We start from the raw sequence: 142,577 nt of genomic DNA on the forward strand, positions 1-142,577 counted from the left end.
CAGATTGACACAGGAAGTGATGTTCTGTGGGTTAGTTGTGCTTCTTGCAATGGCTGCCCTCAAACCAGTGGACTCCAAGTAAAAGCTTCTCTCATGTCTTTTTGTTTTCAGTTCATCTTGGTTGATGTTTTTGAATGTTTCTGATATTGAGATTAGTAAGGTGCTTCCTTTTTTGCAGATTCAATTGAATTACTTTGATCCAGGGAGCTCAGTGACAGCCACACCAATCTCATGTTCTGACCAAAGATGCAGCTGGGGTATTCAATCCTCCGATTCAGGTTGTTCTGTTCAGAACAACCTTTGCGCTTACACGTTTCAGTATGGAGATGGAAGTGGCACTTCCGGGTTCTACGTCTCCGATGTCTTGCAGTTTGACATGATTGTTGGTAGCTCTCTCGTCCCTAACTCAACGGCTCAGGTTGTGTTCGGGTGAGTTATCGGCAAAACTAAAAATTTATGGGTACGGGTACGGCATATATATATATCAACAAATATATGCATATATGTATATTTATATACTGAAAAATGAAAAAAATATCATTGTAAATCTTGTCTAGTGAAAAGTTTATAAACTAAAACATTAGAAAGAAGGCTATAAATTCAAAATCTAGTTTAGACTTCTATTTCTTATTTTTTTATTTGGATGAAAAGAAAGGGAACAAGCTTGAGAAAGGAAAATATTAAAACAAACTGTTTAGAAACATTCCATAATTAAATGTTTCCGTCCCCGTGCCGTCCCCAAAGTGTTCCCGTCCCGGAAACGTCTCCGGGACGGATACGACAATCACTTTGATGTCCCTGTGCTTCATAGGTTATTATTTCACTCTGTTCAAATAAGTCATCAGTATGGTGTTGGCTCTTCCTATCTGGAACAGATGCAGCACCTCGCAGACGGGTGATTTGGTGAAGTCGGATCGAGCGGTTGACGGAATCTTCGGGTTTGGGCAACAAGGGATGTCTGTGGTTTCTCAGCTTGCTTCGCAGGGAGTAGCTCCGAGAGTGTTCTCACACTGTTTGAAAGGAGAAAACGGAGGCGGAGGGATATTGGTTCTTGGAGAGATTGTTGCGCCAAACCTTGTCTTTACTCCTCTTGTTCCCTCACAGTTAGTTCCCTTTATCCCTCTTAAAACTAGTTTGTTTCAGATGTTCTTTAGAGAATGATTGGTCAGCATTGAAAATTGCAGGCCTCATTACAACGTGAATCTGCTGAGCATCTCAGTGAATGGCCAAGCTTTGCCTATCAATCCATCCGTCTTCTCCACATCAAACGGCCAGGGAACAATCATTGACACTGGCACAACATTGGCATACCTTTCTGAAGAAGCCTATGTTCCTTTCGTTGAAGCTGTAAGTCATAAAAACCTCCCCATCTCTAGTATGCAATTTTGTTCTCGATATCTTAAGCGTTTTCTTAAATTTCAGATTACAAAGGCTGTTGCGCAGTCTGTGAGACCTGTTGTGTCGAAAGGGAACCAGTGCTACGTCATAGCCTCCAGGTACACCCTTCTGTTACCATCTCTAACCATGTCTTCTTATTGATATCAATATGGTGGAAAGTTCTGAACTTCTTTTTAATAATACTTTAATGATCAGTGTGGCAGACGTATTTCCTCCAGTTAGCTTGAACTTTGCTGGTGGAGCATCCATGTTCTTGAATCCTCAGGATTACCTCATACAACAGAACAACGTCGTAAGTACTCATACCAAATCCTTTCGTAGAGATCTGTTTTTTATGTTCTTACATTAGTCTCTGTACTCTGCTTTCTAGGGAGGTACTTCAGTATGGTGCATTGGTTTCCAGAGGATACAGAATCAGGGGATAACCATCCTTGGAGGTAACACGAAAGCTTAAGCCTTTATTATTTGAATTCACCATTCTTCAACACAAGAAACATCTGTTCTGTTTTCATTGTTTGCTCTGCAGATTTAGTTCTTAAAGACAAGATCTTTGTCTATGATTTGGTCGGTCAGAGAATCGGATGGGCAAACTACGACTGTAAAATCTCATCCCTTTAAAATCCAAAAGTAATCTACACTTGCAAACCTCTCATCTTCCATCTTTCTTTCAGGTTCAATGTCGGTCAATGTGTCTGCGACTAGCAGCAGCGGAAGAAGCGAATATGTGAACGCAGGACAGTTTAGTGACAATGCAGCTCCACAGAAACTGTCTTTAAACATGGTCGGAAACACTCTGATGCTCCTGTTAATGGTAATCAACATGTTCTTATAGCACACAGCGCTTTTACAGAGTTGCCTTGATGTAGTTTATGTACACTCTTTTATATGGTCGCGGCAGTGTTATTTGTGGTCGCTGGAGAGTAATTATCTCCCGACCGGGCAGAAGAAATGTTTAACTTCTTTGTTGTTTGTTTGTTTTTCGTCTTCTTTTTATTACATTGTTATAGTTTTGGATGTAAATACTACTTTTTCTTACTTATAGTGGTGTGTGTGTCGTTATTCTGATCAAAGTTTTCTCCCCCTCACCATTTTGATATTTTTAGTATAGTATTAAGTCACCAAAAAGCGAATAAATCATTTGATAAGTTTACTGATTATATGTAGTTGATCTCATTGCGATCACAGTGCCGGTCCTGAGATATTCGAGGTCCAATACGAAATTAGAAAATGAGACCCTTAAATAATAGAAAAAGGAATTTAATTCATAAAAAAACTCAAGTTTATAATAAAAATTACATAAAACAGTATTAAAAAGAGAAATTTGTGAGTTGTATCGTGATGACAAGAACAAAGGCAAAATAAAATAAAAACATTTGAGACTATTGTACCTTTGGTATGAGAAGCGAAGCTGATCCAACAATTAAAACAAAATAACAAAGAAGTTGAAAAGAAATCCATTTTTCTTTTATATTTTGCCCTTGAAACTCAGTAAAAGAGGCGTGAAAGACAATTAAATTGTGCAGAAAGTATGATTAAGCCTTGAAACTAATTATTGATATATCAGTTATTTTTCTTTTGTATTCACCATCGTCTTAAATAACATTAAGGATATATGATTTGATTGTGTTTGTATTTTACAAGAGGTAAAAATAGGCCCTAAAAGTTTTAGAAAATCATGGGCCCCATGCAAATGTTTGATAGGTATCCCCTCAGAACCGGCTCTGCGATCACTGAAAATAATATGTGATGAATCATTTCTCATGTATAGTACAGATAACAGAATTGCACATGAACACATATTTACACCATTTAAATAGTATCATCATAAGAAAAATAGTTAATTTCGAATGAAATTAAAATAAATTATTTTGTCATAAAGTCTAAAAAATAAATTATACTTTGATGTGAAGCCAACGAACTTTATGCTGTATTTGTAAGTTATCCCCCAATTATTATGTGCATTAGGGAATAAAATCTCATAATTCTCCCCTAATTATTGTACTTTGTAGACACTTCTGTCTGAGAAAGAGTCAACGAAAGCCCTAATCTGTTTTTGGACAGAGACACAACACTACCTCCTCCTGTGACCTGTCTTCTTCCTTCTGTCATCATAATTCGTGTTCCATTCCCACACTTATGGTCGATTCCTAAAACGTTGTATCTGCATTAATTTGATGCTCCAAAACCTCTGTCTACTTGGCTATCTTCTTCTTAAAGTCTCCAACTTTTAGGGTTTTAAAGGGATTTTCACAGATCTCGAAATCTCGCCTCGTCTTTAATCGCTTGACTATCTATCGAGATTCGCAACTACTAGCATAGTTTCTCGATTCGGGTCTCTCATCTCCGAAAAAAATCGTCTTTTTCTTCCTGGGTTTAGCTTAATTCAAGCGATGGCGGATGAGAAAGACGGTGGACGCATGAGTGACGCTAGCGATTATTCTTCAGAGGATGAAGGAACAGAGGATTACAGGAGAGGAGGCTACCATGCCGTGCGAGTGGGCGATACTTTCAAGAATGGATCTTATGTGATTCAGAGTAAGCTTGGTTGGGGTCACTTCTCCACTGTTTGGCTCGCTTGGGACACTCTCAAATCAGTAAGCCCACCTTCCACTTCTAGAGAGTTTGTTTGTCTCTGGTTATTACCCTTTTCTGATGATACTTGTGGATGTTGATTTGAATCTGTGATTCAGTTTATCAGAGATTCAGTTTAGGGTTTTAGAAAAGGAAGTTGCTTTGTTGGGATTAGTTAGAAATTTACAAGCTTTATGTTTGGATTCTCCTCCTTTGAGGTTGTTGTATGTGTTTCTAGTGAACATACTTATGAATCTTGATCTTCAATTTCATTGTTTTGCAGCGTTATGTAGCTTTGAAAATCCAGAAGAGCGCACAGCACTACACTGAGGCAGCCATGGACGAGATCAAAATCTTGAAACAGATTGCGGAAGGTGACCCCGAAGACAAGAAGTGCGTTGTGAAGCTTCTTGATCATTTCAAGCACGCGGGTCCTAACGGGCAGCATGTGTGCATGGTCTTTGAGTATTTGGGAGATAATCTCTTGTCTGTTATCAAGTACAGCGACTACCGTGGTGTCCCTCTCAACATGGTTAAAGAGCTTTGTTTCCACATCTTAGTCGGTTTGGATTATCTTCACCGCGAGCTTTCGATTATCCATACCGATATCAAACCGGAGAATATTCTCCTCTGTTCCACCATCAACCCTGAGGCAGATGCTAGGAGAACCGGTGCTCCTCTTGTTCTTCCAACCGCTAAGGACAAGGCTGTTGCTGAGAAAGAGAAACCGAAGAGTTACACGTACAGTGCGGATATGACTAAGAATCAGAAGAAGAAGATCCGTAAGAAAGCTAATAAGAAGGTAGTAGTTGAAGAGGACGGTTCAGAGGAAAACGAGTTAGCTTCTAACTCCGAGGCGAAACCAAACGGAAACTCTACTGTGGAGGGTTCAGAAGGGAGTTCTGAAAGAGCGAAAGAGGCAGAGAATGTCGGCGAAAAGAGTCGGGGCAATAGGAGAGGAAGTAGAGCCACTAAGCAGAAGTTGCTTGCGGATGTTGATAGGAAATGCAAGCTGGTTGATTTTGGGAATGCTTGTTGGACTTATAAGCAGTTTACGAGCGATATCCAGACGAGGCAGTATCGATGTCCTGAGGTTATTCTTGGCTCCAAATACTCAACCTCGGCGGATATGTGGTCGTTTGCTTGCATTTGCTTCGAGCTTGCTACTGGAGATGTTCTGTTTAATCCTCACAGCGGTGAAAACTATGAGAGGGATGAGGTATGCTTTCTCAAATCTTTTCATTCGTTAGGATTCAATACTAACGCACTTTGGTTACAGGATCACTTGGCATTGATGATGGAGCTTCTTGGGACGATGCCACGAAAGGTAAAGACTGAGAAACAAAGGGTTTAAATATGATTAAGAAGCTCTGTTAACGGGAGATTTGGATGCAGATTGCATTAGGAGGACGCTACTCGCGTGATTACTTCAACCGGCAGGGTGAACTAAGGCACATTAGGCGGTTGCGGTTCTGGCCACTGAGCAAGGTTTTAATGGAGAAGTATGAGTTCAGCGAGGAAGACGCGGTTGCTATGCAAGATTTCATCACTCCCATTCTTGAATTTGCACCTGAGAAGAGACCTACTGCTGCTCAGTGCTTAACGCACCCTTGGCTGAATCCTGTCCCTAGATCACTTAAACCGTTACCAAGTCCACAAAAACCCAAAGAAGAAGAAGATTCTACAGATGAGAATAAAGCCAAGGAGAAGGATGAGAGGGAAGCCATGGAGGTTGGCGTTGGGAATATAGCCATTGATGGATCAGAGGAAAAGGTGTCAGCAAGAGCAGGTCGTCAATCTGCTCGCGATCTTCGCACTTGAGAAAACAGAGTCCCTGAAAACAAAGTTTTGGATTTGTCTTTCGAATCACTTCTTTGGAGATCAAGGATTTAGAGTGTGTTTGTTTTTTTCTTTCTCCCTCGGCTTGTTGGAAACAAAAGATTTAAAATTTCATTGGCTTTCGAACCAATCCAGATGATTCATTTATTCAACAATACCAAATAGTTTCGTGCAGAGTGTAAGCAATGAGGACATAACTCACAGTTCATCGGGGTTCAATTGAGACAACACAATAAATATATATCTGACATTTTATGAAATCACCGGTCTCTAAGTAACTTACTACCAAGGTGGCCTAATGCCACATTGTGTTGTCTGATGAAAAGTCTCTTTCTTCACGGATGTTGTTCACCTGTAACATATATGTTTATCTTGAGCTTTCTTTATCAGTTTTAAGCCCTGGTTTTAAGTAAAAACGGAAAGGGGAAGCAGAAAAGATGTGAGTTTACCTCTTCTTTCACCATTGAAAGTTCAAAAGATTTTGCGTTTACGGAGATAGGAATACATGAGGAAGAAGCCTACTGCAGCTCCTAAGATGATTCCGCCCGTTGTTAGCCAGAATGCAAACTGCGAATACGACAGAGACTCTAATGAGTTAAGTGATTGTTTAATATATTGTTGCTTCATGAAGTTTTATGACTTACAGGTTGTTCTTCAAGATAGGACTTCAAGTTCATTCCAAATATACCTGCGTGCACCCCCAAACAAAAGGTATAATTAGCCATCTATAATGAACATGGGAAAAATAGGAATTGTTGGCTGTGACAAAACGTTGATAGAGCAACGCTTCTTTGAAAGGAGCAAGCCTCCCTATCACAAGTTTAAAGGTTTCTAGAGAAAATGGAAGCAAATCATAAACAGTTAGTGAATGTACCTGCGACGAGAGCACCAGCTGCAACGCAAAACGTTCCGACCTGAAGAAGTAGTTCGAATCTGCTGACCTCAAGTCTCCGAGAACTGAGGATAAGATACAAGAATAACAGTAAGTGCCTAGTAGATTAGGAGAAATAACTGTTTCGTTATCTTCAAAACCTTAGATTGACAGCAATTGAGTCTTCCATTTCCTTTGCAGAATCCAGAAGCCTTTCTGCTTGACCATGGCATGACTCGCATCTGCACATACCAATCCATAGAGTTTCACTACACAACATATCCATATGCTTCAAGACTAAAAGTTCGTGGCGTGGAATGAAAAGCAAGACCTTTGCAGATAGTTCTCCAAGAGCATTTCAATTTCCTCCTCTTCTTCTGCAAGGAACCAGGCAAAGAAAATCAATATCGATAAACTCACCTAACTTTGGTGGAAACGTTTGCGGTCTTACCTTCAGCAATCTGCTTATCTAAGGGCAATGAACACTCCATGTCGTCATTTCCTCTTCTAAGTGTGCAGTTTCTTCCCATGATGCATATGCGGCGTATCTCATGTGGATCCTCTAAGAGATCAAGGAGCATTTGTCTAAGAGCTCCAGCTCTCGAGCCCAATTCAACCTATTTTAAAAATACAATACAAGGGAACGAACATTGAGTTCCCTGAAGCGAACAGCTGAATCAAGAATATATACATACATAATGACTAAATGAAGTGTACCAGTCTTTGTTTGCTAATACGAAGCTCCTCCAATATATCAGCAGTTAGGCGGTTGGGCAAAACCTCAAGAAGAACTTGGACCTGAGTCAAATGGCAGAAAATAAAGATTTAGAGCAAAGGGAGTGGTCTTGAAAAAGGCATAAGTCAAATGTTTGGACAAAACTACAGTGTCTCATGCTCAGTGCAATGTGATATTTACAGAATTCAAACTTATACATAACAAGGAAAATGCATTGTCCGTCTACAAATGAACGTGTCATTTTCCATATCAAAACTCAGTCCAATTTGGAGACATAGAAGCATCCAAATTGTGGAGAATTCATAGTCCAGCAGCTGAAGTGAAGAAGATCTAACTGAAATATACTCACTAGTATGCATACTCACACGGGGTTCTATATCCATAAGCCTCTGCTCTAACCGCTGTATCCTTGAGATTAGCGCCGATTCCACAACCTTTTAAGGAAAGCCGCAGTCATTAAAAGTCAGCAACCAAGATGATAGAAATCATTATGAACTCATGTTATGTAATATGTAGGGAGGGATGAAAAAATATATTCAGTTAATCTAATGACAATGGGGGTGGGATCTTGATCATGATCATGATATTTTATTGTAGTTACAAAACCTAAGTTTCTTCTTCTCCACAAACTAACAGGAAAGTAAAGCATTATCCCATAAAGTTATTTGGATGAGCTAAAGCTAACCTCGAGTTCAAAAGGCATAGAGGGACCTCCATTCATACTTCTTGGGTTGATCCGAGGCATCAATGTATCAACAAAAGCCCTTCCTCCTCTCCTGATAAATAATTTTGGATGAACGCCAGCGATACTTAACAAAAAAGAGTAAATGATATGAAGAATAATTACCGGTTATAATCAAAGATAAGGACACGGTCTCGCATTGCTATTGCACGCAGAGAGCCCAGATTAAGCAGAATTGCATGTTCACGAACCTAAATAACATGTTAGAAAAAGGGTTTCACCATTTCTCACATAGAGACAAATATACAGGACGGTTCTCCAACTCCTTTGTGGAGGGTTCGTTACTGTAGAAAGCAAAATGTACATGAGAGACTATAGAGACGTGCTTGTTTAAAGGCTACTACATACCAGCAGAGATGGCATGGAGTTAGTCATAAACAGTGAAGGATCAACGCTTCGGATATCTCTTGGCCGAAGACCTGATAGAATAAAAAAAAAGTAGACTTTATCATAGCGGTAAATAAAGTTACAAACTGTTAGCAACATAATGTCATTTGATACCACAAATGTAAATGGTAGAAGAAAAAAAAAGGGTTATCACAAACCACTGGACTTGAGAAGCTGTCGTCTGCTAATCTTCCTTGTAGATATTGTTCCCGTCGCCTTCACTTCAACAACCTTTTATTATTATTACACAGACACAAGGTAAGAAACTTTGATGAGATACGAAGAAGTGACAGCTTCTAAACCTAAGCCCAAAGCTACTCAGAGGTTTCAGACACTAAGGCATGGTATATATCCATTATACCTATGTTTTTTTACTATATGTTCTTTTACACATTACCATTAGGAGCCTAAGTAAGAAGTCTTTGTTCTGTAATAAACTTCCTTCAAATTCAAAGAAACCATATCTCTGAGAATTCTAGACATGCAATCATCAGATAAAAAAAAAAAGAAGAATTCATAAAACCTCATAAACTGGCTCGCGAATCCCCAGAGAGGTAGAATCACTCGAGGAAGATACAGTAGAGGAAGAAGAATCGATCTTCTTTCCTCCACCACCGCTGACACTACCATCGTCGTCGTCGTCGTCGCCGCTAACGTTAAGAGAATCGTAATCGCCGACGAAATCCTCGGCGGTTGTTGGAGATTTTGCTAAACACTTGGATCTCGAGAGAACCTTGAGTGTTTCGAAGCAGATCATGGATCTATTCAGCGCGGATAAGTGGAGAGAAAAGGAAGAAGGAGGAGACGATAATGATCCAGGAGGAGGGAGAAGAAAATGAAGAGAGGAAGGATGATGATCGGAGGAGATATTTACACGAGAAGTGAGTGTCGATGGAGTTGGAGTTAACGCCATTGTTGGAGAGATTCTTCGTCTTTGCTCAGCTTGAAGGATACAAATTTAGATGAGAAGAAGCATAACAATATCCAACTTTTATTTTTTTTCTTTTTAATTATTTGTCACTTTCGAAATATTTCCGAACCATCTACAGTCTAATAATCTCTGCTTTTGTGGCTTTTTTTTCAAATTCGATAAATTATACTAAAAATTACAATCGGTATTTTTTTCAAAATTTATTCAAAAGGATAAGAATCTCTCATATTTACGGCACAAAGTATAATTTATTTTATTTCGCTATGATTTATAAACCAACCAGGTTTTTGTTTAACTAATCAATAAATAATTAATGGGTCGTTAGCCGTTAATTTTGTGGCGGAGGATTAGTTTGAGAAAAAAAGTTCACGCGTGAGGATGTGTGAATTATATTTTTTTATGCCACCTGTCCGGTGTTCGTTTCACTTGAACAGTTGATTTTTTTTGTTTTGTTTGAGAGGGGTGTAATCGGAAACGAGAAAATTGTCATTTAAATCACCAACTATGTTAAGTTTAAATGACGTCGTTTTAATATTTTTTTTTTAAATTGTATTTGAAAGGAATCGAATCCGTGACCAAAGCTACACTCGTTATAAACCCGAATCACTAGATCACTTACAATTTTGTTAACTTGAATAAATACTAATAGATATTATTATTAAACCTCCAAATCATCTTCTCCTAACCTAAATCCCTAAATCGATTATTGCAAGGAGAAAATGTTGAAGAGTGTAAATCGCTAGGCGGTAACTATGTCCTCTATAGATGACTAGCTACAAGTTAGATTTTTCGAGGCCTAGGTGTAAATGAATTATTGAACTATTTTATATTTTCCTTATATTTATATAAGATATTTTAATTTTTGAGTTTAATTATAAAATTATTTTGATAAATTATCAAAATTAGATATACAAAACAAATAAAATTAGACAAATGTGTGGATTAATAGTAACATTATTGCTTATTTTAACAGATTTAGAGTAATTTAGATTGATTTAAAATGATTTAAACTGATTTTGGAACAATTTAACTTTAAACCAATTTGAGTCTTATAAATCGGATTTTTAAATTAATTGTTTCGGCTAAAAATTAGTTACCGTCGAGATGGGTGCCTAAACACCGCCTAAACCAAGTTTTAAGACCATGATATTTTTGGGAGGCTTCAATTCCATCTCTTTGATATTTTTTGGAGGCTTGCAATATTTTCATCTTCTGGTTTCAGAGCTCCCTTGCTTCTATAGCTGCAACATTCATAGGCATTTACATGAGAAACACTCCAAGTTACACAATATTAAGCTTTAAAAAACATGGATTTGTACCTCTTGAGCCTCAAATCCGGGTTGGAAAGGTAAAAATACAATTACTTTTACCACTAGACCATTTTAATTTTTTTTGTAATTAAAAAAAATATATAATTAAAAAAATATATATTCTGTGTTTAATTTTATTTAAAAAAAAAATTAAAAAAAATATAATTTCTGGTTAATATTTATATATTCGAACGGACCGGAACCAGTTGGAACCGATCTAAATCCAGACCGTAAGTCGACCAAATACGCATTGGATACATTTTTAAATAGTCGATTTATCCATAACCGACCTGAGTGTCCGAATGGAGGAGTGGGACAAGTGCAGTTCTCCTGCACATCTAATTCTCCCGCACTGCATTCACATTCACCATTTTCTGTTTGTAAAAGCAGTTCAAGCGGGAGATCTGCATGCAGTTCAATATTTTTTGTCTTTTTGTGGAAAAAGCAGGAGATCTGTATGCAGATCTCATCCGCCAACATTTGGTAGTGTTGATCTGCTTTTTTTTTGTTTGTCAATAAATAACTTTGTTACAACACATAACTTTAAAAATATATTTATCTACTTTTATGAATACAATATTTTTATTTTATTTTATTTACAACTTTAACAATACAAAATTATCATTCTCTACTTATTATTTTTTGTCATATAATATTTAATTTTTATAAATAAGAAAATAAAAGAAGTATAAGTATCTTATAAAACATTTACAGACATTTCGGCTGGTCCTATAACATCTAAGATATTTGTTTAGATATCTAAGTGTCATTTTTATTGTTTTAATATGATATATAGTTTTGAACTGATTTTGCCATTGATAAGTTACAATAAATTATTTGATATGGTTAAGTTACAATAAATTATTTGATATGGTTCTCTCCTGCATGATCCGCTTGATCTGCACTTGTCCTGCTTGATCTGCACTTGTCCTGTTTGATCTGCATGATCCGCTTAATCTGTCCCGTTTGAAATGCTTTTACCATTCGAGTATCCAAAATCTCAGTCCTACGTAATATTATTTACTTCACGAATACGTGTCTGTCTTATTGCCTCCTGGTAAAAGGGGGAATCATTTTTTTTTGCAAAAATACAGTTTCCAATATCTACAAGCCGTGTATTTTGTGTTAATGTCAGTAACCATTCTTAGAAAACATTCAGTGCAAGTCTACGTTGTAAATTCGCGTCTCAATCTTTTTGATAAACCATCTGAACCAAATATTTGGAGGGTGTTCTATTGTTTATGGCTATAATTTGGTTTTTCTTTTGTTATCGTCATCAAATAACCATCTGATTTTGCAAAACATTTATTTACTGTATACAATCTTAATTTCCCTACTACGTGTTTTCCCACAATTTTACGGGTAGTTATATTATATAAAAATATATATTATTTTTATACTGTTATAATTTTTAAATAATAATTAGAAATTTAAAATTTAAAATTTTAATTTTTAATTTCAAATATTTGGATAATAAAAAATTTCAGTATACATTTTTAGAAGATATGTGAGATTTAAAATAGTTCAAAAACATAAACCTTAGTCATTAAAAATATTTCTTTTACAGAAAAAAATATTATAATTAATTGAGATAATTGGTTGTACAATTACTTTATATTTTAGTTTAACACATGAAAAACCAAAAAATGCTCTAGCTCTCAAAAAAAAAAAGAGAGTGAGTTTTTTTTTGTGTAACACCAATATCACCAATACAATGATCAGAGGCTTTTATCATGAAAGATCTTTTGTAAACGGTTTTGTGTGGGCTTTAAAAACATAAAAGTTATAATAATTTCTTATCTAAAAATATAATTCTTTTATATAATAATATATAGCCATTAAATTTATTTCTATAAAAAAATGCTAAAGTATTTAATTTAATTATATTTAACTAATTGATAAAAATAAAGAAATTGATAAAACATATATATTCTTTCTCTAATTCTACAATTAGTTACCATAAATCATTATTTATAATATGATTTGTGTTATTTGTTAATTTGTATTAATTAGTTCTAGAGTTACCTTTTATTATTAGATCTGATTAAAATAATAACTAATAAATGTTAACAACCAGTCAAATTATAACTATTTTTTTAAAAAAATAACCTATTAAAGACACATAATTAAAAGTCAATTAAGTGACTTTTCAATTAATATATAGTAGGATTTATCTCTTTAAAATTAAAGATAAATTTGGTTAAGGTAAACATAAAACCATGTATTATGAAAATAGTAGTTTAAGCAATTTTTCTCATAATTTGTTCCAAATCACACTTTCTCACTCATTTTTTTTTTTAATTTAGTGTTTTACATAAAACTCAAATGGGTTAAACAAACAAATTCTTCTTTAATTTATCTCTAATCATCACACTATTTTATCAAACACTAACTCATTCAACCAAATGTTTTTAATTAAAACTAATCATAGTTTACATATCTTTTGAAATTATTGTTTTAATTTATTTTAAATTAAATTAAAACATACCTATATTAATTAAATGTGCTTAACTAATAAGAAAAAATAATATTTCATTTTTTAAATAACTAAATATCGTTATTTTAGGCATATATACTTAATATTAATGTGAGATCCAATATTATATGAAATAAAATGTTTTTATTTGTACAAATTTTGTTAAAATATTATTATCGTACAATTTAAAATTTTATTATAGTGTAAAAAATACATCTCACTAATTTTTAAATATTTTTTTCTTACTTTCATTTTACATCCATCTTTGACTTTAACAATTGTAGAAATTGTCATTTTTGTTGAAATTCTTTACTAAATTTATCTTAACATTTTAAAAACACATAAAACAAATTAGTTCACATTTATAGTAACACAAAAAAGTACATGTACCTCGACAAACAAATAAAATTAAATACATAGGAATATAAAAATACCAAGAACACAACAAACATATTTTATTATTCTTCCCTCTTGTTCTTTTATTTATGTCTCCTTTTTTTCCTATTAAAAATAAACATGCTAATATTATTATAATCCAAGCTATATGAATTATATTAATAGAGTATTAACTCTAGAAAAATCCTGTGAAAAATACTTTGATTAATATAATTAAATGACTTACCATATAATAAATTAAATGAATTAGCAAATAATATAATTTTAAACGACTTACCATATAATCATGTTAATTCATCTGTTTAGATTAATAAATGAATTAAATAAAAATTTCTTGATTAATATACATTTAAATAACTTACCATATAATTTTTATGTTTTAAAATATAAAAATATTTTAATCATTTCTAAAAGTGATAGCGCATATATGATATCACATTGTCATTGGAAAATGATTGGAATTTTTTCAGAATTATATATTTGACTGTTTTGTATTCATTTGACACATTTTATACTATATATATAGTGAATGAATGAATTTAATTACTATTACTAAGTTTAGATTAATTAGTTTTCTAAAATGTATGATTTATTTTATTCACTACTAGTATAAAGATAATAAAAACCGTTTTTATAATTGTTTCTATAGTATCATATGTATTTATATGTATCTTATAAATTTATATAATGTAATCTAGATATTTAATTATTTCTATAAACAAATTATGTTAATACATCTATATTTAAGATGCTTAATTGTATGTTTGGAAACATAGAATATATTAGGTAATTCTATGAATAGTTTTCTTTTTAAAAATTTAATTAAATAAATAAAATATGAAAAACCATCAACCAATCAAATTATAACAATTAATTGGAGAGCTCTTCTATGAACGACACGTCAGCAGAAATCACTAAAGTGACTTCTCAATTAATATTTAGGAGGATGTGTAAAAAGAATAAATGATAGGAGTTAGGCCTGTTGGCGTTCAGGTCAGGTTTTTCGGATTTTCGGGTTTACGCTCTTAAGTTCCATACTAAAATTTTATTAGTACGGGTCGGGTTCGGATAATAACACTTCGGGTTCGGTTCAAAATTATATTGCGTCTTAAAACCCATAAATTAATCATATATCGTACGGATTCAGGTTATATCGGTTCAGATATAACCGAAGTAAAAAAAAAAATTGAACCAAAACATAAAGAAAAACATCTAAATTAAATAAAAATTAATCTATCACACATAAAATTGATAAAATAACAATAAAATGTTAAATCAAGCATGAAAACAAACATTATTTATAAACAATATGTATTGCCTTTATAGAGAGTAGACTTTTTATTTTAATGAGCAAATTTTAAAATACTTATTTATAACTAATTGTGTACTTAAATTATTTATTAAATTTTTAATATTTCTTATTATATATCATATTACCGCAAATATTAAATTTAATAATTGAAATGCTTATATATGTTTCAAAATATTTATATTAACTATTAATTTTGGATTTTTCGGGTTACCCGTCCGGGTTCGGTTAATAACACTTCGAGTTCGGATATTTTTTGTACCAAGATCCTTTTGGGTATTTTTACATTTCGAGTCGGATAACGGGTCATGCTTTTCAGTTCGGGTTCGGTTCGGATTTCGGATTCCGTATTTTATGCCTATGCCTAATAGGAGTCATAGACTCGTAAATCTAAAACTCTCCCAAGAGAAAAAAACAGTTAAATCCAAACTTATTAATGTGACTTCCAATATTGTTTAAATAAGTTTTTCTTGGTTTTTGTACAATTTTACTTCTTTACACTTTACACTGTTTTGTTTGGTTGTTATGGTGAGGTTCAGCTCACCTAGGACGGTTTGACTCGATTTTTTTTTTTGGTCAGCTTTTGACTTGATTTAGACAAATTCAATTAACTAGAGGCCGAGCCCCGCGCTCTTGTTATTTGTGTATGCTATTGTTGTTTAGTTTTACTTAGTGTTAGGGTTGTTAGTTATGTTGTTTTTACACTTGTGTTGGTGCGTGCAGTTATTTGGCAAAGCAGAGGGTCGGAGGTGGTGGAATTAGTAGGGAGGCAGCTGTTTGTTGTTGATTACGTGTAGGACGCTTTGTGAACGAAGACCAGTTGATACATATATATTTTTGTATTTAGTTGTCTGCATCCCAATTCCCACCGAAGAACATATGATGGTGTGCTTGTGTCACTTTTTGAGGTTTTTGTTTTGTTTTGGTGGCTATTGGATTTTAGTTGGTTTCTTTGTTGCATTTTTAACGTCGATGCCATGTAACTATCTGAACATGTTCTCATGCATGAAGCAAAAGACATGCTTATTTTCACGAAATGCAAAGACCCATCAACGTTCCCCTTTATTTAAAAACCAAGTAACCCTTCTCCTGGTGGGAGATAGTTTGCAGATGATTAAAGACAACCAAAGTTGAAAGTAGGAAAAAACATACGAAAATGGTTATTTCATTGACACATAAGCTAAGTGGGGATGACGGTTTGATGGACTTGAAACAATCACTCACGTGCCTCTTTTCTTCGTTTTCAAAGCTTGGCATTGCTTCATCAACTTCTTCGGCTCTCTTGGGCACATGAACCGTGTAGCTAACAGTTGTTGCTGGTAGTATAGATTGGGAATTCACGTCTGGAGTTTTGTTGCTGCTGGCAGTCTGAAACACAATTGTACGTGTGTGTTATATTAGATGATGTTATTATGTTAGATATATGCATGAAAGTACTATATTGTTTAGCAGAAATTGTTTAGCATCAACATGTTTCTTGAGAAAAAATAGATGACTATCCCTAAATATTTTTTGGACTGAACGTGGTGACCACCATCACAAACTGGGTTATATCATCTGAGTTCATAAGACCCCTAAAGGGGCCGCATCATCGTCAGTCACACAAAGCAAGTACACGACCACCGTATTGGTGTATGAGATTATATAAGTTTTCTTAAAGCAGGAGCAAATGGATAAAAACATGAGAACTATGTGAAAGCGGGCTTGGATCAATGAGAATAAAACATACCATAAGCCGAGTCGTTGTTGAGGCGTTTTTGAGGTCAGTGCCTAGCAGAAAACGTTTTTGGCCGGCCAACAACATCTGAAAGTTAACAAATGGAATTAAGAATCAGTAGCTAATAGATGTCAAAAAAAAAATCAGTAGCTAATATGAATGTACGGCGTTGGAGAAATTTGACTGTGATATATAAAACTATACCGGGGGTTCTAAGTTTGTGTTTGCAAGAGCCTGGAGATGATCAAACCTCTGTCCATCTTCCAACTTCAAACCTATCATCTACGATCGCTGTCGTCCGTAAAAATTGTCGGCAAGAAGAGTTAAATACGTAGACCAATAGTTTTAGTTTTTATGAAATATGGAAGGAAGAAATCATTCATGTTAGAGTGAAGATGACGGTACCTTTTCTTCTAGCAAAAGGAGGGTGATTCCCATAAATTCACCATTTTTATTGATGTTACGGGGATCCCAGTAGCTGAGGAGACGGCCAACAACAAACTTGGGAAGACCAACAAAGGCGGAGAGCGTTGAAGGTGGTGGGGAGGACGACAATAGCATCAGAGACAGACATGCTCAACAATTGAAAAAAACAGTGCTAGTAGATATGAGAGGTTGGACTCCTGGATCTAGCGTGACCTATATATAGCGAAGCCGTTCGTACCAGTTATGAGACGCTAGCATTTTTGATGGTGTGCGTAAAGAGGGGGAGATGAAGAGATAGAGGGAGACTAAGAGTTCCATGGATTTGATTGGAGAAGTTCAGACAGTAGCGTCTGTGTATTGGAGGGGAGGCGCAGGATTGGGAAACCTATAGGTCTCAGTCGAAGACGAAGAGCTGACGACTTGCAGGCTTTTAGGGCCAGTTTTATGGTTTATTAAGATAGACTTAGGCTTCAAATGTATAAGCTGATGTAATAGATGGGCTAGCGAGTTTAAAAAATAAGCCCACAAATCAATCAGCAAATAATAGAAAACGTAATTTGTAAATCATTTTATTTATTTGTGGGACATTATTAAACCGACCTTCATAAATATATATTAGTTTCGGCCATCAATGTACAAAGTATCATTTATTCTAATGGTATAAATGTTGGTGTTTATATGTCAATATCCTGGGTTCAAACCATGGGTTTGATATTTTTTCATTTTTTTTTAAAGTGTGGCCCACAAAAAGCTGACGTGGCACGCTGAGAAGCCTTGAAACTGGCTCATTATAATGTTGATTTGTGTTAAAAAGAAACAAGTATATGGTCAAAAGGAAACAAATCATTTGGAGAACAACTATAAGTAAATACGTGGCTGTAAAGAAATAAATAAATGGGAAACTAATAAGGCTGTCATTATTAAATAAATATATGGTCAATAAATAAACAAATTTATGATAAGCTAGTTAAGTCTATTAAAATTAAACAAATTTAAAGTCAAAAGAAACAAATATATTAAGGGAAATTGCAGCAAATACCATATTTATAGTGTCATTTTTATCCTCATTTTTAATGAATGGTAAAATATATTTATACCCATATGATTAACTAATCTAGACTTAGGATTTAGAGTTGAGGGTGAAATATGATTTTTGGAATGTGAAATTTAGGATTCTAATAAATATACAAATAAATACTTAAAAATATATTTTTTAAAATATAATTTTCTTAAAAAATAGCTTTAAACCTAATTTTTGATTTTCAAAAAGAAATTTCGAAAAAAAAAAATTCGAAATTTTTGTTAGAAAAAGTTCGAATTTAAAAAAGTATAATTTGAAAACATAAAAAAGTTGTTATTATTGTTATTATTATTAATTTTATTTAAATAATTATTTATTATATATATAGAGAACAATGATATAAGAGTCTTTTGCCACTTAATGAGTAAAATATTTTTGAAAATATTCTTTTAGTGATAGTAAAAATGAATAATAGTACCATGAAAATGGTAAATATGAAATTCCCCCATATATTAAACTCTAACTATGTCAAATTAAGTTGACATAAAGTATTTTTAATAAAAGCACTGTTGCAACAAAAATCTAATTAAATACTAGGATATAAAATTTTGTTAATGAATTTATTAGCATGTTTTTTGTTCACTAATATGTTTAAGTATGTGTAAGGATTTCAGTTCACTTCCGGATTGTATTTCTTGGTTTTCTCCAATTCGGTTGTAGTTTTTGGTTTTCGATTCAAATTATATAAGAACCGTTCGGTTAGTTATTAATATGGATTTGGTTTGGATTTAGTTATTTGATATTTGGTTTGGTTAAAACTTAATTAAGTCACAATGTTCAATAGATCCAAAAAATACCACGGTAAATTTCAAAAGAAAAACTAAATTAATAGGATAGATTTATTTTTAGATAGATTTTAACAACTTTTTACAATAAATTTGTAAAATGATATCATTTTAATAGTATAGATTTTAAATAAATTAGTTAAGAAGATATATACAATTTTAGTTAGTAGTTTAATTACCATAGGTATATACCATTCAATAAAATCGTGGTGTAAATAATATTCTGTGTAACAATAAACATAGTATTGACATTAAAATACTTTTTAAATTATAATTTACTATAATGGTAAATTATTGAAAATTATAACATTATATTATAATGTAAAATATTATCTTATTCGAAAATCACTTAATCGTGTTGGTCTATGTTATAAATGACTAAATATATAAAAATTGCCCCTTATGAAACTTATTATAAAATGATTTTGGTATATGATTGTCTAATATGTATTCTATGGACCGTCATATATATATATATATATATATATATATATGTAATTTATATTTATACTATATATATGACAATTTATATTTATATAATATAGTATATAAGTGAAGTTTTTTCAAAAAAAAAATATAAGTGAAGTTTCTTAAGTATATGTGCTTTTACGTCTATGTATAAGTGCACTTGTGTAAAGATATTAAAAATTTAAATATCATTGATAATTATAAAACATAAATGCAATTATTATCTTACGTGAATACACCTTCTTTAAATAATAGGGTATAATTAATTAAATGAAATAATATTAAGTAGTCTAAAAAAGATAATATCATATGTATCTAGATCCATATAAAATCACAACATATTCAATAGGTTAAAAAAAAGATGCCACGGTAAAATTTAAATAGAATCTTAAATTAATAGACCTGATGTCAAAGTAAGTAAATAAATAAAAAAATCTATCAATAATTTGTTGCTTATGAGATAAATTAAATGTTTTATGGTAAATTCGTTTTATTTTCTTTATGTATTTTTATGATATGGATTTCATAGTAATAGCATTCTTGTAACGAAGTCTTTGATAACAAAATATCTGTAAATTCAATAAGCATCAAAAATAAATTAGTAATGAAAATAAAACAAGAGATTTATTTGTCAACTTAAAACAAAAAGATAATCCACTAATTTAACAATGAATTCATTCCCAACAATTTTTCCCCTTTATTATTTAAATAGACTCAAATTCTATTTAATTTATTTCTAAAATTCTCTTTTTCTTTCTGGATATAGAAAGTGGTTTTATTATATAAGGAAGCGGATTCTGTGTGTTCTAGGTAAGGCTGGGCAAATAAATCGAACCCGAAAATTCAAACCAAATCCGATCCGATAAAAATGAATCCGAACCGATCCGAACCCGACATAAATACCGAATGGATCTTGTTTTTTGGTATTTTGGGTTATGGGTATTATTCAAACCAAACCCGGACCTAAATGAATATCCGATAGAACCCGGAACATTTAAAATCACAAAAAGAACTTCTACCAAATATGATCTTAATTCTTAATATGTATCCAAAATAATTTAAGATATTATTGAACTTCTAAAATAATTATCTGTTACATGAAGGTTGATGGTGAAATGTAGCGGTTGAAGCCTGAAATTTTAAGATTTTGATTTTGTTTTCATTAAATAATGTTTCTCATTTCATGAGAACTTAATTTCTGTTTTATGATTTCATTTATCTTGTTTTGTTTCTATCACTAACTATGTTTATCTTTCGCTTGATTTTGAATGATCACGTTTGATGTTTTTTCTTATTTTTTAATCGATTTTACTTATGTTTTGGCTATTAAAATATATAAAAATCATGTATTTTAAATCTCAAGAACCGATTTCATTTATGTTTTAGTTACAAAATAGGTACAAATCATGTATTTTTAAACCGAAGAACCGATTGGGACCCGAACCCGAAAGTACAATGAGTTATACCGGTTCTTTGAAGATTTACTAACCCCGACCCGAACCCGATAGAATCCGAACCGGTTCCGAACCAAACTTTTATATAACCCGAATGAAGCTGATTTTAATAAAACCGAAAAACTAAAACCCGAATGGATAAAACCGAGACCCGATTGGGACCCCGAATGCCTATGCCTAAAATAAATATGTCGAAAAGGAAACAATGAAACATACAAAAACCAAGTAAGTTTATCCAAATAAAGTAAATATATCAAAATTAAGAGACCTTCCAACAAGGAGATCTCACATGATATCTAAAATTAAAAATAAATGAAAAACCGAAAAAGTAAGAGAGAGATAGATGCATATTTTTTCTTTCTAAACTATTAAAACATAAATACAAATAGAAAATAATTCTTATTTTTTCTAAAGAATTACCATTGCACTGCATGCCACTGACCTAAACCATTATAAATGCCATTACCAAAACTAGAATTCATTTAAACTATTAACCACTCATCACTTTCCCTTAACCAATCCTAACTCTATTATAATTTTGGAAATAATCACAAAATACCAAGGCAAGAAAAAGACGTATGGAAAATGTATAATTATCATATATTCAGTCAATGAGAATTCAACAAAATCATATCATTAATTCTTTTCTCATTGGATTAGATACTAATATGAAAACTAACAAAGAACTATTATCATGTGAATACTTTTTGTTCATGTATATCACTAAATAAAATGACAGATTATCATGTCAAATTACATAAAGAAACATAGTTTGTATAACCACGATTATTATTATACAATCCACGTAATTACAAGTTTCAAATCAGAATACATTCGAATAACAATTCCTCTTTTTATGTATAGAATTAATCAAAAATATCAATCTTACTATCTCAAAACTCTTTTCAATCTTTTAAATGCAATCTATTAAAAAACTTCATATTAACTAAACTGCTCTCCTAAGTAAATAAAATATAATATTTTTTTATATTTAAAAAATGTGTACCTGAAGTTTGAATCAACTAACGAATATTCCTTTTTAACAACATCCTAATTGTTCTTAACATTTTAACCAAAAAAACAAAAAAACATCCTAATTGTTTGAGCTACTTTATAATAACATATTTAAAAATCTTTTATCTTAACTAACCAATTATAATTATCTATTTAGAAGAAAGGAATTTTAAAAAAATTATTCAATATTCTGTATTTACACCGTTTAAATCAATTTTCATATCTGTTATATTAACTAACCAAATATTTATCAACTAGAGAAATTGAAGAAATAGTTGTTAAATTTTCAAGATGCGTATATTGTCTTTTAAAATGTGTAAAACAATTTTGATATCTTTTATGGTAATTTTAGCCTACTTGTCTAACTACCCTATCTTAACGATTAAAAATGATTTTGAACGGCGAAACTAGGGTTTTGAATGGCGAAACTAGGATTTTGAACGTGGAGGACCAGGACACAACCATGATGGACGTTGGGGAGAGATTGAGACCACCGGGAGAACCGCCGGACAATACAATCACGTGGGCGTCGAAAGCGGCGAGTACACTGGAAGGAGGCATGCCGGTTCCAGAGGCGCTGATCGATGATGGGTTTGTGGCGAGGAGACTCAGAGTAGAATTTCCGAATGGAGAAGATGGAGAACCATCGATCACAATTGAGAACGAGGTACTCGAAGCAATGAACGGGATGTGGAAGCAGTGTATGGTGGTTAGGGTTTTGGGAAGGAATGTTCCAATAACTGCCTTGAGTAGGAAGTTAAGAGAGTTATGGAACCCGAAGGGATCGATGTATGTGATGGACCTTCCTAGACAGTTCTTCATGGTTCGTTTGAGAAGGAGGATGAATATTTGGAGGCGTTAACAGGAGGACCATGGAGGGCGTTTGGAAGTTATCTCATGGTGAGAGCCTGGTCGCCGGAGTTTGATCCGCTACGAGATGATATAGTCACAACGCCGGTCTGGATCAGATTGACGAACATACCAGTGAACTTCTATCATCGCTCGATACTCATGGGAATCGCTAAAGGGTTAGGCAAACCGATACGTGTGGACCAGACTACGTTGAAGTTCGAAAGGGCTCGTTATGCACGAATCTGCGTGGAGGTGAATCTAGCAAAACCTTTAAAGGGGACAGTGCTTATCAATGGTGAGAGGTACTTCGTCGCGTATGAGGGGTTATCAGAGATTTGCTCGAAGTGTGGGATCTATGGACACTTGGTCCACGGATGCCCAAAGGCTATTGCGGAGCGCATGGCGACGGTAGCATTACAGAAGGAAGATCCTCCACATGTGGTGACTGAATCCCCACGAGAAGTGTTGGAGCATACCGAAGACGGTTTTACTCCGGTAAGGGGACCACGAAGAGGAGTCACTCAGGCACCCCGACCGGTGATTACCATGTCAAGAAAATCAAATGAGGAGGTTGATAGAAGTGGCCGAAGAATACAAAGTTATAAGGGAGCTGAGAAGATGGTGTTATCCAATAAACACAGAAGAATCGATGGAGGAGGTGATCTCTGGTCAGGAGAATAAGGAGAATCAGGAGGTAAACATCCAAAGTCCTAAGGATGCAGAAGCCTTAACAGAGAAGGAACCTTTAGTCTTTGGAGCTAGTGGAGGGTCCAATTTGAATGGGGGAAATAAGGAGAGAGGGAATGGGAATAAGAAAACAATGGAGGGAGTGAAAGGAAAGCCCAAGAAGTTGAATAATAGGCCGGTTAGAGGACTGGTATTTGGGCCAACTAAGGGAGAGATGGCCCTGTCGGAATCAGGAAAGAGACTGAGAGTGGAAAATAGTGATGCAGGGAGACCCGGTGGAGTCTTCAGAGATTGTGTGGGAATCGGAGATCCGCCTCAGTCTCTTCAGCTACGCGATGAGGTGGTGGAGAACCCGATGGAGATCATTCGAAGTGAAACAGGGAAGCAAATGGTGGTGGAACCTCAGACGAAGTCACAGGAGGAGGAGGTAGTGGTATCCCTCGCATAACAGGGTGCCCCGGGAATTCAATCAGAGATTTGTAGAATTATGATGATTAATTGCTTATTCTGGAATTGCCGGGGGGCAAATAAACCCAACTTCCGAAGATCGATTAGATATATTCTGAAGAAGTATCAAACCGACTTCCTTGCATTGTTCGAGACCCATGCTGGTGGAGACAAAGCAAGAAAGATTTGCCAAAACTTGGGGTTTGATAGCTCCTTCCGTGTGGATGCTATTGGTCAGAGTGGTGGAATTTGGATTCTTTGGAGGGATCAGTTGGGAGTGATCACGGTGTTGGAATCGTCGGATCAGTTTATTCATGTGAAGGGGGTGTTTGGGACGGAGACTTTACACATTATCGCTGTCTATGCGGCTCCTACGGTTAGTCGAAGAAGCGGTCTTTGGGGACAGTTGAAACGTGTACTAGAGAACATTGATGAGCCGGTGATGGTGGGGAGAGATTTTAATACTATTCTCAGAGTAGATGAGCGAACTGGAGGTAATGGTAGACTATCACCAGATTCTTTGGCGTTTGGAGATTAGATCAATGATCTAGCCTTGGTGGATATGGGATTCAAGGGAAACTCGTACACCTGGAGGAGAGGTAAGGATACGAGGAATTTCGTGGCAAAGCGATTGGATAGAGTCTTGTGCAGTGCACAAACTCGAGTGAGATGGCAGGAAGCCGAGGTAGCACATCTTCCTTTCTTAGCATCTGATCATGCGCCACTCTACGTACAATTGGAACCGGAGCAGAAAGGGAATCCGAGAAGGAGACCATTTAGATTCGAAGCTGCGTAGCTTAAACATGATGGGTCTAAGGAGTTACTCTCAGCATCTTGGAACAGAGAGATGAGTACTTCAGAGGCACTGGTAGCTTTGAAAGTGAAGCTTAAGAAATGGAATAAAGAGATCTTTGGGGATGTTAATAAACGAAAAGAAGAACTACTTTGTGAGATCAAAGAAGTTCAGGAGGCGTTGGAGAGAAACTTGTCTGATGCTCTATTATTAAGGGAGGAGACACTACATAAAGAATTTGATGTCGTGTTAGAGCAGGAGGAGGTACTTTGGTATCAGAAATCGCGGGAGAAATGGATAGTACTTGGGGATAGAAACACGAATTACTACCATACGACTACCATTGTACGGAGAAAGAGAAACCGAATAGAGATGCTGAAGGATGACGAGGGTCACTGGATTGACCAACCAGAACAGTTGGAGAAGCTTGCAATGAACTATTACAAGAGACTTTATTCGACAGAGGATATATCTCTTGACACAGAGAAGTTACCCATGGTGGGGTTTACGGAGCTCACACGGGATGAACTGGAGAGTTTGAATAAACCTTTTTCGGCAGTGGAGATGGAAGCTTCAGTCCAATCAATGGGTAAGTTTAAGGCTCCTGGACCGGATGGTTTTCAACCCATCTTCTATCAGGAATCATGGGATGTCGTGGGGGAATCAGTGACACGTTGTGGGCTTGAGTTTTTTCGAACAGGAGTTCTTCAAGAGGGCATGAATGACGCAATGCTGGTTCTTATACCCAAAGTTCTGAAACCAGAGAAGATTATGCAGTTTCGACCTATTAGTTTGTGTAATGTTTTGTTCAAAACAATAACGAAGGCGATGGTGATGAGATTGAAGACACTAATGTCGAAACTAATAGGTCCAGCCCAAGCAAGCTTCATCCCGGGGAGATTGAGTACTGATAATATTGTGATAGTTCAGGAAGCAGTTCATTCAATGAGAAGAAAGAAAGGAAAGAAGGGTTGGATGCTACTTAAGCTAGATCTTGAGAAAGCTTATGATCGTATCAGGTGGGACTTCTTAGAAGACACTCTCCACGCAGCGAAGCTACCACAAACATGGATCACATGGATCATGGAGTGTGTAACGAACCCAAGTATGAGTCTACTCTGGAACGGGGAAAGAACAGAAGCTTTTATACCTCAGCGTGGCCTTAGACAGGGAGACCCTCTTTCTCCATATCTATTTGTGCTATGTATGGAGAGATTGTGCCATCAGATTGAGCTCTCGGTTGCAAATAAGGAATGGAAGCCAATAAAGTTATCTAGAGGTGGCCCATCGGTATCACATATTTGCTTTGCTGATGATTTGATCCTGTTCGCAGAAGCTTCAGTAGCACAAATCCGAGTTATACGAAAGGTATTGGAAAATTTTTGTGGAGCATCGGGACATAAGGTCAATTTAGAGAAATCTCTAATTTTCTTTTCTGAAAATGTTCATCGAGATTTAATTACTCTGATCAGTGATGAAAGCGGAATTAAAGCAACAAAGGACTTGGGAAAGTATTTGGGTATGCCGGTTCTGCAAAAGAGGATTAATAAAGAGACTTTTGGTACAGTCATTGAGCGAATGTCTTCAAAACTGGCTGGTTGGAAGAGAAGATTTTTGAGCTTAGCAGGAAGGATAACTCTTACCAAGTATGTCCTCTCATCGATCCCGGTACACACAATGAGTTTGATAGCTTTACCCATGTCGACGCTGAACCAACTAGATAAAATTGCTAGATCGTTTATCTGGGGGAGTGTGGATGGGAACCGAAAACAACACTTGGTTGCTTGGGAGAAGATTTGCAAACCAAGAAGGGAAGGGGGTCTTGGCATACGATCAGCAAAAGAGATGAATATTGCTCTCTTAGCGAAGCTCGGTTGGAGGGTGTTGAATACACATGACGATTTATGGGTACAGATCTTGCGCAAGAAGTTTCGGGTAGGGGAGATACATGAATCATCATGGTTGGTGCCTCAGGGAACTTGGTCTCCGACATAGAGGAGTATAATACTGGGAGTTCGAGCTTGTGTAGTTCCAGGCACTTGTTGGATTCTAGGAGATGGTCGCAGAATACGCTTCTGGAAAGATAATTGGCTGATGCATGAGCCATTACAGAGCCTGAGTACAGTGGACATTCCGGAAGAGTTATTGGAGGCAAAGGCTCGAGACTTATAGCAGAGTGGGAGAGGATGGTTAATACAATGTATTGAACCGTATATTTCAATGGAGCATAGGCTATGTCTGGCTTCGGTGGTAATTGATGACGTCACAGGAGCTAGAGATAGAATGTCGTGGGGAGGCAGTAAAGATAGACTCTTCTCAGTCAAATCAGCGTATGCATTATTGACGAAAGATGAGAAACCGAGGCCAAATATGAATGCTTTTTACGATAGAGTGTGGCGTGTGATAGTACCAGAGAGAGTCACAGTCTTCTTATGGTTGGTTTCTCACCAGGTTATCATGACAAACATGGAGAGGAAGCGTAGACATTTGAGTGACAATGGGATGTGTCAGTTATGTAAGAGCGGCGATGAGACAATCCTTCATACCCTTCGCCATTGTTCGGCATCAATGGGACTTTGGAGAAGGCTGGTAGATCCGAGCAAACAACAGAGATTCTTTGATCAATCACTCTTACAATGGCTTTATGAAAATTTAACAAGTGCTCAGTCAGCAAATGGGGAGCGGTGGCCTACAATGTTTGCATTGACAGTGTGGTGGTGTTGGAAATGGAGGTGTGGATATGTTTTTGGAGAAACCGGGAAATGTCGGGATAGAGTTCAATTTGTTAAGGACAAGACGCAGGAGGTGATTCTAGCGAACAATAAACTGAGGTTACATTCAGCTGTTGGCTTACGTGAGGAGCGACATATCAAATGGCGAAGACCTTCAAATGGATGGTGCAAGTTAAATACTGATGGAGCTTCCAGAGGAAATCCGAGACTGGCTACAGTTGGTGGAGTTATGCGCAATGAGAATGGGGAGTGGAAAGGAGGATTCGCGGTTAATATAGGTATCTGCTCAGCTACATTAGCAGAACTGTGGGGTGTCTATTACGGCCTCGCTATAGCATGGGAAAATGGGATACGGAGGCTAGAGGTGGAGGTTGATTCTGCAACTGTGGTGGGGTTTCTTAAAATAGGGATTCATGATGCTCATCCCCTGTCATTCCTAGTACGCTTGTGCTATGGCTTTATCTCGAGAGACTGGTTAGTCAAAATTTTGCATGTGTATAGGGAAGCTAATTGTCTAGCAGATGGATTAGCCAACTATGCGTTTTCTTTATCTTTTGGTGTTCATTACTTTGAGTTGGTTCCGGAGCATGTTGCTTCCATCCTGTTGGATGATGTTTATGGGATTGCTAGGTCCCGACAAGTTTATTTGTAATAGGTTTGGAATTGAATAAATGATAGGGGACCTTTGTCCCCTGTCGCCTACCAAAAAAAAAATATCTTTTATGGTAATTTTTGAAGATACGTATATTCTCAGATTGTAAATTATGGACAAAATTTTTAATCGTAACCAAATGACCCAATTCAATAACTTAAATTATTAGCTGATTAACTTTTTTCAAAAAATCTATTCTTATTTTTGAATGTTTCTGCCTAAACATGTATTTGTTTTAAAAAAATCTCAATATCAAACTTGAACTTTATATACAACTTTAAATCAAAATATTTATAATATAATTTAATAAAACCCACAGGTATACTTATACTTATAACTATAATATTTATATTTTAATATTTACGTTATCAAAACAAGTTGGCAACACACACAAAAATGCACAATTTTATAATTTACAAGTGGAGGCTAAACATATTGAAAAGACACATGAATGTCAAAACTGAATAGCGTATCAATCGAAACATACAAAATTAAGTTTATGGCATTGTCAAAAGTTAAAAAAAAATTCTAAACAAAAAAACAAACATCTGCACAGGCGTGCATGTCAAAATCTAGTTATATAATAAAACACAAGTCATATGACCAATAATCTTCTGACACATTTGACTGTGTTTTAAAAAAATTATTGTCAATAATTAAAAAATAACTAATGCAAAAAAAGGTTAGAAAACAATCGACTTCAATTTATTGAAACTGCAAAACCTAAACTCCTACAATTCCTCATATCACGTTCTTATTTAAAAGATAAATCATTTAATCTATAACTTCCAGTAATGCCACGATTTCAATCAGTTTGAACTCTTTATATAACTTGCACCAACTAATTCCATCTCTCTTTTATTTCCCGCCGTCTTATCTTCTTCATCTTCATCTTCTTTGTTTTTGTTTTGAGCGTAGCAAAAAGTTCATACAAGTTTATGCCTTGCTTTTTTCAGATTCATTTTTTTCAATTAATACTCTCTGATCCTTTTGAAGGTTTCATGTTGAAGATAAAACTCAATATACTAACAGAAAAACAGAGCTTAGTTCGACTGAGGTAACAACAAGTATATATATGAAGCGACTATATACAAATTAGGTATTTACAAATCTATTTATTATGGTTTAATTATTTTACAGATATGTTTTATTATAGAAAACATATTAGATATCTGTTTTTTTTTGTCTGAACAGATCAGAAATTTGTTTTTCTGGTGTCCACACATATATTATAAATCTGTTTACGAGTCTTTTGTGTCACCTTATGAGTCTATTATACACAAGATATATCTCTTTTTCGTACAAAATTAGAAGCGTTGCATTCAAACACTGACCCATAAAAAATTGAAAACGTTAACACGAAAATGGCTAACCGGTTTTATGCTGAACTTCTAATTTAGGTGTTCTGTTTATCCAGTTCCAGAAAATATAACTAATACAATGTTTATTTTGATAAAAATAACCAAATATTAAAAAGAAATGTCCGCAGACACTGGTCCGTGTGTGTGTAGCAACTCTGAATGAGGGAAGTGAGTTTTATAATATGGAGTCTTGCAACTCTGAATCAAATCAGCGAGAGTTATTATGCTTTCATTGAAGCTTCTTAATTAGATTAAAGATTCTCGCTTTCTCATTTTGCTGTGTTTTCATATGGTGGTGTGTTCATATGAAAAATTTTCAGCAAAATCACAATTAAAAAATATAGCATAAATATATGTATTGTTCAGTTTTGAAATTACTAAAGTTTGCTGCAGCATGTATGGGAAAAAATCTGATTCAAAAAGAACATATGAGGGATCAGATAAAATTTTGGATATATATGTTTTACAGTAAACTTGGCTAAGGTTGAACTTCAACACGATGGATTAGGTAAGTAAGATATGCACAACCTTTGACATTTAGAATTTAAAGTGAAAATATTTACTTTATAGTCCTTAAAAATATTAGGGCCATTAATAATTACACCAAAAAAGTTAGGGCCGTAATCTTTAATGCAAAAAAAAAAATATTTTTGACCATATAATTTGATGAATGTGGGTTAGTCAAAATCTTCTGTTAACTCAAAAATAAATTTTAATTTCTAAATATTTTTCTGTAATTAATTTTGAAATTTCTGAGGTTCTTGTTATCGGATAGTTGTAACAGTTATCTAAAACATTAAAATAGTATATTTAGTTACAATAGTATTTTTCCTGAAAGATTTTAAGTAATAGTTAAAAAAACTGTATTCTTTTTAATAATGCAAAATAAATTTTGTTGATGAAAAAAAGCAAAAAAAATTTGTAAACTTTTTATTTTATTTTTAATGTAAAAAATCAAACAAACTATCAAAATTAATGTTGGTTTATTTTTCTATAAGTGTATGCTTTCCAAAAACAAGTTAGGTAATTAACCATGAAATGACAATAGAATTGTTATTGTAAACTACAAGAAAATAAATAGCAGTAAATTTAATAGATTCATTGCATCTAAATTTACATTATGCTAAGTTAAGTATTTGTATTCTGTATGAAATTAGTGAAAACATTTTATGGATCAAATAAAGTATTTTAAGTATATAATACGTTTTATGTACTTTTTTGAAAATAATACAAACATGTATCTAATTTATAATGATATCAGACTTGTTGCTTTACCCCTTTCAACGGCTTTGATTCAAAGCAAGCACCTCTAATTTATGTGCAACTGTTCATATACTATTTCAAAATGAGAATTTATTGTGATTGAAAATTATGACAAAAATCATAACATTTTAAAAAGGTAAATTGATCCGTGCTTAGCACGGGGGGTTAATACTAGTAAGTTCTAATCTAGGATATTTTTAGAAACTCTATTACTTAGCTGTCAAACTATAAGCGGTTGTAATTAAAAAAAATTAAATTTACATATTTAATAAAAAATAATAAACTAATATTAATTTTTATCAGAGAAACTTAATTTGAGAACCTAATTGATAAGGTTGGTCTTAAATATGTGACAAAATAATAAAGCTGTCATTATTTATTAAATATTTGACCAAAGAATAAAAATATATAATTTCTAGTATAGTCTATTAAAATTAAAAAAAATGAATCAAAATTAAATCTCCAATGCTAAGATTTATAGAAGGGTATTTCAAAAATTAAATAATAGAAATGGAAAGTATAAAAGAGAAGTAAAATATTTTGGGGAATAACTCAAATGAAAACTCTTGAAATACTTTCTAGAGATATTTGAAACCATGTGTCAACATATTGATTATATTAATTCTTACAAAAAAAAAAACTAGTTATTTAAGATATTCATCTGAAGATACTAAGAATGTTCAAAGTGCCTTATGGCAAAATCGTATTTTTTTATGAGACGGATTTCATAGTAATTATATTATAACGTTCTTTTAAGTTCTTTTGATAACAAAAGATTTATAAATTCAATAAGCATCAAAAATAAATCAGTAATGAAAAAACAAGAGATAATTCTTTATGGAAATAGAAAGTGGTTTATATTTGTTGACAAAAAGAAAGTTTTCTTCTAAAACTAGTTTATATAAGCGGCTTTTGTGTGTTCTAGGGTTCTATCATGGCAGCCATGGAACCGTCACCAACACGTGACCTAGCTCACGACCAAAACTCTCCAAAAAACATTCCATTTGACTTAATTTTTGAGATACTCTCGAGACTTCCTGCCAAATCCATCATCAGATTCCTATCAGTATGCAAGCTCTGGTACTCTACCATCCGTAGCAAAGATCTCGCAGACTCTTTCCTGATTCACTCAAAGACTCGACCACGTCTACTTTTCACCTTCAAGCACTTCGACTCCCGGAAACGTTTCATCTTCTCAGCTCCTGAACACGGCACGGAGGAAAACTCATCCACAGCCAGACACGACATGACAATGTCGGACCTCGTCTACTACATCAAATCTCTCCCTGTGAACGGCCTGATATGCTGCACGCGTGGTTCATCGATAGCCGTTTGTAATCCCACCACCAGACAAATCTTGAAACTGCCTGATGTTACACTCAACGAAAGAGACATGTACGCACGTCTCGGTTACGATCCTGTCCAAGACCAGTACAAAGTCTTGTGTGTGATGATGCATGACGGGTTTGACAGCCGCACAAAAGACAATATAGAGCAGGAGCATTTCGTTTTCACATTGGGATGTCAACAACAAGAGTGGAGAAAGATTGAGTTCATCGACGTCGGAGATCCTTACACGGATGTCAAAGGAGGGATTTGCATCAGTGGTGGTATATATTACGTAATTGGACATAAAAAGATAGCTAGGTTCGATGTTAGATCCGAGAAGGTGGAGCTTATTAACGCACCACAAGAAGATATGTTAAACGAAGAGGATATCAAAAAAGTAATCGTTTACCATAGCTCAGACGATATCACAACCATAAACGCTCACTGTTGGACTCTTGTAAACCACCAAGGTAAGTTAGGAGGAACGGATTATAAGGAGTTCTATCTTATGCGTTTGTGGATTCATGAAGAGGAAGATGAATCATGGAACATCATGACTTGCGATGTGCCTACGGAGTGGGGAGATTTGTTTAGAGACAAAGGACTGTCTTCTACGGGAGATATTCATACAGGAGAAGTTATGTTGGTGTCTGATACGTTGGAGTCATCTAAGCCTTTCACTGTTTACTATTACGACATGATCAGAGAGAGTTTCAGAAGTGCAACAGTGGAAGGTATCGCGGATAGTGAGTTTAGACGTGGTATCCACGGTTTTGGTAAGCGTAATCGTGATATGTTGTGTTTTCCAGGTCACATTGAGAATATCATGTTCTTCTAACTCTAGTACTCTTGGTTGTTCATGAGCTTCTCATTTCTTTTATTGATCATTTGCTTCTAGTTTTAAGGTTGGACCTAAGATTTTGAGGCCATAAACATTTTAATAAACTTTTTTTTACAATTTGAGACATGTTTATATATAACTCAGAAAAGTTTAGGAACTCAAGGTTAATGTTTCACTTGGCTATGTCGAGAAACGATTATGTCTCTTTTCTTTGGAGTGTACTTTGTTATAGAAGACTAAAGATAGAGCTGGAAATTTTAATCATTGCCCGCGGGTCCCGCCCCGTTTGATCCGCCGCGGAGCGGGTACGGGTCGAACCATTTGAAATTTTTAAATCGCGGGTGCGGGTGCGGGTCGAGATTATTTTGAGCGGGGCGGATGCGGGTCAGCCGAATTTGAATCGCGGGTACCCGCCAACCCGCAAATTAAAAAAAAAAAAACATTTTTGAAAAAAAAACATTTTTTCGTAAAATATATAAAAAACAATAAATATTTGTATAATTTTAATTATAAATATATTTTTTTAATAGTACGTATTTTTTAAAAATAACTATTATATAAATAAAAAATAATTATTTTTAATTAAAATAATTATTATATAATTAAAAAATAATCATTTTTAATTAAAATAACTATTTTTAATATAATTAATATTACCCACGGGTTTGGCGGGTTACCCGCGGGTTTTGGCGGAGCGGATGCGGATATAAAAGTTTTTGTTTGCGGGTTATGCGGGTCGAGTTTTTGAATCGAAAAAATGATTCGACCCGCGGCGGGGCGGGACGGGTCGGGGCGGGTTGACCCGCGAACCCAGCACTAACTAAAGATACAGTTTGAAAGAAGTGTCATAATAATACAAGCTACATGCAATACAAATCAGTATTATTGAGCATAGAAGATAAGATTAGGATCCTTATAATCATTCTGTTATTGTACTTCTTTATCATTCGTCACTGCAATTGTGAAACACAACATAAGATACATACTGTATCTTGTAGTAATCTTCTCCACCTTGGATCAACTTATCCTTGAATGCATTTTCCATCCATCCAACTCTCACCTCCTCTAAACTAGTTATGTACCTTAACCCATCAGGAAGACTCTTCAACTTTCTGCAGTCATTGATCTCCAAATGACAAAGACAAGGCATGGACTCTTCTTCTACAACCCATTCCTCAAGGTTGTCGAGTATCCAAAACTCTAGAGTAAGCAGTTTAGGGAACCTGGCTTTCGAGCAGACCATTTTCCTCCCTGTGAATGCATTCAGCTCTAGACTAACAATCTTTAAACTGTGTAGCTTCTCAAGAACTGGCATTGGATCCTCTTGTAGGACACAAGAGGATAACGAAACAGAGGTGATACAGGAAGGGAACTGAAGTTCATTAGGTAACGTTTCAATCTCTATATCTAACCTTAGCTGGTTAAGTCTTTGGAAACCAGAAACAAAGGCTCCTGCATCGATTTTGGAGGGTTGGACTTGTTCTTGGCCGTTTCTTTTGTTGTATAACATTAGCTCCTCCAAGTGTTTCAATGATGCACCGAGGGACAAAGGTAAGACTCCTTCTGCAAGGTTACCATAGGCACAACAGACCCACAAAGTTCTGAGTTTGGTCATATTGATTAGATCTTTGACGCTACTGTGCTTTAATGAGAAGTTCTTGAGAGTCTCCAACTTCACTAAACCACTTAATTCCAGCTTTGTTTTATTGCTGAGTTCATCAGGTAACATAAGATACCTCAGCTTCTTCATCTTCTTTAAGACATCTGGTATGTGAACCATTGTCTCATAAATCTCTAAATCCAAATAAACCAACAACTCAAGGTTTCCTAGAGAAGATGGTAATACAGACAAGTTTGTCTCTTTCAAACTCAAGTACCTCAAGTGGATGAGCTTCCCTATGCTCTTATGTAACTTGGGTCTTCTGAACTGAGCTCCAAAGAGATCCAAGACTCTAAGAGATTCTAAACCTCGAAAACTCCGGGTTGATAATATCCAAGGATGGAAGTCTCTAGTGATATACAAAAGGGCCCTTGCTTTGAGGTTTTGAATCTTCCTCTGCTGAAATATAACAGGTTCATTTTCATCATCATCAACTAAATGTACAGCAACTCTTCGAGTACTAGTAGCATCCAAGACACTGCTCTGAGCATTGAAAACTTGCATGAAACTTTCTTCTTTGGCTTTAAATAAACAGACTTCTCTAACCACATCATGTAGACGACAAGATTCTATTCTTGATGTCACAATGTTCCTCTTTCCTACTAAAACCATACTCCTCTTGACCAACTTCTCGAGATAATCCTCTGCGACATCTACAATAGTACTCTCTTCACTTCCCACCATCACTATCCCTTCTGCAACCCAGTAATTAAACAATGTCTCTGTTTGTATCTCATGATCTGATATTGTTGTGTACCTTTCTCCACTCGGAAGCTGTACGTTTTGTAGCTAACAACCCTCCACGAGTTTTTACAGCTAATGGTAACCCTCCACAGTGTTTGAGCATTTGTTGTATCTCTTCCGTTAAATCATCAACCTCAAACTCTACACAAAATATAAGACTCTTTAGTTCATTCCTTTTAGCATATGGTTTACTTATGTACTTCCATAAAAAGACATACCTATATCATTTCTCTCAATCAAAGCTATCTTTTGAAAAACTTCCCAGCTATCATCATGAGTTAGGAACCTAGGCCTAAAGATAATGCATCTTAGATCTGGATGCAAACCAACACTCTCATTCCGAGAAGTGAGTAAGATCTTGCTACCTGCAAAAATTAACCATACTCCAAAATCAGACACCACAGAGAAAAAATGCAACAAAATAAAAAGCATTTTGATTCAATGTCAGTGATTAGCAGTGTTCTAAAAATCGGCATAGGCAGCAGTAAATCGGGCCTAAACAAAACGGTTTTTCTTGAAAGATTTTTTTTGAAAAGATCGGTCTAGACATTCAAAAATCGATCTAGACATATGCCTAATCAATAATCATCTATAGAGTACCTAGTTACCGCCTATCGATTTCTTGAACATTGGTGACTAGTCACCTGATCTATGTGGAAAAGCTGGCTTTATAAGCTCCCAAGCTGCACTGCTCCATACATCATCAAGCACAGTCAAACATCTCTAAGTTTCAAGTAGTTTAAAGAGCTCATCTTGTAGTCCAGAAACTGTCATTTCCACAATTCTTTGTTCCTCGTTTTTCGGCATAAGGCTCTGTAATATCCCTCGCCACACATGCTTTTGCCTACACTCTTGTGAAACAAACACCCAAGCAAATCCATTGAAACGACGCCGGACCTTCTCATGATGAAAAACTTGTCTTGCAAGAGTTGTTTTCCCAATGCCGCCCATACCGCAAACAGAAACAACTTGAACTCCATTCTCTTCCACGAGATGACCAACTAGTTTCTCAACACTATGTTCCACACCAACAAGACTGCTTTCAGAGTACGCTAGGAAAAGATTGCCTCATAACTCTTTCCGGTAAAGTCTCTTGATCTTCTTCTTCTTCAACTTTGTTTATAATCTCTCTAACTCCAAACGTCTCCATATTGTCTATAACCTTGGAGATCCTTCTGCTTATGCCTCTGATCTGAGAGCTAAGCTTCTGATGAGCAAATGTGATGCAAGAAACTCTCTTTAAATGCTTCTTGATCCCTAACCTTTCTTGGTTTATAAGAAAGCTCTCGATTATATCTTCAGCATCATACACAATCTCTACGATCTCTTGTACGCAAGTCTTAACTCTCTCGCTCTTGCTTCTGCGTCTTTCACGAAAGATTTTAGCCGTCTCAGATCGTTTTGCAGCTCGGTGGCTTGTTCTTGGACTGCTTTGAGCCGATTGGATTCTCGAATGAGAAGCTCCCAGAGAAAATGCAAACCAAATGCAACCACTGCGTCTGCCATTAATGCTCCCTACCTCACCTCACAAATGATTGATTCTCCAAAATAATGAGTTCTTGTTTTTTTTGAGCAACCAAAAATAATGAGATCAAATTGAAAAAGAATAGAGCTTTCTCATGAATCTACCTCAAAAATATCAACAAAGCTCTCGCTTTTCAGCTTCCCACCGAGAGAGGTTTGATTCCAGAGCTCAACGATGAGGAGGACGATGAAACGGTTTATCTTTCGTCAAAGTCAATGTTGCAATCTGGTAAGCAAAGTCAGCATTTCTGTAGTTGACTTTTAGATGGGCTTCTAAAGTCTAAAAGCCAACTAAAATTCATATCTTTGAAGTAACTCGAAACTGTTTTCGTTATCTTGTGTTCGTATATGTAGTAACATATTTTTTTAGACACTAGTAAATGATGATTGGATTAATGTTGTAACACGAGTTCATAGGGTTATTCATATTCTACTTGCCTTAAAATGGACTTTGGTGCTATATAAATGGTTTATAAGAAAATTAGTTTGTTGTTAGATGGTTTAACAGAAGGATTCGATGAATTGGTGGAGACAGAGAGTAGTATCAAAAGTATAATGAATTAAAGGCGTTGATATGTCAAATATTTCAGGCGATCAGTATATTTCAAGTGAAGACTGAAGATTATATTTTTCGCTTTTGTCTGACTTTATCGATCGAGCGCGGGCTTGCCAATACCGTGTCGCCACTTGTAAAGTTTTCTTCATGCACCGCATTGGTCGTCAAAAGAGTCCTTTAAACCTTGCACACTAACTGATTGATTGATTGTAGCCAAACATAAGCAACAACAAACCGAACGGAATCTGAACAAACCATATTATATATATAACTCAATCAGTTCAGTTCGGTGTGGTAGATAATAAACAAAATATCAATATTGTAAGAAATAAATTTCATTTTTCCTTTTATTACTTAACTCCCATTTTTTTTAATACGACATAAGTAATACAGTTATATTTATTTCCTAATTTTAGTATTACACCTATTTCAATCAAAAATAAAATCTAAGGATTTGTTTCTAACTTTCACATTTTGCTAGTTTGGTTAATGAATATATTTTTTTAGTAGGAAACATATTTCATATGCTTTTAATTTTTCATAAGATTATTGTCGAACCAAACTGAATATAAAATGACTTTAAAACTAAACTAAGTTAATCTTGAACCGAACTAAACCTAAACCATACCAAAAATTAGTTGGGGTGAGCTTGGTTAGAGTTTTATCAAAACCAAACTGAACCAAACTCAGACAAAACCCGAAATTAAACCCTAAAGACATAACATAACTCCGCCTTCTTCCTCTTTCCAGTTTACGGACAAAAAAAAAGAAATCAGATTTTTGAAAAGCTGCGAAAGATCAAAACCTTTTTGGTTCGTACGCACTCGAAAGCATTTGGTGCAAATGTCTCTAACCCTAAAAATCTCACACATTTCAAACCTCTCCGGCGATGTGTTCAACACCGTAGAGCCGCGAATTCAATGCAGAGCCGGTCAAGCGTCGGTTTGCTTCCGCCGCAGCCCTGGTTTCGTATCCAGCCGGATCCATTGGAGCTCGGAGCTGTCTTCTCGGAGTTCGAGAGCTCGATGCGTTGGATCGGACGTGGTCACGAGGGAAATCTCCGGCAGATCGAAAGATGAGACCTTTAGGGACATAGAGCCGGAACTCGACGGCGGTGACGGCGGCGGAGGAGATGACGGTGGGATTAACGGAGGAAACGGTGGTGGTGGTGATGGAGGGGGAGGGGGAGGGGGAGGAGAGGGAGGTAATGATGGAGGGGAGGATGAAGCTGAGGAGAAGGAGTTTGGTCCGATACTGAAGTTCGATGAAGTTATGAAGGAGACGGAGCGTAGAGGGATTGCACTACCCGAGGATATGTTGGAGGCTGCCAAGTCTGTCGGGATTAGGAAGCTCTTCCTTCTCCGTTATCTCGATCTACAGGTTTTGTTTTGTTTTTTTTCAGAAGATAAAGATGTTCCGTAAGATTATGATGAGTTTATTATGTCTGAGGGTAGTGATGATTTTGCAGGGATCTGTTTGGCCGCTTGGGTTTCTGATGAGGACATGCACGATGCTTCGAAACAGAATGCTCGCAGACCCTTCGTTTCTCTTCAAAGTTGGAACCGAGGTCTGTCAAAGATCAAAGCTTTGTTTTTAGTTTAAATATGTTCTGACTTGTGGAATCAGTAGTAAAGATATTGGTTTTACGGGATTTGAATGCAGATAGCGATAGACTCTTGCTGTGCAACGTTTGCGGAAGTGCAGAAGAGAGGGGAAGATTTCTGGTCAGAGTTTGAGTTGTATGCGGCTGATCTTTTGGTTGGTCTTGTGGTTGATGTTGCTTTGGTTGGGCTTTTGGCTCCCTATGCACGTATCGGGAAGACATCTGTGCCATCATCAACTGGTTTATTTAGCGGCCTGAAGCGTTCTTGTGCAGCTCTTCCTAGCAGGTAAAGACTGTCATTGTCCCTCTCTCATTTGGCTTCATAATAATTGACATATGGGTTTAAGATATACTTATACGGGTTGTTGTTATGTGGTTATGAAGTGTTTTTGAAGCTGAAAGACCGGGTTGTAAATTCTCGGTTAACCAGCGCATTGCAACTTTCTTCTACAAGGTATGAAGAAGAAAGCTTCCTTAATGTTTCTTTGTGGTTTGTTCTTCCTTCCATGCCTTTGGTTTAACTAACCGGTGTGGTTATCTAGGGTGTCTTGTATGGGTCTGTTGGATTCGGCTGCGGTCTTATCGGGCAGGGGATTGCAAATCTGATCATGACGGCAAAGCGGTATTCTATCTTACTACTTCTCACTTCTCATTCATGATAATCTTAAACTGTTCACTAATATTTAGGGTTGCTATGTCAATATAGGAGTATAAAGAAGTCAGAAGAAGACGTCCCTGTTCCACCTCTATTCGAAAGTGCTGCTCTTTGGGGTAAGTCTCTTACATATTATATCCTAACTTAGTTGTAGAACTCGAGAGACAAGTGCCAAGATTTATCTGTGTTACGTTGTATTAAACACTCTCTTTTATGTTTTGTTCCTTCACTAGGTGTGTTCCTGGGACTATCTTCCAACGCACGTTACCAAATCATCAACGGGCTGGAACGGGTCGTGGAAGGTTCTACAGCAGCCAAACGCATCCCTGTGGTTGCGATGGCGTTTACGGTTGGAGTCCGGTTCGCTAACAATGTATATGGCGGTATGCAGTTTGTTGATTGGGCTAAGTTATCCGGCGTCCAGTAGTCTAACCGGCTCGGTTTTGTTTAGTCTGATGGAGCTATTGGTTATTGAACGTCGTTAGTGAGTAGGTTAGTTACCGAGAGGTATAGAAAGAGTCGGGTTCTTGATCTGAACCGAATTCTTCTAACCGGGTTTACTCGAACGGACCGATACAACACTTTCGATTTCGTTTTGCTATCGTAGTTCTCCAGTTTCCTTTATCAATAATGACATTTTCACATCATTGAATAAGAAAAATAAGAATGTTTCCATTGTTAAATTTTATGTAGAAAGGAAAATTTCCATTTATCTCATCTACATAATCTTTATATATTGGCTTTTATATTTTTTTGGTGAAGTAAAGATTTGAGGTTTAAGGTTTTCATCAACCAACAACAATGACGAAGGTTTCACAGCTTACTCTTATCTTTCGCGACAAGCTACAAACTGTCCACAAAAACTCAGATGTTGTCGAGAAAAAACCTTTAGATCCACCGTCCAATGACGACCGCGATCAACTGACCAAAGAAGTTGATTCTTGGTCATCGTTTCAAATGCCTGTTCACTACCCAAACTTGACAAGGGAAGAATACGAGATTATGTCGGAGGAAGAACTTGATCGGCTTCTCAAACTATATGGTCTGCCTACAAATATCGGTGACTTGTCTTACAAGAAACAATTTGCAGTGGGTGCATTCTTGTGGGAGAGAAGGTGACAAAGTCATCTCCAGCTAAGCATGAATAAGTAGATCCCTAATTCGTCCATCGGTGATTTTGGGTGAAGAGCTGTTTGATGAGATTGATGACGGCTTTGAAATATATGGTTTCACTATTTCGTTGCTAGCGATACAGACCTAACTTTGTTTGTTCCTGGTTGTTTTGTATGGATCATTCGATCATTTTAATAGATATAATATATTTAGTGTATCTGATCAAATGATTTCTTATGCAAGATAAAAAAAATTAGTGAGAGAATATATGTAGAGAAAAAGACAAAAATAGCACTAAATCAAGTTTTTGTTCCCAAACTAGCATTTAATGTCAAAAGTCACAAAAATAGCACTTAATGTTTTATCAAAAGTCACAAACTTAGGGTTTAGATTTAAAGGGTGGGGTTTAGGATTTAGAGTTTAGGGTTTAGAGTTTAGGGTTTACGGTTTATGGTTTAGGGTTTAGGGTTTATGGTTTAGAGTTTAGGGTTTAGGGTTTATAGTTGAGAAATGAGGTTTTGGGGATAAGATTTCAAATTTTGAAAAATAAAAAAATTAAAATTTTCAAATGATAAACTTAGAAAGATGCTATTTTGGTCATTTTAGTTTTTGAATGCTATTTTTGTGATATAAACTTAAAAATGTGCTATTTTAGAGATTTGCCCATATATATATTTGATTAGTTTAGATATGGAAAAATCTATAAATACTAATCAAATATTAAGGAATATATAGATTTTCTCTGTATCCAACACTTAACTAATTAAACCCTCTGAACCCTAGTTGTCACTTTCGCTAGAGAAACCATCTCCAAATGGCGATGGAAGAAATACAAACTCGTCTCTTGGAGGTGATGCAGACCGAGATTCTAGCGAGACTACCCTTGAAAACCATCTTCAGATTCAAATCAGTGAGCAAGAAATGGAAATCAACACTCGAATCACCTTATTTCCGCCGTCTCTTTCTGTCTCTGCACCGAGCATCGTGGTCGCTCTTGCACGGAGCAGACGAACTGATAGGTTTCCACGGATGCAAAACATGGGATCTTCCAAAGTCTCCAGCTTCGCTCATCCCACACTCTTTCAAACGCTACCTTTGCGGTGATTGCGACTACGTGGATGTGGATTCTTCGGGTGGATTGGTTCTGCTTACAGACGGCGCTGATAAATCTTACTGCTACGTCGGCAATCCAGTTTCTCAGCATGTCAAAATCCCTCCACCTCCATCTGATCCGACAGGTGATAATACTTATGTGTTTGGTTTGGTGACTCGCTTGGACGAGGACGGTGTCGTTTTGAGCTTTAAAGTGGTTAGGTTAGCTTCTTACCAAACCACAAATGATCATCTCTCGAGTGATATGGGTACGGTCTATCTATGGAGTCAACGGGATTATCATTGGGTATCATGTTACCTGCGGAAACAAGACTACACAATCCTCGGTCATCAAGATTGTTTCATTGACGAGTCTGTTTGCAAGAAGAGTGTTGATGAGATATGGGATCCAAGAGCACTATCAGATTTAGACGAAGAAGACTTGAGCTTTAGAGTTTGTATCTGGTTCTGCCCATTCGTGATCCCACGGTGGATGGCACCGGTGCCTCGTCCTCCCCAAACTGAGATGATAGATACGAATTCACTACTTTCCTACGCTACTGCAACACATGAAGCAAAGATGGAGGATATAAGAAATGACGAGTACTTTTGGATGGAGGTCGAGCAGGGCCGGATCTGAGATTTGGGAGCTCGAAACATTTTTAAGATGGAGTGATATTAGTATGTTTTTTATGTGATGTCTTTTGTTATTGTTTTATAACGTTTCCAACTATGTTCTGTTTTTAGAACGGGCTCTGTTTTTTCGGTAATAAGTCGTACCAATGGTAAAATCAAAAGAAAAAGATGTTTTAGGGATTTTATTTGATTTTTTTCTTTTCAGAGTTCTATACAAAACTTTCAGTGAATGTAATCCTACCAGTTAGTTATGGGCAAATATGTTCAAAAGCCCTAATAGCATCAGTCCTTTATTGTCGGTAATATTTTATCAAAGAAGTATTTGAAGTCAAAACATGGTTCTATTATGTATCTGATTTCGGGTTGTGCAATTGCTGGAATATTCTGGTCACAACAAAGACATCAAAGGAATCTTGACTATATCCCGAGGCTTTGTCATGTATGTCAGAGCATTAGCTCCAAAAGAAGAAACTGTTTTAGAGATTTGGTGTTTGAATCATGATGACTTTTGGAAACTTTTCTGAAAAATCGACCTCGAGAATATCGGTAATTATGCACACATGGTAATGCATCCATTTTATTACCGATCTTTCGAGTATCATGTAAGTTGGAGACAATAGACTACACAATCCTCGGGGATGAATCTAATGATGGTCATCAATATTGTTTCTTTATGAGAAGAGTTTGGATCAGATATCGTGTATCCAAGATCATCTTATGATTTAGCCTTGGACTTTAGACTTCCATTCTGGTTCTTTCCATTTGCTTCTAGGAATAGGATATATCAAATCTGTCTCATCCTCCTCAAAGCTGAGATGATAGATACAACTTTATTACCTCCTTACATTATTTTACTCGTATCTATAAATTTTTGGTTTTGCCGTTATTCATCTCTATTTTCGTTTTCGTCTCTTATCTGTCTTGGTGCAACATAGATGGTTGTTGATTCTTTTGTGGTGTAACCTGAAGTTACTTATAACGCAAGTAGCCTATTGATTCTGAGAATACCTAGGAAACGTGCCTTCTTGAGATCGTTGAGAGTCAAGCTCTATCCGAGAACAAGGTTTAGAGTTTATAAAAGCTCTGTTTATTAATCAAATAAGTCGTGCCCTTACAACACCTAAGGCATCGATATATATAGTAAATAATAAGTAAAACCCTAAAGAATAAGGATCATAAGTTTTCCTTATCTTCTATGACAAGAAAAGGAGATAAAGCTCGAAACAAATAAGTAAACTTTAAGAAAAGGAAAATAGAGTAAACACCAAAGCCAAGAAGAAGTAGGATGACGCTGCATCAGGTCCCCCGGGGTAAGAAAAGATTCGCCCTCGAATCTTCGGGCTCATCCTGCGGCACATAGGGAACCAAATGTTTCACATTAAAGACATCAGAACACCTTATATTCGCTGGTAACATCAAACGATATGCGTTGGCATTTATCTTCTCCAAAATCTCCAATGGACCAATCTTACGTGCCTTCAACTTGTTGTATTCATGAGGTGGAAAGCGTTCTTTTGTTAAGATAGCCCAAACCTTATCACCAACGTTGAATTGAACGTCACGACGATGACGATCTGCAGCTTCCTTATACTTTGCAGACGTGATCTTCAAATTGTCATGGACCAGCTGATGGATATGAGAAACATTGGCCACAAAGTCAATAGCCTCACCATGATCACGTGTAGCGTCAGGGACCAAACCAAGATCAATCGGGCCTCTAGGAACGATACCATAAACCACACGAAAGGGACTGTAAGAAGTGCTCCGATTTACAGCATGATTGAAAGCGAACTCAGCCTGACACAAAATAGAATCCCATGTACGAATATTACTGCCGACCAAACAACGAAGCATATCACCTAAAGATCGATTGATTACTTCTGTCTGACCATCCGACTGGGGGTGATAAGCAGAACTCATATCAAGACTCGTACGCAGAAGCTTCCAAAGAGAACGCCAAAAATGACTGAGGAACCGCGAATCTCTATCCGAAATAATAGATAATGGCAGACCATGAAGTCGGTATATATCACGGAAGAAAAGTTGAGCTACCATGACCGCATCTGTTGTTTTTTTGCAAGGCACGAAGTGAGCCATTTTCGAGAAACGATCCACCACAACAAATATGGAATCGAAGCCGCGTTGAGTACGAGGGAGGCCGAGAACGAAGTCCATACTAATATCTGTCCATGGCTGTGTAGGAATAGGCAAAGGCATATATAATCCTCCATTCGATGCATGACCCTTAGATGTCTGGCAAACTACACATCGCTCCACAAAGCGAACCACGTCACGTCGCACCGAAGGCCAATAATATGAGTCGAGGACCATCTTAAGAGTCCGGTCGCGTCCCATATGTCCTTCATTATGGACCTCTTGAATGATACGCAAACGCCAACTACCCTCTGGGATGCATAATTTGTCCCCGCGAAACAAGAATCCATCGGTGATGACATAATCTGTCCGACTATGAGACTGAACTTCACACCAAATCCGTCCAAAGTAGGCGTCTGTTGCGTATAGCTCCGCGATAGAAGCAAGACCAGGGACCGTTGTGTGAAACGAAGCAAGTAACGTGTGGCGTCGGCTGAGGGCGTCTGCTACTTTATTTGTTTTTCCCGACTGATGACGTATGACGAAAGTAAACTGTTGGAGGTAGGCGATCCAAGAAGCATGGCGAGATGATATCTTGGACTGACTATCTAAATGTTTTAAGGCGTCATGGTCGGTAAAAAGAATAAACTCCTGATGAAAAAGATAGTGACGCCAATGTCGGATTGCTTGGACAATGGCATAAAACTCCACATCATAAGTACTGTATCATGCACGCGAGCCTGCAATCTTCTCACTATAGTAAGCAATTGGACGTCCTTGTTGACTAAGGACTGCGCCAATGCCTGCTTTACAAGCATCACAATGTAACTCAAATACCGTTGAGAAATCTGGTAAAGCTAATATTGGAGCCGAGATCAAGTGTTCTTTGATAGTTTGAAAAGCTGTCTCGGCTGCTGTAGTCCACAAGAATGTTGATCCTTTCATGCAATCAGTCAGTGGTGCTGTTAATGCACTGAAATTCCTCACAAAATGCTGGTAAAAGGACGCGAGACCATGGAAACTTCGCACCTCTGTTATAGTTTGTGGAATGGGCCACGATTTGATAGCTTCGATCTTGCTAGGATCAACTTGTAGGCCGTCGGCTGAGATAATGTATCCTAAGAAAAGGACTTGCGACGTGCCGAACACACACTTCTTTCTTGCCGCAAAGAGTTCTTGCTGTCGCAACACTTGAAGGACATCACAGAGGTGGTTAAGATGGCTGTCCAACGTCTCACTAAAGACGAGGATGTCGTCGAAGTACACGACAACACATTTGCCAATGAAAGGCCGGAGGGCTTGATTCATGACTCGCATGAATGTGCTAGGTGCGTTCGAAAGACCGAATGGCATGACTAACCACTCAAACAAACCTTCACGAGTTTTAAAAGCAGTTTTCCACTCATCACCTGGACGAATGCGAATCTGATGGTAACCGCTCTTAAGATCTAGTTTAGAGAAGATGGAAGCACGACCAATTTGGTCTAATAGGTCGTCAAGCCTCGGAATTGGGAAACGGTAGCGTACAGTTATTTTGTTAATTGCTCTACTATCAACGCACATACGCCATGAACCGTCTTTCTTGGGAATTAAGAGTGCCGGAACTGCTGCAGGACTAAGACTTTCGTGTAGGTGACCCTTAGCTAGAAGCTCCTCGACCTGACGACGCAACTCATCATGTTCTTGAGGGCTCATCCGATAATGAGGTCGATTTGGAAGCGTAGCATTGGGCATGAGATCAATGTGGTGTTGAATATCGCGCAAAGGAGGGAGACCGGTGGGAAGATCACTCGGAAAGACATCGGCAAAGCTGTCTAGCAAAGAGTCAAATGCCTTAGGGACCACGCTACTCGGGTCCGATATCACAGGAGAAGCGACCAGTGCCCATACCACGTCAGTCTCGCGTAAGTGTTTTTTGAATTCCGCCTTGGGAAGAGTGAGAAGAGTGCGAGCTGGTGTTGCAGGTGTCTGTGATGAAGTACTTGTTGCCGGTAACTCGTCCACTGCCGACGGTTCCGGAGATGGAAGCAACGTAATTGTGCGACCCTTAAATTCAAAACTATAGGTATTAGTTTTGCCACGGTGAGTCGCGTCCTTGTCGTATTGCCAAGGTCGACCAAGAAGAAGATGACATGCGTCCATCGGGACAACGTCACAACAAACAGAGTCAAGATAACCGCCAATGGAGAAGGAGATCATCACTTGACGTGATACAGTTATTTCTGTTCCCTTGTTGAGCCATGCAAGTTTATACGGTGACGGGTGAACCATGGTCTTGAGGTCTAGCTTCTTGACCGCAACTGTAGAGATTACATTTGTGCAACTCCCTGAATCAATGATGAGTTTGCATATTTTACCGTTAATAGTGCAAGTGGAGCGAAACAAAGTTGTTCGCAACCATGATTCTTGAGTAGAGCGCGGAAGCAAGCAGTTTCGTCGTACTATCAAGGCATGTGCTCCTGTGTCCCCTGCAATATACTCGATCTCGTCCTCCGCCAGAGTGTCCGAGTCATATTGATCATACTTAGGTTCTTCATCAAGGTTGGTTTCTTGGTTCAGCAACCCTCGTTTGTGCTGATTTGGACACGCCGTTTGCCTATGTCCCGTCTCACTGCAAGTAAAACAACGAAGAGCACCTGTTCGTGCAGGACGAGTTTGAACAATCCCGTCTGTTGGTGTATTAGTACCAGTACGAGCTACTGCCGGCCGAGATGGAGATGCATCCGAAGTAGTCGTTGTGTTGGAGTCGACGGCTTGAGTCGTCGATCGATTCCTCGAGTTTCCTGTGTTCCAAGTTGAACGGTATTGAATTTCCATCGCCAATGCACGTTGGTGAGCTTCATAGACTGTGAAAGGATTGAACTGCTGTAAGGCGATTTGAATTTGATAGCGAAGACCCCCTATAAAACGTGAGACGAGTTGTTCCTCTGTTTCAACAAGTGCTGTTCGGGACACCATGTGGAAGAAGTCTATTGCATACTCGTCCACTGTCCGACCACCCTGACGCAGAGCTTGGAGTTTGTTGTAGAGAGTGCGCTCGTAGTTGTAAGGGAGAAAAGCCCTTCGCATATGCTTTTTGAGACGCTCCCAAGTATCAATGCGAGGTTTTCCCGCTCGTCGTCGCGATTCTTTAATTTGTTGCCACCATGCCATTGCTCTGTTTTTGAAACGGGAAGCGATTAAAGGAACACACTGGTCTTCTGGAATGCGTTTGAACTCTAGAATTTCCTCGATCGCACTAAGCCAATCCAAAAATTCTTCTGTGCTAAGATTGCCATTAAATTCTGGAATCTCAATCCGAAACCCTCTTTCCCATTGTCTTTCTTCAGGCTGAACTTCGCGTCTGTTGATTTGGTGATCAGCTGGAGCGGCGATACGATCGTGGTTACGTTGTTCCTGTTGGTTGCCATCGGCAAAAAGATTTTCTGCCAAATCTTCATCTGAATCGTCGGCACGAGGATGACGATGAGCAATGTTGGCCTGTGGGTTGTTTTGTTGACGTTGAAGCACTGTCGTCAGAGCAGTTTCAACGGCCTGTATGAGAGTATCGTGAAGCGAAGCCGTGAAGGTTTCAAGAGTATTGCGAAGCTCCTCTTGTAATTCTTCGGGCGTTTGCTTACGTGGGGGCATGATAATGACGAGGTGAAGAGTAACCGGAGATAGGTGGATAGCAAAGATCGTAAGAAGTCTTGATTAAGAAATCAAAACCGTAGGTCTCTGATACCAACTGGTGTAACCTGAGGTTACTTATAACGCAAGTAGCTTATTGATTCTGAGAATACCTAGGAAACGTGTCTTCTTGAGACCGTTGAGAGTCAAGCTCTATCCGAGAACAAGGTTTAAAGTTTATAAAAGCTCTGTTTATTAATCAAATAAGTCGTGCCCTTACAACACCTAAGGCATCAATATATATAGTAAATAATAAGTAAAACCCTAAAGAATAAGGATCATAAGTTTTCCTTATCTTCTATGACAAGAAAATGAGATAAAGCTCGAAACATATAAGTAAACTTTAAGAAAAGAAAAATAGAGTAAACACCAAAGCCAAGAAGAAGTAGAATGACGCTGCATCATTTTGACCGGGAAAAAGTTCCACAGAAATTAAAAGCGAGGAGCCTATTATGATCACGAGAGGCTCTATAGAGGAAACCATGTACATTATATGTATGATTTTGGAAGCAGAGAGAATAGTTTGATGTGGCTAAAGAGGTGCCTGCCGTACACCACGTGCTACTATTACTAATGCCGCGAGATATCTTAGTTTCGGTCCTTCCGGATGATCGCTTTTTCATATGGAAAATACATTTAACTTAAATGTAAAAAGGTCGTATCGCATGATAGAAAATGGTATCTGGCAGATTATGTTAAGTAGACGTCATTTTTTGCCTTTCTGACGTTTGCGTAGATCGATATATGGAGTGTATGACCCTCGTAAGATAGACATGTCAATTAGGGCCAAAATCCGCAGCCCGAGCCCGTCTATCCCGCTCATCCCTAAGAATTACCGGGCTTGGACTTAGTTTTATAAGCCCAAAAAATTAGGGTTTTCGGGTTAAACCCATTTGCGCTTGGGTATTTTGGGCCTAAGTCCGTTTAGGCTAGGACCGGCCGAAAACCCGACATTTTATACTTTAGCTTAAATATTATCGTTTTTACGATCAAAACTTTTATTAGTATTGACATATTATTTTAATATTTTTATCCAAACTATAATAAAGTAACTATAAAAGTTGTTAATGCACTTTATTGTTTGATCATTATATTTTTTTTAACGCTGGATAATTATGCTATTACAACTATGAGAAATATTACAGATGATTCTACATCCGACAATTCTACCTGCCGTATGAGGATTCACGCCTGACTGCATCATCGGAGCCGCCCTATCGGATCCACGCTTGACGGTATTCTTTGCGTCATGTTGTAGATCTCTTGTAAGTCTTTTCTCCTTTAATTCGCATAATTCCGCCTTCTCCGGGAATTGAAACCCAGATCTCCTGGTGTAGAAGCATTAACGAACCTTTAGTCAAACCACTGGACCAAGAGGGCTTCCACATTTGATCAGTATAAGTGTCACACTTTAAATTTTGCAAATGTATCTTCTTCTTTTATGTACAAAATGTTTTTTATTTCAAAATGCAAAGTATGAAACGTTTGACCATGTTTATCATAAATTTTGTTCTCTTATATATTTAGTTTTAATTTATACTTGAATATCTAAATCTTATTAAGTTTGGTTTGTTTATAATATGTTTTTAAAGCATACGAAAAAAAAGTAAAACATTTTTGATAAAGAAGAAAAATTTAAACTCACTTTATATTTAAAAAAAAAATGAAACAATTTTTTTATGGAAATTCACATGTATTAAAACGATGAAAATGAAAATGAAAAATTATTTTCGAAAAGCCCAAAAAAATCAAAAAAACCCAATAGTCCTATAAGGACCGGACAGGACTTTGAATTCTAGGCCCAAAATATTTTCGGGCCGAATCGAGCCGGGCTCAAATATTTAAGGGCTTAGCGGGTTTGAGCCGAACTGGACGGGGCCGGACCAGCCCGAATTGAAACCCCTATCGTGAGATATACTTACGGAACATATATTTACCCCTTTTTCACCTTTTCACCTTAAAAAGGGAGGAAAAGGAGAATAGTTTTTCTGACTTGAGTAAAAGGAGAATAGTTGGTAGGTGGATATATTTAAAACAGTAAATATTTAAAAGCAAATATAAATATAAAATAAATAAAATATTTTCGACATGTTTACAAGAAAATATAATAAAAAGGAATCAAAATATTCTTAGGATACTTTGATGGCAGCATCATCTGATAGAGAGTATCTTCTCAGTAACAGCTTGGCCACCCCTGTCATCCAACTGCTACATCCTCATATTTTGTGTCTTTGTTCCTGTTTTATACCTCATATAATCAAATTTTTCTTCCTCCAAAGTTTCATTGATGTTGATACACTGATCCAACAATTCTGTTTTTGAGTTATTAGGCTCAGCTCATTAGGAAAAAGCTCCAATGAGTAAACACTACTTAGAAGCTTTAAAAACAACTATGAGAAATATACTCAAATTGTTATAAAAAAAGAAAGAAATATACTCAAATCAAATGTGATAAATTTTTGGGTGGATCTTATTGGAATAGCTGGTGGTAAGAGTTAATACTGTCAATGGCGATCATAATGAATATGTACTTCTTCTTTTTTTGGGTAAAAATTAATGAATTTGTACTTTCTTGGTGAGGTTTTACTCCTTTTTTTTCTTATCATAACTTTTTTGTTTGTATTTTTTTACTTATAATTTTAAAAAAATATAAAAATATTTTAAAGATTGTATCTTTTAAGAAATTTTTACTGTAAACTAGATATGGACCCGTGCGTTGCACGGATTTTATTTGATGTTGTCAATAACACATAAAAAAAATGAAAATATTGTTTCACATTAATTCTTGGATTTTCCAATATATATTGATGACTTATTTTAGTAAAAATAATCTCTTTTCTTACATCAATTTTGATTAGTATTTCTATTTCAATAATCATGGTGTTTTAAATAGTATATTAGTTTTCTATTTTTGAATAAATACTTCATTTTTAATTATTTTTTAAAATAATATTATTTGTAGTTAATTGAAACATATAGAACTGTGAAAGCTCTATATTATTTATATTGTTTAAGACAAATTAAAAATAACACAATTCAAAATATTAATGTTACACAACACTAATCAATATGTATTATTGATAGTCAACTAAATATTAATTTTGTTTACTTTAACATCTATGGTGTGACTTAAACCTCTTTTTCTATATATTATATATTATTGAAAACTTCTTAATATATAATATTTTGTAAAACGCTATTGCCGTTATGTATTAAAAATTTGAAGCTCTGCAATTGTACTAACTCTTGATAGTGCGGTGTATAATTGTAAAATCGAACTTGACAAATATAGACCAACTTCTTAAAATTTTGACCTTAACTCTTGTTGATAGTCATTGCATAGCAAATTCGTATAGGGAACTGAGGTCTTTTCAATTTGAAATGTCATCTTGCATCTGTTGGTTTGAGGCTTACTCTAGTTTTAAAATTGTTTTTGCATATGTTGCTTTAAGATTGTTTTTATCATTTTATTATAGTTCTTACTGCAATCTTGCACATTAAAATTTAAGATGTCGATAAGAATTCTTTCATTTAGTTCATCTCCAAACTTTTCATGAAGAGAATGATGCACACAACCTTCATTGTATTTTTCTATAATAAAAAAAAGTTCTAATAAAAATTACAAAACAAACTTTTTTTTGAGAAAAATATTTACCTTTTTAAGCATGAGAAAATTCCTTCCAATAAGTTCATTATTCTGATAAAAAAAAACTTAATTATTATTTTTCAAATTTCTTACCTTTTAATATTTGTAACTGATTTAGTGTTAAATAACCTTCTTAATCCATTGTTTCCTTGATAATTTCTGATAACAAATTAAATAACATTCTTTTGACTAAAACCTCATGACAATCAAAATCATAACAATCGTTGTTGATTTTCAAATTATTATCTAACTTGTATAACCGTAAAACTGTGTATAACCGTAAAACCGTTTATATTGCATTGATCAATCGTTGCTAACGTAACATAATAAATTGATGTTGACATTGACTCACCTATGACAGCATAACTAATTTTATATCGTCTATAGGAACCAACATACATAATTGTTCCAATAGATTACGCACAACAACATCATATTTTATGATAATTATGACGGTCTCTAGTAAGGATAAAGGTAAAACAGTTTAAAGTTTTTTTTGTGCAACCCATAATTTAAAGCTATATCAAGCTCCTAATATTTTCCTTGTATGAAAGAGTTCCGATTTTAAGCAATATTTTTTTGTGACAAAATCCAGGAGAGTTTAATCTTATATATAGATGTGAATAATTGTAATAAATTTTGGATTATGATTTCTTAAAAAGAAAAATTACTATTTAAATAGGAAATTTTATTATTTATAAAGAAATATTTGAAATATTTATTTTACAATTTTTTCTTGTTTAGATAAAAAAATAAAACTACAATTAAACACCCTTTAAAAAATTTCTTTTGTATAAGATTTTATAAAAGGATAATTACTATCAAGTAATTATTTACAATTATATTTTCTTTATGATTTTAGAAAACAAAAATTCGTATTAAATAATTTTTTTTACAGATATTTTTTGTTTAAATTTTTTTAAAAGGAAAAAAATAATTTAGAGAAAGAAAATTACTGTCAAATAAAAACTATCAAATAATCTTTTGCTATTATCTTTGTTTAGAATTTTAAAAAAGAAAAATTAATTATGATATATTTTAACACATGTCATCATCCTAAATTTTTAATTGCCATTTGTCACCATCATGTTAATTATCAACTTTGAAATAATATTTTGCTATTATTTTTTTTTAGGATTTAAAAAAAAAAGAAAATTACTATTAAATAATTTCTTTGTGTTATTATCTTATTATATTTATCCTATTAATTATGATATATTTTAACACATGTCATCATCTTAAATTTTTAATTGTCATGTGTCAGCATCATGTTAATTAGTAATTTTGAAGAACCAAACTTTATATAATAAGATATAACACTAAAAAAATATTTAGACTGGTTAGATGTATTTTAACAACTGATTGCTCTCTAGGAACAGTTTTTTATATATTAAATTCTAAAATTTTATATTTATAATTATTATTCAAAAGTTGTTTTCAAATTAAATCTTCTCATTTCTTACATTTGTACTTTTAACCATATAAACTATAGTTTCTTAGAAGTGGAAATCACCTGTATATATTATTATTTTCTATTTAAAATTTCCACATATAATTATTTGTCCCTATACAGAAATAAAAACCTAGTATATGTAATAAAAAGACAAAAAAGAAAAAAAAACTGAAATGCACAACATTGAGAAAAGTCACAGCTGTAAATAAAAAGAAAAATAGAAGTCGTCTCCCGTCGCTCCCCGCAGGTTTATCTCTCTCACCTTCTCGACCAGATCACTCCCCTTGAATCTTCTTCAATTGGAAAGTGCCGTCTTCCTTCTCTAGATTAGGGTTTCGATCTGCGCTCCGGCGAATCGTTCACGCTCCAGCTGTAGTCTACGCCTTTCGTCGAAGCTAGATCCGGTGGTCGCGAGTCGGATCTGCTCTTGTGAGGCGGCGGCGAACGGTGGATCTGAGGAATTGTTTCCACCATGACCGGAATGAGAGGACTCTCCGTTTTCATCAGCGACATTCGTAATTGCCAGAACAAGGAGGCGGAGCGACTCCGAGTTGATAAGGAGCTGGGTAACATACGCACATGCTTCAAAAACGAGAAGGTTAGGGGCTTCTCTGTAATCCGCTATGAGGTTTTGTATTGAATAGAGATTCTGGAGATGTATCCTTTGCAGCTACCTATTCCTTCAAGATTGTTTAACATTAGGCTCAGTTTCAATGCAAATCCAATCCTAGAGCTACTAGGTTGATACAGTCACTGGAAATAAAATCAGAGTTAGTTGATAGATTGTGTATAGTCGTTTCATTTCTATCATGTAATGTGCACCTTGACAAGGCAGTATTGTGTTTGCCTTGTGTTTGCTTGGAGATTAGGCCATTATCTTACCGTTCTAAACACCACTACTGCTTTCCACTTGGAAGCTCGTTAGGGTATTTTCAAGGAAAGAAATCAAGCATACAGATAGATTTGAATAGCTCATTACGAAGTAGATTAAGCTTTGTTGCTGTATCACGTTTTGGGTGAAGTGCTGATTTCATACTATAAGTAGTCATCTGTGGTCAGCTGAACCTTATGAAATAACAATATTCTGAGCTTCATGTTAGAATTGAATTGATCATGCATTCTTTGATTGTTTTCTGTTTGGCAGGTTTTGACACCATATAAAAAGAAGAAATATGTCTGGAAGATGCTATATATACATATGCTAGGTTACGATGTGGATTTTGGCCATATGGAGGCGGTTTCTCTTATCTCTGCTCCAAAGTATCCAGAAAAGCAGGTTTGTAAAGTTGTTTGCTAGCTTAAACAGTTACATATTGCTTTCTATAGCTAGGAGAAGAGAAATTGGTGGGGTATTTGTTTGATTAAATCTAATGTTCAAGATGAAACAAAGTAGATTTTAGTGAAGACCACAATAAGCGAGATCTAAATACTTTTTTAAGCGTTTAGGAATTTTACTCTGTTTAATTGGACTTGGTAATGTAATGGGGCATTTACTAAGTATATACTAACAACATAATAGCAACTCTTAACCAAGATATATAAATGATGCCATGCGTATTGGGTTTGCATTTTCAGTTTTATATTGTGGTATCTTTCCTATCTAAGTTGCTTATATCGAACTTGTCATCGATGATTACAGGTTGGCTACATTGTTACATCCTGCTTGCTCAATGAGAACCATGATTTTTTGAAGTTAGCAATAAATACAGTGCGGAACGATATAATTGGCCGCAATGAGACTTTCCAGTGCCTGGCATTGACTTTGGTATGTGCTCTTTTGTCCATCGTTTTGTTGAGATCTTAGAGCGTAGTGAAGTCATTCAGATTATGGGACGCAGTTAAGTGACTATTTCAATGGAAGTATTTGGCCACGTTATGTCTGCTTTCTCTACTAATTCGTTATTCAAAGCCTTCTACTTCATTAAAACGGTGTGTCTTATCTTCTATGGCTCTCTTACCTTGCCATGTTTGCTTTGTCCTGTAGGTTGGAAATATTGGTGGGAGAGATTTTGCCGAATCATTGGCACCTGATGTTCAAAAGCTACTTGTAAGTGACCCCCAACACGATAGGTTATGGATATTTATCCATATAAGTAAACATATTAATGTTACGGGACTTCTTTACTGTAGATTTCTAGCAGCTGCAGACCGCTCGTAAGGAAAAAAGCGGCACTGTGCCTACTGCGCTTGTTCAGGAAAAATCCTGATGCCATCAACGTTGATGGCTGGTGTGTATTAACACTCTGGGTAACAGACTGTTTGATTTAAATTAGGTATCGTTCCTAAATTCTGATTGTTTTGTGCTTCCAGGGCGGATCGTATGACACAACTTTTAGATGAACGGGATCTTGGTGTCTTGACATCCTCGACAAGTCTTCTTGTAGCTTTGGTATCAAATAATCATGAGGCGTATTCAAGTTGTCTACCTAAATGTGTCAAAATATTGGAGCGCCTTGCTAGGAACCAGGACGTGCCTCAGGAGTACACATACTACGGCATCCCATCTCCGTGGCTCCAGGTTTGGCCTTAACTTTTATTGAGCACATTATCCCGTGGGTTCTTATTATATCATGTGAAACGCTCATGAAAATAGAGATTTGTTCAAGCTTTGGTCTATTTTTTCGGCTCAGTTAAGGTAGCTTGGATTCTTATATATATGTGGTCAGCACAGGTCAAGGCGATGAGGGCTCTTCAGTATTTTCCAACCATTGAAGATCCCAGTACCAGAAAGTCTCTTTTCGAGGTTCAATATTTCTCAAGTAAATTTCTATCATGTGTTTTAAATTATATCTGATGCCATTTCATGGAAATTTCAGGTCCTTCAGCGGATATTAATGGGGACAGATGTTGTGAAAAATGTGAATAAGAACAATGCATCTCACGCTGTGCTGTTTGAAGCTCTATCCCTGGTAAGTTCGTTCAGATAGCTGGGGAACAAGTTGATGCCAAAAACATATCTGATCCATCCCTTCCCATTCATTTTCTTCCTCCTCAGCTTCACATAAGACACTGTTATATCAAAACATAACAATAACATACATGTGAAGGTTTTAAAATAAAATTTTCGGTTTTGGTGGAGAAAATGAGTTTGAGTCGCTTGCATGCTATTCTTTGTATGTTCCCTGCTGTTCTTGTTCTTGTTGAAAAGCAAATAATTTTCTATTTTCTGCTCGAGTTATTTCTAAGAGCTTTATTATGGATAGTTGATTTGTATGTGTTCTACAATTATCTGGATTGGTGAGCAATTTCCTAACTTGATGATGTGTTTTGATATAGGTCATCCATCTTGATGCTGAGAAGGAAATGATGTCACAGTGTGTTGCTCTTCTTGGAAAGTTTATATCTGTCCGTGAGCCCAACATCAGATATCTAGGCTTGGTTAGATCTCGAATACACACGTCGTGTTTCTAAGCCTAGCTAGAACATTATGTTTACTGTTGGTGGTGCATAATGCTATTCGCTATTGTTTCATTCATTTACGGGCCTGTCATGATGCATTTCTTGACAACATTTCAGGAGAACATGACACGAATGCTAATGGTCACCGATGTCCAAGATGTCATAAAGAAGCATCAGTCTCAGATAATCACCTCCTTAAAAGACCCCGACATCAGGTTGGTTTTTTACCATCTCGGTATCAGCTTGAATGGCTTGTGAACCAGAATTTTTATCTTTTGATGCTTTAATTCAAAACCCAGTAAAGCTGATTTCAATCATGAAATTGGTCATAGTTCTGAATTTGAAATTACGCAATTTAGATGGCATATATTAAACTCTAAATTTAAATCTGAATCTCTGCAATGTAGTTTTGGTGAAACATGTTTTCTTGATTTGTTTTATTCTAAGAAACGATTTTTGTATATGCACCTGCGGTGGCAATTCTTGGCTGCTGGGTCAGTAGTATTTTGACGTTTTTTATATATAGATGGATTGGATAAGTAGCAAAGTCCATGTAGGTCTAATCCCTTTTCCTTCGCAAATGGAGGCTGCCGTTTCCAGAAATTCTAGTTTGTTTTATATCTTTTGCTAATGGCGTCAGATTCACTTAGTGGTTGAACTTCCTGCAGTATTCGTAGACGTGCTCTTGATTTGCTCTATGGGATGTGCGATGTGTCAAATGCAAAGGATATAGTCGAAGAGTTGTTGCAGGTAAGTCTTGTTGGCCTTGCTGCAGAATAATAATATTTTCATGGTTTGTAGACCTTTTAATTTTGTGATTTTCAACAGAATAATGATTTAGCTGTGCAGTGTTTATGCTTATATTGAACTGAAAAATACATTGCAGTATCTTAGCACAGCAGAGTTTTCCATGCGTGAGGAATTATCACTTAAAGCTGCCATTCTTGCTGAGAAGTTTGCTCCTGATCTATCATGGTAAGTAACTTTTACCACCAAAAAAAAAAGAGATCTTCACTTTTTCAATGAACGCAATTATAATTACGATGACATCACTAGCCAATTGGTCTTACATATAGATCCCTACTTGCACAAGCAATTGGTCAACCTTTCATTACACTAAATGTTAACTTTGATATTTCTTAGGTATGTAGATGTGATTCTTCAGTTGATCGATAAGGCTGGGGATTTTGTTAGCGATGACATTTGGTTTCGTGTGGTTCAGTTTGTAACAAATAATGAAGACCTTCAGGTATTTAAAATTTGAAAGAATTAATCTGTTGTATATTATCCTATTCAGGACACTCGGAAGTTGCTGACAGTTTTCTTAATATGACAGCCTTACGCCGCATCCAAAGCAAGAGAATATTTGGACAAGATTGCCATACATGAGACAATGGTGAAGGTTGTACATCCTCGCTTCTTATATAAGAAATTATCAATATTGCATTGGGCAGATAAGTTATATAACCTAAGCTGGGAAATACCTACTTACTACCTTTCTGACACAATCTCATCTGTATCAAAATTGTGGTCATGGTCCAACGTTAAAAGTGTCTTATGTACATAAAAATATTGGTTACCACAATATAATATCTCTCTCTCTAAATTTCAGGTCAGTGCTTATATACTGGGGGAGTATGGCCACCTTCTAGCCAGACAACCTGGATGCAGTGCAAGCGAACTCTTTAGCATCTTACATGAGAAGCTTCCCACAGTATCGTAAGGACAACACAAATTCTGCATTGTGCTCTTCTTGTCTTCGGGTATGCCTTAAATGTTTTTTTCTTTCTTTCTCAGGACTCCCACCATTCCTATTCTTCTTTCCACTTATGCAAAGCTTCTTATGCACACTCAACCCCGGGATCCAGAACTGGAAAAGAAAGTTTGGGCTGTATTCAAGAAGTAAGACTTGCTAACCTTGTCATTCAATGTTTTGCTTGTCATTTATGCTCTCTTCTTTTCTGTAATCAAATCACGTTTCCTAAATGATGTTGTGTTTTGGCAGGTACGAGAGTTGTATTGATGTGGAGATACAACAAAGGGCAGTGGAATATTTTGAGTTGAGTAAAAAAGGTGCTGCCTTTATGGATGTATTGGCTGAGATGCCGAAATTTCCGGAGCGTCAGGTTTGTAAATTATTTTATGATTCTATGAGAGTTACTTGGATGGGACGTTTGGATACTGGATGATTTGATGGTGCTTTTTGTCTGTTCCATAGTCGTCATTGATTAAAAAGGCAGAAGTTGTTGAAGATACCGCAGACCAGAGTGCCATCAAGCTTAGAGCACAGCAACAGCCTTCAAATGCTTTGGTTTTGGCTGACCCACAGCCTGTTAGTGGAGCACCCCCACCTTTGAAGATTCCAAGTGTAAGTGGAAGCACGCTGAGTACTTCTCTTTGTCGGCCCTAATTACCGACACGTTTTTCATTTTCCTTAGCTTGATAACGCACATACTTTTTTATCTTATTATCCCTGACATTTTGTTTCACCTTGCGTGTCTAGCAGGAACCCCAGTCAGTAGCCCGAACTATCTCTCAGCCCAATGGAACTTCAAGTAATATAGATCCACAAGCTCCATCACCAGATCTCCTTAGCGACCTTCTTGGTCCTCTTGCTATAGAGGCACCACCTGGAGTTGTGTCAACTGAACAGCACGGTCCCACTGGAACAGAAGGAGTTCCAGATGAAGTCGTTGGTTCCGCCATTGTACCTGTTGGAGAGCAAACAAACAATGTGGAGGTATTGTTTTATTCTTCCTTTGCTTTTTTTTTTTTGAACAACCCTTTGCTTTCTTTGGAATGGTAGTTTTTAACATGACTAGATGAAATTATACTTCTAATATTTTTAGCTCATTCATTCCCTAGGTTTTTTCATTGGCTATTTCTTTCTCTGTTTTCCCTTTTTGAATTTATTATTTCGAAAAGGTAAAACGTGTACCTTGAATGGAATCCTACCTGAAATGTTCTGTTCATACTCTCTGCAGAGTTTTTTTTATTTTGTTCGACGTAATAATGCTACAGCCGCGAAACCTGATGAACTTGTTGCATTGACATTGTATACAGTATATATTAACTAGTAACTACTATTTGCATGCTTGGATTGTTTTCTTATTCAGTTTTGTTTTCTGTAACAGGTCATAGGAAATATTGCTGAGAGATTTCATGCTTTATGTTTGAAAGACAGTGGTGTCTTATACGAGGATCCTTATATCCAGGTTTGATTTTTACGCGAATAATGGTTGCAGAGAAAGAGCTTTTCTATTTCTTATGTTCCTCATTTTGTCGAGTGTTGGTATCACTCAGATCGGCATCAAAGCTGAATGGAGAGGACACCATGGGAGACTTGTCCTCTTCTTGGGAAACAAGAGCACTAATCCACTTACATCAGTCCAAGCTCTAATACTACCCCCTGCCCATTTAAAATTGGAACTGTCTCCAGTACCTGATACAATTCCTCCTCGAGCACAGGTACTTCATTCTGTTGATTTTGTCAATTTTACTACTCAATCACACACTCTCCTCTTTTCTGTAACCTTATGTTTACTTAGTGTTCCAATTTCTGTCGTGGTTATAGGTACAATCTCCACTTGAAGTGATGAACATCCGCCCTAGCAGAGATGTCGCGGTTTTGGATTTCTCGTACAAGCTTGGTACAATCGTGGTACTTACCGCAACCCTCCTTTACTTGTTTTGGTGAATGGTTTCTTTAGTATCTGTGACTCTCTGCCTGACAAGCTGGATCTTTTATAGGTTGGTGCCAAACTCCGGATCCCAGCAGTCTTGAATAAGTTTCTTCAACCTCTACAATTGACATCTGAAGAGTTCTTCCCGCAATGGAGAGCACTTTCAGGACCACCCTTGAAACTTCAGGAAGTTGTATGTATTTCAGCTTCTCTGACATAATATCGAATAAAAGTATGAGTAGTGTATAGCGTTGGATATCCACATGGCTGGCTGTTCATGTTACTCAAAGTTGTTAAAGATAACTTCTGGGATTACTACATATGCTTAGGATAGTATTAATGTGGTGTCACACTGTTAATCATAATCGGATACTGCAATTTCTTGCAGGTAAGAGGTGTAAGACCTCTAGCTCTTCCGGAAATGGCGAACCTGTTCAACAGTTTCCGGGTGACAATATGCCCTGGGCTTGTAAGTCTTTGTTTACGATCTGAGTCCCTCCTTATGCTTTGTTGCACACATGCATTCTATAAATTAAACTTTTACGCTTTTCTGTTGTAGGATCCGAACCCTAATAATCTAGTGGCAAGCACAACCTTCTACTCTGAAACTACAGGAGCCATGCTCTGTTTGGTGAGATTTCAACCAATTTTTGTCTTAGTGGTTTTGGCACTTGCCACTTTTTCCAGGTCCTTAATTTCTTCTACTTATCCCACGTTGTCCGTGTTTTTTTATGTTTTTTTTTTCAGGCAAGAATTGAAACAGACCCAGCAGACAGAACCCAACTGCGAATGACAGTAGGCTCAGGAGATCCTACCCTTACATTCGAGTATGACAACTCTGCCTCTTTTCACGAACTCAACCTCTCAAACACAGCTACTTACGCTTGACCTCTTTTGCCTTGCCTACAGGTTGAAAGAATTCATCAAGGAACAACTAATTGCTATTCCAATGGGATCTCGAGCTCTAGTTCCAGCAGCAGCAGCACCGCCACCACCTGTAGCTCAACCGCCTAGCCCAGCGGCTTTAGCTGATGATCCAGGAGCTATGCTTGCTGGTTTACTATAAGTTCATTGGGTAAGAGAATACTTGTTGCAAATGTCAGAGTGCAAGTTTTTTTTCGTGTTATCGTGAGTTCAGGTGGTTTGTATCAAAAGCTTATTCTTGTTCCTAAACATTTTTTCAATCTGTTTCTCCGTGATGATTTATTTGATGTCGTTGAAACTTAATGTATAGAGAAACAGAAGTTCACAGTCGTTTAAACTTGATTTTTAAGTTTGGTATTTTACACCTAAAAATGATTTGCAACATTTAGTAGATTTCAATTGACAAGTAATCTTCTAGTGCCCATTAAATATTGGCATAATCACCACTAGAACATAATTAAAATGGGTAATCACTAGACTAGTACTGTTACTGAAATTATAATATGTACTACAGTCTAGATACTTGCTATATAGTATTAAATATTGGCATAATCACCACTGACGTTCGTCTTATCTACATGTACTACAGTCTAGATACTTGCTATACAGTATTAAATCGACCACTACGTTTTACAAAGATGTCCCAAACATTATAATATGTTTGGAAGTATTCAGTGGATGTTCAGACCCTCCTTTGAAGAACAAGTGAGAGTGAGAGCAATAAAAATGAGCTTATTTTATACCAATGCAAGGAGAAGTACTTAATTTCATGTGAATCTAATTTACTATTTGTGACAAACACATATTTAGCTGAACTCGAGATGTTATTTACCTGAAACTGTATAAAACTTTTCTCAAGTCTGATGCCTGAATTTTGACATGAAACTTGTCCCAGTCTGTGTAAAAGGGGATCAGAGATTATAACTGAATGAGTTTTGTTCTTTTCAAGAGATGATGGACACTTGTCACAGTTCCGAGGAATGTGCAGAGAGATTTCCGAGTGTATCTTAAGGGGAAATCAGCCAATTCATACATCAACAGTAGGCCGCGGTCCCGATCACTACATGAAATGATGACATGTGCTAAAACATATATCAATGTTGATTTATTTAAAACGATTTATATTAAAAAAAACAAGGGAATATATGTCAACACGAGAGGATATGTCTTTATTATGCCATTACGAGTATTTGTCAAAGAAACCTTAATTTTGTGAAGTAAGAAAATAATAACTACACATACATCTGTCCTTTGATTGAGGAGCTTTCGGACACAAGAGAAATTTTAGTCGCATTTGTGTAGACTTTGGACCTGCGTGAATTAATGAGGAGGTTTGCAATTTCCAACGTCAAGAAAAGTACAAAAAGTAAATAAATATTAGTTCCTCTGTTATGATACAAATTATTTTACAAATATTTTATGTTTCAAATATAAGCTTTTTTATATTTGAAAACATATTTTGCTAACAGATATTGTATGATCAATTAAGTTATGGATTTTTTTTTATAATTCGTTTAATTTATATGTTAAATAATACTTTTTAAAAGTAATAACTTTAAATCTTTGAAATTTTAAATAAAATAATTTACATTCAAAAACAGAGAGAATACTTCATCTGTTTCAATATAATGTAAATTTTAGAATTTTTACCCATATTAAAAAAAATATACTAAATAGTGGTTATTAATGCTATTTTTTATAATTAACTATTTACTACTAGAAGTTTTAACCAATAAAATTTTAACAGAAATATTTTTTAACGTTTATAATTTACCATTAAATTATACATTGAAAATGTAAAATAGATTTTTTTAAATAATTTTTTTGTATAAAACGTGGATTTTTTTCGAAACGGAAAGAGGAGTAAATAGTGATGATCCGCATGGTTAAAACAAGGGATTATGTTTTATGTTAGTTATTTAACTCATCCTCGAGAAACAAATAGTATTTTTTTCGATATCAATTTCATTTTTGTAGTTAAGTCCGAAATTTCGGCTAGCTACAGAGGCTTTTGTGGAGCTTTTGAGGGAATGTCCCTATAACGAGTTTCATCACGTGGACTACGAACTATATATGAATATCTGGTTACTACCAAGTAGAAGTTGTATAACTAGATCTGAATAATTCTTGAAAGGGAAAACTATTTCTACAGAAGTAAAATTTTAGTAGCTAAAGTTGAAATAGTCAAGTGGTAGAGTAATGTTGGGATGTATCTCCGGTCTTAGGTTTGATTCATCCCAGACATATCCCCTATATATTAATCGAGAAACATTTGAAAAGATGTAACTTGAATTTTGTAATAATTAAAAAAGATCAATTACTTATGTGTCAATCAATTAAGTAGTTAATTACTCCTACGTGTCAGCCTCACATTGAAATTGAAAAACATTTTGGTCCAATTCGATTTTTATATCCCACTAAAAACATTTAATATCAACTATATGATATCATATGATATTAACTAAAGTAAGGTGGCTATTTATTATATATTATTTCCTTAAATAAAACCTATGAAATTACCTAATGTGATTATGATATATATAGTAATTAATGATTTTAAATAATAAATATTTGCTAATAATATGTATGTTTTCTATCATTTTTGTTTAATTCTTTACTATTAAAATAAATTACACAATTACATTAATCATATATTAAAAAATTAGATTTTTTTTTGTATATGTTGTATTTTGAATTTTTCAAAACGAGTATAAATTATTAAAACTGTTAAAATTCTCACATAAACTTTTGCGATCAATGTTTAATTTTTTTTCTATAATAAGATACAATGATAATAAAATCATATAAATAAATAATTTTATTTTAATCGGTGTTTATGTTAATATATATATATATATATATATACTTCATATCGTTTAAATTTAAGTATATATCATATACGATAGATAAGATTGATTTTTATTTATTTATTTATTCTAAAATGATTGCGAATAAACAAGAGCGGTCATTTGATTTATATGTGCAAGCAAATTTATTATATAATAGTAACTGATTTCTTAGTTATTTAATATATAATTATTATTTTATTATTTTATAATATGCAGAAAAATATAAAATAAGTATTTATTCTGCACAAGACGCAGATCTTAACCTAAGTATTTATCTCTTTAATAATTTTGAATCTTAAATATTTTCAAAATCTCAGACCAAAATAAAAGAAAGAAATGAGAATAAAATCAAAAATTAATATTTATATCGAGCAATAACTGAAATGACACAAAATGAAGAAAAATATCGAAGATAGATAGGATTGGCACGTGAACGTAAACTTCTCATAACCATAATTAACTTTTAAATTGCTAAATCATGATATAAAACCGAGCTGATAGTTTTATTGTAACCAAATAGTAGACATGAGATTCTTCGGTCTAAACGTTAGGTTTTTATGCGATAAATAATTTTTTGACCTAAAATATTTTTAAAAATGAGATCAGTTCATTAGTATACAAATTATGTAATTAACAAAAAAAAGTTTTAAAAAATTGTTTTAGAGCCAAATATATTAATTCAATCAATAATATAATTTTTTACGTACGTTATTTCTTAAATAATTTTCATATAAATTTACCCTGTGCAAGGCGCATGTCTTATCCTAGTAATTTAGATTAAGCAAAAACAAACAAAAAAATTAGTGAAAATATTTATATGCTATTAGCCATCTTAAAGTATATATCAATATTAATTGGTTAAACCACCATGTTACATAGCGGATTAATATTAAGATTATCTTACTTGACCAGTCAACTTCTAGCTAGATTAGTTATGAACTCGAAAAAGCAAGATCAATCAATTGATTTGACCAATTATAGTTGACAGTGTTTAGGATGACTTGTTACATAGTTTACGGATGTGAACGGTAAACTTTTGTAATATGTAGTCTTGAAAGTTATTAGTCAGGTGCGCATGCTAATTTTCCAAACATTGAGATTCAAGAAAAGAAATATCTGACTGCCTCTCTATATAACTTATGTGGCAATGTAAGTAGAGTGTGTAATTAATTATCTCGGGAAACTGACAATAAGAAGAAACAAACTAGTCCCCGCTTTGTCTAAGCTCTGGTGGTCCGGGATCCATCATCGGCGTCTCTACCGCTGGAGGGAAGACGCGGTCGCAAGAGGAGTGGGTGTGGTGGGCCTGTCGTATGGTCAGTTGTGATCCGGTTCCCGGGAGACAGAGGCTTGTACAGATCTGTCGACGCCGGTTTTATCTCCGAGGGGTGGAGGCTTCGACAGCTCCGCCGTCGTCGGTCAAGTTTCCGGGATGTGAAGGTATGTTCTTCCTTACGTCGCCGGCTGTGGTGGTCCGTTACTTTGGACTTTGGTTCCTTTATGTGTGTGAGCTGTTTGGCTCGCGGTTAAGTGGGTATAATTGGATCTTGGATCTCAATCGGATGAGGAATCGTTGACATCGGTATATTCTCTCCGAGTAGAAGAAGGAAAAGCTTCGATGATAGTTGTGCTTCTAGTCGGGAGCTCTGCATGTTTTGAGTTCCGGCGAAGCTAAGGGCAAAAGTGTGGTGTTTCTCCGCCGCCTGTCCAAAGTGTTTGGTGGTGCAAAGTCGGGGATGATCTCACGTGGTCGATGAACTCTCCGGCGTGAAGACTTGGCTGCGGAGAACAACTACGGAGGTGTGGAGACTCTGCAGGTAAGGAGCTCCGCCGAAAAATGGTGTCGGTGGCCGTCTCGATTCGGCGCGACTAGGGCGAACTGCCCGCGTTTGTGTATTGAGCCGGTTGGGCCGTGCTTTCTCTTTTGGCTTCGGCCTGTTCGTTGTAATTGCCCGGTTTGTATTATGGACTTTTGTTTCAGTACGCTTGCACTTGGGCTTCGGCCATGGGCTTCGGCCATGGGCTTGGCCCGTTTCCTTTTTAATAAAATTATCTACGGAAAAAAAAAAAAAAGAAGAAACAAACTAGTCCTCGTCATCCCTAAAACACGAGAGTTTTGCCTTTGCTGAGCCACTTTTTATAAACTATATCATATTGAAATAGTTTCGTGTTGTGACTTTATCGTGAAACAGTTGAAGCATCACCTGCAAGTGGAGTAGACTTCCGATTATAATACATATGGTGACAATAGCAAAGCTGGTAACGTAATTACAAATCAGGATGCCAAATGACTAAACTAACACTTCATTATTACTCCTATTTGTGGCAGCGCAATACCTTCCTATCAAAGCAATGTCCTACTATTATGTAAAGAAAAAAATGAACAAAGTGAAAATAAAATCGATGAATTTTTACACAATATTTTCCATTGACATTGCTCATATTTTTTTTAGAGTTTTTGTATATGAAAAATGGATTTCCTACAGAAGTATACATTTGCAAATGTATGCGACTAGAAAAAATATGAAAATAAGAACGTTTAGGAAACAAAACCGCTAGGAACAAACAATGAAAACTTTAATAAAATACACTTGTCTGTGTAACCAACTTTTTTTTTTGTACATATGGAATTATAGTCATCCACGCCGCGGACTTCGGTAGACATACATACGCATAATAGGTTAAACCAGTGACATTCTACCGACCATTTCAAACATGTCATCGTCAAAATTCTACGGTATCAAGAAATTATCAACCAGTTAGCGGCAGATAAGTTTGCGATTCAGACAATTAAGAAAGCATAAAATGCATGATAAAACCATCGTCAGCCGCAGTTAAATTCATATTTCATATAATATCATATAATATGCTGATGTAATCGTATTATATAAACTACAGATACCTGAATATTGTAAAGAATAAAATTGATAAAAGTATACCAAAGATTAAGAAAAAGATGATTCAACTGCAGAGGCGAGATATTATCTCTTTCCTTAACTCAAAATACGTCCCATAGTGCGACGGTTTGATAACGTAATGAGTCCCAAGATACAGTTGCAAAAAATCTTCTGATTTGCGTCACTCTATCAGAAGCCTGGCGAAACTAGTTTTGTGTATAATCTCAGACTCAAAGAAAATATCAAAGAGAAAGAAGAAAAAATAATAATAATTGTCTCGGGTGTGTTGCTTTCTACACAAGTGATCTCCTTTTATAATCAAAAGGAAGTGCACGTTATGCAATCTAAGGAGCCAGCCAAGCCAACGTACGAATCAATTGTAGTAATGGCATTGATTTCCAAGATTCTTGTAAGTTAGCTTTGCAAAGTAATGTCTTGATTTTGACCAATTCAACAACCTTTATTATACTTTGCTTGGGTTTATAATTTTATATATAAATATACAAATTATCATGAATAAGAATAACTAAATAAGTTGATTGACATAATGTCCAATTAACAAATTTAAATTCAAATTTCAATCCATATATCCAAAGTGATCTAATTTGCTAAATATTTTATATTTAACCAAATTTAAAACTTTATAAGTTTTGCAAGTCACTCACTTTGGACCTCCATTTCTCATTCAACACAACTCTGATTTTGACAACCAAATACACTAACTCATAGTGTTCACGGTGACGGTTGCATCGTGCCCAAGTTTCAGTTCTTCCGACAGACGTCTCCGTCGAAAAACCCATCGGAAAATTGGTCCACACCACTTTGTCAAAAACGAGTTCCAACATATGCTACGTCTCGATGAACCTTATAGGCAAGCATGCTTCCATTTTTGTACTATCTAGTACAAGCTGAAATATCATAACACTGTCTAATGAACCATGAAATATCAAAATCTAAGATTTAAGCTTTAAGCTTATATAATCATATTTTTGTGCAAATATTTATAAAAGGTCAGCTACAAAAAATAATATTTGTAAAAGTTAAGGTGTGAAAATTATCATACTTTTGCAAATATTCATGTTTAAGGATTTTCATTTACATTATTTTTACAAATATATTATCATCAAACAATTTAACTTTTCCAGATTCTCCTATTTTAAGGCATTGGACTTTGTTAATATATCCATGATTATTATTATTGCATTGGCCGTTTTAAAGTTAGAAAAGTGTATGCTAAGAAACTTCTTTTTCAAACCTGCTAATCTTATCTACTAAAATAGAAATCATGATTTTTCTTTTATGTATGATATTTTTTTTGAACCAATCTACTAAGAAGTCCTTGCATTTTTATTTGTCCTACCATTTATTTTCTAATACTATCACCTAAAAATTCTAGAAAATCTTTTTTGGATCTTTTTAAATTTATTTCCAAAAATGAATTAATTTATATTAAACTATCATAAAAATCATCTTATCTATGAAAATAGAATTTATGACTTCTTTCATATGTGATATTTCATTTTTAACCATCTCTCAGGAAATTCTTATATCTTATTTATTAAAATAGAACTCGTGACTTCTTTCAGGTATGATATTTCTTTTTGAACCATCTCCTAAGATGTCCTTACATTTAATTTGTCATATCATTTATTTTCCTAATAACATCACCTAAAAATTATACAAAATCTTTTAAAAAATATTTTCAGGATCATTTCAAAATTTATTTCAAAGTTAATTAATCTAAACTAATCACCATCTTATCTATTAAAATAGAAATCATGACTTATTTCACATGTAATATTTCATTTTTAATCATCCATAGGAAATCCTTACATTTAACAATCCTATCATTTATTTTCTTAATAATATTACCAGCAAATTCTAAAACATCTTTTTTTTTTGAATCTTCTTAAGAATTTATTTCCAAAATTAATTAATTTAAATTCAAACTATCATAAAAATCATCTTATCTATTAAAGTAGAAGTCATGACTTTTTCATGTGTAATATTTCATTTTTAATCATCTCCTAGGAAGTCTTTATATTTAATTGTCCTATCATTTATTTCCTAATAATATCACCTAAAAATCTACAAAATATTTTTTAAAATTTACTTCCATAATTAGTTATTCAAACTATCCTAAAAATAATTATTAATTTTAGTTATTCAAACTATCCTAAAAATAATTATAAATTAAAATTAATTTAGATTTTATAAAAGAAAACTAAAAATACATAAAAAAGATAACATATTAATTATATTTGATAATAGTAACATATTAAATTGATTAGCATTTTAAAATATATTTTAAAAAAAATTTAAATATTTTGTTAGAAAAAATTCATTTCTATTTCACATTTAAAAATAAAATTATTATAATTGAATTAGGTAAAATGTCACATGGCAATCTTAAAATTATCAAATGATTAATAAGATATAATAGATTCTAACCACGCCTTACAAGCACAGAAATATTTAACAAAGCAAAATTTAATAAAAATAAATAAAATATTTTGGTGTATACAATATTATATAGTTGTATTACTTCGTTTTATATTAAATATAAAAATTATAAATAAAATACTATTTTATTTTATTTTGCAACCCTTTCTAAAAATTCTCATAATGAATTGTTATAAATCTATGTATTTTATTTATAAAAACTGAAATATAATTTCTTTATTATAAAACTTATTTAATGTCAATTTAATGATTTTAGCATTTTATTTATATACAGACTTTAATTTTGTATGAAGAAATTAGTTTTTAAATTATTTGAGTATTTTAGTATAATTTTTTTTAGTATTCAAACCTGTAAAATGTTAGTATTCATAAATTATTTGAGTATTTTAATCAATTTTTATTTTATAAAATAACTTTTAGTAAGATTAATAAGGAAATTATCAAAAAGGTGAGATATGTTTTATATTGTTTGGATATAAGTTTATTATTATATTGTTTGGATACATGATTAGTAGTATAATGCTTCTTTAAATGATTAACCTTAATTAATTCCTTGTTTTTAATGATTATCAATGATATTTATGTAATATAACACATGATTAAATGTTAGGTCCAATGTAATGTTTTTGTTTTGATAAGATAGATTATGATAATATTTTTCTTAAATTCAATAGCGCTGCGATATGAGCAAAATATACTATATAAAAATATAAAACATATTCATTTTAAAATTTACTCCATAGAAAAATAAAAAAAGCATCTGAGCGGACGTGCAGATCAAATTTTAATTTCGTCTTAAATGTGAATCAATACAAAATTGTAATGTTAATGTTCCTTTAGTAGACAAGTAACTTTTGTCATTATGATTTATTTATCCTTTTTCTAACACTTATTAATCAGTAATCCGTAAAAAATACTGCTTAAGTTTATAGAATTAAATTTTGAGAGAGTAAGTTGAATACGACTTATACCAAAAAAAATTGAATAAGCCTAACAAAAAAAAAGAGATAAAAGTGAATTTTCAAGAGTTGACCAAATATAAAATAAAAAAATCTTACAAATTGACTCAACAATAAGCAAACTGTTAAAAAACTTTCCAAACCAAATGTAAGAACTCTGCAAAAACCCAAAATCCCATAAATGGTAATAAGTTAAAACTTCGTCAAACCCGTTACACATTGTAAGAACAAAAATCATTAGGAAAAATATTAATTAGAAAATCTATCTCTCTGCACTTACTCCTCCACCCATTGGCAGGCACAGATTCTGAAAACAAGAAAACCAAATCCTCTGTTGTTTTTACCAAAAACATATTATCAAAAAAAAAATTTTACCATAACTTTGTAACTCAAATAGTCAAATAGATTCTCAACCAGGGCCAGTCCTAAGAATTTAGAGGCCCTAAACCATTTAGTAAAGATTTAAAAAATTTAGAAACCTAAAATTTTTTTAAAAAAATTTGGAGACCTATTTACATATAAAAATTTTTAAAAAATTTGAAAGTCTAAGAAAAATGTTTTATTAAGCTTTGCCCAGGACCGGTCATATTGTCAGGTCCTCACAAAGCCCACAAAGAAAATGTCACTTTGTGTTTATCTACTTTTTAACCTCAACTCATCTCTGTATAAAAATCTCTAGAAGAAAATCAACCAAAAAGGAAAAATATCTACAAACGTTGAGTAAGTAATAGTAATATAATAAAGCAAAAAAGCAAAATTTCACCATTTATACTCCTTGGTTTATTCCTTCTCTCTTAACCTTCAATCTCCTTCTGCTCTCTCTCTTTCATAAGTTTTTTTTCTCTCTCTCTCTCTCTCTAGAACTGTAGAGAGAGAAAAACCTCCATTTTTCTTTCTCTCCTTCGCTTCATAAACCCCACATTACTCAAAACAAAGCAAAAACCTCACTGTAACAATCCAGAGAGAGAGAGAGAGATAGAGAGCCAAAATGGATGGTGTTACACCGAAGTTTGTGTTGCCGGAGACATTCGACGGCGTGAAGATGGAGATCACAGGCCAACTAGGCATGATCTGGGAGCTTGTTAAGGCCCCGGTGATTGTCCCTCTTCTTCAGCTAGCGGTTTACATCTGCTTGCTAATGTCTCTCATGCTGTTATGTGAGAGGGTTTACATGGGAATCGTCATCGTCCTCGTCAAGCTCTTCTGGAAAAAACCTCACAAACGCTACAAGTTCGAGCCCATTCAAGATGATGAAGAGCTTGGAAGCTCTAATTTCCCTGTGGTCCTCGTCCAAATCCCCATGTTCAACGAACGAGAGGTCTCTTTCATCTCTCTCTGTTTTTTTCCTCTCTTTCTCATCAAAAGAATTTTTCTTACATTCTTTACCCCAAAATTTTAAGATTTCGAGAAAAGTACCCTCATATTTTACGGATGATCAATTTTCCCCACGTTTTCATCATATTACTCCGCTGTGTCGGGATTTGGAACGGCGGAGGTTAAATATTCTACGATATTCTGGGGGATTTATGTATAAACACATAGTTTAAGGCTTAATCGTAGTAAATGATAATTATAGGGGCTAAAAGTGAAAAACTTATCCGTGAATATTGCCATCAGGTTTACAAGCTATCAATAGGATCAGCGAGTGGACTATCGTGGCCGTCCGATCGTCTCGTGATTCAAGTGTTGGATGACTCAACAGATCCTACTGTTAAGGTATTAGTCTTTGTTTTACTTGGTCCATTTTCAGCAAATATAGCTTTGCATTATTTTTCAACAACTTTCTCTAAATAAAATCACCTTTAAATATTTTCACAAGATTTTATTTCCTAAACAAAAAGATGTAATATTAGGACCAAGAAATAATAAAAGAGGAAATCTTTTGGATCAACTTGTTATAAATTTTGTTTTATCTTAAATGTGTGGTTTAAATGATGATACTTAAAATGTGCAGCAAATGGTGGAGATGGAGTGTCAAAGATGGGCAAGTAAAGGAATCAATATAAGGTATCAAATCAGGGAGAATAGAGTTGGGTACAAGGCCGGTGCGTTGAAGGAAGGACTCAAACGCAGTTATGTCAAACATTGCGAGTATGTTGTTATCTTCGACGCTGATTTTCAGCCTGAACCTGATTTTCTTCGCCGCAGCATCCCATTTCTCGTCCACAATCCCAACATTGCCCTCGTCCAGGCTCGATGGAGATTCGGTAATGATAATAATTCAATTCAACATATTAATGATAATTCAGATAGACCCTCATTTATGGTTGAGTATCTTAAATTTTGTGTCATTGATTTATAAGACTGGTAGTTAGTTATACTATAGAAATGAAAAAATGACATTTGATAATGTTGTCAAGTGTCAGGGTCAAAAGAGTACTGAATCGGTGTCTTTGTTTATGTTTTGTGATAAAACTTAATGTTGTTTCGATCATTAAATGAAAGCTCGTGGTTTTGGTAGCTACATTAGTTGTGTCGGTGATATATGCCCTTCACTGTTTTTTTTAATAATATTCCTATTATTTTTCACATTTGTACCTTTTTCCTTTTTCTTGCATACTTTTATCTTTTATTTTGGCTTTTTTTGAATTGTTTTTTTTTTTCCATCGTTTTGTATTTTTTTCAGTCACATACTATATTATTATTATCGTTTTTTCCGATTTTCAGAAGTAGGGTTAGTTCTGTTTGTGTCGGCGGGGTAGCTCCAAACTGTGTTAACATGGTTGCCCTTTGTTTACGTTGTACACCTTGTTGCATTGGATTGAATAAATTACTCACGTCAATACTGGGTCAGATTAGTTGCGTGTTTCCGGGTCAACGTATATTAACATAAACGCTGAAATTAGCATTTCTTGTATAATTGTGCTAACGTCATGTTTATCTTAGACCATCGTTGACCCCGGTCTTTTAACTGGGGTTCTTAGCTTTGGTTAATAGACGGTTATTAGCTTTTGTTAGATTTTAACTAAGAAAAGTTAAGAACCGTCTTTTAAATAAGAGATACAAGAACCGTTTCTTATCCGAAAAGTGTAAAAAATAAAAAAAGAAAACAAAAAAAAATCAAATCATGAATTAAGAATCTCGGCTAAAAGACCTGGGTTAATGATGCCCCTATATGCTCCAAAATTTCGGATCCGTATCGGTCAGTGAAACTGATTCAGTTCGATCCGGTTTAATGAGTTGGGTCTAACACTGTTCTGTCTTTAGAAAATCGTCGGGTCTCTGACACTTTCCATGTGCTCTTTGCCTTTCTTTAAACGTTCAAGTGTGGGATCCATTTTTGTCAGTAGTAGTTAAGTGTTAGTGTACAGTATGAGTATCGAGTCACTGTGGACCTGCATTTTTGTTGCCGACACTTATTTGGTATTTTAGTATATTATTATATTCTTGTGACAAAAAAGTATATTATTATATTTATATTCTTTTTTAACATAAGTCCAACTTCGTGAATTTAATAATAATGAGAAAGCTATGTGAATATGATTAATTATAAAAGATAAAAACAAAAGAGAATGACGTTACTTCCTGATAGTGCCACATTAGACCTTTCATTATTTGTGTGTACTAATGAATTGATTTTATTATATACTTTTGCAGTGAATTCTGATGAATGCTTATTGACAAGGATGCAAGAAATGTCGCTGGACTACCATTTCACTGTTGAGCAAGAAGTCGGTTCATCAACACATGCTTTCTTCGGCTTCAACGGTAAATATAATATTAATAATCTATTCAATGATTAACTCAAAAAATCATTTAATTTTTCAATAAGGGACAAAACTTAGAGAGTTTTGCTAGTAGTAAAGATTGTTGACTATTGATATGGTGAGTTTAGTGTGATGTCCGACCAATTGAAGCACAGTATGTGGACCCAAACCTCTTCTTTTCTAATGTTATGATAGTGTACAACTGTTACTAGAAAACTGAAATATGTAGTACTACTATATTAGTATAAGGAATCAAATTAACAAATAAATAATCAGTAGTACTAATTGATTAGAGGAGTGGGATTCGTGTACAATTATTACTAGAGAACTGAAATATATACTATAGTATAAGAAATCATAGTAATTAATAAAAATAAATAATCAATAATTGACTGAGAGGAGTGGGATTCTGAAACGTGAAGCAAGTAGGTGTACTTTTATTTAATAGTGTTGTCATATCCCTTCTCTGACAAGTAAGACAAGCAAGCTTGGTTTCTTAAATCATGTGTTTAATTAATCAGTTGTGTAAGAGGACACATTCATTACGTTATGACTTTTACTGGAAGCAAATGAAGCTTGGATCTTAAATTTTCTGGACACTGTATAGATTTGTGTTTTTTTTTTTATTTTAGATATATTTTTTGGGTTATAATACACTAATTTATAAAATGCTATAACTAAACACAAAAGTTTATTTTATAAAAAAATGTTGTATAGGAACCGCCGGAATATGGAGAATAGCGGCGATAAATGAAGCCGGCGGGTGGAAAGATAGGACCACCGTGGAAGACATGGACCTCGCTGTCCGAGCAAGTCTCCGTGGCTGGAAATTTCTCTACCTCGGTGACCTTCAGGTACTTAATTTCTGAGTTCTTTCTATAAATTAAAATTAAATAGTTAGAATACTTTTAATCACAGTGCATAAAGTTGTTGGTGTACAATGTACGTCTCACATCAAACACACGATAGCTAATTCACAAGTTATGTTATAATCATCTACCCTTTTAAGAACCAAAGATATTTTGTTATTACTTGTGAAAATTTGGTATATGTATAAATACTTCTATTTATGTATTAGGTGAAAAGTGAGCTACCAAGTACTTTTAGGGCCTTCCGTTTCCAGCAACATAGATGGTCTTGTGGACCTGCAAATCTCTTTAGGAAAATGGTTATGGAGATCATTAGAAACAAGGTAATAAACAAAATAAAACTACTCTTTTTCCTCTGATGTCTCGCTCTTTAATCTGACTGTTACTGATCTGGCACAGAAAGTGAGGTTCTGGAAGAAAGTGTATGTGATCTACAGCTTCTTCTTTGTGAGGAAAGTCATTGCACATTGGGTCACATTTTGTTTCTACTGCGTTGTTCTTCCTCTCACCATTCTTGTCCCTGAAGTTAAAGTTCCAATTTGGGGTTCCGTTTACATCCCTTCCATCATCACTGTCCTCAACTCCGTGGGCACTCCCAGGTGAACTTTAGTTTCTTGTACCTTAAGTCACAACCTTGTTTTTTGCTAATTGTCTTTTTTTGATTAGTTACTTGTATGTCAAGTTAGCTGCCTTTGTAGTTTCTTCCTTATAATTAGTCGTTCTTTCAAAAAGGTCGATCCATCTGCTATTCTATTGGATTCTATTCGAGAATGTGATGTCGCTGCATCGGACAAAGGCCACTCTCATTGGTCTGTTTGAGGCAGGTAGAGCTAACGAATGGGTCGTGACTGCTAAGCTTGGAAGCGCTCAAAGCGCTAAAGGGAATACAAAAGGGCTTAAAAAGTTCCCAAGAATCTTCAAACTGCCTGATCGGTATGTATACTCTTTTATACCTTAAATGTCTTATTAGAAAACTATAGATAGGCACTTGATAATTGTGATTTAATTTGTGACAGATTGAATACATTGGAGCTAGGATTTGCGGCGTTCTTGTTCGTGTGTGGATGCTATGACTATGTGCACGGGAAGAACAATTACTTCATCTACTTGTTTCTTCAGACCATGTCATTCTTCATCAGTGGGCTTGGCTGGATTGGGACATATGTCCCGAATTAGTAGTCATGTTTTCTATGTTTCAGGGGAAAAAGAGATGGAATTGTTACTAATTTTCTGCAAAAATAAAAAAAACTCAAATTTTTATGGAAAATTACAAGGAAAGTTGATAGGGAAAAGGGTTTGAGAAGAAGATAGAGAGACTTAGGGAGGAGAGAGGCTCGAAGGGTTCTTTGGATTTAATTACATTTTTCTGCCTTTCTAAAAATATTGATTTGTGATTCAGTAATAGTGGGATTTCAATTTTTTTTTTTCCTTTTATTTTGAAGTGTTACTAGTTTGGTTCTTATGATTTTAAATTCAAGATTTCGTGTGAGTTATTCGATTGGTGCAAGGGTAATCAAGTATTGCAATTCTCCACATGTGTACCGTGTTATCACACGGACAAATGTTGCTTGCAGCATGGGCCTTCTCAAGAATATGATGTAGTATAATAATCATCTTGTCCTGCTCTCGGAGATTTGAGCATTGTTAGAATGGGTACCTGATAACGGTGAAGGTTTGACGAGTCCACACTCTCAGACATTAACCATTCTAGCAAAGTTTGTGACAGGAAATATATTTAGCTATCCGGTTTAATCAATTCTGGTTTGATTTTCATATGTATTTTGGTTTACTAGAACCAAACTGGTTCCAAACACTTTATGTAAGCCTTTTGGCTATTCTGAGAAATCAAATCATATATATTTATGGAACTCTCGAGATTAAGGTGATGCTATATGCTTCTTGTCAAGTTGTTGACAAGTTAGATGAGACTTCACACAGCTTTTTTGTAAAACTTAAAAAAAAAAGTTGTTTCTATTTTAGGAAAGTTTTGTATTGGGATTTGATTTAAATAACTACTAACCATTTACCAGGATCACTACTTATTTCTTCATTCATTAGATTTCAACTTTCCTTTGCATCTCAAAACACCATTACATGTCTCGTCGGCAAAGAATAAACGTTGACTTTTTTGTTGTTCTCTTTCTTTGACCTAACTTCTTCGCAATGAGTAAGAGAGGAGCAATTCGTAGATCCGGAGAAGATTGGATAAGCTTCTTACCTGATCCTTTGCTGTGTCAAATACTCTCCGATCTTCCTACAAAGAATGCTGTTACTACTAGTGTCTTGTCCAAGAAATGGAGAACTCTCTGGCTTTCGATTCCAATCTTGGATTTAGACATCGATGACTTCCCTGACTACACTACCTTCACCAGCGTCGTCTCCAGGTTTCTTGATTTCTCCAAGGAGTCGTGCTTACACAAGCTCAAGCTTGCTTTCACGAGACATGATGATGATGATCCAACATCTTGAAATAGACTGTCGTATGAGTTTCACGTGTGAGATGATCCCTCTAAGCCTTTACTTATGCGAGACTTTGGTTTCATTAAGACTCTATTTCGTTGCGTTGCCTAGCTTCGAGTCTTTATCTTTACCTAATCTCAAGGTAATGCATATGGAAGAGAATCTATACGCTGACGATGAGGTTCTTCAGAAGCTCATCTCGTCCTGCACTGTTCTTGAATCTTTAACGGTCGTTAGAAACGTAGATGAAACTGTAAAGGTTTTACGTGTTAGGTCCAAAACACTGAACAGTCTGAAACTCGTTCTTGATAGTTCCAAGTCTTGGTATAATGATGATAGTGATGATTGGGAGGTTTTGGTTGATGCTCCTAGACTTAACTATCTGAGTCTTGAAGATGACCAGTCCGCAAGTTTCGTAATAAGCAATGTGGCTTCATCTGCGAAGGTAGAGATTGATGTAAGTTTCAATGTGAATGATATTTGGGATATGGATGAATCAATTGAGAAGTTCAGTGCTGTTGGTAAAATGCTTGACGGGCTCTCTATTGCTAGGGACATGACTATAAGTGGAACAACCTTGAAGGTAATATGTAAATGAACATTTGAATGTCTCTTTGGATGAAGAAAGTTATAACTGCTTCTTTGTTTTTGCAGATCATCTCTCACTACATGAGTTTTGAACTGGTTCCTTGTTTTCCCAACATGATCCGGTTACAAACAAAACTGTATACGACTGATATGTTGCCAAATTTTCTTGAGAGCTTTCCGAATCTCCAATCCCTTGTCTTGGTAATGTTTTTTACTTTCATCTCTTTTTCCAATACAAATATCTTCTTTATCTTTTATTAATCTGTTGGGTGTTTACATATATAATAACATTTTGCAGAAGCTGGAAGGTGTAAGATATTCGGATACAATGTGGTTCTCATTCGTACCAAAGTGTTTGCAAACGAGCCTCGAGTATGTTGAGATGACAAGACCAAACTGTGGAGCTGGGATTCAGATGATCAGGAAGCTAGTTAAGTACTTGCTTGAGAACTCTCTAGTCCTCAAGAAGTTTACGCTGCGGCTGGAGTGTGATGGAAAAGAGCAAGAGTCTAACGTGGTCAAGGAACTCATGGGATTCAGGAGATGTTCTAGTTCTTGTGTTATTAATGTTGTTAGACTTGAAGATGATGTTTGTATTTTTCAACACCCTTACTAGTAGTAAGGGTACCAAGTCCTTTATCATTTCAGCAATATTCGTACTGAGTTCAATAAAGTTGCAAACTACTTAAAATAACTTTTCCGATAATAGATAAAATCTTTACGATATAAATTAAAAACAAAAATTATCCATAGTTAGCTACTTCAACTTAGGCTCTGCCCTTTACTTTTCCCTTGCCCTTGTTCCCTTGCCTGCACACACCATTCATTAACCATCACCATCACACGATACAAACAGACAAAAAGAGAATTACATTATCACATCATTGGCCTCGAGAGAAAGAGAGAGAGAAGAAGACTCACTTGTTGTTACCACCGGATGATTGACCTCCAGATTTTGGATTCTGGTTAGCATTCTTTCCACCCTTTTTAGCTGGGTGTGGTGTAGCTGCGTGCCCGCCCTTCTTCTTCTTCTCTTCTGTAACTCAAAGACAATAGACTTGTAAGAAAACGCTTTATGTGCCCCTCAACGTTCTGATTATAGTTATTGTTCTCTACTTGCAATGATCCATTCAAACGTCTAATGATTCTCAAGAATCAGAATCTAGAAAGACAAGAAGAGTCACCTGTCTTCTGAGGAGTGGCTGCTACTGCTGTTTTCGTCTTCTTTGCAGGGACAGGTGTTTTGGAAACAGATGCAGTCGCCGTCCTCTTGTTGCTTGGCGCAGGCTATACATTAATTAACAACATACAGCAAGGTGAGGAAAACGAATTCTAAAGAAAGTCAAGTAAACTGAGCACATGTGAAATGTAGTATATCACCTGCTTAGGGGCCTCCTCTTCTTCAGAGTCCTCTTCTTCATCCTCGTCAACCTCCATCTACAAAAATCATCACCAGAGAGATTCTTAGTCACGCTACCAATCTCATAAATGTGCATCTACACAAAAATAAACAAGCCGTCTAAAGCTACAAACACTCACCACTTTCTCAGGGTCGGGTCCATCATCTTCAGAATCATCCTCCTCCTCCTCAGACTCATCATCCTCATCCTCGTCTGACTCAGGCTTCACTTCAGCAGGCTTGGCCTTTGGTTTCGAGTCAGCCTTGACTACATTAGAAGTAGCAGGAACTGCCAGCACCTCCCCCTCTTCAGAATCAGAAGGGTAGTCCTCTTGATCGATGTTGGGAGATTTGTAGCCAACAAAGTGGACACTTCCTTGAGACAGAGAGTGAGAGAGCTCAAACTCCTGCTCGAAGACGAGGTCAAAGCTAATCTGAGGAATGTGGTCTTGAGAGAGTGTTCCAATGACATATTTATTCCAATCAATATTCACGTACAAGAGACCTGATTCTCCCTTTTTGGCTCCATCAATTGTTGCCTGTTAGAGAGGAAAACAACCACCCAAAAATAAAGAGACTGTTTGTTAAAAAAAAAAAAAAGTGTGAAACAAACCTGAGACAAGTGGATAAGATGGTCTACTTGAGGCCTCACTTTAAGAGGCATCCCAGCCTTTACTTCAGCTCCTACCAAAAAGCAAATCAGTTGCATCAATCACTCACTGCTTGTTAGTAGTGAATCATCATATAAACAATCACCCAATGACTATATGGTAAGTACAGTCTAACTAAACAAACGCAAGAAGAAACTCATGTCTGAACAGGTTAGAACCGAACAAGACAAAAGCTAAAAGGACCTAAACAAGAAACGAAATCAAACGAGAATGAGAGCTATATTGATGATTAAAAGCTGTAACGAGGTTTCAAACACATGATTTGCTAAAAGGAGCATCAATACAAGTAACCCACTCGAATAGTAAAGAGCCTAGGACTTTAATATATGAGTTTCTAGAGGGCGAGATGAGATCTATCTTACCCCAAAATTCCATTGTTGATCAAGGAGTAGGGCTGCGACTGCGAGAGAGAAAATAAAAAAAAAGTGAGAGCGGCAGAAGAGAGAGAGGTTTTAGGACAATTTATAATAGAAAGAGAGAGAGAGAGGTCTTGGAATTGCGCTTTTTTTTTTTAGGGTTTTTGCTGTCTCTCTACGGCGTCGATTTGTGTTCCCACGTAATCGCTTCAATAATATTGGAATATTTTTTTAAAAATATATATATAATAATTGGAATATTGCGTAATTAAGTTTACGTTTTTGGAAATTTCACATATTAAATAATTCCTCCATTTCATAATATAAGTAGTTTTGGTTAAAAGCACGAAGATTAAGAAAATTATTATGTTTTTATAATAAATAGGTTAGATATATTTTAACTAATAAAAAATAAATTTATTTAATTTGATTGGTCACGATGTATTTAATAAATGTAAAACTTATCTAGAAATAGTAAGACTACTTGAATTTTGAAACAAAAATATTTCCCTAAAACTACTTACAATATGAAACGGAAAAAAGTAATTAATTACATATTTTGAGGTAAAACATTCAAATATTCTAGAGATTGTGATTTTCATTAATTAAAAATTATCTTTGTCATTAGAAGAGAATAAAAGCATTAAAAAAATCTTCAGCTTATTTTAAAAGAAACAGTTGTGACAAATGTTTTTTTATCAGACAAGACAACAACAAATAATTAAAAAGACACGTCCACCGCGAAAAGAAACTCTCAACTCTAAAGCTTAAAAGATGAAGAGAATCAAGACAAAGCCGGAGTCTCTGCAAACAAATTGGAACGCTTTGTCTGAACCTGAAGCGACAATACCGAGTCCATTTCCCCAACCGGTGTCTTCCACAGCCAACCTTGATCTTCACCGGAGCTTCTATCATGAGAAGAACATGACGCACTGGAAGATAGTAGACGTGACAGAGACAATAACTGAGACTGAGATCTTGAGCTTCTCTGGACACAACCCGGGTTCGATACCTCCCCCATCTTCAAGCCAGCTTTGTTGCTGGACAATGGGGGGAAATGGATTGAAGCTGATGCATTCTTATCTGCATCTTTGTTGATTCCTGGGATCAGTTTTGATGGTTCTGCTCGGTGTTTCTTCCATGCTAGGAATGAACTTTCTAGTCTTGATTGTACCTGTAAATGAATACAACACACATCAACACGAACCGAGTAAGAAAATCCAAAGTAAAGCACAAAAAGAGAGAATATTACCGCCGGGAAGAGGCTGCACGAAGCAAAAGACAACGAGGTTGCTGAAAAAGGAGAGCTCCTACGTTTGTCCACAGATCCAAAACTCGATGGTCCATCATCATTATCATCATCTGAATCATCGTCCTCGTCATCATCTGAATCATCGTCTTTGGGTTCATCTTCCTGTTTCTTCTCTTGTATCTTCTCTTTAGGAGTGACAACAACTTTCTCTTCTTTATAAACCGGGACAACCACCACATCTTCATCATCCTCCTCTTCAGCCAAACCCATTTCAGTTTTCTTTTCCTCTTCTTGTTCTTTCATCTTTAGCACTTCATCCATATCCTCAATAGCTTCCTCTAAGCAAATCTCAGCTTCAACTAGCTCGAGCTCCTTCTCCAGCATCTCCTTTCTCTCCTCGTTTTCTTTCTTCTTCTCCTCTGTCCATTTCTCTATTCCATCCAGCATCGGCTTCACCGCTTTCTCGATTCCAAGCACGAATCTCTTCACCGGGTGTTCCTTTTTCACCGCCACTTCTTTCCCGTAGAACTCGTCAAACCCAAGTGGCAAAAACTCGACTTTCGAAGGATCCACATCTTCCCCTTCCTCCAGAGGTGGCTGCCAGAATAGTCGAACGCCGTGCTTCTCATCCTCTACGTAGTTGATTATCCGACCGGTTGGTGTATGTAGAATAACAGGGTCTTCCGTTTGGACAAGTTTCGAAGGATCTTCTGGATCAGGTTCGGGTTCTTTGTTCAGTAACACAAACTCTGGTGTCACCTCCACTGATCAACAAAAATAAAACACTCAGAGAAAAACTCAATAATCAATCCATGTAAGAGCGACAATGTTAAGGGTCATTACCGTTTTGCCACCAATGTTCGAGCTCAGCAGGCATTGGTAACCTCAAAGGAGCTTTGTAAAAAGAGTTCAACCACATTTCCCTTTCTTGATCCACTTCCTCTACATAGGTCTCCCAATACTCAGGTACCTACCAAAAAAAAAAGATAAAATTTTAAGCCCCCTTGTGGTGATCAGACAACTAACTCAAAAAAGTTTGATAAGAAAAATGACCCACTTCGTAAAACTGGTTGATGAAACCTGGCGCCATCCACACATCATCTTCTTCATAAAAGTAAGCATGTTGAGGATCACCGTATGGGCCCCTTTCTTCTCTAACCACTGCATTTATAGAAGAAGAAAAACACCTATTAGCTCCCAACTAAACTAATACCAGAAGTAATGGTAAAGATTACAGAAGAGGGGTAATACTTCCATCGGGTTTGTTTACAAACATTCGAGCCTTAGCTGCAGCAACCTCCGCCAAACCAGAATGCAGCTGGAAAACGTTTTCACATCAGTATATTTATCAATACTTCTCCTATATTGCTGGAAGTTACATGTATCATTGAGAGAGAGAATAATGGGTAACTACCGCACAAATATCTACGGTACAGCCATGCTCCTCCTCCAATAGCTCTCCAAAGTAGAATCTACCCTGCATCGTCATTATGATGTGTAAACTTGTGTCACAACCACGAATATTCACTTCATGGAGGACAAGATTATACTTTACCCATCATGGATTCATACGAGGGATACCAAATACAGAAGCTATATCGAACTCTGATGCCAAAGACCAGCTATTACTACTACTTACATATAGGATGCGCTCGTTAACTTCGTAGACACCACACCCATGCATTCTACCATGCTTCCATTGACCAGCATAGCGATACCGACCTTTCTCCCTGGTTATACAAAATCATATAATATACGATGTGTGAATTAAGTAATAAAGAAGAAATCAACTAAATTACATGATTTTGCTTGATATTTTAGTCAAAGTCAAGCAAATATAAATCATCATATTAAACCAAACCACTCAAATCATTGTTGAGATGCAATGCAGGCCATCTAGTAACAGAAAATATCATTGCAAAACTCACGGTTTTTCGCCAAACTGAGTGATCCACTCTTCGTTTTCATAGTAAGGAACTTGGTAATTCCCATCAGTTAGCGCAACACTGTCCTCGACATCCATTTCCAACCACTTCCTGTCTTCTGGAGACATATAATCTCTCTTGATAATCCTTCCTTCAGCACGCATCTTCTCTTCAAGCCTGCATGAGACCGAGAGAACAATATCATGCTCAAACGAATAAGTCCATAAATATCCCACTGGAAGACTGATTAATACTAGGAATGATGATAACCATACTTGGAACCTGGCATGGGCTCAATGTCAGGGATATCAACTTCAACAACCCCATGACCTTCCATATCATTCTGAAGCCATTCACCCTCATACCTAAAGATTCATATACAGAGCCAAAAACAAATTATCTTAAAACACTAACAATAGAACGAAAAACAAACGGTAAAACTATGGAAATAGAGATATCATCACACCTCACAAGCCCGTTTTCAGCAATGTAAACACCTTTTCCTTGAGCCAAGTCATCCCATACTGTGCCTTCATACCTTAAAGCCAAAATAATAAAAAGAGAGATAAGAAAGCCACTTAGATCAAGATGCAAGTATCTTTCCATCACAAAGCTACCCAAACAGTCCTATCTAAAACTCAACCTACATTGCCATTTCCTCCAGCTCCAGAATCCAAACTCGACTTAAATAAGAAGAATACTAAACATAAAATGCAAAGCTTCGAAGCCAAGCCAACATGGAGCTCAGATAACAACAAACGAAGAAAGTTACTAGCTTTATTAGTATTATGATCCAAATAGGTCTATGCGGTGCCTAGGCGTCTGCTTAGTAAGTGTTGGCCTAATCAATAATCCCATATAAAACGCCTAACTAGCCCTTAGCCATTTCTTACGAGCTGCCATCAGGGAAGATGTAGCTGACCCACTGAAGAAACTCCTCAATCCTATCAAGCTCCTCAACAACAGCCTTAGGAGTATCAATATCATAGTGATTATCCGGAATCGCCGGGTACGGCTTCCTATAGGGGACATAGAAAGGCTGAATCCCAGGATCCCTCCCTTCCTGAATCTCCTCGTTCACCACCTCCCAATCCTCCTCCTCCGCCCACACCGGGTCCCACCCCGGCTTCGTCATCTCCGGCGGCGCGTCCGCCCACACCTCCCTCAGATCCTCCTCCTTCCACCGCTCGGGGTCCTTCGGGAAGTCGAAGAGGTCCTCGTAGAACTTGTACTTCCTCTCCTCCTCCTCCTGGATCCGCTTCACGCGCTTCCCCTCCAGCACGCGGTTGAACCGCCGGATGTTGGTCTCCGGTGTTGTGTTCGGGTCGGGTGGTAGGTCGCTTGGCCGGATGTAGTTGAAGCCGTCGGTTTCGCGTTCCGGTTCGCCTTCGGAGGATGAGTCCGAGTCCGAGCCCGAGTCCGAGTCCGAGCCGGGTTCTTCGTCCGAGTTAGCATTGGGGGATTTTTGGTCTTCTTCTTCTTCATCGCTCGGGGAGTCATTTTGCGGCTGTGACTCGGTGAGTTCGGGTGAATCGTCGTCGTTGTTAGCCATGGGAAAGAGATGGAAGGAAGTGAGTGTTGAAGAGTGTGTGTGCGCGGATAAGCTTTGCCAAGGGTGAGGTTTTTTTTTTTTTTGTATAGAACGAACACTGAAACAGATATATTCTCAGCTAATTATGATTCTACCCTCTTTATTTTGTTTACTTTTCATTTCGCCCTGTATGTTTATTGAGGGCGCCGGTTTGGAATTAAGATCCTAACTTGTTTACCAGATCAAAGTTTGGATTGCAAGTCCAACATGTTGGATAATATCGAATGTAGTATGGGCCGAACATTGAATCTATTGAAGGAGGACATGGGCCGTTTCAATTTCGTAAAATCATACTTGGATAGTTGGATGGAGATGAACACACACAAGAAGCACAATTCACTCACTCACACACTACATATTGCATGGGTGCTAACAACCTAGAGTTGGATCCCAGCATTACCTTAAAATCTCTTACTAAGTTTTTTTTTTTTTTTGCTAACATCCTAGCCCCACCGAGGTGGTCCAGACTAAAGACCGAAGTGAGCATGGACGCTGTCAGGGCGTCACCATGTGGCTCACCGTGTAACGGTCTTCGGTCTCGGGTGCTGCAGCCCACATGTAAATTCCGCAGTGGCCAAGGCTCGAACCCAAAGGCGGGCACTCAAGCTGGAGCTCCTATACCACTAGACCAAAGCAACTTGGTTTCTAAGTTCACTACAAGAAAACACATACTTAGCGAGGAAATTTAACGAGGAAAAACAATCCTCGTAAATTTACGTCAATTTTACGAGGAACTTACGTGGAAAACTAAAGTCATCGTTATAAGGAATATGGAGTTTGGGGTTTGGAATATGGGGTTTGGGGTTTCGGGTTTCGGGTTTGGGGTTTAGAGGTTTCGGGGTTTGAGGTTTGGGGTTTGGGGTTTCAGGTTTGGGGTTTGGGGTTTGGGGTTTGGGGTTTGGGGTTTGGAGGTTTCGGATTTTAGGGATTTAAACATAATACTCGTTAATTCCACGTAAGCACAAATCGTCGTAAAGACCACGTATAAGAAATCGTCGTAAATTCCACGTAGGCAGAAATCGTCGTAAAGACCCCGTATAAGAAATCGTCGTAAATTCCACGTAGGCAGAAATCGTCGTAAATACCTCGTAGTGTAAAAACTAGAAAAAAAGGGAAAAGGATAAAAAATACCAGATTAACATGTTGCAAGACTTCCAGCAATTATAATACGTAAGTCTCGCCCACATGAATTCTAATATCTTATCATTTTCCTATTTTTTTCAAATATTTATAATTTGAATAGGATTTTACTCAGGAATGTGATTTCAGATAGGATGTGATTTGGGAGTTTGTGTGTGGTTTGAGAATGAGAGTTGTGGGTATATTTATAGGAAAGCAAGGCTCGTTAATTCCACGTAAGCAAAATCGTCGTTAATACCTTGTATATAAAAACACGGGCCTTTGCGATTCCTCGTAATTTCCTCGTATTGAAAAACACGGGCCTTTGTAACTGCTCGCTATTTCGTCGTAATTTTACGACGAATTTGCGACGATATGTACCTTGTATATAAAAACACGGGCCTTTGCGATTCCTCGTAATTTCCTCGTATTGAAAAACACGGGCCTTTGTAACTGCTCGCTATTTCGTCGTAATTTTACGACGAATTTGCGACGATATGTAATCTTATATATACCCCTGAGCGCTCACTCTTTCTTTCCTCTCTACTTCCTCTCCACCTCCTCTCCATTTCGTAGCAATGGTAAGTCTCTCTAATTCCTCTCTAATTTGGTTAGTTTAGGATAGATTAGGTGGTTAGTATAGGGAATTTAGATAGGTTTATGGATTTTATGTTATTTAGTGTTCATTAGGTGGATAATGTTGGGAAATATACTATTGATGTTAATTTTAAAAATTTAATTGGGCCTTGGGGATCACTGAGAGGGTGAGGAAGAAGTTTAACGCGAAGGCGAAAGTTCGCTTGTTGGACACGGTCTCCAACTGGAAGGGTGACTGGATCGTGAAGGGGTATGAGCGTGGCAAACCCGCTGAGCTCACCACGGATGTGTGGGATGGCCTCATCCGTTATTTGCGCCTTCCTGATTCCATTAGAATCGCCCAGGCTTGCTCTAACTCCCGTAACACGGTCGATGAGCACGGAAACGGGTCGATGCTTCACACTACGGGCCAAAAACCCCACGCCGGTGTCCGTTTGGAAATGGTAATTAAATATTTTATTAAATAAATTTTTTAATATATATATTTTTATTCTAACTTTCTTAACTGTTTTTTAGGCCAAAGAGACGAGACATCTCCCGTCTCTTATGGATCTCGTCTCTTTTGGAACTTTACGAGAGGACCCACAAGAACAAGGCGGGCGTATTTGTAGATGGCAAGTCCGAGCAAATCTACAACGACGTGGTTGCTCGGGTTGAAGACCGCCAGACTCAGCTGACCCAGCAGTCTACCGACGGATTACCCGTCACCTTATCCACACTTGAAGTGGATAAGATTTACGAGGAGGTAAATTTTCAAAAAATTTAATTTTTTATTATTCATTTAATATAACTTTAAATTTTTACTAACAATATTTATTTTTTGTTTTTAAGGTTGTCCCTAAAAAAAAGGACGGACGTTGGGGATTAGTTCCGTCAACGATGTTCCGAGAGCGGCATCGTTTTATGGTCAGCGACGGGATGATGAAGTCAATGAGCTGCGTAGAGAGTCCGCTCAGCTGCGTAACGAGTTGACCGCGACAAAATCTCGTATGGGTGGAGTCGAGGGTTTCTTGGACGTTATTGCGGCCACAAATCCGGAATGGGAGTCCATGTTGAGGAACATGCGACAACAACATCCCATTCAAGGCGAGTCATCCGACGTACATAACGAGGCGGATGTTACGAGGAGGAGTGATGAATTCTACCGGGCGATGAACGACCCTTAGTTTTTTTTTTGGTTGTTGTATTATATAAATTCAAAACTTATTTATATATAAAATATTTTCATATTGATTTATTTTTATTTTAAATTTTAATTTATTATTAAATTAAATAATTTTAATTATTTTTTAATTATATTTTTAAATTCTGTAAAAATAATAAAAACGAAGTAAATTCGTAGCTAATGTACGACCTCTTTACGTGGAAACCTTACGAGGAAATGACGAGAAACAATTAACGACTATTTTACGAGGAAACATTTGCGAGGAAATAACGAGGAAAAGTTTACGAGTATTTTACGAGGAAATCGTTTCGTGGTTGTTACGTGTATTTTGCGAGGAAACTCTTTCAAGGTATTTACGTGTAGGTTATGAGGAACTCATTTCGAGGTATTTACGAGGAATTGTAGCGACGTCCTTGCGTGGAATATTGACGTGGTCTTTACGACGAATCGCCCTACTTCGTCTTTACGACGAAATATATTCCTCGCTAAGTTACGACGAATTAGCGAGGAAATATGTGTTACGACGGACGAGTAACGAGCAAACGCGCTTCCTCGCTATTTCATCGTAAAGCCTCTTTTACGACGAAATAACGAAGAAAACCGCCCTCGTTAAGGTGATGTTTTCTTGCAGTGGTTTATGACTAATGTTAGAATCCAGATGGTCACCAATCGATGATCTAAAACATTTTTTAGCCTTTAAGATATAATGTTTATTTGGAATTAGACCACAAACAAATAAACATAACTTTTTACCCAAAATAAAAAAACACATCTTATTTATTATTAGTGTGGTTTAACTCTTCTATATTTTTCAACATACAGTAAGTGTGCTGTGTGCTCTATAGTGTTTAAAAACAGCTTATGGTGAGTTTAAGTTCGGTTTAAATATATCATAAGCTTCTGTTCAAATTTTCAAATGGACTTGGAAAAGGTGTTTGAAAAAAACATATAAACCTTTTATATTTTATTTAGAATGGTTAGACATCCTTTTCGTAAACCAGATGTCTCTTCATTGATCACTTCATGTATTAAAATTTATCTTAATATTTAAAGGAACACTAGCTTTTTATCCGCGAACCCGCGCGGATTTTTTCATGTTTTAAACATTTAAAAAATCTCATTAGCATAATTGTTTATATTCTTGTTATATATTCATAATTTTTTTTACCACTTTATGTCATGTTCAAGGTATTTAGTATCTATTTCGGTCTCTATGATTGTGTTTTTATTTTATTGTGTTTTAAATCATTCTACTTGGTAAAGTAATATTAATGTGTAAAATATAAAAGTTTAAAGTATATTTGTTTGTTTTATGAAACTATAATATTAATATTCGGATTTAAAGTTGATTATGCTCAGTAAAATTTTAGATTGATAATTTTTAAAACAAATACATTAGTAAGGAAAAAATAGAATATACTATCTTTACAGATACAATACGTGGGTTGTAAGTTTCTAAAACAGAATTTGATGATTGCGTTAATGGATTCCTTTTTTTGATATGGTGACTACGTAGAACTAGGAAAAAAAGTTAGGATGTTGTTTTGTTTTGGAATAAACAAAAATTTAGGAATCGTTTTTAGAATGGTCTTGTATTTTGGGATGAAAACAATAAAATTAGGTTGGATTTTGTAAGCATATAAAAATATAATTACATCTCTTTTATAATACTAACTTACATAAAATCATATAACAACTATCTCGCAAATTTGAATAATATTATACCGTGTGATTATCTAGAAAACGGTATTATAGGACATATTTTCTTGCCAATGATTAATGTATAAACGAATGTTGCTTCTTCGTTGTCAAAATTGAGAAGTTTATGTTACGTGGCAAATAACATAGCTTTTTAATTTGCAGAGGCAAGTGATATTACTATAAACCTATTTCTATGACATAGCTCATATTTAAACCTTTGTTTTAGAAATTATTTATAGATTATGTAAACATTTTATATTATTTATCACTTGACTTTGCAAACTGAGCTGCAGATCGCATACGAAAATATTTTGGATCGGAAAAATAGAAAAATTGTTTATGATCTGGACAACGAATATATAATAAGCCCAAAGGCCGAAACAATATAGCATAAGTCGAGAAAAACCCGTAAATATTGCGGTGTAGAAAACAGAATGTTTAGGTGAATTTTTGTACAAAACGAGTGTGAATCAAACAGTGGCATTTGATTGTAATTACCGAGAAAAACTCTGGGTTAAATTCAAAGTGTATTCCTGTTTTAATAGTTTAAATATGAAAAACTAAGCTTATTTTAAAACGTGTTTACACAGATATATATGAATTTCTAATATAATGTTTCTACGTCACATTACCTAACACAAGAACCCGATCACTTCTTTGTTCGGTTGGATTGTTATCTATATGTATAGTCATCTTTAAAAAAAAGTATATGTATAATCATTCTACAATATAAGTTATAACCAGTTAGACAATACTATACAAATAAACAGAATAATAATTAAACAATGAAAAATATTAACATTAAAATTGATTGATGCAGACTTCCATGTCTTTGTATACCTTGAAAAAATATTGCGCTTAGAACTTACGAAAGTTAATTATGGAAAGCGGAAGAAAACTCCCACTTGCAACACATTATAACTTCGTTTAATCTTATGCCATTTCACGGACCACAAATAGAACATTCCCATATATAGAGTTTTGTCTAATCACTTAGAATTGTAACTTAAACCGGAATCAGAATGAAAATCAAAACTGAAACCGAATGCTTAACCAATTAAGATCCAGACAAGTCGGTAGATCCTAAGTGCATGGCTCCTCCACACTCACCAACTACCACATTGTGCTTGATCTCTCTTTCTCTTACCTACCACCCCACTCCACTCTTGATTTCAACATTTGTCTTTTTGGGTTAACTTTCCGCTATATTTGTCTTGATTTACTTTTCTTTACTAATAACAATTAACATGATAATGGAAGTGTTTTAGTCATCTTTGTCTGTCCTAATAAAGGATATATACATGACCAAGCTGGATTCAAAAATATGATTGAGATATGATAATTCAAGCTATGCATATAGCTAGTACCGAAACTGATTCCAAACCTAAACTTAATACAAAAACAAAAGACAGAAACAACTTTCTGACCTATAAAAAACATAACGAGGTTAATAAGCTTCCGACTAGATGTTAAATTTCACTCTCCCACCAAACCCTTTACGGTCGAAATGACATGATTATATTGTTGTCATCATATTTGTTCCACATTTTAAAATATTATTTAGCTACTTTGTTCCACATATAACATGAGTGTTTATGAGTAGGCCGGCATGACATGATTCTCATCATCTATATAACTATCATGGACCCATGTATTCGTGATCGTAATATTTATGCTAACGAACAAAACTCTCTTTTGAATTAATTATTGGTTACTTTTTACTGAGCAGTTTTGTCTTCACATAAAACCAAGCTAAAACTTACTAGGTAAGTCGTTTATAAGCGTATGATACTATGATTGTGACCAAAAGAAAAGCTTGAAATTTATAGATAGCAATTAGTTTTGTCGGAGAATGATTTGTAAACAATATATAAATAGATGACATCGCATGGATGATCATTAACCTAAAACATCTATGATATATCCGCTTACGTCATGAAGAAACATAAGATCATTCCATACAAGAACATAGCAATAACTATCTTTACAAAACAATTAAGAGAGAGGTGAGAGAAAATTCTCTTTGTTCTCTCTTCCCCAAACTTCATCTTCTTGGGCGTTTTTTTTTTACTCTTTTCCGGTGGCTGGCGGTGAGCTTTTAACCGTCGGCCACCACCCCTAATCACTCCCCTTGATCTAATCTTCATCCCTGTTAAGCTATGGTCCCCTCACCTCCTCCTTACTCCTCCTTCTCTAGTCATCACCTGATTGCGGTCGGATCCGGTGACTAAATCGACGTCTGGGTGTGTCCCCAGTGTCCCCGGAGAGAGGGCGAGGTTGTGATTGTCCGGTTGCATACAGGAGGCGCCGTCGGCTTGGTAGATCTAGGGTTTTGTCTAGGCCTGGATCTGGGTCAGATCCGCCTCAGAGGCTTGCTGGAATGAAGTGCTTTGCTTCCCCCTCCGGTCTCCGCCTCCTCTGACTTTCCCCTGCCTCCTCCTTCGGTTGTTCATGTTAGAGCTTCCCCGTTTTTGTTTCTCCTGGTTCAAAATGATATGACGAGCATGAGGATCTCGTCGGGGACCTCTCCCTTATTTCAAGAGACAACAGCCATGGCTTCCTACGGTGATCGTTTGGCTCCCCTGCTTGCTATCGATGTCGTCTACTAGGGTTTTGAGGACAATCCGATGTGGTGATTCACTTGCATTTAGGCAGAGCCCTCTATCGCCTCTCGGACCGCCTGTTGTCGAGGAGCTTCATACTTCCTCTGCGCTTCATACCCTTGCATTCAAAGTTCCGACAGTCAGACATTGTGTTATCTCGTAGTCTTGCTGCATCCTTTGTGTCGCGTGGGTGGTTTTGGAGCCTGTTTGTACCGCCTACGCTTGACCGTAACTCGAGCCTCAGCGTAAGCAGCGTCACTTCGGGCCTGAACCTTTGTCAACTGTCGAGATAGCTAGGGGTTGGTTGGATGACGTCCTCCTCCAGCGAAAGGAAGGCGCTACCGTCGATGCCTGCTTGGAGCCACTTCGTTGAGTTCTCAACTGAGTCTTCTCTGGCTATTCTCTTGCTTCTTCGGTTTTGTTCCGGTTCAGCAAGAAGCGTTTTGGATAGGGTGCCTACATTGTTGTTTCTCTTGATCTTATTGCATTATTAACTTCAGCTCTCTCTTGTTAGAAGCTTAAATTTAATCTCTTAGTCTCTTAGGGGTTTTTTTAAACTCAAATTGGCTTTGTAAGCGAATTGTGGATGCAATTCATTTGTATCCAAAACTTTCATTTTGATTAATGATATTTACCATTTAGCAAAAAAAAAAAAAAACATAAGATGTCCATGAATTTTGTATCAGTGTCCACATTTGTCTGAATATAGGTTAAAACACGTAAACCGTTATTCATATGCAAGTTTAATCGTGGACTATTGTGCAAAGCATAAGGTTAATAAGTTTCCGGTTTCCACTACATCTAATTCACCGTTTCGCACATGCAAAGAAGTTTAAACTCAATATGGGAAAGATATATGTAAACATAGCAAAAATATTGTGGAATACTGTACAGAAGACCTCCAATATATATATAATATATATATAGTGAAGTGGTGTTAGATAATTCAAACGACATATGAACAATTTAACATTAAGTTTCGTGGAAATTATATGCCCGATCATCAGACAAGTCAAAGTGATTTTCCTGAAGCTAGTTGAGAGCTTTGTTTTATTATCAAAGAAAATTCACAGAAGTTGTCATAGTACACGAACAGATGGAGGTTGTACTTTGTTTCAACGCAAGAAATATCAACCTGAACTTATGTTCACACCTTAAGTTTGACATTTGTAAAATTTAACAACTTATTTTATCAACATGTAATTTAATAACTTAAAGGTTTAGAATCCGAAGCTTTTCTTGTTTAGTTGGTTAACATGGGAGTTCTAGAAGATAGCTTCGAATACTATTATAGTATTTTCGAATACTTCTTTTTTGTCATCAACTTATATAGACTCATACAGACTATTATAGTATTATTAAATGATCATACTACTATATGTTTTTTTCAACATTAATACTGCCATATGTTTGCTTACAAATTTACTAAATTACTGAGAATATGCATTTGAAACTATATAGTAAGAAGATGATGATGAAAGGAAATGGCACATATAATATGATTGGTACATGTGTTTGTTGGTCGTCTACTAATTATAAAAACTGTTTTAGTTCTTACCAAACATTTAAATTCAATCGAAATTATGATATTTGAGTTTTAAAATAATAATTCTAGTGATGAAAAAAAGAAAATTCTAGTTGTATATGTTTGCTTACAAATTTACTAAAATACTGAAAATATGCATTTTGTTATGAAATAACTTATAATTTATAGTATCGAGAAATTTAAATAAGAGTAGAATTTAATATCCGTAGGAAGCAAATAACACTACTATGAGTGAGAGAGTTTATTATAAGTAAGAAGAAGAAGATGTAATGGTTCTTTGATTATAAACTCTTGTTCTTGTTTTTGGTGTACAAAAGAGTGAGATGAGTGATGGTATTTATAGTGAACAACAATGCATAAAATATCAAAGATGGTGCTTGATTTGGTAAATGAGTGGGTGATCATAGTGCTTGATGAGTAGATGATCATAGTGCTTAAGTTGGTAAAGGGGTGGAGGATCATTTCAAAGTTTATCTTATAACACTCCCCCTTGATCATCCATCTTGTATTAAATTAAGTTTCGTAATACTCCCCTTGGGAACCGGTGTCACTCTCCGCTCTCGCTCAACGTCTTTGTTGCCTCGTTAAAAACCTTTCTAGGAAAACCCAATGGGAAAAACCATAGTTAGGTAAAAAGAGTACAACTACGTAAGCTCCCCCTCGATTGAGCAATCATAGATCCTTCTGATGACGCATTCCAATGTTATGGACATGTTTTCTGAATACCGAAGTAGAGAGTGATTTTGTGAAGAGGTCGGCTGCATTGTCGCATGATCGAACATATCTTACTTCAATCTCTTTATTCTTCTCGAGCTCTTGAGTATATGAGAAGAACTTCGGAGGTATATGTTTGGTTCTATCGCTTTTGATATATCCTTCCTTCGTTTGAGCAACACATGCCGCGTTATCTTCATATAGAATAGTTGGCCCCGTACTTTTGTCAATCCCACTACTTGAACAAATGTGTTGGCTTATAGATCTTAGCCATACACATTCTTTACTTGCTTCATGGAGTGCGATGATCTCAGCATGATTTGAAGAGGTAGCCACAAGCGTTTGTTTCTGAGAACGCCAAGATATAGCAGTGCCTCCGATAGTAAAAACATATCCTGTTTGCGATCGGGCTTTGTGTGGATCTGAAAGATATCCTGCATCTGCAAAACCAACCATTTGACCATTTGAATCCTTAGGGTAAAATAAGCCTAAATCAATAGTCCCTTGTAGGTAACGAAAGACATGTTTAATTCCATTCCAATGTCTTCGTGTTGGAGATGAGCTAAATCTTGCTAGAAGATTAACAGCGAATGATATATCAGGCCGTGTACAATTTGCAAGGTACATCAACGCTCCAATTGCACTTAGATATGGTACTTCCGGACCAAGTATCTCTTCTTTTTCCTCAGGTGGTCGAAATGGATCACTTTCAATGTTAAGTGATCTAACGACCATCGGGGTGCTAAGAGGAGTTGATTTATCCATGTTAAATCGTTTCAACACTCTTTTAGTGTATGTGGATTGATGCACAAATATACCATTTTGTGAATGTTCTATTTGTAGGCCAAGACAATACTGTGTCTGTCCAAGATCTTTCATCTCAAATTCTCCTTTGAGATAGTCTGATGCCTTTTGTATTTCTTTTTGAGTTCCAATAATATTTAGATCATCAACATATACCGCGATTATCACAAATCCGGATGTTGTTTTCTTGATGAAAACACATGGGCATATAGGATCATTCACATATCCTTCTTTTGTTAAATGTTCACTGAGACGATTGTACCACATACGTCCAGATTGTTTTAACCCATATAATGATCTTTGCAATTTTATTGCACATAACTCTTTAGGTTTGGAACTTAATGCTTCTGGCATTTTAAATCCATCAGGGATTTTCATGTAGATATCAGTATCTAATGATCCGTATAGATAAGCTGTAACAACATCCATGAGACGCATCTCAAGATTTTTATCAGCGGCTAGACTCATCAGGAATCTAAATGTGATCGCATCCATTACAGGAGAATATGTTTCCTCATAATCAATACCAGGTCTTTGAGAAAATCCTTGGGCTACAAGGCGAGCTTTATACCTTGTAATCTCATTTTTCTCATTTCGTTTTCGAACGAAAATCCATCTGTACCCAACTGGTCTCACATCTTCAGGTGTGAGTACAATAGATCCAAACACTTTTCGTTTGTTAAGCGAATCAAGTTCGATTTGTATTGCTTCTTTCCATTTATTCCAATCATGTCTCTTTTGACATTCATATATGGATTTCGGTTCTGGATCATCGGTATCTTCATTTACCTCACCTGACACGATATATGAGAAAGCATCATCAAGATCATTTTGTTCATTTCTATTCCATATCCTTTTATTATGGATGTAATTAATAGAAATCTCATGATTATCTTTCGATTCATGATGCTCTGATTCATCAGAGTCCTTATCATTTATTTCTCCCAAAATATTTTCTGCTATTTTGGGTGCATCATATATTTCAGCTTTCTTCTGTTTCCTAGGATTCTTATCCTTAGAACCAGCAGGTCTACCACGCTTCAGGCGTGTTTTTGGCTCTCGTGTGTCATCCTCCTTTTCTTGTTCATTTGGCATTTTGATACGAGCAGGAGCATTTGCAGCTGGTATATGAGATTTAGTTACCGTCTTGGTATCTGCAAATGCATCAGGTAGCTGGTTAGCTATACTCTGTAAATGCATAATTCGCCGAACTTCTAGTTCTGACTCTTTAGTAGGAGGATCAAGATATAACAATGATGGTACACTCCATTTTATATCACTTCCAACATTTTTGTTTTCTCCCCCTAGAACTGGGAATACATTTTCGTCAAAATGACAATCAGCAAAACGTGCTGTAAATACGTCACCAGTCTGTGGTTCTAGGTATCTTATAATTGATGGAGAATCACAACCAACATATATTCCCAACCTTCTTTGTGGTCCCATCTTTGTTCGTTGTGGTGGTGCTACAGGCACATATACCGCACAACCAAAGATTCTAAAGTGGGAAATGTTTGGTTCTCGACCAAACGCTAACTGAAGTGGGGAATACTTATGGTATGCACTCGGTCTGATCCGAATGAGTGCTTCTGCATGCAAAATGGCATGTCCCCATACAGAGGTTGGAAGTTTTGATCTCATGATCAATGGTCTTGCAATCAATTGCAGACGCTTAATTAAAGATTCAGCCAAACCATTTTGCGTATGAACATGAGCAACCGAATGTTCAACTTCAATTCCCATTACCATACAATAGTCATTGAATGCTTGGGATGTGAATTCACCAGCGTTGTCTAGTCTAACTCTTTTAATAGTATAATCAGGAAACTGTGCTCGCAGTTTGATTATCTGAGTTAGAAATCTCGCAAATGCCACATTTCGAGATGATAATAGACAAATGTGTGACCATCTACTGGATGCGTCAATTAATACCATAAAATAGTGGAATGGTCCACATGGTGGATGTATCGGTCCACATATATCACCTTGAATTCTTTCAAGGAACTTTGGTGATTCTTTCTCGATTTTGGTTGGCGATGGCCTTACGATCAATTTTCCTAGAGAACATGCAACACATGTCATTTTATTCCCTTGAGAAATCTCCTGGATTTTCAGTGAATGACCATGTGAGCTCTCTATGATTCTACGCATCATTGTACTGCCTGGATGGCCAAGGCGATCATGCCATAACGTGAACTCTTCTGGGTTCCGTTTTACTACAAGATTTGATTCGATCTCATCGATATAAGTATGATGTAATCCCGAAGGAAGTTCTGGAAACTTTTCCAATATGTGTTTTCTGCCACATTTTTCAGAAATTACATACATGTATTTCTTTCCATCCTCAGTTGCAGACTGAGTATCATATCCGTGAAGATATATGTCTTTAAAACTCAACAAATTCCTTTTAGAACTCGGAGAATATAAAGCATTATTTATGGAAAATTTTGTTCCATTCGGCAAAGTAAAGTTTGCTTTACCAGTTCCTTCAATCACGTCTGCAGGACCTGATATTGTATTGACGACAATTCTTGTCGGTTTTATATCAGAGAAATATCTCTTTTGTCTCAGAATAGTGTGCGTTGTTCCACTATCTGGTATGCATATTTCACGAATCCGTTTCTTGGATTTTGCTCCATTAGTATTTTGATCCATTTCTGAAATTATCATAAACATTAAATAAAAGTGAAACGTGAAATTTATTCATTGATTATATAAAGAAAACACACAATAATTATACATATATTTTTGTTAAAACAACATTATTCTTTGAAAAACATAATTATTATATATTAGAAATGAGGACTATTCAGCAGTCTTATTAGAAACATTTCCGTACTCTTCAAGAGTATTCTAGTCCAGCTCATTTGCGAAATCAGAGGATTCAAGGTATGAGGTCCCTTCAACGTTTTTCGTGAGGTTCATCTCTTTAGCCTTTCCTTTTATGGATTCTTGATATAACTTGCACAAATGTGGGGGAGTACGACATGTACGGGACCAATGTCCTTTACATCCACATTTGTAACATTTCCACTCTTCAAGAGCGTGAGGGAGATTGATTTCCTTCTGATGATCAAATCTGTCTTTCAAGGCTTGCCATAATACGGCTGGATCCTCAACGTCTCCATAGTCGTGAGTTAGATTCTCATCTAAATGCTTCTTCAGGAAGATTATCGCTTCGGCTATATGCTCGGGTGGCGATTTGTTACCGACTATTATCGCTTCGGTTATATTTTTTTTTTTATTACAAGATAAGGTTTCACATTTGTGACCCATCTGACATAATTTTCGCCGGTTTTTTCAGAGCCGGGAACTGGAGTTTCTCGACGTTTGCCATTTGTAAAACGCAAAATAATAATTTTATTAGAACTTCATAATTTAAAAACCGTTTACATTAACCATACAAGCAATTACAAGGAGAAGCGATGTAAATAAAATTAAACCGATAATCATCTTAAATTCACTCGGAGTAAATTCTCCATCGAATAAACCATAAATAGAAACACAAATAAAAATGGCACATAAAAACAAAAGTGCGCGAATCATCTTTCTTGAAAAATCGGAGGAGAGCGATTTGAAATTTTTGAGAGAAGATGAGATGTTTTGGATGATGAAATGAAGTGAAAATGAGTTGTATTTATAGATGAAAATTACTGTTCATGACCGTTGGAGAAAGGGGAAAGTTTTTAAAAAATTTTCTTTGTGACCGTTGGGTTAAATCGAGTGCACCAAAAATTAGTCTGAAAATATCGTATTAAACGGTCAATCAAATCTATAAAATTTCATAAAAGTGAAAAATTATGACAATGAAATATTTATGTTATATGACAACAAATCATGCGACGGCTCAGCCGATCAATGCAGAATAATAAATAAATTATACGGCGGCTCGGCCGACCAATTAATAATAAACATAATATAAGGCGGCTCAGCCGACCAATAAATAATAAACAAGATATAAGGCGGCTCGGCCGACCAATAAATAATAAACAGGATATAAGGCGGCTCGGCCGACCAATAAATAATAAACAGGATATAAGGCGGCTCGGCCGACCAATAAATAATAAACAGGATATAAGGCGGCTCGGCCGACCAATAAATAATAAACAGGATATAAGGCGGCTCGGCCGACCAATAAATAAATTAAATTACTAGTAAATAATATAGGCGGTATTCCGGCCATTATAACATGATATAAATAATAGTAGAGGCGGTATACCGACCATTATAACAGGGTATAAATGATACAAATAAATTTTACCGAATCGCAGAGTGATCGTGCTGATAACGTGTTATGAAATAACTTATAATTTATAGTATCGAGAAATTTAAATAAGAGTAGAATTTAATACCCGTAGGAAGCAAATAACACTACTATGAGTGAGAGAGTTTATTATAAGTAAGAAGAAGAAGATGTAATGGTTCTTTGATTATAAACTCTTGTTCTTGTTTTTGGTGTACAAAAGAGTGAGATGAGTGATGGTATTTATAGTGAACAACAATGCATAAAATATCAAAGATGGTGTTTGATTTGGTAAATGAGTGGGTGATCATAGTGCTTGATGAGTAGATGATCATAGTGCTTAAGTTGGTAAAGGGGTGGAGGATCATTTCAAAGTTTATCTTATAACACATTTGAAACTATATATTATATACTAAGACTCTTTTTTTTTGAACATTGTATATACTAAGACTCAGCACATAATATAATAGTGTACGTGTGCTTGTTAGTCGTCTACTAATTATATAAAAAAAAATTAGTTTTTTACCAAACATTAAAATTCAATCGAAAATATGGTATTTTAGTTGACAAAATAAAATGGTAAGTAATTTAAGAAATTTTTTCCACTTGACATAAAAAGTTCTTCATTTGATTTTGATCATCAGAGCCCAACTACAAACCGGTCTTGGTTTCAAAAGTAGCTTAATACAACAAATAGGAGAAATAAAATAAGATTTATTCTCCTACTTTTATATGCAAAACGAGCTCTAAATTTCTACTTTGATTTCCAGTATCGTTACACATAAAATACGATATTATCTTTATCAATATGTTGTTATTATAATTTGGACAAATATACGGTCATGCGTCTTCGCTAGGCAACGTGGACCACGGCGTCATATCCATTGGGTAACTTCCCAGCACCCTCAGGAATGACGTGTACTCTTGTACCTCCGCTAGCGCGTTTTGCGCACGCGCCTCCGCCATCGACGCCTCGAAATCGACGTAGAATGTGTACTCGAAGTGTTTCTTTGTTCCCACGCTTCCGTCGTCGACGACTCTGAGCGGGCAGTTGTGGTGCGGCCGCGATTCGATTTTCGTCAGACTGATGTTCCGAAACGCAAACGCGGAGAGCACTTTGAAGAGGACGCTGGTTCCCTGGTGCTCCTGAGCGGCGAAGACGATGCTGGTTTTGAAGGGACGATCCGTGCGAGGGATGATCGGATCACGCGCGAGCATCAGGAAGCGCGTGACGTTCCCCGCGTCGTCTTGGATCCCGTCGGCGAGAATCTGGAGCCCGTAGAGCTCCGCTGCTCTCGCGCTGGCCACGGCCGCCATGTCGTGGAGGTTGTTCGATGCGATGTACTCCGCCGCCGCGGCCGTGTCATGAAACGCCTCGATCGCGGCTCTGGGAGTGAGTTTGTTGAGCGATCCTTCGGTTTGAGCCAGAGCCTGGGGATGCGAAATCACGCGCGTGATGCAGTCTGGACGGACTCCGGGGAGAGCGAGGAGGCAGTGGTGGACCGGGATCTGAACCTCGCCGACGATGTGGAGACGGTGACGGAGGAGGAGATCGTAGTTTCTATGAATCGAACCTCCGAGAGAATTCTCCACCGGGAGGACGGCACGATCGGCGATCCAGAGCTCCACCGCCTGAAACGCGACGTCGAATTGGTCACACGGAATAGCTTCAGAGTTAGGGTAAGCTTTTCCGGCGGCAGCTTCGGAGTACGCGCCGGGAACTCCCTGGTACGCTACGCGGAGGGTGGATCCATGAGACGGCGCCGGCGAGAGATCTGTATTCGTCAACGGTTGAACCAATCCAGGCTTTCCGTTCTTCGTGTCTGACGGAACGAGGCTGAGATTAACGGAGCCGTTACTGTGTCCGTTAACGGCGGCTACTTGATCAGCTAAACCAGTGATTGAGCTGGAGTTCTCAGCGGAAGCTACTTTGCTGGCTAAGATAGCGCATGAGCTCTGCCAATCAGCTCGGCTCGAGCCAATACCATTAGGGAAGCTAAACGATTCAGACTTGTAACTACAAAGAACAGACACGCGCTTTCCATTTAGGTGACAATAACGCGCGTTTTTAGCCGTTAGATTCGTTTGGATTAGGGATTTGAGATCACACGAGAACGCAGGCGAAACAGTTTGCATGATTTGAGTGGGGAAAATAAAATGCTACTGCTTTTATTGTTGATAAGAAAGAACAAATAAAATGACTGCGTATTTGAAGTGGGTACAAGCTTGGAGTTCTATTGTTGATAAGAGAACTTGCAAGCTGAGAGGCAGAGGTGGGAGACGGAGGAGATTATATAGTAAGTGGGAGAGTAGGAGATGGATTTTTCCAAAAGAAAGTCTTAACGTGTCTTTCAGGGCTATTCCGTCAGATCCTCCACCTACCACATTCATTTGTTTTTCCTCCACTATTTGTTTATATTATAAAATTTTATGAGTTAATTAGATGTGTAAATATGTCTTTCATTTTTGTTAGGAAAGTATGGTGAGTAACCACCCGGTACGTGTTAACCAGTGGCGGCCTCCAACTAATGGTTGCTGCTAACTATGAGTAAAGATCATTCATAATGGGTTACACACGTACATACGTGCTAGTTTTATACTGGTGGTTAATGCTAATGTCTTTCTAGATTTTGTTATGTTTTTCAAGTTTCCTTTTTAGTTGAATTTTTATCCTTAACAAGATTACTATCGTGTATTAGAGCACCATTATCCCTAGAGACTCATTAGAATCTCTTAAACACTTGTTTAATAATAAACTAGTGGTATTCCGGCGCTACGCGCCGGGTTCGTATGTTTTATTCTGTAATGAGTTGTTTTTGACATTTTTATTCTCTAGTGGGTTCAAAATTTTTTTTGATTCGTTTAATTGTGGTTAATGATTGTAATGTTTTTATTCAAATCTTCTTACCGAATATTAGTTGAAATCACATTGGCTTTTGATAAATAATCTAGCATAATTTAACTTCCATATTTTTTAAGTATGAACCGGGAAAAGGTATAAGCATATTTTACTAAATAATTTTATAATAGTTTTAATTTATATTTTACCTAAGCTCGAACTGAAATTCACTTAACCCCTAAGTTGCACGGAAGCTTCATCAGACAATCACTTCTCGCTTCGGAATCATAATCGAAACCTTATGGAAACTTACGAAATCGCGCTTCCAAAATGCTTCAAAAATATCCTATTCGAAAACACTTTGGAAGCTTACGATTCCATGTTGGAATCACGCTTTCATTCAAAAACACACAAAGCTATAATTTAATAGAAAATACAAATAATATTTTCATATAAGATTTAAAATTTAATACTAATGAAACAGAGAGAATGTAAATATACAAATATTAAAACTAATATTATAAATTATCTTTATGCATTGAAGTTTTTATTAGAGATATAACATATATATTCAAATATATTGTGTCAATTATTTATGAAATATTAAAATAGTTAATATAATAACTTTTTTAAAATTAATTTATGTGTTTTTTTGCTGTTTAAATATGAAATCATTTAAAATTATTATAAATGAATGATTTTTTTTATTTTTAGTTTCAATCATATAATTTTAGTTATAAATCTTATAAAATGTACTTATATTTTAATATATATATATATACTCTTCCAAGACATATCCGTTTCCGTTTCCGTGTACCCGCTTTTTTTTCATGTAACATAGCTTAACCCTAAAACACACTGGCTCCCGATATATATAAACAAATATAACATATGTTTGGTACAAACCTAAATTATTCTTAAATTAATCATTCATATTTATTATTCTAAAACCATTATCTATGTACATTTATTGACATTTTTTACATAATCTATACATAACAAAAATCTTTTGAATTTGAACTTTACTTTTCTTTATATGTAGCTTTCAATGGCGATGAGGCTTACAAACTTTATAAAATACTAAGGATTAAGTTTCCAGTTAGAATTTTCACTATTTAACTATAAAACATTAAAATAAAAATTAAGTACTCTACCATGTTTGAATTGTCATATTTTTATAGTTAGATTCTCAACACAAAATGTAATTGTTTTTTTTCGATGGAAAAGTGAATCATAGTGAAAATAGTTTCCCAACATGTGATTGTATTAGAACGCATATTATTGGTTGGATTTCTAATCTTTTATTTTTAGATTATTTACTCTGTATATTTTAAAACACATTAACAAAATACATATAATGTTGTATCGAATAAAATCAATTTTTTAATAGTTTTCAACACGTAGTAGGCAGATTTGTTTTCTACACTTGCCTAAAGATTGGAATTAAACTTTTTTTATTACGCATTTATACTTTTCTAATTTTCTCGTTTTTACGACAAAATAAGAATATCAATCGTCGACAAAAAAAAAATCAATCAACCTTGATCCGTGTTCATTATCTATTGACTGAACTTTTACGCTACGTGTAAACTTATGTGTTTACTTAACAGCATAATCTAATACAACATCAAGAAAAGGGTTGTTCAACGCAAAACTTGACAATTACTGAAGTAAGACTATAATTTTTACAAAAAGGTTTATAGGACAATGACCATCTTTTCTCATTTCTGTAAGTAGTCCAGAAGCACATCCAGAAACCATGTCGAGATAAGACTCAACGTCATTGGCACATTGATAAGAACAGCAGAACCGTATTGGTCCATCCTTGAACCAGCAGCTGCTTTCACTCTCCCTCTTGTCCAGCGTCTGTGAATAAGAGAAAACACGAAATCGACATTAACTTCCTCTTGGGATATTTAAACTAACATAACGTAATAAGATACTTGCGTTCTACTGTGTATCAGAATATCAGTTAAATGAACAAAAATATAACGCTTGAAGGTTCCCGGTTATTATGATTGGTCTTATTTCATTCAAACAACATTGTAAACCAAACTTGAGTATAAAAATCAAAGGTTTGACGAAGAAACAACAAAGTAATCTTACAGGGACTCTAGAAGAAGAATCAGAAAACTCAAGGGCAATCGATTTGGTAGACCGCATGAGAGGAGGAACATTGCAACTGGGAGGGTGGTTTGAATTTCAATCAAACAACAAACTATTTCCAGATTTAATGGTAGCAGATATAACATAATATAACTCACCATGGAGTTGACCTCTGAGACCCACAATTTGCTTTGAATGAATGGAACTTGAACTTGTCTTAACCCAATTACCACAGTGTTCGCTTCAAGCTCAGACAAGACTGAGTTGTGAGTGAAATCTTTCAAGCAGCTTTGCCTTTGACCGGTCAAAAGCTTTGATCTTATATGGAATCTGGTTTCTTTGTCCTGCATCATATAAAATCTTTTATTATAAAGTGCATAAAATGCAGTAAGCAAAGTGTAACCAAACCAAGAAAATCTGAAGATATCTTGGTTATGCCATGCCTCCCAGAAGATGTTGAATGCGACCATGCGATCCACTGGAAAGTGATTTTATTGGGCCAAGTCTTCACTTCCTACACTGACACTTGATTTGTCAATGATTATCCGTACTTTGTATTGTTCATAAACTCATCTTTTGTTCTCTGCACACAACTCTTCTGCTTGTTTCTTGCTAAACCGCCTTCAGCTGCAATCGATATCATCATCACCGAGTTGGTTCCTTTCATGTTCAACCTAATACCTCCAAATATGAAATAGAATAGTATGTACCCGAAACGGACGCCTTTGAGATCCCTTGCCCCTCCTGCTAAGGCTGTGTGTGTGTTGTTTCTATTTATCGTTCAGTGGCTTGATTTGATTGATGTAGGTAAATTTCACCACCAAAAACAGGTGTGCTGGTCCTCAGAAAACCCTGGGACAGTGTTTGACAACATGTCAGTTTCTCGACTGTTAGGACGGTTTAATGTGGTAGAAGAAGGGGCGACGTAATCATGAACGAAACCAAATGAGTTATGACAAGGACACTTGATAGCCGGAGCTGATTTAAAAGGTGTCCTTCAGCCATCTCTTTTAACTTCCTAGTTTCATTGAAACAACCAGTAAGTTGCATACATCATTGTTTTTCTTACACACACTTAAATACCAGAGATGACAAATTTACCTGAGCGGTGATTTATTTAATAATTTATTTCGATGTCTTGCATCTCGCTAGAAATTTCCAGCGTCTCTTTTAGTTGTTTGGTTGTTATTTTCAGTTCTGCATCTTGAAGATGTGTCTTACGTCCAAGATTTTGAACCTGTCAAAATGAGTTATCAAAGGAGTCAATTTAGAGAAACAATAAATGATTCCCTTCTAAATTAAATTGCTGAGAGAGCTTTTAAATTTAGGGGGCATGATCTCACCTACTGTTTGCTCCACCTACACACAAATGTAAAGCAAAAGATTTGAATATAGATTTCGCCATTCTGGATACTATCGATTTCTCTGAAAAATTGGTTTGCCTGATTTGGGTGAAAGAGAAAATCAAAGAAGAAGAGGGAGGTCGAGCTTCAAGTCGTTACCTCCGCCATTAATGAGACCGAATTAATAAGACGGAGTGGGAGGGCAGGTGAGTGTAGTCTAATGATTGGATTTATGGTGAAGTTAAAGGAGGTACAAACGTTGCAACAAAATTTATCTGAAACCATTGCCATAGCTGAGCATCAAAGATGATGAAGTTTAGAAAACCCTAAGACAAATGTCGGGCCGAGTTTATGTAATAACATGGCCTAACCAAATAAAACAAAAGTAACATACACGGCCTATATAATTTTGATTTACGAAAACAAAATTAAGTTTCAGGGGTTGACATGTGTCAATAAAAGCCCCATGCTGTTTGTTGAGGTGGAGGGCTGAGGTGAGAGAGAAGTCTGTTTTATTATTATAGATATGTATTAAGAGCTTTATTTAAGAGACCCTTCAAATTTTGTCCTCCATTGCAAGTTTTTTAAATGGGGTTTTTAAAAAAAAATTATTAAACATTATTTTAGAAAAAAATAAAATTTATTTATTAAATAAAACATAACAAAAGACAACATATTAAACATAGATTTAAAAAAACAAAGATTAGTAAAATAAACGAGAATAATTTGAAATAAGCATCCGAGCTCAGTTGTTGTCTTCATCACGTCTAAATTTACGCCATATATGTTCAACCAAATCATCTTTCAGTTGTTGATGCAGTTGTCTATCACGAATTCTACTTCGATACATGCTCGCATAATCTTCCCAATTTTGACTTTATCCCAAAAAAATATCGGATTTTTAACAATGGTAAAATGAGTTTGCAAGACTCCAAAAACACGCTCGACTAAAACTTAAAAATAGTGGTGATGGTACGTAAATGACTCATGTAGTTTACTTCTTTATAAAGATTGGTAGCCAAAGTTATAAGCTAAAGACAAATAGAGTAACAAGAGGAAACTTTATTATTTTTTCTCTTAGGCACATAATCAATATAGACCAGCGATGAGCAAAGGGCAGCCACACATACATCAGTACATAGACCAATCAGTACATAATTTCACAGAAACACATACATCAGTACATAAACAGAACCAAACCAAACAAAGAATATTTGATAATAAGCCCTTTAAGTAAAAAAAGAAGTCACTCTTCAATTAAAATAACAAATCATAAGAGATGACCATGCAAGCCAATCTCTCTATTAGTTTCACTAGAATTTTCACATTCAAGTTTCTGTTTCTTTGAAAACCTTCAAGGATTCTTCATCTAGCGCAAGTGTAGCTTCTAGCGTTGGAAGCCAATCAGATTGCTGAAGCCAATGCCTAATCGAGAAACTCCCATGGCACTGCAAGAAGGGATACAAATTAATTAAACGGGGGAAACCTATGAAGTCATTTAGAGCAGATGTATATATGGAAGAAACCTACCCCGTGAACGAGGGTGAATGAGTAGGGATCATCTCGCAAGCTATTAGAGATATAACCGTGAACTTGCATTGAGTAAGAATGGTATAGAAGTCTACGACGAACTAGCTTTTTCAATACCTGCAAAGCAATACAACAAAAAGACTGAGCAGAGATACAAGAAGCTACAAAGTGATTGTGATTTAAAAGGAAACAACGAACTTCAATGGCTCTTCTTCCCCTTCTTTGAGCATGAGTCGTATTCAGTTTCCGAAGGACAACTCCTTGGTTAAATAAAGGGCTGTAAAATATGAAGCACCACACATAGATGAAGCCCGCTAAAAATCATTTTATCTTGAAATCTGGTAATACATTGAAGTAGAAACTGACCTATCTGGAATCTGAACTACAGCTTCAAACACAAGTTCATCGGCCTGTAAGAAGGTAAACTCAATTAGAAACATAAGTATAATATAAAAAGAAACACGACCAATCAAATTGGTGATGTATATTTACCCGACCACCATGACCGATGCTAACACGATCAAGAATCTTAAAATCATTCCACTGTACTCAAATCACATCCACTCTCCTCCATACGAACAATCATTTCTCTAGCTCGAGAGAGATCTTTCAACTCACACAAGCAATGTACCACTCCTGAGTATATATACAAATCAGGACGAACACCCACATTGATCATCTCCTCAAACACCCCCATCACCAAACCGTAATGCCTACAATGAACTAAACCATGTAACAACGCGCTCAAGGTTCTCACTTGAGGCACTAAACTAACTTCCTTCATCATCCTAAACACCAAAACGCCATCTAAACCTTTCCTACTTCGTACATAATGCCGAATCAACAAATCAAAACTCGAGCTTGAACTCGAACCAAGCTTACACTTCTCGTAACACGTGTAAAGCGGGTGAAAAGCCTCGATTGGATTTGACAAGAGCATGGATCAAGATGCAGAACGACGCCGTCGAGTGGTCGAATCCTCTGTGCAGGCCGAAGAAATTGAAGAACCTCAGACCCAGTTTGGGTTCGTCTAGGGTTCCGATCAGGATCTCTTCGACGTGGGTTGGTTTCAGTCTCCGAGAGACGAGGTCTCTGCTCAGCGCGATCTCCCCGCTACATTTCCGGGAGATTGAAGAGATTACACCGGAAAAGTCCTACTCCTGCCATGGCTTCTTCTTCTTTCTTCCTTCTTCGCGATAGAGAAAGCGAGAGTGAGGAAGCGTGTCCTAAAAGATACGGTCTCTTCTATTGCTTGATTAAGAGACGTAGCTTGAAGTAATTGCTATTTTTCTTTTTTTTTTTAATTCTAAAAACACTAAGAGACAGGCTTAAAAGACCCCGTTAATGATGCTCTTAGCATCAAACAACCATGTGGTAGAGATCCAGTGGTTTAAAGTTTACCTTTTTGGTTGAAGACAAGGATCGAGATTTATCGTACACATGGACCTCTATTTTATGTTTCTCTATTTGGGTATTGTAAGTGATTCGGTACTCAATGTATGGTACATATGAGTTTTGTATAATCTGATTATGAATTTTTTTTTCTAGAAAAAAAATAGTACGAGGAAGCATTTAGCATAAGTAAGTTATGTTGCTATTCTATGCCATACAAACTATAAATATTTCAAATAATATGATAAATCTATTTATAAAGGTTCGAAGATACTTTACCAAAAATGTTATATAGAAGATACAAACAATTAAACTATAAAGCACTTTTTTTTTTGAAACAAACTATAAAGCACTTAAATATCCATTTTCATATATAAACTCACTAGCTGAATTCAATATATATGGGTTCGGTTAATATTTAGATATCCTTCATATTATTTTAAAATATTTTTAGGTTTGAAATTTAGCTGGCTTCAAGATGATTAAGAGCTTGACTGGTTTTCCTGCTACGACCCGCAAACGCAGCTTTTGCGGTCGATAGCGGTTGATAGTGTTTCGAAACAATCATTCAAACCGCTTCAAATCGCTCCAAACCGCTCTGAACCTGTTAAAATCAAAAGCTGGTTCCAACTAGCGTTTGCGGTTGCAGGCGGTTGTGGGTGGAAAAATAAATATAAAATTATTTTCAAAATATTTTAAAATAGAAATATTATAAATAAAAATATATACATATTGTATATATTAATTAAACTTCACAAACATTATCATAATTGTTTTTATAAAAACTTTAAACTATCTATTTATTAGAATTTTTAAACATTTATATATACACATATATAAAGATATACACATATACACATATATTAAACGAAATAAAATATTTTTTAAAAAGTTTTAATATAAATCTTCAAAACAATTTTTTTTTTAAATTATAACTTTCAACTAATTTAATTTTTTTATAAATAAACATAATATTTTTATTAATCATATTATATTGATAATTATTATATTTTATTACAATAGCATGTTTTTATATTTTTATAATGTTATAATATGTTAATATGGGTAATTTATTATTAAACCGCTACAATATCTTATAATCAATCAGTCACAAATATTTCGCAAACGCAACAATTTTCAAACGTTGTATCAGTCATACAAAACACTTAATAACGCTTGAAACCACAACCACCCGCATCCGCAAACTCCCGCATCCGCAACCGCAACCGCTGCGTTTAACCCAGTCAGACCCTAATATGAATTTTTGAAACTGAACTGGTTTACTTAAAAAAAAAAAAGAATAATATTAGCATCAGATATTCACTACAAGAAAACAGGGGGATTCTGATGGCGGAAATCGTCGGAAATTCGTCGGAATAGACCGATTCTGACGAATTTCCGACGAACCCGTCCGTCGGTATCGTTTCGTCGGAAAAAAAAAATTCGTCGGAATTTCGTCAGAACTTCCGACGACTTTCTGACGAATACCGAGAAACGTCATTCTGACGAACTTCCGACGATATTACGATGCGGATACACGAGACCAGAGTTCATCGGAAAAACTACGTACCGACGGAGAACGTTTCTCGGACAATTCCAACGTAGAGTGTTCCTCGGTGTATTCCGACGAACTTTAGGCGTCGGAATTTACCGACGGACAACGGTCATCGGAATATACCGACGAACCTCGTTCGTCGGTATATTTCGACGGAAATGGGGTTCGTCGGTAAATTCCGACGGATATATGTCCGTCGGTATATTCCGACGACCACTGTCCGTCGGTATATACCCATTTTTTTAAAAAAATTAATTTTGCATTTTTATATATTTTTCGATATTAATAAATTTAAAAAATCAGAAATTTAAAACTAATAATATTATAAAATTTAAATTCATAAAAACCGAAATAGGAAAAAAACATTCATAAAGTTTAAAATTCATACAAACCGAAATAGAAAAAAAAAACATTCCGAAAGTTTTAAAAAGCCGAAATAAACTAAGATGAACTCGAAGACATCAAACGATCTAGCTTCTGCATAATCTCGGTGTTGAACTTCTTCTGGGATGCCAACTCAGCAAGGATAGTGGCATTCTCCGAACGGATAGTGGCATTCTCCGAAAGGATAGTGGTGTTCTGCTCCTCCAATGCCCCAATCCGTTCATCTTTGTCATGTAGCTCCTCGAGAATCATGGGATCGGCATACGGAGCTTGCGAAGAAGATGCCGGATACGAAGAAGCACGACGGGCCAACCCAACTAAACGGCCTCCTTTCCTTTTAGGAACCGCCTACAAAAATATTTAAAGTAAGTAAATAGGGACAAGTAAGTAATCGACATTATAAAAAAAATATATTAATAAAAAAAATTACCTTTTCAACCATCTCATTTATTTGCAATAGAGACAGGTTGGTTGAAGCTCCCGTGGATTCGCCGTCATCAGAGAGAGGCTGAGATTGGGCAACTATTTCAGCTTCCACCAAATCAACTACACCTTTGATCACGGGGTCCTGAATTTGACCCGTCGTCTTGTTAGTGTGAGCCACCTTAATGAGTTGGAGACGATCAACGGGATTACCGTCATTTGCTTCGATCTAAAAAAACCGCCATTATTAGCCAAGAAATATATAAAATATTTATTTAAAAAATATAAAGATAAATAATAATAAAAAACTTACAAGTTCATCCTCCTTAGTAGACATAGAGCAAGCGCCGAGGTTGTGCACATACATACCTTTCCCGCCACGATCGCTCTTCCGGTTCCTGGAGTTCCTAGAAGACGTCTCTGCAGTTTCTTCCTTCTCCCAATGACCTATCAACTGCTCCCACACCATCCCGTTGATGAACCGTGGCTTCTTGTTCTTCTGCCAAACTGTCTTCCACGCGTTTATCTGCTTTGTGTAAGAGTCCATGGCCTTTTGTTGAATTTCTTACGGACTGTTTCCGTAAGATCGGAGTGCCAGTTGAACTCTTGCTACAAAACAAACACAATTTAATAAGTAAATATATTTAAAAAAATGTAAAAACTTTAAAAAAATGAAGAGTTACTATACCGCAAACTGACGAAACCACAACTCTCGTTCGTCGTTAGGGATCACACTCCACTTTGGATATCCAAAACGGAGCATGGAGTACATCATCTGGTTGATGCTCCGGCTAATGCCATTTTTCGACTTGGTGAACCTGTTAAAAAAAATACAAGTTAGCAAGTTAATTAAAGGAAAAAATATAACGGTACAAATAAAAAAAATACTAACCAAGTGCTATGGCCTCGTCGTGGGTTGGGTTGGAGAAACGGGAGATGCTCTCGACCTGGTTGTTGAACCAATAGATGAACCGGCATGACCCCGGATCCTGTTGAGCAGCAGCGTGAGGGGCAGCGTGAGGGGCAGAGGGAGCTGGAGCGGGAATATATGCGGGAACCGAGTCATGAGACGATCCCGATGCACGGGAACTGCTCACCGAACTACGTCGAAGACGGGCTGCGGGGCGGGCTTCATCCTCGGCCCTAAAAAAAAAATTAATACATCAAACATATTCTCAAATCATTTCTATTTTTAATGTTTTCATTTATATATTTACAAAAGGTTTTATAAACGTTTTAAAAAAAACTATTAAACCTTTATATATATATATATATATATATGTATACAAAATTATTAAAAATTTATAAATATAAAAAAATGTTGTTAAAAATTTATAAATGAAGAAAAATGTTGTTAAATATTTATATTTTTTTTAAAAAACGTTTTATTATACATAGTTTATTAGTGGAAACTTATAAAAAATTATAAAAAATTTTAAAATTTTTATTATACATGATTTACATATATATATATGTATACAAAATTATAAAAAAATTATAAATATAGAAAAATGTTGTTAAAAATTTATAAATGAAGAAAAATGTTGTTAAATATTTATATTTTTTTAAAAAAACGTTTTATTATACATAGTTTATTAGTGGAAACTTATAAAAAATTATAAAAAAATTTTAAAATTTTATTATACATGATTTACATATATATATATGTATACAAAATTATAAAAAATTTATAAATATAGAAAAATGTTGTTAAATATTTTTTAAAAAATTTAAAAACGTTTTATTATATATATTTCATTACTGAAAACTTGAAAAACATTTAAAAAAAAAAACGTTTTAAAAAATCAAAAAACGTTTTTAAAAATCAAAAAACGTTTTTAAAAATCAAAAAATGTTCCAAAAAAAAATAAAACAACAATCCAAACAACAATCCTAACTTATATATCCTAAACTATCAATCAAACAACCTAAAATCCGAGATCTAACATCCAAAACCCTAAACAATTGAGATTAAAGAAGGTTTGGGATGATTCTTACATGATTTAGGGTTTGGGGGAGGAATCGCCGGTGTAGAGGGATGAATCGCCGGTTTTGGGGGAGGAATCGCCGGTGAATCGCCGGTGGAGAGAGGAATTTAGAGAGAGAGATGCGGAGATAACGAAGAAAGAAGGAGGAGGGTTATTATATCAGACGATTCCGACGGACACGGGTTCGTCGGTATTCCGTCGGTATAATTAAAATATACCAAATGCCAATTCGCGAAAATTTTCAAGCGGTTTGGTTCTCCCGGGCAAATTTAAATTCCGACGGAATGTGTCCGTCAGTATATTCCGACGGACACATTCCGTCGGTATATTCCGACGGAATTCCGACGACTTAGTGTTTAGGGTGTTGATTTCAAGTTTCTAAATGCAAAATCCAAATCTTTGATAATATATATAGTATTTGCATAAAGATTTAACAATAAAAATGTTTTATAACACGATTTTACACAATAACATTTTTTGTAGTGTAAGCTTATATAAATATGATTGTATAAGTATATAATGTTAAGATGAGATGTTATGAAAACAATGATATGCATACATAAATATTTTAATGAGTTGTTATATTAGAACGGTTGCGATCTAATACTATACTAAACACTTATTATGTGTTATTTTCATAGTTTTGGCATCTAAATTTATAGATTTTTATGATTGAAACTTTATAGAAACATATGTCGTCGGTATTTTCCGACGAAATACCGACGACCTTTCCAATTTTCAATGAAACCCATTGTCGTCGCTATGTCGTCAGTATATTGCGAGGGATTTCCGACGGACCATTAAAAAAAAAAAACTAATCAGAATCTTCTGAATCTTCATCAAACTCCCCAACCTCGGCTTCCGGCTCTGAATGTACGACAACATCATGTCCAAACACAGTCAAATTCTCAACGAGTTGAACATTTTCCAAATTTTCAACTGTCTGGGCGTTGCTGGTAGACTCTGGTTGCAATGGTTCATCATCATCAGAAGTTCCATCCACTCGTCCTCTTGGGTTGATTTGCGTTACAGTAACCCATGGATCGTCTCTGTACGTCACCCGAGGGTAACTGATGTAGCACACCTATACATATCAATTATACAAGTATTAGTAAAATATATAACATTAATTAATTATATTGGTAAAAAATTATGAATAGATTGACATACCTGATCAGCTTGCGAACCAAGAATGAAGGGATCATAATATTGAAGTTTCCGCCGCGAATGAACTGATGTAACACCAAACGCATCAATCTTCACTCCTCTATCTGGGGTGGTGTCATACCAATCACAATAGAATACTACACAACGCAATCCAACCATTCCAGGAAATTGGATTTCCAATATTTCTTTTATGTTGCCGTAGTAGACATCGTCACCAGAAGAAGATGAAACACCAGCATCATATGTTGTCTTAGAATGACCTTTCCTTGTGAATGCATATCCTCGCGTACAAAATTTAGGATATGATTTGACCACATAGTTTGGTCCCTGCACAAATTCGCGTATCCAATCATCGAACACAAGACCTCTGGCCAAACCATCATTCACCTATAAATTAAAAACATATATGATTGAAAAGTTAATTAGTTTATATATATTAAATTTAAACTAATCATTTGCATAGGGTAATATGATATATGACTCACATAACTACGAAGCCACGCAGAAAATCCGTTATCTCTAAGTTGTCGAAGCTCATCTTCTGTTGCATGCCTGTGAGTCATACGCAACTCCGCCATATATACACTATATACAAAAATATTATCAATATGAAATAAATTTATTGAATATTAATCTAACAATAAATGAATAAATATTTTTACCTCTCATATTGTAGAACATCTTCACAGTTGGTGAGCAAATATGTTTGCAAATGAGCGTGCTCAGTGTCCGTAAGTCTCCGCTTCGTGAATTTTCCACTAAGTCGTCCTATTTCCTTGAACATGCTTGGGACAGTAACATGATATGTTGCTCTCTCCCCTCTATCATCATGCCGAGCAGGTCTTCGGTGTTTTGTATGCACTTCTGGTGGAAAATAATTTTCAGCAAAGATTGCAGTTTCTTCATTGATCACCTGTGCCACTATAGATCCTTCCACCCTGCTTTGATTTTTGACCATCTTCTTCAGATGATGCATATAACGCTCAAAAATATACATCCATCTGTACTGCACAGGACCACCAAGTTCCAATTCTCTTGCGAGATGAATAGCAAGATGTTCCATTACATCAAAGAATGATGGAGGAAATATCTTCTCAAGGTTGCACATGCTGACTGGTGCGTTTGTCTTCAAATTATTAATACCCTCTTCAGTCACTACTCTGCTGCATAAGTCGCGGAAGAAAACACTAATCCCTACATAGATAAAAGACATAATTTTCGTAAGTATTAAGTTTTTATAAGCATAATTGTTAAATATAAAAATAAATTAAATTTAAAAATATAATATACCTGCAATTGCTTCATGAACATTACGTGGCAATAATGCTGAAAAAGCAAACGGAAGGAGGCGCTGCATAATTACATGACAATCATGACTCTTCAAGCCAGTAAACTTTCCTTCGCTTCTATCAACGCAGTTCCCCAAATTTGATGCATATCCGTCAGGAAATTTCACTTTATCTGTAATCCAATCAAAGAACTCTTCTTTTCTAGCACCATCCAGCCGATAAATGGGAAAAGGGGCCGTACCGTTCTCATCAACGTGAAGTTCAGAACGATCACAAATATCGACTAAATCCAACCTTGACTTCAAATTATCCTTCGTTTTACCTTGGATGTTAAGGACTGTGTTCATCAGATTATCGAAGAAGTTCTTCTCAATATGCATGACATCTAAATTATGCCGCAATAGATGACTCTCCCAATATGGCAGATCCCAGAAAATACTCTTTTTGTGCCAGTTATGTAGCTCTCCAACCGCATTGACTCGAATGTTTTCATGTCCACCTACATCTGGCGTCCTTTCTGCATCAAAATACCTAAACTGCTTCAACAAATCTTTCCCACTAACTTCCTCAGGTGGACCATCAAACACCTGCTTGTTCTTCGTAAACGAAGTCTTACTCCTGCGGTATGGATGATCAGGTGGTAGAAATCGTCTGTGACAGTCAAACCAACACGTTTTCCTTCCGTTCTTTAGTTGGAAAGCATCTGTGTCATCTTGACAATATGGACATGATAGCTTCCCATGTGTTGTCCATCCAGATAACATACCATATGCTGGAAAGTCACTTATTGTCCACATAAGTACTGCCCGCATCTGAAAGTTTTCTTTGCGCGAAACATCGTATGTCTCAAAACCATGCGCCCATAGTTGTTGCAACTCATATATTAGTGGTTGAAGAAACACATCTAGTGATCTTTTAGGATGATCTGGCCCGGGGACGAGAATTGAGAGAAACAAAAACTCTCGTCGCATGCACAAGCTCGGCCGTAAGTTGTACGGTGTCACAATAACTGGCCATAGAGAATACTGCCTTCCATGCTTTCCAAATGGGCTGAAACCATCAGTAGATAATCCAAGATAAACATTTCTTCTCTCTTCCGCAAATTCTGGATATGTTGACTGGAAATGTTTCCAAGCCTTTGCATCTGAAGGATGTCTAATCTCACCATTTGTGGAATGCTCTGCATGCCATCTCATTGCTTTTGCTGTGCGCTCACACTGATACAACCTCTTCAATCTTTCCGTCAAAGGCAAATACCACATTCTTTTGAATGGGATCGGAACTCTTCCCCTCGTCTCCTGATAACGAGGTTTCCCACAAAATTTGCATACATTCCGTGTCTCATCCGCTCTCCAGTAGATCATGCAGTTGTCAATACATACATCTATCACTTCATACGGTAGTTGAAGACCTGCAACAAGTTTCTGAACCTCGTAGTATGAACCCGGTGCAAGGTTATCCTCAGGTAGAATACCTTTGACAAAATCAGTAATCGCATCCATACATTCTTCAGCCAAATTATAGTCTGTCTTAATACCCATTAATCTAGTTGCAGATGATAAGACTGAATGACCATCTCTACAATTTTGATACAAAGGTTGTTTTCCTGCATCCAACATGTCAAAAAATCTCCTAGATTCGGGGTTTGGTTCTTCCCCTCTATAATGATCATGTACCATCTGCTCAGTACCTACACCATAATCTATATCCGTTCTAGATTCTTCTAACCTAATATCAGGCTGAGGTTCACTAACAGGCTGAGGTTCGCTAGTACTACCATATTCATAACCAGTTTCCCCATGAAGGTACCAAACTTTATAATTACGTGAAAACCCTTTCATATACAAATGAGTCCAAACATCAAATTCTTTTATAACCTTATTATTATTGCAAGAAGAGCAGGGACATCTTAACATACCACTTTTTGCATCCGGTTGCTGTTGAACAAGCCTCATGAATTCTCCAATCCCTTGAACGTATTCTTCCGTAAGCAAATTGGTGTTCGGATCCAAATGAGGTTTATCCATCCACGAACGATAATAAACTTCTGAAGACATGATTTTCACGGAATTGTTATGACTAAAGAGAATGAAGAGAGAATGAAGTGTGAATGAGTTGAATGAGGAGGGGTTGTATTTATAGGAAATTGCTTACGGACCTCCGACGACTTTCCGACGGAATTCCGACGGATGTAAAGCAGTCCGTCGGAATTCCGTCGGTATTGTCCAATCTCAAACGGCTATACAACGGTCATATATATTTGTCGGCAACGGTCACATGGTTCGTCGGAATTCCGTCGGTATTTTCCGACGAACTTCCGACGACTTTGCTGTTAATCAGAATGTCGTCGGAAATTCGTCGGAATATACCGACGAACTTCCGACGACTACAACGGTTACATTTTTTATCGGAATGTCGTCGAAAAGTCGTCGGAAAGTTCCGACGAACCATATTTCGTCGGAATTCCCTCGGAAATGGCCGACGGAATTCCGACGACTTAATTTTTTTGGATTTGGTCAGAAATTTGTCAGTATTCCGTCACAAATGTCCGACGACCTTGGTGTCCGTCGGAACCTCCGTCGGAATTCGGTGTGTTTTCTTGTAGTGATCAGAACAAACGTTATGTGAAACCATTCAAGGAAAGCGCATGATTTAGACGACGGCCCAACTCGAGCTACCATAGACACACAAAGAGCTAGCTCGTGAGACATATTCACATGAAAACGCTTAGACATATAAAAAGTAGTACTAAGATATATATGTGGATGAAGATTATCATAATCTATATATAGCGTATATCTCTAACTCTTAGAAAATGTGCATTGCTCTAATTATATTCTTAGAATATCGGAGAAACGAACAATATCTAGCCTTTATGATGTTTTGGGAGAAATTAGCCAGCAATAGATTGCAAATGTATTGGTATTTAAAATATATTTTGATATAGGGTTTTAGTAATAAAAGTCTCCAAGTAAAGATAGATTGTAAAATAACTTTTCAACCAAAAATTTGACAAAAAACGCTTAACTTTAATTACATTCCGTCTAAAAATACCGCAACATAGGGTGACAAACGTTAACAAAAAAAATTTCGTTAAATTTTTAGTTGGGAGGTTGTTTCATGATCCATCTTTAGTTGATAGTTTAATTTTTTTTGTTATCACTTATGCATTTTAAAAAACTCTTATAATCGATTTATAAGCTTTTATAAATATTTAATGATTAATAAAGCTTAACAATAATTTTATAAACTTTTACAATCTCTGCTGCTTGTCAGGATAAAATAATGCATGGTTATTCATAATATTAAGGAAACATAAAATAAATTAATAAACAAAAAGAATAGATCAAAAATATTGTTTTATTGATCAATAGGGTAGGAGTACAACATATTGGTTCAAAAATCAAGGAGAAGAAACCTTTATGTGTTTTCTTAGATCACTATTGCAAAATATCAAATAATTTAAAATTTATAAGTAACATTAAGTTTTATGAGTGTTGAGGAAAATTAATTCATGAAAATAGTGGAGAGTTATTCTTCTTTTCCTTGATTTCCAAATTAATACGTTGTACTTCTGTCCTACTAATCAATAAAACAATATTTTGGTCTACTCTTCTTTTTTTATTGTTTTACTTTCTGTTTCATTAGTATCATAAATAACCTTGCATTATTTTAATTTTACAAATAGCAGAAACGATAAAAGATTATAAATCACTGTTAAGATTTATTAGTTATTTTAAAAAATACAAATATTTATAAAGATTTATATATTGGTTATACGATTGATAAAGTGATGTATAAGAATTTATACATTAGTTTTAAAGTCTTATAAGTCGATTATAAGAGTTTTAAACAATGCATAAGTAATAATAAAAGTTTTAAAATATTTAAATAACTATTAATAATAAAATCCTTTAATTAAAGATAGATGTAAATAACCACTCAACCAAAAATTTGACGAAAAAAATTCTCCACTTTAATAACATCTGTCACCCTTCATTGTGGTTAGAAAGAATGTGACATATATTAACGTAATTAAATTTGAGAATTTCTTTCGTCGGAATTTAGTTGAGGGATTGTTTTATGATATATTTTTAGTTGAAAGTTTTATTACGAAAGACCTTTTGATTTACTAAAAAAATGTATAACAAGTTAAAACAAGTTTTGTACGGATGTGTATCCATTTGATTTACAATTTTGTGAAGCAATAATTTTTCTTGTCATATTTGTTTTATTTATATGTGAACATTCAAATGATCAAACATTACGTTTCCAGTGTATAAGCATACATTTTAATTTTAATTTTTAACTAGATTTTGACTCGCGCTTGAAAGCGAGATTGATTTTAAAAATATACAATAATTTTTCTTGTCATATTTGTTTTATTTATATGTGAACATTCAAATGATCAAACATTATGTTTCCAATGTATAAGCATACATTTTAATTTTAATTTTTAACTAGATTTTGACCCGCGCTTGAAAGCGAGATTGATTTTAATTAACCCATTTTAAATTAATTTTAATGATTTAAAATCAAACCCGTATCACTTTGATTAAAGCATGTTTTTGTATTTTTGTTATAGAGTAGGCTAGTATGTTTCTTTTGTTTTGTACTTTATTAATAAGTTGCATTTTTTATGTTTGATAAAATTACCCAAACAAAACTTCAACTGTAAAACATAAAACATAAACAGTAACACGATCAACTATGTAATAAATATATTTGTTAACTATAAATTTAACAACTATTTCTTTACTAATTAAGGATTATTTCCTATTTATTCAGTTATCATATAATCAGATCTTAATATAAAATTTTATAGAGTGAATGTGTGGAATATACCCAATTAAGGTCCAAATTAGATGAATGCCCATAATTATGGATAACCCAAAAAGTAGTAACTTTTTGACACTGTGCAGACGAAAATACCCTCATGCTTTATCGAAAACAAGTAACTCTAGATTTATCAGCTAAATATTTACATAGCAGTTAACAATCTACATATCAACTAACATATTAGCTAATAATTTCAGTATCATCTAAGAATCTATGTATCAAACAAATGTATCGACTAACAAATCATATATCAGTTAATGAAAGTATTAACAATTAATTAGTTATCTATCAAATAACCCCAAAACTATTTGTAACAGCTAACTTCATGTATCGATTAAGAATCTATTAAAATCTAAATAATAGCAGGTAAGTAATAAAATACCTACTAACGTATATATTATCTAAAAGTTGATTGTGAGTCGAAATTAGAAACATTGGAATTGAGGTGAGATAATAAGATTAGCATTATTAATGTCAAAAGAATCAGAATAAAAAATAAAGATTTGTGTTGAATTAGAAGATGATTTGAAAAATCTATACGAGAGATAAAGAGATTAGACCATATAAAAGGGAAAAGGGAGAGATAGAGATAAGAGTATTATAATCATTAAAAATATTAAAAAAAAACAAAGATATATGGCAAAGTATATGGGCTTTTGGGTGCATTCTTACCAATTACTCAATTTTATAAGTATCATTATATTATCTCGTCTTAAAAAATACAAATCTTTAAATATCATTCCCGTATCTATCAATAAGCATATTTTTCAAAAGTAACTAAGAATTTTTTTTTTAATTTGTATTTTTATATTTGTTATGTATAATTAATTTCATTAGATTTGGAAACAATAAAATATGACTGATTTTGTATGAACATATATTACTTTCGTATACTTTAGGAAGTTTCTAGTTTATAGGGATATTTGTTTGACTTCTTCGTCAAGTTTATTTTGTTTAGATTTCATATAAACTATTAGTTTAATTAATAAACAGAATCCAACAAAATATGATAATAAAAGAACTAACAAATCGAATAAACTTTTTAAAATACGTTTTGGAGGAACACATGTTAAAGTAAAATATACTAACTAAGGCACATATAAACTATACCTTAAGAATTTGAAAATGAATATGCTACACATAAATTTGTCTAAATATGCGATTGTCAAATTTTCATATTTATTGTAACTCTTATTAGCTAATTCTTATATTCAGCTATATTTTTGATGAACATTGTTTTTTAAAATATGAATACATATAACTTTACTATTGAAAATAAATTATGAAAATGGTCCATATATACTTACATATCCTCATTTTTCAATTTAAACAATTTGGTTACTATACGTTTTTTAAATATGTGTGTCAAATTGTGAACCACAAATAAAATATGAAACACGCAAATGGTTTATGCTGATTATTTTGGTTCAGTCCCGAGAAAAATATTGTGTTCATTTATATGTTGACTATGTAAAGCCCAACCAGTTTTATACATGGTGACGGGTTATATAAATGTTCGATTGGTAGTGTAGATTAACGATTGGGTAGAGCGGATTATTTCTGAATCTATATTATAATAGATGAGTTTTTGCTCACTCCTCAGCGCGCCACGCGCCACGTTAGCGTTTTGTGGATCCCATTTTTAAAAAGTGTGAAAAAATGTCAAGTCTATGGCTCGAACCTGGGTTATTGAGATATAAACATCAACATTTATACCACTAAACTAAATGATACTTTATACATTGATGGTCAAACCTAATATATATTTATGAAGGTCGGAAGCTCTTGCTTCTACGGCTTCCTCTGAGGGTCGGGCCACAAGTGCGTTATGAGTTTCATTTTTAAATGAGATTCATCACGTTATATGAAAAAAATCTCAAGTTTGCAACAATTATAATTTTCTGATATTGTAAACTGTTGTCGTTTAACATGAGTTTGAGTTCTTTTCTTCAGTGTCTCAAACAAGTCTGAGTTACAGAGTTGCACCATATGTCTGTTCGTAATCTATTTTTTCACCGGTGAACTCTTCATGTCCACATCTTAAATCGCTTGATCATAAATGTTTCTGATTTGTAGCCCCTATATAAACCCTATATATATATGATTATCATCTTTGATGAACTCAATCTGCATCTCCACAAAACTCATTGATTCCTCTTAGATTTAACCAACTTCTAGAAAATGTTTCTCTCTGCCTCTCCAATTCGTCAAACCGGCGTCTCGGCGTCTGTCACTCAACCTTCGAATCTCCCCGTCTTGGTCGTAGTAGTCAGAGCATAGCCTCTGGCTTCCTCGCTTCTGGAAATCTCTGAACTTCAAGAAAGACATGGAGTTTGTGGGAATCACAGTTCTCTTCCTTGATTAAAAGGTAAGTTAATCTTCGATCTATAAAACTTATTTAACATAATTGTTTTAATTTATTTTCTGATTCTTTGTTGAATAATGTTATTTGCAGATTCTGTGATTCATGGGTTTACTCCCGTTGGACGTGCTAATCATTACATGCCATCTTTGAAAGCTGGTTCCATTGTGAAAGTCGATCGTTTTGAGGTTTCTAGGTGCTCAAGCATGTACAAGATAACTGATCATCCATTCCTCATTCGTTTCATCTCACTAACCATTATTGATGAAGTCATCACGTGTGCTCCTGAGATCAATCTTCAGTCAAGATTAGACTGTTCGACAATCTCCAAGTGATTGCGAACACAAACCTAGAACTTCCAGCTATATTATCATATTGCATCTGGGTTTATATTATGTTTTCATATCATAACTAATATTTAAACTCACAGATGTGGTTGGGCAAATCTGTTCTGTCCAGGGATCTGGCCTCACCAAAGAAACAACTCGAGTCGTTATCCGTCTCCTCATTGATCCGTAAGAAACAATCAACACATAATTCCATTTATATTACTGTCTATATTGTGCTAACATCAATAATCAAAAATATTTCATACCCAAGATTTGTGGTCGTCTATTTATCTCCCTTAATTATCAATATAATTTTACATAAATCTTTATTTTACTATTTAAAAGAAACCACAATAACCCAAACAATCAAAACACCAAAAACTAGAATCCCAAAAAAGACGAATCATTAATGATCATCTCTCTTTTTGTCTAATCTTACAAATAAACTTCAAAACAAATATACCAAACCAATCAACTCAACTAAAACTCAACGACACATACATTGAGCCAGCTAAACAAATATAAACTACACGGCCAAATATTTAACAATTTACAAACTTACTTTCACAGATGCTTACGAAGAAGACGAAGACGACAACCAAGATCAGTGAAATTACCTAAACAAAAAAGCAGAGTAAGTTACAAACTCTGATAAATACAACTGACAATGATTTTTGTTTACATATTACCCATCAAATAAAAGAGAAACAAACACAGTCACATCAGAAGATACGAGAGACAATCCCAACAGACACAAAGGCGGCAACAACATCTCCACCTGCTCACTCCTCTTGTCTTATAAAAATAGCTTATATGCTTATTGTCAACATGCCAACGCTATTGTCTTCTTATGAGAAATACATATATTCGTTTAAAACTCATTAAGACCCAAATACTAATTGTCACTCATTTTATAGTTATTTTTACAAGTCTTCATATATTTGTTTTAAAGGTCCGGTAAAAACAACAAGTTTAAAAGTAAAAAATCATATAACCAACATAATAAGAATAAAAAAATTATTACTTAATACACACAACTTACACAACTAAACTGGTGAAAAAATATCCAGAAACAAAAGATACTCTCAACAACCTTAATATAATTTATGTAATCTCAACAGTACAAATAACAAACTAAAAAGACAAACAAACAATAAGTCTCAGTGACACAGCAAGCAACAACACGAACTATATCAATTACATTACTAACACAGTTTAGTCCTTCATGAGTGGAGAACAGTGCATACACAGTACATCATCACAACTCTAACCCTATAACAATAAAAAACTTAAAAAACAATGATCAACCCAAAACGCAAAATTCACGGCTACAATAACCCTAACAAATATTGAGATGAAACAAGAAAAATATTTACAACTTCGCGCTTGCGGGGGGGGGGGGGGGGGGGGGGGGGGGCAATGCCCCTAGTAATATTTAATAGTTAATGTATTAAGTAAATGCTTATTGTTGGAGTTTAAATCTTCCTTTTTTGAATTTCAGAATATTCCTTTATAGTATAGATCCTAGTTGCAATTATATGAACTTTAAACAAACATGCTAAGTGTTTTGCCTAATGTTTTCATTCTCTTTGCCATCATTTGCACACGTCAAAGAAGCTACTTAACAGTTAACAAACTACTATCTCTTTAGTACTACTTTTTGACATTCTATAACCTTTTCTACTTATATTTTGTGTGTGCACCAGCTTCCTACTTATACATACAATGAGAAAACTAAAAGAGGTTAGCAATTAGTGATATTAAAAATGTCTTTTTTTAGAACAAGATATTAACAAATGTTTATGTAAGAAATCAATAGAACATGGGAAATACAAGAATCACTAACAGCTCCAACATGCCACGATTATGTGAGTCTCAAAAATGTGTAGTCAGATTCTAAAAGTGACTCATATTTATAAAGGAATTCTTGTTCATTTTCTTCATATTGTTTAGAAAGGAATTCTCATATTCATGATAAATACAAATAATATAACAAACGATTATTGTTGGCCGTAAAAATAAATCGATGGGGTTGTTGAAGCCTTTTTTAATTCATATATTTATAAAGGTTTAATATGGCAAAGTTGGTGAAAGCCAAGTGGAATTATCTAACATTGTACCTAAGCACGTTGAATTGATTCTTTCTACATTTCTTTCCATCTCTATTGAGTCTTGATTAGCGTTTTAAAATATTTTTAAAACTTTTTGGTTTCAAACATGATTGGTCACTTCTTCACCTTTTCAATATGATTTCTCTCATTCTAAAATCGCCACTTGCTTTTTTTTTGACAAACAAATTCGCCTCTTGTTATTTTACAAAATGCACTACAAAAAAACAGCGGCATACTGAGGGAAAAAATCGTCGGTATGTCGTCGGAATAACGCTATTCCGACGACATACCGACGAAAAAGTCCTCGGAAATAACTCCTCGGAAATTTCCGACGGAATTCCGAGGAAATGAATTTCTTCGGAATATTCCGAGGACTTTTTTCGTCGGAAATTCCTCGAAATATTCCGAGGAATATGTCGTCGGAATATTCCGAGGGATACACTTCCTCGGAATATTTCCAAAATTCAAAATTTTTTTTATAAATTTATTTTTTTAAATTGAAATTCAAAAATATAAAATTAAAATTGAAATAGAAAACATATTTAAAATACAAAAAATAATAAAATAGTTTTTATAAATAAAAAAATGTTTTATAAATACAAAATTAGTTTTAATAAATATAAATATTTTTATAAATATGAAATCATCTTTTTATAAATAAAAAATAGTTTTTATAAATACAAAAAATAATAAAATAGTGTTTATAAATAAAAAAAATGTTTTATAAATACAAAATTAGTTTTAATAAATATAAATATTTTTATAGATATGAAATCATCTTTTTATAAATACAAAATAATATTTATAAATACAAAAAATAATAAAATAGTGTTTATAAATCAAAAAATGTTTTATAAATACAAAATTAATTTTAAAATATGAAATCATCTTTTATAAATCCAAAAAACGAATTTATATACAAAGAACGTTTTGTATATTTAAAAATAGTTTTTATAAATACAAAAATAAAAAAATAGTGTTTATAAATCAAAAAAATGTTTTATAAATACAAAATTAGTTTTAATAAATATAAATATTTTTATAAATATGAAATCATCTTTTATAAATCAAAAATCGAATTTATATACAAAAACGTTTTGTAAAATCGAATTTATATAAACGTTTTGTAAATACAAAAATAATAAACAATTTATAAAAAAAATTCTAAATCAATTCAACACAACCAAATCACAATTCTAAACCTATTACACAACAAATCACAATCCTACCCAATCACCCTAACAAAAATCTATCAAAAAACTTCTAAAATCATCAAATCTACTTAAAAACTTAACAAATAGGACCTAAGAGAGTGGGATAAGGTCCTTACATGATTTGTAAAGGAATGGAAAGGATTCGCCGGAGAGATCGTCGCGAGAGAAGGTGGAGAACGCCGGAAGGAGAGAAAGATCGCCGGAGAGGAAGAAGAGAGAAATGGGGAACAAGAGAGAAATGGGGAAGAAGATGCGGTTCGAGTTTATAAAACCTTGGGTCTGACGGATATTTTCCGTCGGAATTCCCTCAGTATTTTCAATTTCAATTTTCGCGAAATATTTGGCGGCTTGTTTGCCCGGTTAATTGAAAATATTCCGAGGAAATTTCGACGGCCACTTAAATATCCGTCGGAATTTTCTCGGAATATTTTCATTAATTCGAGGAAAAAGAATATCATGTGCATGTATTTCTATTAATTTATATTGTTCCTCGGAATTTCCTCGGAATATTCCGAGGAAATACCGAGGAACTAGTGTTTGGGGTTTCAAAACATCAATTTTTTTTGCCGTATTTTATTTCTTATACAATTGTAATGCATACCATTGAGGATTCTTTGTATAGATGAGCATAAACCATGAAATAACAAATTTCAAAACGAATTGTAAGTATTCCCTTTACCGTTCATTAAAGTGTATAAGTGTTTCTCTTATGTTGTGGGGATTTCGTTCATACAATCGGAAAAGTGTTTATTATAGGGTAATGAACAAATTTTTGACTTCATAATGAACGTAAGACACTTAATAAGGGTTATATAGGTGTTATTCAAACCGCAAAACGTTGTTTTCGGTTTAAAAACCCTATTTCCTCGGAATTTCCTCGGAATATTCCGAGGGAATTCCGAGGAAACCCTTTTCTTCCTCAGAATTCCGTCGAAATATTCCGAGGAACTAGTGTTTGGGGTTTCAAAACGTCAATTTTTTTTTAAACGGATCGATCGATGGATATATGTCCAAAAACGCATCGATCGATCACTAAGATGGACCAAAGCGTAACAATGTGATCGATCGATGAGATTATCCCATCGATCGATCGAGGATATCAAGTGTTCCTCGGAATTTCCTCGGAATATTCCGAGGAAATTCTGAGGAACTAGTGTTTGGGGTTTCAAAATCTCGAATGTTTTTTTATAAACGGATCGATCGATGTATTTATGTCCAAAAACGCATCGATCGATCACTAAGATGGACCAAAGCGTAACAATGTGATCGATCGATGAGATTATCCCATCGATCGATCAAGGATATCAAGTGTTCCTCGGAATTTCCTCGGAATATTCCGAGAAAATTCTGAGGAACTAGTGTTTGGGGTTTCAAAATCTCGAATGTTTTTTTATAAACGGATCGATCGATGTATTTATGTCCAAAAACGCATCGATCGATCACTAAGATGGACCAAAGCGTAACAATGTGATCGATCGATGAGATTATCCCATCGATCGATCAAGGATATCAAGTGTTCCTCGGAATTTCCTCGGAATATTCCGAGGAAATTCTGAGGAACTAGTGTTTGGGGTTTCAAAATCTCGAATGTTTTTTTATAAACGGATCGATCGATGTATTTATGTCCAAAAACGCATCGATCGATCACTAAGATGGACCAAAGCGTAACAATGTGATCGATCGATGGGTATATATCCAAAAACGCATCGATCGATCACTAGTTCGTCGGAATTTCCTCGGAATATTCCGACGGATTGATGTTTCCTCGGAATTCCGAGGAAATTCCGAGGAAACCCAAATTTTGGGTTTCCTCGGAAATTTCTCGGAAAATTCCGAGGATTTCATTTTCCGTCGGAATGTCCGTCAGAATACCGATGTTTTCTTGCAGTGATGGTGGAATAACTGGAAACACATAATAATTAAATAAAATTGGCAAATTTCTTTTACCAATTTCGTGCCATGTCAAAAAGAGAACGGCAAGTTTGTCTGAATCCCCCTATCAAATATATTGTTTCTCGAAACATTATGCACGTCTATATCTAACGTTATAACATAACAAAGATGATCTTAGAGAACAAAAAGAGTAGTTGGGAATTCAGTCAGCCAGCTTGAATATCAAAGAAAAACTGTTCTGTTTTTATAAAAAGTTTGAAAGTTTCATGTAGTTATGATCGAACACCGAATCCAAGCAAAACAAATTGGGCAAATCTCCAAAATAACACCTTTCTAAGTTTATATCACAAAAATAGCACTCAAAAACTAAAATGACCGAAATAGCACATTTCTAAGTTTATCCTTTGAAAATTTTAATTTTTTTATTTTTCAAAATTTGAAATCTTATCCCCAAAACCTCATTTGTCAGCTCTAAACCCTAAACTCTAAACCCTAAACCCTAAACTCTAAACCCTAAACCCTAAACCCTAAAATCTAAACCCTAAACCCTAAACCCTAAACCCTAAACCCTAAATTGTAAACCCTAAACTCTAAACCCTAAACCCTAAACTCTAAATCCTAAACCCCACCCTTTAACTTTAAATCCTAAGTTTGTGACTTTTGATAAAACATTAAGTGCTATTTTTGTGACTTTTGACCTTGAGTGCTAGTTTGGGAACAAAAACTTGATTTAGTGCTATTTTTGTCTTTTTCTCAAACAAATTCGTTGTCTACAATAATGCTATTCTCAAACCATCAGGTTTTCGCTTAGGTTTCAAAATTCAAACCGAACAAAAACAACATAAAATAAAATACACTTTTCTCTAACATTCTATTTTGAACAAATTCTACAGTTCAACATTTTCCTATATTTATTTTCAAAGTCGTCTATTTTTATTTTAGAAAGTAAATTAGTCTCCACAGACCAAACAAAATAGAACCAAAGTCAAATCATAGTCCCATTTGGTATATTTTTGTCCAAACCTAAACAAATTTAACCGAAGTCGTCAAAACGAACCGAAAAACCAGTGAAACGGATTTTAAAAAATATGTGTGTTCTTTTGACTATCTATTTTTGTTGTTGACTATATTGACCTCACTTTAAACAGAGAAGCACATGTAACATGTGCACGTTCGTTGAAGATTCTACTATACGTCTTTGCATAATCAAGAAAGTAACAAACAAGTAGCCAACTAACATGGCACGTGATAAAGCTTTTTATTTTCAATGGTTTCGTTTGTTTCTCTTTTGGTCTTACGTCTTTCATTGCATCTTCTGATTTGGCTTACACAGTCTATATGGTATAGCTTTGTTTTGAAAGATGTGGGCACAACTGTGAAATTGTCTTAACATATATCACATATGAATTATTAATAACATGAAAATTACGGTTGGATGTTCCAATATCCACTAAGGTTTTTTATAATCAATTATCATGTTTCAGTTTTCTGTTATACATTTCTTGTCTGCCATGGTCAGGTGGATAATAAGGTAACATTGTATATGAGTTTTGACATTCTTTTCACATATTAGGATTCCGCAGTTATTAACAGAGAAGTCATTTGACTTTGACCACATGCTAATACTAAATTACTAATGACCAGCCAATGAACATGGTTGGGGTGATACAGGTAACACCCAAACCTATGACTTTGTGAAGGGTAATTTTGTAGAAATTTCTTACCCCTTCGTTTAGTTATTAGTTAATACACTTTGATCATATTTACTTCTTGATGACTACAGTGGCAGAAAACCACAGAGCTTCTTCTGGATCAAAAGTTACTTCAATAGTGTGTGGCTCAGAGCACCATTAACCCTAGCACTTCAAATGGGGTGCTTAATTTTTTTTTTTTTTTTTTTGTCTGATTAAAAAGAAAAAAAATTAAAAACGAACCAATAGCGGGCCGCTAAGTATCAGTGGGGCCCGCAAAACTGTGGAAGACTCGACGCTTAATCTGACGTTTTTGGCACCTCTTTTTCCTCTCTTATGGTGGGGCCCACCATTTAGCACTCCATTAAGCGTCTCCGTTAAAGATGCTCTCTCAGAGACTTTATAATAGCTTCCAATCGAGACTGTTCGAGCACCAATCGAGACTGTTGGAGCAATATCCTTTGTAGTTTTTTTTTAACAACATCCCGGGTAGTTTATAAGACCATGATTAACCCGGAGTTCTTAGAACATGATTATTGGGGGTTCTTAGGATGATGTTCTTAACGGAATATAAGAATCCGTTTTTTTAACTTTTAACTAAAAAAATTAAGAACCGGCTCTTAATTATCTTATTTAAGAGCCGGCTCTTAGCTTTTTTAGTTAAAAGTTAAGAGACGGGTTCTTATATTCCGCTAAGAACCTCATCCTAAGAATCCTCAATAATCATGCTCTTAGGATGGGGTTCCTAGCGGAAGTTAAGAAACTGTTTCTTAACTTCCGCTAAGAACTCATCCTAAGAACTCCGGTTAATCATGCTCTAAGCTTAACAGTTTCTTAACAAACTTACAAAGTGAAAATAGGCCCATTAAGTGTTAAAGCCCATATAACTTACATTCACACTCTCTGGTGACCACTTGGTTTTTCCCGACGTTTTTCTCATCTTTCAATCTCTTAGTTGAGCCAAGAGGCCAGTTAACTTTTCTTTCTAGCTGCTTAATGGATATTTTCAATACACATGGTTTAAGGAAAATTACAGAGACAACATTTTTGTTCAGTTTCATAATCAAACGCTAATATGTAGACTGTAGTTAGCAATGATTGTTCGGACTTGTAGTTTAGTTTTGCCTATTTTTTCTTTGATAAAACCTTCATTCAAAAAACAGATTACTCACTTGAATTCCATTTAACACAAGATTATTATTTTTTTTTCTTTTACAAGATTATATTTTTTTCACTTAAAAAGTAAACAATAACCAAACTACCAACCAAACCAGTTTTTTATTATTCCGAACCGGAATTGAACGAATCAAACCAAACATACTTAACCAACAGAATTACATAAACCGAAACAACTCACAAACCTCGATTAAATTATAAAACGAGATTAATTAAGAAACAAGTATGATGAGTTTCACGGTGCTACAACAACGGGAGATTTGACGGCGGCGACGGTGAAGTCCATGACCACAATCTTGTCGATGACGGCGGTGAAAGCGGCTGAGAACTCAACGTGAAGAGGATGGCTTGTGAAAGAAACGTAAGCATCTTTGTTCTCAAAAGTCATCGAGAATGCATGAGTGAAACCTTGTCTAAGCATCTCGTGACTCTCATTATCTTCTCCCCTATATATCATCAAATCTTACCGTCATTAATTAGAAATACAATATTTTATTTTAATTATTAACAAAAAAAATAAAGAAGTGACGAACCATTCAAAGGATTTGACAGAATCAATTTGAGAAACAAGATTCTCCAAGCCCTTCAAGATCTCATCAACCTTAGCATCTTCCTTAAACTTTACAACCACCAAATGCTTAAACCCTGAAGTCGCCATTAATATTCACTCTTTTAGCTTCTTCACACACTTACATACATTTTTGCGTTGAAGCATCTAATTATATAGAGGTGAAAAGATTTCCGTGTGGACATTTGCACGTATGAACGCGTACGTGTGAATGAATGTACACGTGTGTATGTTTCTGTGTTCATGTGTGTGAACAATAATGCTTTTTCATGTGCTAGATTTCGATGTACAAACTTCTGACATTACCTTTTTTTTGGTGCACCCTTCTGATATACCTACATGACTATTTGTCTCTGAAATAAACCCTTTTGTTTGGTTTTCATTTGTTTTTTTTTTTCAAACTAGTCTTCGACAACTTGCATGTGTTTGTCAGGTTACAGTTTGTGTTTCGAACATCTCGTACGAATTTTTTTATATTGAGTGCGTTTGGTCCAATGTCTATTCTCATTCACTAAAAAGTTCAACTTGTTTAGCTGTGATGCATAGCCGCACTAGCTAGGGTTTGGCGTACCACACAAAAAGAGTACATTTTTTGGTTTAAAAACTTTAAATATGTGTTAATATCTAATCAAAAGTTTCTAACCTTTTTGGCGATTGATTATATTCATGAAGCTATTTATTACCATTTGAAACGGTTATCAAGTTTTCACTTTTCACATTTTCAACAAGTGATTACATTATATATAACTAAAGATTTTTGCAATCAAATTTTCCTTGAAATTCATATACTTCGATAATATCTCCCCTTCCGAATAATCCTATCATAATCTCTTACCATTTTGTCACAACAAGATGCAATAATATGTTAACCTTTTTGATCTATTGCCATATAATGTTATTTTTAATTTGGAAACATATACAAGATTATGCGACATAAATATTAAGCCGTGGTGATGTTATTGTCTTATAGTATTTATTTCAGTATCTGACTACGAGAAATGATTCCTTCTGGCACTCTTAAGTTTCATTTGAAATGGCCTACAAATTAATGCGTACCAACAAGAGCTGAAAGAAACCACACCTTTTTTGTTTGTTTGTAATTTTCTCCATATTCATGCATGTATTCGACGAACTCTCTATACGTTTGGTTTTATGAATACTAGAAATGTATGTACATAGCTTAAATGGATTTACTTTCCTACCAAAACCGATATCAAACCAAAAGGATGCTTGCTCGATCGATTTTGGATATTAATACCATGTAAAATGAACCATTGGCCTTGTATTGGAATATCATAATCACTACCCTAATAAGGGGTACAAAGGATATCATTTTTTTTAGGAACAAGATCTGAGCAGAAATAAAAAATCCAATGGAAAGAGAAACATGGTGCATGGATTTGAGTCAGCTCAATGTCTTTTGTGAACCACTTTAACAAAAAAAGTTTGATTCAGCCATACCATTTTGCCATAATCTTTTTGATTCAGCCATACCATTTTGCCATAATCCTTCTTGCGCTTTCCTTTCTTCTTCTCAAGTCACATGAAAATTGGACCCACAATTGTAACTTCTTCATTATTTCCTTCATATAGATATGATTAAAGCAGCATGTGGCCGTCCTCTTAAATCAATTCCCACTGAAAATGACATCATATCGACCCGTTGCGTAACATTATTGACGCTACTTTAAGAGAAACAAAATGTGGAGGAGATTTCAAATGAAATGTCTAGTTCAAATCTTTTTACTTCTGCAAACATTTTATATGCTTAAGATTTGTTAACTTCATACGTGCATGTTTTACCTCATGTGTATAGAGCTTACATGGCATGTGAAGTTTCTATACTGGATTTCAGATTTTTTTTTTGTTTCTTAAGCATGCCATATGTAGAACATTTACATCACTTTAGTTGTTAGATTCAGGGCCGGATCTGGACCACTGAAACATATCTAACGTAGATTATGCTAATTTTCCATTTCTGAAAATTGAGCCACTTACTACTATATCACGTTTTATTAGTTAATTTAGTATTTTACTTTTAAAATTTCCAATTTTTTTTTTAAGAATTTAATATTATAATTCAACATATACATTTTTTAGTTATAGCAATAATATCTGAAAAATTGTGGAATCAGAAGCAACATTGAGCTTTGTAACGGTAAAAAGATAAATAGCTAGGAGGCATGAATGCCTGAATGGTTATATATGGATCTAACAAGTTGTCAAAAAGAGATTTCAGACATGGATCGTGTTTCGGTGTTAAAGATGGGAATCCGTCAGGTTGGTCGGGTTCGGTGTAAAGCACTCAAATGTTTTCTTATTTACTTTTTTTTTTTTGTTAATTTGACAGCTGAGTGACAAGATAATCCCAAAGAGCATTGAAGGCAGTGGCTCACAATAGTTTCAGAAACATCGTCTCCTTCAAACAGTGATAGTCTGATAGACTATGTGGTAATACCATGAATAAAATACATGACCTACGCAAGTATCCACCACTGAATCTTTGGCAGTGATGACTATCCTCCATATACCTTTGGTGGACTGGAAAGTTCTAGGATCTATTTATCTTTGGACATAACCGAAATTTTGGAAATTTTAGAACTCATCGTCGGCGACATCACCTCCGAGTGGACATCCTCAACAGAATAGAAAATGATATCGAAAACAGAGCACAAAGCAGACGCCGAGAAAAGGTGGATGTTTCGTGTTGGAGATACAAAGGAGATAATTCAAAAATGCTTTCATCATAAAAGGAACATATAATATTGTGAGGTTTGGTCAAAGTCCATCCGACATGTTCAATGTTGGGCCGGTTTTCATAAGTTACGCGCGGATAACATATGGGTCTAATCGTTGAAGCCCATTAGGTCAAGTGCTGATACAAAGAAGGAAAGATCACGACATGGATCTAAAATCTCAAGCTGAGCCTCTAGGAGGCGGGAGCTTCCATGGCGTCTCTTGGAGAGATAGAGTAAGCTAGTAATAATTATGTAATCCTAGGCTTACCTCTTAGCCATGTACTTCTCTTGTATTCTCTTTATACTCTCTAGGGTTTATATACCCAGGACAGAGAGAGTAATGATCTTGTAAACCACATCGGAGGTGTTTTCCGATACTTCACAGTGGATGTTGTGGATCCTGGATCCACTCCAGATGTAGCGCGCTGCGGCCGTGAACTGGGTGAACAATTCTTGAGTCATGAACAAGGATGAATCGAATGAGTAGTGAAACGGACAGGGATATTATGAGCTTGTATTCCGTAACAAGTGGGTATCATAACCCCCACAAGTGGTATCAGAGCACAGGCTCATTGATTCAGAGAGTCCACGCCTCGAGGAGACGAGGCATATGAAGAAGCTTCCTAGCGAGACAGAAGAATCACAGGGTTCAGTGGAAGCTGGTTGTCACGTGGTTCTACACACGTGGAAATCTGATTAGGTTAAAAATCAGAGGATAAACCGAGTTACAAGATCAAGTTAAAGAGATTTTTGGTTTACAAGAGTAGAAGGAAAACTGTTGGACGTTCTTCGCTGCAGCTGCACAAGTTTACGGAGGAAGGATTCGCGAGTCAGTTGAATCAGTTGAGATGATTTCTAGTTATGAAATCAGGGTTTCTCTAGAGTTCTCCAGGGGTGCAAGAATCTGCTACTGTGTGAGAAGGACTTCGGGTTACTCACAAGATAAGATGGTGGCAGGCTGCTAGCATAAGAAAGAAAGGTTTCAGAGCTGTCTTTGATCTGCAGTCACAAGGTGTGTGTGACTATATGCATTGGAGTTTCAGATTTCTTCATATTCTGCAAGTTATTGGAACTGAAAGCATAGTGGAGCACAAAGGGTTTTCGCACTGGTTTTTGTATGGGATTGTCTGAAGATTCAGTGAGGGATTTCACGGTGTTCTTGGGTTATCTCTACATGGTATATCAGTTGCAGATGGTGTTCTAATATATGTGGTTATTTCAGCTTGGTATCTCATGGAATTCTTGGAACTAGGGGACGCCTTAGAACCTTGAATGATATGAGTGTTTCATGGCTGTTTCAGATGGTATTCTTTAGTCAGTGTGAATGGTGTTGCGGAAGGGTTGAAGGAGATCGACTCGTGCAGATTTGTCTATGTGTGATTATGAGAGTCTACAATTGGGTAGATGTTCAGAGAACAAGATACTACAAGGCTGATATTTTCAGAGGGAATGAAGTGTGATTTTTCTAAGCAGATATGTGTTTGGCGTAACACATAGTTTTCTGCTGGAATGGATCTGCGAGAACGAGGAGTTACTTGTTGAAGGCAGAGTTCGGCTGAACAGGTGGCGGTGTCAAATCGAGATTGATTCAGGATGGAAACATGTATGTTTCGGATTTTCTGCATGGGATTCAGTAGTAGTTTGTTTTGGCTTCTCAGGCATATGAGGGGGAAACAAATGTGTCTACAGGGTATCACGGTTGCAGAGGTAATGATTTGTTTGAGCAGAAGTTGAGCAGAGATTCTTTGCGTCGAACGTCTTCTTAGCAAGTTGTGCTAAGCGGCGGAATCTGTTGGCAATAGCAGCGGTTCAGAGTGATGTTTAAGGCAAGGTGTTCATTCAGATTATTACAAAGAAAATTCTCAGGATGATGAGTTTGGTGTCTACGGGCTACTGAGGTTGGATAAGGACTGAGTCAAAGGGCTTCTGGTTTCAGGCAGTGGTGATTCAGGTTCTGCAGGAGCTTCAAGTTAGCATCGACATCAGCTGGAAATTCTGGAGAAGAAGAATCAGTAGATTTGTAGTCACGATCGCATTAAGTGTGACAAACCAAAGATGACGTTGAACAGGTAGCGTCAGAGAAAGCAGATGGCGTTCGGTTGTGGTAGACAACAACGGCGTCAGAGACAGAGGAAGAAACGTTCACAAAGGATGATCTCAAAGCACGTGGTGGTTTCAGGTTGGTGAAATCATGATGAGAGACTTGCAAGGGATGCAGCGATATTTGCAAGAAAGGGAAGACTCGCGTAAGCTGCAGCAAGAAGGCTGCACAGGTGGGCGTGTTTGTGATCAGCAGTGTTGGAGATTGATTTGAGTCGTTTGGGATGGAGGATATCTCAAGGGAAGCCAGACTCACATTAAGTCAAAGCTAGACTTAAGGAGATGGAATCAAAGGTCATCAATCTCACAGGGACTGAAGGTTTTTTTAGAGATCACAAGGAATGCATGTTATCTTAGCGAAAGATGACCAACGGATCTTGCAGCTGCATAGGTTGGTTGTCGTGTGACAACAATATGACGAAACAAAGGTGATCTGTTTTGGGTCAGTTCAAGTCAGGCTCGTGGGTGCATGAGAGGAATGGTTTCTGACTGGTAGAAGAAAGTCAGAGGAGTCACCAAGTTAGTGTGACTGAAACATGGTGTACCTCCACGTAGAGGAAACTAGAGCAAGGAAAAAGTGTGTAAAAGCCTACACAAGTATATGCTGGAGCAAATGACTATTTGTGGTAACAACATGTAGCAGCTTTAGTGAGGTCGTGAGAGTGACATGGAGAGTTTCTGGCTGTAAGAAGAAAGCCAGAATAGTCACCAAGTCAGTGTGGCAGGAATAGGTTGTACCTCCACGAAAAAGCAATTAGAGCAAGGACAAAGTGTGTAAAAGCCTACACAAGGGTATGTTGGAGCAAATGGCTGTTTGTGGTAACAACATGTAGTAGCTTTAGTGAGGTCGTGTGAGTGACATGAAGAACCTAAAGGGAAAAGGCGATTCAAGGTTAGACTTAGCTTGAAAATTATGGTCAAAGGCAGAGAAAAAATGCGCAGGCGGAATCGGGTTGAACAAGTTGTTACGACTGGTTGTAATCCTGAGGATAAAGGGTATGAGACAACAGTCATCAACACTTGTTCAAGAAGCAGAAAGTCGCTACCACAGCTAGTAGAAACGTGTGTGAGTTATACCTTAGAGGAATCGTCGTGGATGCCTGAGTTGGAAACTCAAGATGAATACTCAGAAGAGGAGTAAGGGACACCAGTCTGGTGTCACGATCATAAGTGTCAAGGTGGAGCTCTCGGACAATAATCGAAGCTCATAAGCAAAAGGAGAAATTTTCAGACTTGACCGGGTCGGAACTTCATGCTTGAACAAGTCAGGGTTCATGTATGATTACAGCTTGAGAAACTCGTCATGGGTTTGAGTTTTGACATGAGAGAAGCTGTAAGGGAGTATCTTAGGAGCATCACAGGGTTGGATGATGAGAGATACAGTAAAAGGCCGACATGAACAATGAACAGTTACAGAAACTTAGTTACAGAGACATGGTACTTCTAAAGGGTTATTTGATTCAGGTGGAGCCAATGAGATTATATAAGGATTGATGCATCAGGGATATATATAATCTAATTCAAGTTGGAGTGAGTCACTGGTTAGAAGATGTCTTGATTGGTTCAGCTGAAGGGTAAAAGTTTTAGTTAGCAACATGGTCAGCTCAAGGGAGTAAGAGCTGAAAGTAAAGGTTATTCCATGACAAGAGCGTCGTGGATATGTTCAGAGTGTCAAGGCCAGAAGTGTCAAGATCAGTTAATAAGTACAAGGCGCATCATTAGGAGATTTGTAAGAGGAGTCTTACATAAGGAAACTTGTCGGCGAGACAAGTAAATCGGCATATGTATCATGAGTACACTGTAGTGAGGTTGATACAGAGGACCACGAAATCAGAGCCGAGTATGATGCAAGATAACCCGTGGTGAGGTACTTGGTTAAACTGAAAGGAAGTAAGTATCAAGAGATACTGAAATACTGAGCAGTGAAGATGAAGAATGGTGAGATGAAGCAAAGTAAGAAACTGTTAGAAGACATTGCAGGGAATTGTCTTACAGTTTGTCCATCTCAGGAAGGGTAAGACTTGTTCTCCACAAGCAGGCTCATCTTAAACTCAGGTCATGGAACTGAAAGAAGTTTCATGAAGGTATAAGTGCAGGAAAATCCGATTGCATTTATGGATCAGAACATGTGGAGTTCTGGATATATGGTCGCATCACAGGGGAATGTTGAGGCAGTTTCCTCAGGAAAGTCCATTAGCTAATGGCCAGATACTCATCGATGGCCAGGTACTCATCAGGCTAATGGCGAGTTCAACAAGTAACATGTGTGTTCAAGTCATTGATGGTGATGCACATGTTTCGGTGTTTGGAGACATCTTAATACAAGAAGGGTATTGAGATAATGATTTCACAGCTGAGTAAAGGAGGAATATCTGGGATTCTAGATAAGATATCACAGGCAGCTCGTGAGGAGAGCCAAGGCGCATCATGGATTCGATGGTATGAGGCTCAGTTCATTCAACTAGTAGTGGGGTCTAAATCTGTTAGTGGAGGTTCTGTTATTGCAGAACAGTTTGATCAGATGGTGGAGAAAAGATATTTGTGCCGATAGTCTTCCTAATCATGTGGTTTTAGGCGGCGTGTCCTGCTTAAGTGTGCAGCGGCACAAAGTGATGCTCAAGTGTAATCTGTTCAAGAACATCAAGGGTAAGTCAAAAACTGTTTCAGAGATACGGAGCATGAGTGACTTCAAGGGTTTTGCAGTTGATTCAAGGAGAATTAAGTGGTAGCAATTTCTGTTTAAAACATGAAGGGTCGACCATGGTTGTGTCGAAAGTCTGTCCAGCAGTGATGATTGGATGGCAGGTCCTGTTCAGAGTAGCAGCGGTACAAAACGTGTTCAAGGCTGGAGTGTTTTAAACAAGTAGAGAATCAGAGGTTGTTTCAGGTCTGAAGCATATGTGGTTCGAAGGTTGTTGCACAATATTCAAGGAATTTGATTTAAGGCTTGTGGGAACCAAAATTCACACCGTCGATTATAACAAATAATAATGGAGGAAAACCGAGCGAACCCGTTTTTCCTTGAAGGTCCGAATTCTCTGCGTAATCACTTTAAAACGATAAAAAGATAGATAATCGCTCAGAGGCGTTTTATTGAATAATATGAATACAAGATTTCTCCGAGAAGAGTAGAGATATGCTAACTATCGGAACAACAGGACAAGAGGCGGTCAAGACGTCCCAAGCCTTGCCGTGCTAGTCTAACTACCTAAGCCCTAAGTTCTCTAAGCTAGCAAGAGTTCTCTAAGTCTAAATTCTCCGATTCTTTTTCTTCTGCTCCTGCTCTCCTTATATAGTCGCTTTAGAGCGGCCCATCCTTCGCTTTCGGGCCCAAGTCTATCTCTTTCGGGCATATTCCATTTTTCGTCGATCTTGATAGTAATCCTCGAATCTTTACATTTATCTTTGGAAACTTAGCATTTATCGTATTCCTGCGAGTTAGGACAAACCGTCATAACTTTTATGGGCTCAAATCCCTTCTGAGAGCGTAGATGGGCCTCTAGACTGGTCTCGATCCTTGCAGACCGTTCTTAGGCCTTTTGGCGTTTATACGATTTCTCGGTTTTGGTCATAAAACTTCGAGAATAACTTTAATCAAAACGAAACGAGAAGTATATGGTCCCGAAGGTCGGATATCACAGCTATACGGAAGATACGGGAGTCGAAGTAAGTCGGACAGGCCAGGATCAGGTCGAGCCCGCCGGGCGAGCCGACTCGCGTGACGGCCGAACTCGCCGGCAAACACAACCACGCGACGGTTCAGCTCGCCGGCGAGCTGACCGGTGAGCTGAACGGTGCAGTGGCTGAGCTCGCCGGCGAGCTGACCGGCGTGATGGTTGAGCTTGCCGGCGAGCTGACCTGCATAACGGTTCAGCTCTCCGGCGAGTGGCTTTTGTGCGGGATTCGCTCGTTCGTTCACTTCCGATCTTTCGTTCAGTGAATGTTTTGCGAGAAATCCGTGAATAAGAAATAATCATAGCCGTTGATTTCGAAATAACCGTTTTTGACCCCAACAGTTAGCCCCCCAGCCCGTAAGACTCGGAGACGATTTTGCGGGCGAGTGATATGAATTAGAAATCGAAATCTTTGGCTAAGAATATTTATTGTGGAAATCCACGTCACCCTCATATCTTTATAAGTAGCAACTCACCACTCTTCATTCTTCACACATCTTTTTCTCTCACATTCTCTTTTTCTTCAAACTAACCTATCAAGAATGTCTTCCTCCCAAGTGAAAAGAAAAGCACCGACGCCGAGATGGGTGAGGCCAACTCGGTACTTCCGACTCCGGCGATGCACGAAGCTACTCCAACCTTCATTGCCGGGTTTCTTTCTTCCAAAGAGAGACTGTCCAGACGCAATGCCAAGAAGGAAGAGGGTCGGATTCAGCCTGAAGTACCAGCTTTCCTTTCTTCGCCTGCGATGTCGACCTCGGCAGGAGAAAACAAGTCCCCTGGTGATGCCATGCCCCTCGCAGAATCGGCTGTGGTTCCTGTTCAAGTTCCGGAGGTCTCGGCTCAACCTTCGGGCTCTTCGACCACACCAGTCCCAGCCCCTAAGGAGGAGAAGGCGACGGAGTTGATGCCTCCACCTTTGGATAGGAACGAGATCGTCATAGGGCTTCCCGCGTCCAGTGCTACTCCTTTTACCAAAAGCCGCAAGAGGACTGGTGCTGAGACCGAGACTGTCAAGAAGAGGAGATGTACCGCTGGCGGGAGCCCTCGGGACCTTTGTCGCAACATCGTGCCAAGGTTTGTTTCGACTATTTTCAGCATGAGCCACCTCGTTCTACGATTATCCTGACCCTTATTTCATGTATAGTTTATATCCCTGATTGACGGGATGCTCAGTGACTGCGGATCAAAGATAGAGCGTTCGACAAGGGGCCTGGCTGAACCGCGAGAGGCGTTGAAGCAAGCCGAGGCCGCATTGAAATCGACTGAAGCCGCTCGTGCTGCTGAGCTCTCTCAGCTGGAGGTTCGGGTCAGCGATCTCGAGCGGGACCTCGGAAAGTCGGCGAGTGCATTGTTCAAGCTGAAGAAAGAGAAGAAGAGCAAGGCTTCCGAAGTCTGTCGTCTCCAGCGTGAAATTCAAAACCGAGAAGAGTCGAGGACTGTCGTTTCGAGGGATGATTTTTACGCTCACCTGACGAGGATGGCTGTTCTGTTCGATTCCCTCATGGTGGTCCACGAGAAGGACCTGGCTCTGGCGAGCGTCGAGGGAAGCCTGAATGAGATCCACATGCTTAAAGGCGACATGGTTCCGACTCTGGACTCCGAAGAAACCAGGCTGTTGTCTCGCAAGGAGGAATTGAAGGTTTCCGATGGGGACTTCGACTCGATCCTCTCTCATCTGCAGTTCGAGTGCACCCTCACGCTGTGTTCGGGAGAGACCGAGGGGCATGGCCCCGTGGCTGAAGAAGGTGGAGATGTTGCGAGCAGGAGAGGAAACGACAAAGCGGCCGAGGGAGGCAATGGCTGTGAGGTTGAGGATGAAGGTAGTGCTCCGAGGAGTGCTTAGGGTAATGATCCTTTCGGGGATTTTTTTTTTCGGCCTGTTTGTGAGGCCACAGTTTGCATGTTTCGGGACTGGCCATTGGTGGCTTTGAATCCCTGGCTTGGCTCAATTTATAAATTCTTTTCGGTTTATTATAAATCGAGAGAACTCCGGATTTTTCGAAGTTAGAGGGAGAAGGAGTGAGTTCTCGTCTCGTTCCTTGCCCCCGGACGATCACCGTATCCAT

At 35.9% G+C, this 142,577-nt stretch overlaps 14 protein-coding genes and 1 pseudogene across 18 annotated transcripts in view; 9 read left to right on the forward strand and 6 right to left on the reverse strand.

Annotated features, from left to right (window-relative positions):
* The window catches only part of LOC106427869 (aspartic proteinase 36), a 3,178-nt gene extending 710 nt beyond the window's left edge, over positions 1-2,468 (forward strand). The window contains exons 2-10 of the mRNA XM_013868587.3: positions 1-78; positions 179-429; positions 876-1,103; positions 1,185-1,347; positions 1,423-1,496; positions 1,594-1,690; positions 1,769-1,835; positions 1,925-1,996; positions 2,070-2,468. The exon at positions 1-78 is cut by the window's left edge and continues 52 nt beyond it. Coding sequence (XP_013724041.2) covers positions 1-78; positions 179-429; positions 876-1,103; positions 1,185-1,347; positions 1,423-1,496; positions 1,594-1,690; positions 1,769-1,835; positions 1,925-1,996; positions 2,070-2,230 — 1,191 coding nt within the window. The 3' untranslated portion in view covers positions 2,231-2,468. The remainder of the gene's footprint in view (positions 79-178; positions 430-875; positions 1,104-1,184; positions 1,348-1,422; positions 1,497-1,593; positions 1,691-1,768; positions 1,836-1,924; positions 1,997-2,069) is intronic.
* Positions 2,469-3,454: 986 nt separating this feature from the next.
* On the forward strand, positions 3,455-5,982 carry LOC106427859 (SRSF protein kinase 2). The gene is made up of 4 exons (XM_013868577.3): positions 3,455-3,992; positions 4,253-5,188; positions 5,249-5,296; positions 5,365-5,982. Exons 1-4 carry the CDS (start codon positions 3,789-3,791, stop codon positions 5,788-5,790), a joined length of 1,614 nt encoding a protein of 537 aa, XP_013724031.2. The 5' UTR covers positions 3,455-3,788; the 3' UTR covers positions 5,791-5,982.
* LOC106427860 (magnesium transporter MRS2-11, chloroplastic) lies at positions 5,909-9,544 on the reverse strand. 2 transcript variants are annotated; one of them, XM_013868579.3, is made up of 14 exons: positions 9,068-9,544; positions 8,703-8,775; positions 8,506-8,576; positions 8,263-8,348; positions 8,101-8,191; positions 7,781-7,849; positions 7,397-7,477; positions 7,131-7,296; positions 7,011-7,056; positions 6,841-6,921; positions 6,683-6,765; positions 6,453-6,496; positions 6,258-6,375; positions 5,909-6,179 (listed from the first exon to the last, which is right to left on the reverse strand). In XM_013868579.3, exons 1-13 carry the CDS (start codon positions 9,455-9,457, stop codon positions 6,280-6,282), a joined length of 1,377 nt encoding a protein of 458 aa, XP_013724033.1. In that variant the 5' UTR covers positions 9,458-9,544; the 3' UTR covers positions 5,909-6,179; positions 6,258-6,279. The 2 variants fall into 2 exon arrangements, with proteins under 2 accessions (XP_013724033.1, XP_013724032.1); XM_013868578.3 differs by having other exon boundaries at positions 5,909-6,160; positions 9,068-9,542.
* Positions 9,545-28,704: 19,160 nt separating this feature from the next.
* On the forward strand, positions 28,705-32,985 carry LOC106427844 (F-box protein At1g30790-like). The gene has a single exon (XM_048767342.1). It carries the CDS (start codon positions 31,633-31,635, stop codon positions 32,863-32,865), a length of 1,233 nt encoding a protein of 410 aa, XP_048623299.1. The 5' UTR covers positions 28,705-31,632; the 3' UTR covers positions 32,866-32,985.
* Positions 32,986-33,811: 826 nt separating this feature from the next.
* Positions 33,812-36,778, reverse strand: LOC106427840 (probable disease resistance RPP8-like protein 4). Its single transcript, XM_048768105.1, has 7 exons — positions 36,594-36,778; positions 36,340-36,534; positions 36,170-36,287; positions 35,917-35,995; positions 35,491-35,637; positions 35,309-35,413; positions 33,812-35,223 (listed from the first exon to the last, which is right to left on the reverse strand). Exons 1-7 carry the CDS (start codon positions 36,776-36,778, stop codon positions 33,812-33,814), a joined length of 2,241 nt encoding a protein of 746 aa, XP_048624062.1.
* A 1,296-nt stretch (positions 36,779-38,074) lies between these two features.
* LOC106427799 (protein RETICULATA-RELATED 1, chloroplastic) lies at positions 38,075-40,293 on the forward strand. Its single transcript, XM_013868526.3, has 7 exons — positions 38,075-38,732; positions 38,821-38,919; positions 39,015-39,241; positions 39,340-39,409; positions 39,498-39,577; positions 39,662-39,726; positions 39,844-40,293. Exons 1-7 carry the CDS (start codon positions 38,196-38,198, stop codon positions 40,035-40,037), a joined length of 1,272 nt encoding a protein of 423 aa, XP_013723980.1. The 5' UTR covers positions 38,075-38,195; the 3' UTR covers positions 40,038-40,293.
* A 118-nt stretch (positions 40,294-40,411) lies between these two features.
* On the forward strand, positions 40,412-40,729 carry LOC106427821. The gene has a single exon (XM_013868546.1). It carries the CDS (start codon positions 40,412-40,414, stop codon positions 40,727-40,729), a length of 318 nt encoding a protein of 105 aa, XP_013724000.1.
* Positions 40,730-41,481: 752 nt separating this feature from the next.
* LOC106427838 (F-box protein At3g26010-like) lies at positions 41,482-42,631 on the forward strand. The gene has a single exon (XM_013868561.3). It carries the CDS (start codon positions 41,538-41,540, stop codon positions 42,453-42,455), a length of 918 nt encoding a protein of 305 aa, XP_013724015.1. The 5' UTR covers positions 41,482-41,537; the 3' UTR covers positions 42,456-42,631.
* A 10,857-nt stretch (positions 42,632-53,488) lies between these two features.
* LOC106427863 (AP-2 complex subunit alpha-2) lies at positions 53,489-61,649 on the forward strand. Of its 4 annotated transcripts, none has more exons than XM_048767343.1 (27): positions 53,489-53,911; positions 54,458-54,589; positions 54,953-55,078; positions 55,298-55,360; positions 55,444-55,541; positions 55,624-55,831; positions 55,985-56,056; positions 56,130-56,222; positions 56,590-56,691; positions 56,830-56,927; positions 57,381-57,462; positions 57,599-57,687; positions 57,856-57,961; positions 58,049-58,114; positions 58,325-58,431; positions 58,510-58,614; positions 58,718-58,838; positions 58,931-59,080; positions 59,216-59,452; positions 59,847-59,927; positions 60,016-60,180; positions 60,287-60,373; positions 60,463-60,588; positions 60,784-60,864; positions 60,955-61,026; positions 61,143-61,222; positions 61,305-61,649. In XM_048767343.1, the coding sequence occupies exons 1-27, from the start codon at positions 53,786-53,788 to the stop codon at positions 61,459-61,461; spliced, it is 3,030 nt and encodes a 1,009-aa protein (XP_048623300.1). In that variant the 5' UTR covers positions 53,489-53,785; the 3' UTR covers positions 61,462-61,649. The 4 variants fall into 4 exon arrangements, with proteins under 4 accessions (XP_048623300.1, XP_048623302.1, XP_048623301.1 ...); XM_048767345.1 differs by having other exon boundaries at positions 60,287-60,370; XM_048767344.1 differs by having other exon boundaries at positions 59,219-59,452.
* A 9,439-nt stretch (positions 61,650-71,088) lies between these two features.
* LOC106427857 (glucomannan 4-beta-mannosyltransferase 2-like) lies at positions 71,089-76,556 on the forward strand. Its single transcript, XM_013868575.3, has 9 exons — positions 71,089-71,805; positions 72,105-72,203; positions 72,442-72,694; positions 74,085-74,195; positions 74,912-75,048; positions 75,273-75,386; positions 75,463-75,662; positions 75,796-75,996; positions 76,080-76,556. Exons 1-9 carry the CDS (start codon positions 71,476-71,478, stop codon positions 76,237-76,239), a joined length of 1,605 nt encoding a protein of 534 aa, XP_013724029.1. The 5' UTR covers positions 71,089-71,475; the 3' UTR covers positions 76,240-76,556.
* A 477-nt stretch (positions 76,557-77,033) lies between these two features.
* Positions 77,034-78,764, forward strand: LOC106427796 (annotated as a pseudogene).
* On the reverse strand, positions 78,702-80,737 carry LOC106427797 (histone deacetylase HDT2). The gene is made up of 7 exons (XM_013868525.3): positions 80,544-80,737; positions 80,124-80,194; positions 79,651-80,049; positions 79,492-79,548; positions 79,296-79,398; positions 79,033-79,147; positions 78,702-78,921 (listed from the first exon to the last, which is right to left on the reverse strand). Exons 1-7 carry the CDS (start codon positions 80,554-80,556, stop codon positions 78,879-78,881), a joined length of 801 nt encoding a protein of 266 aa, XP_013723979.1. The 5' UTR covers positions 80,557-80,737; the 3' UTR covers positions 78,702-78,878.
* Positions 80,738-81,176: 439 nt separating this feature from the next.
* On the reverse strand, positions 81,177-85,348 carry LOC106427846 (protein TIC 100). Its single transcript, XM_013868568.3, has 11 exons — positions 84,608-85,348; positions 84,181-84,252; positions 83,990-84,079; positions 83,718-83,891; positions 83,429-83,519; positions 83,204-83,266; positions 83,041-83,107; positions 82,847-82,950; positions 82,633-82,759; positions 81,790-82,553; positions 81,177-81,711 (listed from the first exon to the last, which is right to left on the reverse strand). Exons 1-11 carry the CDS (start codon positions 85,264-85,266, stop codon positions 81,322-81,324), a joined length of 2,601 nt encoding a protein of 866 aa, XP_013724022.3. The 5' UTR covers positions 85,267-85,348; the 3' UTR covers positions 81,177-81,321.
* Positions 85,349-100,403: 15,055 nt separating this feature from the next.
* On the reverse strand, positions 100,404-102,629 carry LOC106427864 (arogenate dehydratase 5, chloroplastic). The gene has a single exon (XM_013868583.3). The coding sequence runs from the start codon at positions 101,931-101,933 to the stop codon at positions 100,638-100,640; it is 1,296 nt and encodes a 431-aa protein (XP_013724037.2). The 5' UTR covers positions 101,934-102,629; the 3' UTR covers positions 100,404-100,637.
* Positions 102,630-131,511: 28,882 nt separating this feature from the next.
* On the reverse strand, positions 131,512-132,227 carry BNAC09G36390D (stress-response A/B barrel domain-containing protein At5g22580). Its single transcript, XM_013868547.3, has 2 exons — positions 131,962-132,227; positions 131,512-131,874 (listed from the first exon to the last, which is right to left on the reverse strand). Exons 1-2 carry the CDS (start codon positions 132,084-132,086, stop codon positions 131,664-131,666), a joined length of 336 nt encoding a protein of 111 aa, XP_013724001.1. The 5' UTR covers positions 132,087-132,227; the 3' UTR covers positions 131,512-131,663.
* Between the last annotated feature and the right edge of the window lie 10,350 nt (positions 132,228-142,577).

This window comes from Brassica napus, chromosome C9, assembly GCF_020379485.1.
Source record: "Brassica napus cultivar Da-Ae chromosome C9, Da-Ae, whole genome shotgun sequence".
Taxonomy (NCBI): Eukaryota; Viridiplantae; Streptophyta; class Magnoliopsida; order Brassicales; family Brassicaceae; genus Brassica; species Brassica napus.

Excerpts from the sequence above, each read along its gene's own strand:
- LOC106427859 (XM_013868577.3), top strand. The coding sequence starts at position 3,789 with ATGGCGGATGAGAAAGACGGTGGACGCATGAGTGACGCTAGCGATTAT. Across the intron at positions 3,993-4,252 it reads CTTGGGACACTCTCAAATCA|CGTTATGTAGCTTTGAAAAT; the intron begins GTAAGCCCACCT and ends ATTGTTTTGCAG. Across the intron at positions 5,297-5,364 it reads TTGGGACGATGCCACGAAAG|ATTGCATTAGGAGGACGCTA; the intron begins GTAAAGACTGAG and ends ATTTGGATGCAG.
- LOC106427860 (XM_013868579.3), bottom strand. The coding sequence starts at position 9,457 with ATGGCGTTAACTCCAACTCCATCGACACTCACTTCTCGTGTAAATATC. Across the intron at positions 6,497-6,682 it reads AGCTGGTGCTCTCGTCGCAG|GTATATTTGGAATGAACTTG; the intron begins GTACATTCACTA and ends GGGTGCACGCAG. Across the intron at positions 6,376-6,452 it reads CCTATCTTGAAGAACAACCT|TTTGCATTCTGGCTAACAAC; the intron begins GTAAGTCATAAA and ends TCGTATTCGCAG.
- LOC106427844 (XM_048767342.1), top strand. The coding sequence starts at position 31,633 with ATGGCAGCCATGGAACCGTCACCAACACGTGACCTAGCTCACGACCAA.
- LOC106427840 (XM_048768105.1), bottom strand. The coding sequence starts at position 36,778 with ATGGCAGACGCAGTGGTTGCATTTGGTTTGCATTTTCTCTGGGAGCTT. Across the intron at positions 36,288-36,339 it reads TTACCGGAAAGAGTTATGAG|TGTTGAGAAACTAGTTGGTC; the intron begins GCAATCTTTTCC and ends TGTGGAACATAG. Across the intron at positions 35,996-36,169 it reads AAGTTTTTCATCATGAGAAG|AGATGTTTGACTGTGCTTGA; the intron begins GTCCGGCGTCGT and ends CTTGAAACTTAG.
- LOC106427799 (XM_013868526.3), top strand. The coding sequence starts at position 38,196 with ATGTCTCTAACCCTAAAAATCTCACACATTTCAAACCTCTCCGGCGAT. Across the intron at positions 38,733-38,820 it reads TCCGTTATCTCGATCTACAG|GGATCTGTTTGGCCGCTTGG; the intron begins GTTTTGTTTTGT and ends ATGATTTTGCAG. Across the intron at positions 39,410-39,497 it reads TTGCAACTTTCTTCTACAAG|GGTGTCTTGTATGGGTCTGT; the intron begins GTATGAAGAAGA and ends GTGGTTATCTAG.
- LOC106427821 (XM_013868546.1), top strand. The coding sequence starts at position 40,412 with ATGACGAAGGTTTCACAGCTTACTCTTATCTTTCGCGACAAGCTACAA.
- LOC106427838 (XM_013868561.3), top strand. The coding sequence starts at position 41,538 with ATGGCGATGGAAGAAATACAAACTCGTCTCTTGGAGGTGATGCAGACC.
- LOC106427863 (XM_048767343.1), top strand. The coding sequence starts at position 53,786 with ATGACCGGAATGAGAGGACTCTCCGTTTTCATCAGCGACATTCGTAAT. Across the intron at positions 58,432-58,509 it reads GAGAAGCTTCCCACAGTATC|GACTCCCACCATTCCTATTC; the intron begins GTAAGGACAACA and ends TTTCTTTCTCAG. Across the intron at positions 60,865-60,954 it reads TGACAATATGCCCTGGGCTT|GATCCGAACCCTAATAATCT; the intron begins GTAAGTCTTTGT and ends TTTCTGTTGTAG.
- LOC106427857 (XM_013868575.3), top strand. The coding sequence starts at position 71,476 with ATGGATGGTGTTACACCGAAGTTTGTGTTGCCGGAGACATTCGACGGC. Across the intron at positions 71,806-72,104 it reads CCATGTTCAACGAACGAGAG|GTTTACAAGCTATCAATAGG; the intron begins GTCTCTTTCATC and ends TATTGCCATCAG. Across the intron at positions 75,049-75,272 it reads TCTACCTCGGTGACCTTCAG|GTGAAAAGTGAGCTACCAAG; the intron begins GTACTTAATTTC and ends TTTATGTATTAG.
- LOC106427797 (XM_013868525.3), bottom strand. Across the intron at positions 79,549-79,650 it reads GACCCGACCCTGAGAAAGTG|ATGGAGGTTGACGAGGATGA; the intron begins GTGAGTGTTTGT and ends TGATTTTTGTAG. Across the intron at positions 79,148-79,295 it reads AGCCACTCCTCAGAAGACAG|AAGAGAAGAAGAAGAAGGGC; the intron begins GTGACTCTTCTT and ends TTTGAGTTACAG.
- LOC106427846 (XM_013868568.3), bottom strand. The coding sequence starts at position 85,266 with ATGGCTAACAACGACGACGATTCACCCGAACTCACCGAGTCACAGCCG. Across the intron at positions 83,108-83,203 it reads GTACCGTAGATATTTGTGCG|CTGCATTCTGGTTTGGCGGA; the intron begins GTAGTTACCCAT and ends AACGTTTTCCAG. Across the intron at positions 81,712-81,789 it reads CGTGCAGCCTCTTCCCGGCG|GTACAATCAAGACTAGAAAG; the intron begins GTAATATTCTCT and ends ATTCATTTACAG.
- LOC106427864 (XM_013868583.3), bottom strand. The coding sequence starts at position 101,933 with ATGCAAACTGTTTCGCCTGCGTTCTCGTGTGATCTCAAATCCCTAATC.
- BNAC09G36390D (XM_013868547.3), bottom strand. The coding sequence starts at position 132,086 with ATGGCGACTTCAGGGTTTAAGCATTTGGTGGTTGTAAAGTTTAAGGAA. Across the intron at positions 131,875-131,961 it reads TCTGTCAAATCCTTTGAATG|GGGAGAAGATAATGAGAGTC; the intron begins GTTCGTCACTTC and ends GATGATATATAG.